This window comes from Coenobita brevimanus, chromosome 111 (assembly GCF_032717465.1).
Source record: "Coenobita brevimanus isolate Jiangsu-jjx chromosome 111, ASM3271746v2, whole genome shotgun sequence".
In the NCBI taxonomy this organism is placed as follows: domain Eukaryota; kingdom Metazoa; phylum Arthropoda; class Malacostraca; order Decapoda; family Coenobitidae; genus Coenobita; species Coenobita brevimanus.
Window position 1 is genome coordinate 5,359,858 of NC_137064.1, and position 121,896 is coordinate 5,481,753.

At 40.7% G+C, this 121,896-nt stretch overlaps 1 protein-coding gene and 1 pseudogene across 1 annotated transcript; one reads left to right on the forward strand and one right to left on the reverse strand.

Annotated features, from left to right (window-relative positions):
* Positions 1-29,835: 29,835 nt before the first annotated feature.
* Positions 29,836-121,054, reverse strand: dia (diaphanous related formin 1). Its single transcript, XM_080286327.1, has 10 exons — positions 121,025-121,054; positions 114,112-114,261; positions 113,840-113,950; positions 103,846-104,051; positions 91,858-91,869; positions 84,815-87,094; positions 65,015-65,198; positions 57,268-57,511; positions 31,647-31,731; positions 29,836-30,013 (listed from the first exon to the last, which is right to left on the reverse strand). The coding sequence occupies exons 1-10, from the start codon at positions 121,052-121,054 to the stop codon at positions 29,836-29,838; spliced, it is 3,480 nt and encodes a 1,159-aa protein (XP_080142453.1).
* On the forward strand, positions 90,382-90,498 carry LOC145417971 (5S ribosomal RNA; annotated as a pseudogene).
* Positions 121,055-121,896: the final 842 nt, after the last annotated feature.

A 121,896-nucleotide genomic window follows, 5' to 3' on the forward strand; every position in this document is an offset into this window, starting at 1 on the left:
TGAGTGTGACATCAGACTTAAGGGACTAAATGGGGAAGCTGCTAGTGATCGAGCAACACAGACAGCCGCAATTGAGTGACCAAGGCCGATGCATGCAAGTATGTTGGAGCCTTCAAAAATGAAGGCAATGAAAACAAAAACGAACCAACTGAACTGCGTCATACTTCTGGGAGGAACCAGTGCCTCAAGGGGCCAGTGCTCTTCAACCCCATAGCCTGAAAACTCATGCAGATGTACTGACTAACCATCATAACCCAGCGATCACTTCTAACTTAAAAAACATCATCTAGCAACAGCCTGTTTAAATACCCAAGATGCTGCTTGTACAGAAATGGTACCATAAAGAAAATCATCCACCACAATAATCATCAGATATGCTTCAACTTGATTTTGATCTTCCTCCTCCCCTCCTTCCCCATTCCCTGCTCCACCACATGCACACTGTTAAACTTCACCGCAGTTATTTTTGGATATTCAACACAACAAACAAGGTTACTTCAAAGCCATTTTTTATTATTTCAAGGTTAAAGATGGTAACACTTCTTACAACTTTCCTTGCTACAAGTATCTCATATTTTATAAAAATATGTACAAAACCTTTCAGTCAGTTGTAGAGAAAACTACAGTGAAGACACTGCATGGATAAAGTGGCCTCTGCTCTCATAAAAATAAATTCTTTTGCTAATATATACACAAAATTATACCAATTGGACCCTTCAACTTACAGTAAGGGAGACTGTGCTACATTTTTTTTTTTTTTTTTAAGCTACTGTGTTAATTTGGTTTGTTTTTCTTTTGAAGTCATCATTACAGAGGTTATCAATGTGTGGTCTAAGAAACAAATATATCTGCAATACATGCATAAAATCAAGGCAAAATATCAATCACAATAGTCTTCAGATTAGTTGGTAGATTAAAAGTGACAGGACTAAAAATAAAAATATACAATCTCATGGTCACCAGTTTTACTAGAAAGAAATAATTAAATTCACAACTACATCACTTCTACTGATCACGATTATTGTGGCATGACTACTTTAATTAATGAACTAAGGTAATTACTGTAGCCTTATATTTCTGTACTTGCAAGTACTATAAAGTACAAGTCACTTTCTTCAAAGAAGAGCTTTATAATCTTAAGAATTAAGCAATGAAGTAAGATACGACCACAGAAATTTAAACTGCAACAGAAATACAGCCTTATACTGCATCAAGTTAACAAAATTATCATACTCAGTTGCACTGTGAGACTGACAAACAACTGTATATCCAGTGAAGGAATTACTGTATACTATCCTTTCTATCTGACAACAATAAAAAGACATCTATGTATATTCTTCAAAGTTCCTACGTGCTACGGGGGCTTAGATAACCCTGGGTGGAGCTTTCATTTTCTCCTTTACTTAACCTTTGACAAGTCAAGACCCTCAATGTATCAATTTACTGTACCATGGTTTAATATATACAGAAAACAGAATGAATGAATGAATATGTGTGTGTGTGTGTGTGTGTGTGTGTGTGTGTGTGTGTGTGTGTGTGTTCTTACCTTACCTAATTGTTCTTACCTAATTGTATCTTTACAGGAATGAGTCAAGCTCGTACTATCCCGTGTCTTAAACCATATTTATCGTACATATCCTTAAATTTGTGAATTGTTTTGGCACACACTATTTCATTCGGTAGTGCATTCCATTGATCAATTGCTCTGTTTGGGAAACTGAATTTCCTTACGTCTTTATCACCTCTCTTCTTATGCAGTTTTTTGCAGTGTCCTCTTGCTGATGCTTCCCCATACGTTAAGTAATCATTTATGTCTATTTTCTCCTTCCCTGATATGCATTTATATAGCATTATCATGTCACCTCTTTTCCTTCTCTCCTGTAGTGTTGGTAGATTCAGTTTATTTAGTCTTTCTTCATAGCTTAGGTCCCTTAAGCTTGGTATCCATCTTGTAGCGGCCCTTTGAACTTTTTCAATCTTGTCTATGTGTTTTTTGAGATGAGGACTCCAGACTACTCATGCATACTCCAGGGTTGGTCTAATGAATGATGTTATTATCCTTCTTAGCATGTATTCATTTATGTATGTGAATGCTATTCTCATATTTGCAAGCAGTGTATACATGTTCCGTACCTTCTCACTGATGTGGTCAGCCAGAGATAGTCTGTTATTGATAATCACACCTAGGTCCTTCTCTCTTTCTGATGTGTATAGGGTTTTATTTCCTAACGTATAATCCCAATCATGTCTTTTTCCACTTTTACCAAACTTGATTACATGACACTTGTCCACACTGAATTCCATTTGCCATGTATTACTCCATTCATGAAGTTTATTTAATTCTTCTTGTAGCTCTTTACAAGAGTCTGTGTTAGTAATTCTCCTTTGTATTTTTGTATCATCTGCAAACATATTCAGATAGCTTTCATTTCCAGTGTTAGTTTATATCATTTATATACACTAAAAACATGATTGGTGCCAGCACTGAACCCTGTGGTACTCCACTAGTCACTTCTTTTCAAGATGAGTAGTTTCCCCTTAGTACTGTTCTCATTTCTCTTTTTATGGGAAAATCTTGCATCCAACAAAACAGTTTGCCTCGAATTCCTCCTTGATGGTACAGTTTCCATAAAAGTCTTTGGTGTGGTACTGTGTTAAATGCTTTCTTGAAATCTAAATATTGTCTACCCATCCTTCTCTTTCCTGTATTGTGTTTGTTACTCTGTCATACTAGCTCAACAGATTAGTAATACACGATTTTCCTTTTCTGAAACCAAACTGTCTTTCTGTTATCATATATACTGTGTTCTAGATGATTTACCCAAGCTTTTCTTATAAGCTTTTCTAATACCTTGCTTACAACACTGGTCAGTGATACTGGTCGGTAGTTGAGTGGATTTTGTCTATTTCCTTTCTTGAATAAGGGGACAATATTTGCTTTCTTCCAAATATCAGGTAGTTTCCCTTGACTCAAGGATTTCTTGAAAATTAAAAATAATGGTTTACGTAACTCCTTTGCACATTCTTGTAGTACCCAACATGAAATTTCATCAGGACCACTTGGTTTTCCTCTAATTTACTTAACTCCTCCCGTATTACTTTTTCTGATATATGTATATCTGGTAGTATGTGTGGACATGCATGTTCCACATGGTCCCTCTCAAAATTTTTTTCTTCTGTAAAAACTAATTGGAAATTCTTATTTAGCGCTTCACAAATATCTTTCTCTTGTGTATAGGTGATTCCCTCACCAGTAATGGATTGTATTATATCTTTTACTTTGGTTTTGCTTCTGATGTAGCTGTAAAATAGCTCTGGTTGGTCACTACTTTTATTTATTTTATCCTCCTCAAACTGTTTTTGGGCTTCCCTCCTCATTCTTGTATAATCGTTTCTTGCCTGTTTGTAATTATTATACGCCCTTTCACTATTGTGTCTTCTGTATCTATTCCACAACAAATCTCTTCTTTCTTTTGATTTTTTACATTCTGTATTGAACCATTTCTGTATTTTCTTATCTGCTTCTTTGTGCTGTGGGATGTACTTCTGAACTCCTATTTCATAAAATTCACAAATTTTTTATATACAGCATTTAAATCTTGTCCTCTAAGCTCATTTTCCCAATCAACTTCTAAGAAATACTTGTGTGTGTGTGTGTGTGTGTGTGTGTGTGTGTATTTACCTATTTGTATTTACCTATTTGTAGTATACAGGAATTGAGCAATGCTCGTGTTGTCCTGTCTCCACATCCACATTTATCAAGTCTACCTTTACACACATGAATGTTTTTCTCATGCCCCACCTCTTTGTCTAAGTCGTTTCAAATATTTAAGAATATACCTAATTGTGATATACACGGAATGTACTATGCTCGTGGGTTTCCGTCGCTGTTTCTCAATAAGTCAAATTTAACTTTAAACTCGTTTAAGTTTTTAGACTGGACGATCTCTTTGTCCAGGCTATTCCATAAGTCTATACTTCTGTAAGGAAAGCTATATTTCTTGATATCCTTCAAGCAGCTTGACTTTTTCAATTTCATTCCATGTCCTCTTGTTGCTCTCTTATCCCATACAAACAGATCTTCTTTGTCAATTTTATCTACTCCCACCATGGTCCTGAACACCGCAATCATGTCTCCCTTTTTCTCCTTTCCTCTAACTAAGGCAAATCCAGTTTTTCCAGCCTCTCTCTGTATGACAGGTCTGTCAGACTGGGGACCATCTTGGTTGCTGTTCTTTGTATTCTCTCAATCTTGTTTATATCTTTCTTTTTGTGTGGGGACCACACTACCGCTGCATATTCTAACCTGGGGCGGATCATGGCCACTATCAATTTTTTCATCATTTCCTCATCCATATAATGAAATGCTACTCTTATGTTAGTCAAGAGCTTATAAGTCTCTCCAACTATCTTGTTAATGTGCTTTTCTGGTGACAAACTATCTTGGACCAGCACTCCCAAATCTTTCTCTTCTCTCCTTTTTGTGATTAATTCATTACCCAAAAAATAATTCAGTGATGGTCTCCTGGTACTTTTACCCATTTCCAATATTTTACATTTCTTTACATTAAGTTTCATTTCCCACGTCCGGCTCCAATTGTGTATCCTATCCAAATCCTCCTGCAGTATTTTACAATCCTCCTCAACCTCTATCTTCCTCAAGATCTTTACATCATCAGCAAACAGACTCGCATAACTGTTCACTCCATCTACCATATCATTTACGTAAATCAGGAACATTACTGGCGCCAACACTGAGCCTTGAGGGACTCCACTTTGTTACTTCCCTCCATCCAGACATCTTTTCCTTTATTACTGTCCTCATTTGTCTGTCTCTCAAAAAGTCTCTCATCCATTCCAGAAGTTTCCCCTTTAGTCCTCCTATATATTCTAGTTTCCACATTAGTCTCTTATGAGGTACCTTGTCAAAGGCCTTCTCTAAGTCTAAGTACACACAATCCACCCAACCATCTCTCTCCTGTACCACATCAATCGCTCTTGAGTAAAAGCTCAACAAGTTTGAAACACATGACCTTCCACTTCTGAATCCAAACTGACATTCAGCCAAAATATTCATCTCTTCCAGATATTTTATCCATCTGTCTTTCAGGATTCTCTCACACAATTTTGCAACCATGCTGGTTAGAGACACTGGTCTATAATTCAGGGGTTCTTCCCTGTTTCCTCCCTTGTAAATTGGTACCACATTTGCCCTCTTCCATTCTTTTGGCACTTTCCCCTCTTCCAGTGAGCATACAATTAAGCTGTGAATTTTATCCGCCAGTTGTTCTCTGCATTCCTTCAGTACCCAATTAGAAATTCCATCAGGTCCTGGGGCTTTCCTTACATCTTGAGTTTCCAGTAATTTATACACTTCCTGCACCTCCACTTTTATATCTTTCATCACCGGGACATTTCTAATCACTCCCTCCCCTTCCACAAGCTCCTTTTCTTTAGTGAAAACTGACTGGAAACGTTTGTTCATTATTTCTGCTTGCATTGCCGCATCCTTAAAGACCTCTCCATCTACTTTCAGCTTGGTGATTCCTTCCTTTGTTTCATTTTGCCAATAACAAATTTTTTAAAACAGTTTGGGTTCATCCTTGCATTTGTCAATTATACCTTTTTCAAAATTCCTTTCTTCTTCCCTACGTATTCTTGTGTATTCGTTTTCTTGTTCTTTTATATTCTTCCTTTGTTCTGTCGTTACCTCTCTTTTCTCCAATTGTTCCACGCCCTATCTCTCTTTTTTGGCTATCATACACCTTCTATTAAACCACTCCTTTTTCCTGTTTTCTTTCCCTCTTACTCTTGGTACAAATTTTTCCACTCCCAAATTATAGAGGTCTAGAAAGATATCCCACTTCCTCTGTATCTCTCTTGTTTCTCTGAATTTTCTCCAATCCGCATTTTCAAAAAAGTTTCTCAATCCTGCAAAATTTGCTTTGCCAAAGTTGTATCTTCCCTGTCTATGAAGCTCGTCTCTTGGCTCGACGTTTCCTATTAACATCTGGAACTCAATGACCACGTGTGTGTGTGTGTGTGTGTGTGTTTTACAACCACAGGCCTATTTGGAATGTTTGTGTGTGTGTGCGTGTGTGTGTGTGTGTGTGTGTGTTCATTTGTTTTAACAAAGAAAATTAATGGCTATGTATAATTATGCTGATAATATCAACACTGGAAACCTTCAATTAATTCTGCACGTCAATAAAATGTATACCATAGGTCAAATGTCAAACAGAGCCACAACCTGCAACATCACACCAAAGCCAACTTATCATTTTATATTTACTGTACCATAATCTCTGTGTTTAGTTCTGACACTACAAGTATTTCATAAGTGGAAGAACATGATAATTTTATCAAATAAATACTAATTTTATAGAGTACTATACCTATGCATACAAAAATATAAGTTCAGTTTAGGAAAGATCACAAGACATAAATGCTACCCTTTTAGGTAAACCTTAAAAACTTATCCTCCATTGTGGCTGGTATAATTTACTTGTCTGTGATGATGTACTTAACTGCTGAAATGATATACTGACAACATGTTAATGACAACATGAGTGTATTAGCCGGTACTGTGCCAGTGATTCTCTTGAAGCTGTAATGACAGTAATGATGAAGTACTGAAGTTGTATCACAGGTTTAGACTGCAGTAAAAGCTGTTTACTTAAGGTGGACAAGATGGAGTATAACATGATTTTGTTATCCCTACTTTAACCATTATAACCAACTCATCTCACACTGATGCACTCTCAAATAAACATAGGTGCACCTCAGCTGAAAGTCAACATACCTGCTAATTAGTTTGAATTTTGGATACAAGCTTTGTTGATATGTAGCTTCCCAGTGTGTCCTGTATACTTAGTGCAATATGACTCTACCCTATTCACTCCTTGAATCTGGGAGATATCCTCTTTAGTTTATTCTTACCTAGGAAAGTAGTGAAGAGGTTTATTAAAATTATATTTAACTTCTCAAGTTCAAGAAGTCTGTTCGAAGCTGAATAAACCTCTCAAGTGTTTGCAAGAGTAAAATGAAAAAAGATGTCCCCAGTCTTAATGGGTTGACTGCAGGCACTAAGTAAATTAAAAGATATACCAACCAACATGTGTTCCCCACGTGTCAACAAGTAAGTTGGCTGAGGTATAGTGCCCCTCCCCGGAAAACAACTACCGGTAACTAAAAACACAAACAGGAAGCCTTGGATCAAAACGGACCAACAGGTGACAACCAAGGACCAGACAGAGGACATGATACGGATTGCAACACGGAATGTAAGGGATGCGAATGATGAGGTGAAAGAGAGATTGTCCAGGTGATTTAGGATGCAAAGTGGACATATGTGGATTAACTGAGACTAAATGGCCAGGTGAGAGCGTGAAAGACTGGGAGTATGGATGGGGTATATGTGCGGGCATAGGTGAGAATGAAAGGGCAAAAGAGGAAGTATGTGCTGTTGTGTGCTAGAGCTGGAGGGAGAGTATGGATCAGTTGGCTCAAGGAGTGTGTGGGTAAGATTGAAAGTAGGAATACAAACGTGAGTGTTTGTGTGTGTGTATGCACCAATGCAAGATCATGCTAGCAGAGTGAAAGAAGAGTTCTGGACAAATGTGGAAATGTGCAGAGAAAAGTTTGAGGGGAATGAGAGAGTGTTTTTGATTGGAGATATGAATGGAAAAGTAGAGAATGTGAAGGTGGATTGAGTAGTTAGTAAGTGGGATGTGCCTGCAGAAGTGGATGAGAATGGCAGTGCTCTAGTGGACATTTGTGCAGGGTGGGGGTTGGTGATAGCCAATAACCTCCTCAGGCACAAAATGATCCACAGGTATATGTGGTGAGTGATGAGAAGGGTGGGTGGTGAACTGTATGAATGGAAGGCAATGATGGACTATCTGTGTGTGAATGACAGAATGAAAAGGTATGTAATGGATGCAAAAGCATACAGAGGTTGGGAGAGTGGACTTTCTGACCACCACTTGGTGGTAGCAAAAGTCAGGATTCAAGTGCAATGGAGGAATAGAAGGAGGGATAGACAAGAGGAAGAAGTCCCTACAAGGAGGGTAGAAAGGTTGCAAGAGGATGGAAAAAAAAGGCAGAATATATGACAGAAGTGAAGGAGCAAATAGGTAAATATGATTTGGAGCAAATGGGGGAGGTGAAGGGTGTGTGCAAGATATTCACAGAAGAGATCTGTGCAGCATACGAGGTGGTGTATGTGTTGAAGGAAGACGAAAAGGGGTGCAATCAACAGCATGGTGGAATTTAGAGGTAAGGCAAGCTGTGGTGCAAAAGAAGAGAGCATTTAGTAAGTGGATGGGAAGCAGAGGCACAGAGGAGGTTATGAGACAGAAGACAGAGTTATATGTAGAGAGGAAGACAGAAGTCTATCTATCTATCTATTGCCACACGCCATAATCCCGTACGGGGTGGCCATTTGACTCTGAGTTATTTGTTTGACAGAAGTGAGGAGATTAATAGGAGAGACTAAAAAGAGAGTGGATGAGGAATTTGGAAGGAATCTGAGTGTAAACTGTAGGAATTGTAAGAAAATATTCTGGAAGGAGGTAAAGAGAGTTAGACAGGGTGATACACAAGTTAGTAGAAGAATGAAAGATAAAAATGGTAGACTGATAGTGGAGGAGGGAGAAAAAGTGGGCAGATGGAGAACACTTTAAGGAATTGTTAAACATTGAGAATGAAAGTAATGTGAGTACAAGTGGCTGGGGAATGGATGGGAGAAGGAGGGTGGTGAGAAGGGAGGAAGAGATCAGTAGGTTGGAAGTAGTGGAAGCAATGAAAAAAGTCAAAATGGGGAAAGCCCCTGGAATTGATGGAGTGTGTGGTGAAATGCTGAAGCATGGGTGAGAGACAGCAGCAGAATGGATATGGAAGATGTGCAGACTGGCTTGCGAGGAACGTAGAGTCCCTGAGGATTAGAAGTCAGGAATTATTATTCCCCTGTACAAAAGAAAAAGGGAAAAAAAAGTGTGTGGTAATCATAGGGACAATTGTCTTCCTTGTGTAATAGGCAAAGTATATGGTAGGATACTTATTGAGACAGTTAGGAAAATAACAGAGGAATTAGTTGGAGAAGAACAGGGAGGTTTTAGGAAGAGAAGAGGCTGTGCAGATCAGATATTCATCCATACATCTTTAGTGGAAAAGTTTCCAGAGAAGGGAAACAAGTTTTATGCAGCCTTCATGGCTTTGGAGAAAGTTTATAACAGAGTGGACAGACAAGGAATGTATAAAATACTTAGATTTGGAGTAAATGGGAAGCTGTTGAATGCCGTGAATAGTATGTATGAAGGTGCTAAGACTACAATGTGGACAGTGAATTGAGTGAATTTTTCTATCTAAATGATATATTGAAACAGGGATGTGTCATGTCTCCATGGCTGTTTAATCTGCATATGAATGGGGTTATAAAAGAGATACAAGGTAGAGAACTGGATGTAGGAGTGGCCCTAATGAGAGAGGGCAGCATTTGGAAACTTCCTATATTGTTGTTTGCAGATGATACTGTATTGTTAAATGAAGACTAAAAGGAAATGCAAGGCTTGGTGAATGAGTTTGGGAGTGTGCGCATGAACAGAATCTAAAGGTAAATATGGGGAAGAGTAAAGTTATGGTCTTTGAGAGAAATGAAGTCACTGAATGTACAGTGAGGTTAGATGGTGAGGAAAATGAAAATGAGTGCATTTAAATACTTGGGTAGTGTGTTGAGTAAGGATGAAAGTTTGGAGGATGAAGTGCTTGAAAGGGTACAACAAGGAAGAAAGGAGGCTGGTTCTTTGAAAGCAGTGATAAGAAATAGGGAAGTGAGCACGGAAGTAAAAAGGTCGCTGCATGATAGTACTCTGATATCAACTCTAACGTATGGAAGTGAAGCTTGGATCTTATTGGAAGGACATGCGTCAAGAGTGAAAGCAGTGGAAATGAGTTATCTGACAGCAGCATGTGGCATTACATGGAGAGACAGACTGACAAAGAAGGAAGTGAAGGAGCATTGTGATGTGGAAGTGGATATGATAAAAGGAATTAGGAGAAATACACTGAGGTGGTTTGGCGATGTGGATAGGATGAAGAGCAGAGAGATTAACAAGTAAAGTGTATGTGAGTGAAGCGAAGGGGAGTAGAGAGAGGGGGAGGCCAAGGAGGAGATGGAGGGATGGAGTGGAGAGGTATATGAGAGAAAGGGGTGTGAGCTGGAGGGAGTGCAGTGAAATGGCAGGGGACAGGGTGACACAGAAGAGATTTGTTTGTGGGCATCCCTTAACCCGTTATCTGCGCATGGCGGTTTTTTGGAGGTGTCCGTGGTGCGCAGACAATGGGGTAAAAATAAAATTTCCTAAAGGCCAAATTTTGTCTTAGGAATTAAGAGAACACATGCCAAAGTATATAATAACGAAATATTAGCTCAATATTTACCTTGGTAAAGCCACAGATGAGCACTGAAGTGTCTTTTTCCCTACTGGAATGTATGGTTTTCGTTTTCGTTTTCGGTTTAGAAGGCTCAAACATGCTTGCATAGGTCGGCCTTGGTCACCATGGCACTATGTTCGAAATTCACCTGCGCAGCCAGGGCTGTATTGAGCAGTCGCACTCAGAACAGCCCAGGCTGTATAGAGCAGTTAACTGGTTAAGGGATTAAGGCATCTGGCAACAGACAGATAGAGAGACCAATCATACCCATCTGCATAATTTTTTCTATCTATCTTCCACCAAATGCTGATGTCCCATGCCCTATTATCTGGTGTCTCACAATGATAAAAAGTTAATAAGGTAAAAGTAGACTAAACTGTCAGTTCTACAAGTGATTCTGATAAGGAAGGGTGGAGTCAACTTGGATCATATTACTAAAGGAAAAATAAATGTATAAAATCTGAAAGACACTGAAAATAAAAAACAAAACCTGTCAATGAAATGTGGTAGTTGGCCCTCTTTAGAACTATGGTTGAGGAGAATGGCATATTTGCAACATAATGAAACAAACAAAAACAAAAAGGGTAGTATTTTGCATGGTTCATCACTTGAAGGTGATGGTCCATACAGACCTAGATGCACAACCAGAATCATATTATATGGGCACATAAACAAATAAATCAATGAAAATGTTTTCTGCATTTGCTATGCTAATTTCATGGAAGACAGGAAGAAAATATTAGATTGGAAAATCATGTTTCTAAATCGTATTCCTGGACATTAATGAATCCTGAACTGAAAAGAGAAGGAAAATTTGATTAAGCTAGCAAGTCTTTCAGTACTCATCTGGTAAGTGTTAGCAGAACTCCTTTCAACCCTACTACCTTTACGTACTCTCTACTCTGCACCAGATGGGATTACAAAGGTGTTCTTTCTCCCTGACACACTGCTGATCCCAAGATGCATCTTCATTCACAACAGATTTCATTTTTGCAGAGGTCATTGTCAATTTTCTTTCATTTTTTCCTTTCTTTCAGATTCATCATGTCAAAACACATGATATAATTCCCTTTCTTTCCTTTCCTGTACATTTTATCTGAGGAACCATACACTCCTGAATCATCGCGTATGGATCATGACTTATGCAAAGTAAGAAATAAATTACGTCACTACATAGTAACCAAGGCCAAAACTTTTATACTCATCTTCATTGTGTCTTATCACCGATAATTGTCATTCTTCATCATATCACCATGTTATACAGTACAGGACTTTAAAGACATGAGGAATATAAAAATACTGACAAAAATTTATATGGGGGGGGAGGCAGAGGAAACAAAATTCTTTCTGCCCCACTGAGACTTGTAGGGAGTAGACACACACCATGCGGTAAGCTAATCGGCACTCCCATAATAATGCCAAGGTCACTGGCTTCATTTGCATCACAACACATATGACGATTTTGCGGCGTTGTATGTTAAATCACCTCGTAAGGTCCAAGGTGACTCCACCCTACTATTAACATCTGGACAAATTTCTGTGTTGGTCACTATGATGTTTAAGTATAAAATTTAAACTGTGCAGCATCTGAAAACTGATACAGTACTGTACTGTGCAAGAGTGCTACCAGGATTTCTCGACTTGGAAAACAGAATTACAACAAAAGATTATATTCTGATGTCAGTTCCCATTGGAAATTACCAAATTAAAGTAAATGAATGTCTTCTAAGTTTACCCTATGAGGCACAATTTTTTTTTTTAATCTTTATTAAATTCTGTGGATGTCTAACAAATTGGCATCCTTAGGTTTCATTCTGGCATATCAAAACTACTTAGTTTCATTATGAGATCTTGGGCAGGATGTAGGCTGCAACTTGGTGGTCACTTATAAAGTACTGTATCTTACGTAACCTAACGATGTAGTCTGCAACTTGATGGTCACTTAAACAGTATTTTACATACAGTTAAACTCTGGACTGAACATATGAGGCAGTAGATATGCCTTATTGCTGCTGCTACTCCTTGTTGTACACTTGTGAGTCATGAGCCACAGTATCTGCTCACCCTCTGCATCAATCACTGGCTGGAAGGAAGTCACAACCAGTGTCTTCACTCCAGCCAATTGCAGGAACATAGGGTAGGCTGAAATTGTGGCTCACAAAGTATGTACAGATGCTAGCAAAAACCATGATGATCCACTGACATATTTGCCGATTCACACATGGACCAGTGTGAATCTTGAATAAATCAATATAGGTGTAACACTGAGAGTGCAGCCACTCCAGTCTGGTACCACTGTCAACTGTAAAAGGGAGGGGGGAAGTGAATGCAAGCTACATTTGTATTGTACAGTATTATCCAGTACTAGAATATAATCTGCATAGAATCAGTTTTCTTAATGAGAAATACCACATGATATCAGTACTTAAACTGGGCTTATTTCATCAGCCTGATTTGAGACAATTCTTTGGCTTGGTTTGCAGGAAAGTACTCTAAGACGTGACTCATGAGCACACCAGTGGATTTTCATGACATTTGCAGTCCTAAGTTTGGTATCATAAGGGATGAATCCCCTTGGCTGGGACCAATGAACCATATAGCTCTGCATGGCAAAAAGAGGTCCCTGCAGAGACTGCCACATCTCTCAACAGAAATATGCTACCCTGGTACAGGCCCAAACTGCCAACCTTAGAGTTGTGAAGAGCAAGTGCCACCACTAAACTATTCTGGCCCCTTGGAATCAGAATGAGAAGCAATACTATAATGCTTCAATGAGGTGCAAATGGAAACTACCTTAATGTTTCAAAACCTAATTTTTTTTTTTCCCAACACTCTGGAGTTTATATTAGTATGGTATTTAAGAAATCCAGCCTAATACTGCCAGTACAGAGTAAAAAGTAAACTACATTTTCATTTTATGGTATAATAAAAACCTTGATGTAACATACTAAAAGGAAGACCTACACTCAACCATACATGACCTTTGTCAAAAACCTGTAAGAATTTTGCTGGATGAACAACGCTTACATTATGGTGGTCAGCTGTGCACTGTGCATCTGAAATGAACTGCTAAAGTGCCACACTCATAAAAGCAAGTTTGAATTAATGCAGAATGTTGTATTTTAAACTGGATGCATATGCTGAAATCCCTGAACACATTACATTTCACTGCATTCCCAGTATAAGTATGATGTCTATCTACCTCTATCTACTGCCAGATGCCATAATCCCGTAAGGGACTTTGAGTTATTTGTTTGACGGGGAGGGGCACTATACCTCCACCAACCCACCTGCTGACATGTAGGGAAAACGTATGGTTTGGTTATATGATTACCACCCAGCGTTGTAAATGGTTTCTTGGCTTACAGGAAACCATTTCGCTTGTCCCTCAATGTAAAGCCACCTGTAAAGGAAACAAAAGCAGTAAGAAGTGACAGGAAAGATGGGAGAAATAGGAAGAGAGGAGGGCAGGCACAGAAACAGAATAATAAAGGCTAAGGAAGAAGTAGGCAGCACTACATCAAGTGAGTGGATGATGGTCACCATCACCTACCACTATATGATGTGCAACAGATAAATATAGCTGAAGTGGCAGCTTCTAAATACATCTAAATTGCCATTAACCTCTCTGGCACTGTTCTTATTGCTGTTAAACAGAATTTCACTCTGTACCCCAAAGTGTAGCTAATCACTGCTAACTTGTGTTATCTTTGGAATGCTGTGTCTGAAATATTAACCAGTGAGTGTGATGCACCATAAAATATCACAGAAGTGAATAACTATGGACAGAAAATATACAGGGTTGTAACCTGTAGACCTAAAAATAATTTCTAGCTAGTACATAATGATTATAATGTACTCACTACAAGTACACAATCACTAATGCCTATCTGAAACTACAGTACAGTAGTACCCTACATACATCAGAAAACAGAAACACATGGTTAAGGCACTGAACTTAGCTGAGCCAATAGTCAAAGTTTGAGCATAGATATATACAGTATATGACTACAGTATTTCATCACCATGTACTATCAAAAGTTGTGCTTTCACTGCTTGGAAAGGAGTGTTATAAATTCTTTTTTTTTTTTTTTCTTTTTTTTTCAAAACCATATGTTTTGTCTGAATCAGATTAACATTTCAGTCATACTCTTACATCCTACATCTTACAGTTTATGTGATGGAAGCAAACAGTATAATACATTGCTTAAGGAAGATTTTTCGTTTAATGAGATCCAATATGGGAATGTTCTTAAATTTCAATATATTTTACTATAATTCAATATATAAATCATCATCATCACCATCTGGACCTCCTTTCCCACCCTAGGGCAGGGTGAGGAACTTATATAAACTAGTAATGGATGTGGACTATGTTCATATGTATTGCCAATACAATCATTCATCATGGCAGGGCTTCAAAATGACTGTGGTGCTTAGTGTCCTAAAGAATGCAACCAACCAACTGATCAAATGACAGTTTTGTCACAGTTTATGTGTGTGTATATATATATATATATATATATATATATATATATATATATATATATATACTTCTAACCCTCCTCTTTTGTGGTCAAAGTGTTAACCTGGAGTACTGTGCAAGCAGAGCCCATGTATATGGACCCCTTTAAACTCATTATAAAAATATAATGTTTTAACCAACCCTCCAGCCCGAATCTAACTTGCCTACTAAAGACCTACTCAAATAAGAGTAAAGATACGCTTCCTAAAGGTAAAATCAACTGTATAGGGGCAAAGCAGACTTAAGGCTATGACAGTGACATTAACGAAGTTTAAATGAATTAAAAACAAAGAAGTGGGAAATAATCACCATGATATACCCCAACCTGCCTACTAAAATACCCTGTATGACCCCCAACTAAGGTAATGCTACCAGCGTACTATACATAGCCAATGTAAAGAGGTAAAAATGATATAGAAAAGTGGCATTAAAGGTTCAAAGGAATAATAAAGTGACAAGGGAAAATCTAACCATGCTGGTGGTTTCATCTGTCACGAATACCTCTCCTGAGCACCACTGTGCAAGCAGCAATCAATTTCCATGTAAGAAAATCCTTGGTATCAATTTTTTCAGCTGTGTAGATGGAATCTGTGCATGTGGATCCCACAAAAAAGGAGGGTCCATTGTACATACATAAAATGTGCATGTGTGTGTGTGTGTGTGTGTGTGTGTGTGTGTGTGTGTGTGTATTTACCCATTTGTATTTACCTACTTGTATTAAACAAGAATTGAGCAATGCTCGTGTTGTCCTGTCTCCATATCCACATTTATTAAGTCTACCTTTACACACATGAATGTTTTTCTCATGCACCACCTCTTCGTCTAAGTTATTCCAAATATTTATGTATTTACCTAATATACCTAATTGTGATTACACGAAATGTGCTATGCTCGTGGGTTTCCGTCGCTGTTTCTCAGTAAGTCAATTTAGCTTTAAACTCGTTTAAGTTTCTAGACTGGACGATCTCTTTGTCCAGGCTATTCCATAAGTCTATACTTCTATAAGGAAAGCTATATTTCTTGATACCCTTCAAGCAACTTGACTTCAATTTCATTCCGTGTTCTCTTGTTGCTCTCTTATCCCATCCAAACAGATCTTCTCGGTCAATTTTATCTACTCCTATCATGGTCCTGAACACTGCAATCATGTCTCCCCTCTTTCTCCTTTCCTCTAGGGAAGGCAAATCCAGCTTTTCCAGCCTCTCTTTATATGACAGATCTGCCAGACTGGGGACCATCTTGGTTGCTGTTCCTTGCATTCTCTCAATCTTGTTAATATCTTTCTGTGTGTGTGTGTGTGTGTGTGTGTGTGTGTGTGTGTGTGTGTGTGTGTGTGTGTGTGTGTGTGTGTGTGTGTGTGTGTGTGTGTGTGTGTACACTGGGCTATCTGTTGGAAATCTTTACATACTTTGCTTTTTCTCATCTTCTACAGCACTATGAACATACCCATCATGGCATAAGAAACATGCAAGTTTATAACAGTGGTATTTCAAGTACATAACACAAATACATAATAAATAATTATGTACAAATTGTTCAAATGGCACTTGAGAGTAGGATACCAAAGCCAAGACATTACTCAGAAACAACATGCCAACATTGAATATTTCATGCGTGCTCCTCACTTAACCCTTCACTGTGGTTATGTATTACTTAACTATGTTTTTGCTGTCTCCAAATAGTTTTATTTAGATTAGGAAGGGTCACTAGCACTGAAAGTAAATGAAGGTCATATGTAAACCCTCTTGTTCTTAAAGTCTCTCCTATGTTGAATGAATCTGTCAGAGGACAGCAAGAATATTTTGCAAATGATGTCCTTGGGCTGAAAGGGTTAATGTCTAGGATGCGTGTGGGCACAATGCTTAATATGGCTGATTGTCTGTAACCAATAACCATGAGTTAACAGTGGTGGTCAGCAGTTAATCATTCAACCCAAGGATTTTATTTTTTCCAATAAATTTTTGTTGTCTCTTAAAAATGGTATATGGTTTAGGATAAATTTAATAAACTGCTTAGAATAAGATACCTATTCCAAACTGAAAAAATCATCTGGTAGCAGTGTCAGGACACTACCATAATACACTCCATAATAGCTAGTGACATGTATGATGTTAATAGGTAATATAGAGGATTGAGGAAAGTCGTGCCTAAATTCAAGAGAGTTGGAGGAAACACCAGTGGAGATTCTAGCTAGGGAATGTCGCACACAGCACATCGACATCATGCAAAGCCACACCACACACCTGATGGAAATCACCACACGTGCCCACACACGACCCAACCAGTCATATACAGGGGAAACTGGAGTGACTGGGCAGAAGGGGTTGGGACATGATCGGAAACAGGAGAGGCACAGTGGAAAGGCAGGAGTAGAGGGAACAGCATTAGCTAGCATGAACCACTCTCACCTTTGTACTGCTCTTGTCAAGATAACTCCCTCTTGAGAATAAAACTGTAATCAAACCCCAGACTCATCTTTATCTTTCTCCTGCCATCCATGACAAAACCGACTTGAAAAAAATCTCGTAGCAGTAGCTGAGGCATTCCCAAAAATGTTAGATTATAGGGATGTGCTTGATAAAGGTCTAAACTTGTCAAAACTGAATTCGTCTTCCCACAGCAACTGATACTAGAAACTGGGAAGGCTATATCTGTCTCTACAATAACTTTTTTCTTCTTCTTCTTCTTCTTTCTTTCTTTTTAATGTGTCCACTTCTGGGTAAAGGCTTCAGGGCCTATCCCAAGCCCCAATAGTCCTCCTACACACCTCCATATGTCACCACTTTGGAATTAACACCCACCATCCATACTGAATACATGCTAGAGCTGTCTCAAACTGGACTGGTGTGCTGGTATTAGCGGGGGTATTTTTATGACGTGGTGAGTCATCGGGTAGAGCAGTAAAGTCTGCTTTTTGTAACAAACCTCCATTTACCACATTTCAGATTTAACAAACTCTCTGATCCAAGTGAACAATATCTTCACATACTAAATAAGGTCTGGTAAACAGTACACTGTATGATGGAAGAGGCCAACAGACAGGGCAGCTGCATGAGTCTAACTCTGCCCAGCATCATGTACCAGCAAACATTTCCTATTCTGCTTCTCCACTTATCCTGTTAGTTTTATTATCTTACTGTAATGTTACTTATAACTTATTTAACATTTCAGTTATTTGATTAGTACCTATTTCTGGATACAAACCCATACTATTTCTGGATACAAAACCATACTAAACCTGTATAAAATTTAAACAATACTATACTGTATGTGAAAACTCAAGGCACCATATTACATTTAACAAATCAGAGAAGACAAAATGTCTGGGCTTGTACATTCAGATGACTATTGACAAATTTTTTTATTTAACAACCCACTGTTTCCCTCAATTAGTTTATTATATGTAGAGTTTACTGTGCAGTATGTTAACTTTGCTTACACCTCTCAGCTGAATCTAATTACCAATTGTTAGCCTAAATAATAAATTAAGTGCATCCATACACCAAAAGGTCATTGTAATAAACATATTCGTTTAAGTCTTGCTAATGCCTCACCATTTTATTCAGCTTCATTTAGCCTTCTCATAGCAAGATGGTAAATTACCCTATAAAAATAAGTGCATTCATACCACTAAAAAGTAATTGTAATAAACCCATGTGGTATGATGACATTCCTCTGTATTTGTCTTGCTAAAGCCTTACTATTTTATTCAGCTTCATTAAGTCCTCTCATAGTAAGATGGTAAAAAATTACCCTATCTTTACTGCACTGAGACTTTCTTTAAATTATTCTGGCTACTGAATGAATTATTTTCTTCACCTCAAGGGATAATTCACTTAATAAAAAGATTATCATAAAAATCAATGTGTACTATAAAAAAAAAAAAAAAAAAAAAATGTAGGTTACACCCAACAACCTATCAATCCTCTTTATGGAATACTCTGTTAAGAAGAAACATACATGCTACTGGTATGCATACAAGCTACTGGTCTGTAATGGTCACATGCATGCAATGCAACAAAATGCTTTGGCCACTTATAAATTGCACAATATATTTATCCAACTCAAACAGAAAAAATCAGAAAGTGGAAGGCATATTTAGTGTTAGGTGGGGGCGCTCACCATCTACTCACTTGATGTAGTGCTGCTCTGGGTGTCTGCCCTCTCCTCTCTTCCATCCCTCCTCTTCTGTCTTTCTTTCCTTCACTCTTTCCACTGCTTTCTGCCTACAGGTAAATTTACACTCCCTCTTCTGTCTTTCATTCCTTCATTCTTTCCTCTTCCCTCTGTCTATGGGTGATTCTACACAGAGTGATAGGCCAAATGGTTTCCTGTACACCAGGAAACCATTTAGTACACTGGGTGGTAACCATACAACCAAATTATGGCACCTGGTGCTTTAGTGGGTAAGTAAGGTGCTCCAGTCGGATTCAGCCAGTGCAGGTTTCTATCCAAGGGGTGGTTGGGGTTTATTGTTCATATAATGCCACTCAGGGATGAGTGAGGCTGGTTCAATGTCAGGATCAACCTGCTTAGCCCCCAGTTCCTATGCTCCTCATGGGGTGACATAGAACTGGATGATGGATGGATGGATGGATGGATGGAAGGCACAGTCACAACAAAAATTTACCAAGAAAATCAGTACTACTGAAACTTCTGGATAAAGTTATCCGATTCTACCAATATTGGCAACACTTGTACTTTGTGTAAATGGAACAGTAAGTCTCATCATTTATAACACACACACATAAACAAAAAAAGAATAAAGTTTCTTGGGCAACAACCAGCTACATATGATTCTTATTTCATTAATATAACAAAAATATCTTTGACATGGTAGTCAAGTTTGTCTCAACTGATGATCCTTCTCACAACATTTCATGAACACACATGCACACAAGCATGCATCCACTCACTCACTCTCAACAAGGTGCTTCAAAAAACAGTAACTTGAATGTTCTTGGCTGAGGCTACCTTAACTCCCACTGAATATGATCGCAGCAGCTGTTCCATGTAGCACTGGGATCTCTTAAATATAATTATTCCCAAGTCACTACAGTCCATTTGTTCTAACCTGGCAAAAATCCCTAATCCCTTTCACCTTAGCTAATGGTTATGTGAAGTCAAAGTGGAGTATCAATTTATCTAAGATCCAGGGAGTCTCATGCCTACCTCATAATTAAGTCTTCAAATTTCCTGTAACCATGATTTAGTACAAGTTGTGGAAGTGACCTAGTTTTGTCAGGTGAAAACAAACCGACTATACAATGGCTGCAATTGTAATAAAAACTACTTATACTACACTCTGGTACTGTACCTCATCAGACTACAGTTATTACGGTATGATATTAAGTTACTTACAGAACACAAGGGCACTGGTATCTAGTTGTCAAACTGATCACACTCAGTTCTGAATACTAATAAATGATAAAACATGAAATGAACTGATGCTTAAGCTAGATAACATGATGTAATAAGTTAAAATGTCAATGATCCAAATATATTGGCCATAATGAGCTTACATCACTAGTTTCAAAAATACATTTGCTACTGGATTAAGTCTCTAAGTACTCCTTTACATGTACCACAACTACTGTCACACTGAAGATAGCATGCAGCAGTCTTCAGCCACCTACATGGAGGTATGTAAATATTACCGGTATCTGAAAGGATGCTGGCACCGAGTTGTATCTTCATTGGTTAAAAAGGCTCCCTAGCAAACCTTTCCTACCAATTTATTTCCAGTTCATTTAATATTCGCCTACAGTATATGTTGTTTTTTTATATCATTTGCATACCAAAAGGAAATATACAACATACAAAAGAATACTGACATGGAGTATGCATAATAAGCTGTTATGGAAGGGGTGCTAGAAAGCCTCCTATGCTGACAAGAAACTGACACTCAGTATCACTTTAAGCACAACATTGAATTTGGTTGTAATCCAAACATAATGCATTAAGTCATGATAAGAACTCTGATGTTATTACATATTTACTTGAGCTAAGATAAACTCTGGCAGTCAGCACTCATATAACTTTATAAAAACTTTTGACCACTATCCTACACTGCATTTAACCCTTTCACTGCCAAAACTCTAGACATAACAAATTCATCTAGAGCATTCATCATCATCATTATCCAGACCTCCTCTTCCACCCTAGGGCAGGGTGAGGAGTGGTAATGTCCAGACAGCCCAAGTTTGCCCAGTCCAATGGGCCATGCTTCCATTCACTCATCATTCAAGCCCCCGGAATCCTGGCTCTATCTGATATGCCAAAATATTCACCACATTCCGCAGCTTCACATAAACATATCTGACAGAGCCAATCCAGACGCCATCATGCTAAAAAGGGGTGCCAAATCCCTGATCATGCACTTCTTCTCAGGACATTCATCCAGTGAACTCAATCTGTTGTCAGTCCCCTTGCCTCACTGACTTCCATATCTTTCTTCCTCACACACTCCACTACCATATCCCTCCAGCTTCTCCTTGGCCTACCTCGCCTCCTCCCTACTTCAAATTCACTCAGATATACCTTTTCTACCACTCTACTGTTGTCCATTTTCTCCACAGCAAAACCCATACAGCAAGGAAAAGGGTTAAACCATGTCATTGTGATTATATACAGTAAATGATGGTCTCAGAATTTAGTTTTCTGGGAATCACTGTAACATACTTGCTCACAATTTTCATTACAATACTCCATTTCTACATTACACCTAAACTTCCTTTTGTTTGCACCATGGTACAATACCCTAATGATGAGCACCTTTTTGCAGTGATAAGTATATCATCCTAATCCAGTTCCCCGCTATTAAATATGGGTACTAAGTATGTACAACTGCGAACACTAATATTAATTCACTTCCTGACAAATAATGAGTAACAATGACTTTTAAAACCTAGCAATTTGATCACTAGGGCCCAACAACCTTCTCAAAATACTGAGCACAAATTTCATAGTTGCTGGAGTAGGGAGTGGATTAATACTGCGCACGTAACTGTACCCTGTCATAAGTTTAAGTACTGTACAGACTGCTGGTAAGCACTGATGATATGCGTCCATCTGAAAAGTAAGTGTAACCCCTTGAATCTGTTGATGTACTTGTTTAGAACACTGCTGCCAATTCTGGATTATTTTACTCAGCTTGGGAGATGCTTCAAACTGGAAAGGCCAGTCTTCACTAACTCCTTTACTGATGGGATATTCTCCTAAGAGAAAGTCTGGCAACAGCAAGGGGAGAAAAATAATGTCATGAGAGTGAAGGGGATTAATATCCTGTTAACATACACAGGTTGTCGTGATACTGCCTGATGCTCTGCTGTACTGTAGCATGCGAACATATATATATCCAATGAACATATCTGTTAGACTATTGTGCAAATTAAAACATTAAAATCCTTGCAATATCAATGCAATACACACCAATAAAGCCCTCACACGACTACATTCGTTAAACACAGCAAAACAGCACAGCATATGAATGCTTGACATGAAATTAGTAAATTACAGCATGACAATGAGCATAAAACTGCAAAGTAAAACAAACCTTAAAACAACATCCCACTGCATAGTGCCCACAACAGTTCATTGCGGGTTGGCAATAAAAGCCTTTATCTAAATAAAATTTTCACTGCAGAGTAAAATCTGTGGGATTGGAGACTGTAAACAAGGGGGAGCTGTAAAACTGTAATTGAAACTCCAATATCAATTATTTTTATGTCAGTCCTCATTTAAAGTCTAAGATGTGAGCAGACCAAATGCTAGTTTAAACAAAATACCTGTAACTTGAAGAAAGACATGAAAGACATGCTTCTAGTTCATGAATGCGGGGTTACTTGCACCAAAAACAAAAACACTTAATTTTGCTAACTTGAAAGCAAATTTATAAGTGTTCTGTAAGCAACTCTAAGTACAGAACACGTGTTAATTCATCAAAAACTTAAGTACTGGAACTTCACATTAAACAACTTCAAACAAGGACTAACTGTCCAGTGGATGTAAAAATATGATAAGTCAATCTGCCAGACAAAAAGACTGCAAACAGAACCTTACTCAAGGGATGTGACTACAGAACAACTGCATATTATGGCCTGTATTCACAGCAGTTTAGGATACTCCCAACACCTCTTAGCTATCTGGTAGGTTAATATACTCTTGTATGTTATTTATGCAATCAGTACTACAATTAAAAATGCACATACGACACACAAGATAATACTAAGGCACAGAATGACAAATATTATCACTAAGGAAAGTGCTACAAGTTTCCTAAGCTGACATGAATAAGAGCTGTATGAGTTTACCATGTATGACTTCAGGGCAAATGTTAGTAAACAAGATGTATATTCAAGGAAATATTTTTGTGGTGCAGTTTTACATCACAGCCATGGAGATATGTTTTCTTAAATACAGCATGTCATGAGGAATCTTTGCTGCATTTAAAATCAAAACTGAACAAAGACACTGCAAGATAGTGATGCTGAAATTTAACAATAAACTACACCAACTCTCTAACAAAATTTTTAAAATAATATGATACAGTCAAGGACCAAAATTTGCCAAATACAGGTACCGTATTCCACCTCTACAACTTCTCACTTCCCTTTGCTGGCTAGCATTTCTAAGCTGAGAGAGGCTTGATATTTTTCTCTGCCCACAGATGATTTTCTCAGATACGATACATCAGGGGAAAAAAGGTGACAGGCTTGCTCTCACTGTGAAGTATACATAGTGCAATAAGAGGCAAACTTTTATCCTTGATGGTATCTGTACAAAAAAGCCACATAAAGGATGGGCAAAATCCATGTGTAAAAACTGACTTGGACAAGTCTGATCACAACAGTAATCATGTACCATAAATATAATTAATAAAAATGATGATCCATCTGAAACTGTACTCAAATTACAACCTTTTAAAATATAATAAGCATCTGGCAAGAATATCAATTTCAGCATGTTTTATTTGAGTTCTTACAGATATAATCATTCAGTTATGTACTTGCAGCACTGTATACTGTATTCTCAGAAATACAAAATGCAGTATATACAGTGAGTTTCCACCATCATCATCATCACAACCTTATCTCTCAACTAGGGGGAGCATAAAGGAGGATCCAGACACAGGAAATGAGAAAATACAAAAGTGGGAGAACTATCAACAATTGGTCCAATGAAATAGGCCACACAACCATTCACACATCATTCAAGCCCTCAAAATCCCAACTCCACCACACAGGACTAACCATCCCTCTATTTTCTTTTTTATATGGATATAGATAACATACAGACACCTGCCATATAAAGTCAGATTAATGACTGTCAAATTAAAAAGGGCTGCAAAACCTTTGTCATGTGCTCCTCTGTACATTATTCATCCAACCAACTTGAACCCATGTCAATTCCCCAGCTTCATCAACTTCTATACATCACTTTCATAGACATGTACTTACTATACTCATAAAACTTTGTCTTGGCCAACAACATCTCCCACCTTTAAACTCACTCACTCATACTTTTTTCACCACTGAATTTACATCCACTCTCTTCATATGATCATATCATTTAAACAGTCTCTTCTACCCAATTGCCAAGGGACTTCCTTACTCAAAATCTTTCACAGATCATTTTATTTCCTATCCTACCCACATTCCACACAATGATCTTTTATTTGGGTACTGTAAAAGGCCACAACATCCAGTTCCAGATTAAACCTCATGAGATATAGGGGCCTGAGGTGTGAATACCATAATCTAGGTCAATTAATCCCTTCACTACAATGGCCTCTTTTCGAGTGTCCTTGCTACTTTCAAACAATTTCACTTAGCTTTGGGGAAACCTCTCCACGGAAAGGAGTGAGAAACAATCTCTGTTAAAATGTTTTCACAATGGAAGGCCTCTTCAAAGCCTTGTTGTAGCCGAAGAGGTTAACCCTCTCAGGAAACCTGGCCCAAGCATCTCTACTCCCCCTCCCAGTTTCGCCTAGCCAGGTATTTCCCCCACGCTGAAAATAAGGTTTTACTTTTCATTATAGAACAGGCCATAATACAAATATCAATTATTCTTTTGTTGTGTGAAAGCCAAAAGATGTAACTTTCTTTTGCTCTCAGGCTTGAATGATCAGTGAATGGAAGCACAGCCCATTGGATTGGGCAAACTTGGACTGTCTGGACATTGCTACTCCTCACCCTGCCCTAGGATGGGAAAGGAGGTCCGGATGATGATAAATTAATGTAGAAATAAACGCGTGAACTCTATACTGCGCTCATTCATGAAGAAATCAGAACTTTTGGGGGAAGTAAAATATCATTATATTAAACACAATCCCTCTTCTGTTTGACACCAAAATAACATAAATGTATATTATGCAGTCTTTGAGTAATTGAGTGTATAGAATACATGAAAATTTGCTATTGTACTATTTTCTGGCCCCAATCAAAGTGAGATTTATTGTAATATAACAGCCACAAAAAGTAAAAGATTGTCGTTTGCAACCTGGACCAGCTAGACAAGTTTACAGTTAGGAACACCACTGCCAGAAAATCGAACCTATAATGCACATGAAAGTAGATCATACACCTTTTCATTCTTGTGTTTTTTCATCCAGAGGTTCACATGCGTCTAAATGCGTATGAAAACCAAGAGGGGGGTAAGTAGATCATACTCTTCAAACTCGTCTGAAAACCGTGATAGGGTTAAGTAAATGACTGTAAAAAAAATAATAAATCGGGGATTCTAAATGAAGTACACAATGTTTGACCATTACCCTAAGTTTATCGTATTTTTTTCTAATCTGATAAATATCCCTGACTATTTTCAGCTTGGTCGATTGCCAAGTGCAGCAAGATTGGAGGTTTTATTTGACTCAGAAGCATGCAAACTCACTCCTGTTTCAAAACTAAGATTGATCAAATACCTGGCAACCATGATGTAGTACAGGTATTGTATTCATGTTCTAGGAGTGGCACAGTTCTGACTATAGTACCTACTATACCACATCTTTTTCTCGGCTGTCTGGTCCTACTCCACGTCCTTCACTCTGCTTTTCTCTTCCTCTCATTATGACCCTGCCCCCCATTGCTTACTTATTTCCTTGGTAACTCTCTTACGTTTTCTATTTCTAATATTATCGCTTTTCTTTCTCCTCTCTGTATTTTGCATCTAGATTCATTCTCCAAGTCAAGAGTGGGAGCAATGGAAATGAGTTACCTGAAAGGAGCATGTGGAGTGACATGGAGGGACAAGTTGACGAATGAAGAAGTGAAAGAACGTTGTGGGGTGGATGTGGATGTGATTGAGAAATTAGGAGAAATACTCTGAGGTGGTTTGGACATGTGAAGAGAATGGAGAATGAAAGACTGACTAAGAGGGTTTATGTAGGTGATGTGAAGGGAAGGATAGGGAGGGGGAGACCGAGGATGAGGTGAAGGGATGGAGCTGGAAGTTTGCTCTCATTCAGCCAGTCCCAAAGAAGGGTGACAATTCACAACCCTCTAACTATCATCCAATTGCTTTAACATCCTGTATCTCAAAAGTTTTCGAGTCTATTCTTAACTGAAAAATTTTAAAGCATCTTTTCTATCACAACCTTCTTTCTGATCGCCAGTATGGGTTCCATTAGGGACGCTCCACTGGCGATCTTCTCATCTACCTTTCAGACTCCTGGTCATCCTCCTTTTGGGACTTTGGCGAAAGCTTTGCCATTACACTTGACATCTCTAAGGCTTTCGATCGAGTCTGGCATAAATCTTTATTTTCCAAACTGCCCTCTAACGGTTTCTATCCTTCTATCTGTGCCTTCATCTCTGGCTTCCTTTCTGGTCGTCCTATAGCCGCTGTTGTAGACGGCCATCGTTCTTCTCCTAGATCTATCAACAGTGGTGTTCCTCAGGGCTCTGTCCTATCACCAACTCTCTTCCTTTTATTCATCAATGACCTTCTAAGCTGTACATCTAACCCTATCCACTCTTATGTTGATGTCTCCATCCTTCACCTTTCCATTCGGTTCCCGCAACGTCCATCTCAGCAGTTACTTCAACAAACAAGGGAAGAAGCTATTGCACACCTAATGTCTGACTTGGCTCATATCTCTGACTGGGATAAAAATAATCTAGTTGTTTTTAATGCATCAAAGACTCAGTTTTCACACCTATCAACCCGACAAAATCTTCCACAGGTATACCCACTAATGTTTAATAATATTCAACTTAATCCTGCATCATCCTTGAACATGCTTGGGGTTTCATTTACTCGGGACTTATCTTGGAGAGATCATATTACATCTCTTGTACAATCTGCTTCCAAGAGATTAGGTGTGCTAAGCCAACTCTGTTCCTTCTTTACTCCTGCACAACTGTTGACTCTATACAGGGGTTTTATCCACCCCTGTGTGGAGTACAACTCTCATGTGTGGGGAGGCTCCCCACATACAGCTCTTCTCAATAGGATGGAGTCAATGGCTTTTCGTCTCATTAACTCTCCTCCTCTTACTGACTCCCTTCAACCTCTGTCTCTTTGTCGCACTGTTGCATCTTTATCTCTTTTCTATCACTACTTCAATGGTCACTGCTCCTCTGAACTGTCTGCATGCATTCCTCCATCTCTACGACGGGCGCATAGCACCCGTCTAGCAGCAAACTCTCATACCTTTTCTGTCCAACTCTCTAATGCAAGAGTTAACCGTTACTCCCAGTCCTGTTTCCCTCTGTCTGTATTTCCTGCTTCCTATGATCTCCAGTCTTTCAAATGCAGTGTGTCCGGGCATCTCGAAATGATCGGATCTTGAATTTGGCTCTCTCTTGTATTTTGTTTTTCTCTTGGAAGGAACAACAATTGTGAGCTTGCAGCCTTTGGTTCCTTCTTCCTCGCATTATAAAAAAAAAAAAAAAAAAAAAAAAAAAAAAAAAAAGAGGAGGCAGGAGTGAGCTGGGGGGAGGGCAGTCAAATGGTGGGTGACAGAGCGACTTGGAGGCATTTTGTCTGCAGCCACCCTTTGCAGGATTAGGGTGTCAGGCTATAGATAAATAGATTAATTTCATCCTTCTTTTGCTACCTTAGAGGCACATGGCCTCTCTAGGCTTGGTGATAGCTTTTCTCACTATTCACTGATTGTAGTGCCTTATACCACAAGACCATCAGGTATCTAATCTGGGTATGGTTTTAAATGGATCATCCTGCAGTTTTCAGATCAAACAATCTACCCTTCCCTTACTTTAACTCAGTGAGGCTACACTCTATTTTCCACAGTGCAAACAACCTGAGTACAGTATACACTAAACTACTGTACAGTGTCACGCCCATTACAATTAACACAGGAATTCACTACAATCCACTTTACCATGAAAGACAGTAATTTCAACCAGTTGTGTCAGAGAATGAAAAGAGTGCTGTTTAGGCTGAAATTTACAGAAAATATAAAAAAAATAGTTACAAATAAATTTCACACAATAGTTAAATACTTGATAATATACAGTACCTACAAACAGTACTAATATCAAGCAACTCTATTTGGAGATTTATACTTGGACTTCAACAAAATAAACTTGAAAACACTTGTTCGATGTAAATAAAAGCGTGAAATTATCACGTTGTCACTAATTGCATAAGGTTATTGCATAGTTGTGCATAAATATACTCAAGGAAAATTTACTTGTACAGTAATGTATATACTATGTAACTCATAAAAATATCTGAATCCAGCTTTGCAAAATTTATCAATAACTCTACAGTATTTACAGTGCTTCTAAAGTATATATACACACATCCACTAAATACAGGGTGATTCAAAACAATGTTAATGCTCGAATATACAGTATATATATTTTTTAAGTTATATCTCAAACTTCTTTCCAAGCATGTATGTAAGAAGAATGGTATGGTACTTCCATCACTCACTGCTTGGTGCCCATGGACATTAAGTTTCTCTTTACACTGGGGCCAGAATCAGACATAATCTGATGTAAATTTGTTGAATTCTATAGGACAGAACAGAACTTGGAAGACAACCCAACTTAACTGGGCTAGATATAACCAAGCCATTACTCATTGTCACCTATATTATTTTTGGCACAATGAAATGGCTCGTCCAAAACATGGCCAAATGAAACCGACTGCTCATATTCCAATTTTCATTCCAACTTACACAACTGGACAGTTAGCATCAGAAGATATCCAGCCCCAGTATAATCAGGATCTTACACATGCATGGAGCTGGCCAAATATTAGTTATCAGATGCTATCAACACCCATACAAGCATCAACATTTCCTAGATCACCATGTACTTCAATAATACCACTAACACTCCCATGTTTGCACTCCCTTGAGCTATTGTGGGATGGGTACTACCAAATACTGTGGGGTAATATCAAGCAATGAAAAGTCTCCAGTCTCATATTAACCCTTGGAAGGTGTAAGGGTCTGAGGCTATGCTACCATAGTCCAAAACATTCAGAGGTTGGCAACAAGCCCTTGCTACTGGTGGCTTTACATGATTTAAAAAAAAAAAAAAAAAAAAAAAAAAAAAAAAAAAATATCAAGGCTATACACAGATGTTCACAGCTGATAACAATCACTCCATCTGGTGTCTTAGACCAATAGATCACTAACTGTCAGCAACGAAAAAATATTATATACTGCATGATACTGTACTACTGTTAACGTTATGAATGAAATTTGGTAACTACAAAATATATATTCTATTTACATATCAGAAAAAGTAATTCTTAAATACATTTTTCTTTCTGGCAGTGTTCAATATTACCCCATGATTCAGTAATATCTGATGTTAAAGTACTGTATGCGAGGCCACTGGAGCTCCCGCCTGGCAGTAAAGCTCCAACAAATGAGGTGTTTACATCCACTCCAGTTGTTACTACAGCTCCCTTAGACGTTGCAGGAGGGCTTCAGAGGAGTCCTTCCCTCCATTCTCAGCCTGCTGACTGAAGTTCCTGTCCCGGGATTCAAGTCCTGTGGGAAGCCCCGGCCGTCGATTACGGGGTCGGGAGGGACGACTGGGCTGGTTCTCCACATCAATATCAATTGCCTCAGTTCTGAAGTGATACCAAACAATAATAAAGTGAAGCTAAGACTGAGTCTACAAGGAGTTACACAAAACAAGGTTTAGTGATGTTTAGAACATTTTGATAAGAAGAAAGATATTCTGCACACCAAGAGCTGAGAGTTAACAGGTTATTTAACTGATGATAAACATGACACAGGCAAACATGCACAGTACAAAACCTGTTAATTTAAAACAAAATAACATGCATACAACCTTAAAATAATGGTAATCCTTTTTATTCAACCTGTTATATGCCCTTTTTAAATTGAAAAATAACACATCCAAGTTTCTCTCAAATCCACTACCTAACCCAGTGCAAATAATCCCCCACCACTCCCAAAGTCAACCCACTCATCACTCACTAGACACTCCAGCATCATCCCTACTTTTGCATTTATTATTCTTTTTCATACCCCTCTCTAAATGCCTTTCAAATGTATCACATTTACACTTATATATCCAAAGGCACATTCAGTCCTCTACTAATCCATTAGTACAACTCCACTTATCCAGGACCAGGACCCCCTACACACTTCCCACAAATACCTCATTCCAATCTCTCCAGCATATTTTATCGAGTGATTCAGGAAGTGGTCTGCTGTCTGAAAGGACACAAATTAGATTCCATACTGAGGTAGGAAGCAGTCTGATTATTTTAATTTCATTAATACAGGTTTTACTTATCTTCCACAAGACACAATATGTCATTATAACACGACTGCTAACACCATCACACAAGTCCCAAATGACACTGTCCTAGCATGTACTCAGTTCAGAGAGAGGGTATCAGTACTGAAGTGTTGATGTATAATGATGTGACACATGTCAGGAGTGTTGAGCATTCGTAAACTGAACTATGCCCAGAAAAAAAAAATAAATAAAAAAAATAAAAAAACCCTGCCTCCTCATTCTTCAAGTCCCTCACCTCACTCTTCATATTTTCACTGCCACACTCCCTGGTACCATACTTCCCCCTTGTGCACCACCAAAACCAATCACATCCACCACTGCTCTGCTCTCATCATTTCCACACAAAAGTTTCCCAAAATATTTCCTCCAACTGCTCCCCACTTCTCTTCCACATTCCCCTATTCTCTTATCCTTCACACTCTATATTCACTACTACACTTGCATCCCTCTCAAAAACAAATTCCCATTTTCAGCGCACTTTCCCCCCCCCCATCATCATCTACCTTTTTTTCCCTTTTCACCACCAACCCCTTTATACACCTATTTCACCAAATCCCCTCCTTCCTTTATCAAAATTCTTCTATTGCATCCACTCTAAAGGAGAAGACAGGTAGCTCTCATTATACATCGGTGATGTGTTCTAAATTAGCACAGCTTTTTCCATACAACTGGAAAAGTAAACAGAGGGAAACTGATGAATCAGCTTAACAGGTAGGAGGTTAAGTTTAATAGGTAATTTTTCTGTAATTTACTATGGCAAAAAAAAAATATATATATATATAAATAAAAAAACAACAAAAAAAGTGACATAATGACAACTTACTGCAATATATTAACTTGTCACATGTACATGGGTAAGGAAGAGGTAAAGAACTTTATACAGCCCTATAACCATGCAAATACATCTTTAAATGGTGCATGATGGTACTCACAGCTTAATTTCCTTGTTGTTAGTTGGTGACTGTGTGATCAAGCCTGAACGGGAACGGCTGCGATGGAGTTGAGCCCTTCTCTCGGCTGCGGAGCATAAGATGTCATTAGCGGAATACACAAAACATGCACTAATACAGTACAAACCAAGAAGGAATGGAACCATTACTATAAAAAGCAAAACAAGGAAACACAGCAAACCACACTACTGAACTCTGACAACTCAACATTAAATCAAAACAGAAGCAGAAAATCAATGAATTATAAAAGTACAAGAACAATTACTTATAAAAACCAACCAGAACTTTGATCTGAGTGACACTGCTCTTACACTAACACAAAAATAACATTTAAAAATACACTGACATTAAACAAATAACACTGAATGACTAAAATAACTGAAATACATGACACAAAAAACATTTAAAATTACAATGAAAACAGTAAAATAACACTGAAAAAAGCACAGTCTTGTAAATGCAACATCCGACATTCAACTGACAAAAATTACTGTAAGTGGGATATGTGTATGGGAATTATTTTAGTACAGTATGAAAGTTTACTATACACAGAATTAATATTATTAGCAATTTCCTATTACTCCTTTCAGTACACTGACATTTTATACTTTATTCTTGCTGCCACTAGATAAAATATCTAACTTCGAAAGGTCTCTTCCACTGGAGGGGTTAAATGGGATAGTTTCTGAACCCTTCACTACAAAATGTCTCCTATAAGCTGAATAGAAATTATCTGGTGGCAGCAAAAATGAAGTATAAATGATATCATCCTCCTGAAAAGGTTAGTTAGGTTGGGGGAGGGGGGTCATCTTATGTACACTATAGGTATTATATGGGTAGCAATGAACAACAGCAAGACAAGAGCATTATTATACAAATATCCTGCCTGGCTCTGGTAAGTGCAGTCATTTTAAAACCTACGCTATACACCCAGCATCATGTTAACTGTCAGTTGTGCTTTGCCAGTAATAATGGCATTACGGATACTCCCTGTCAACTTGCAAAGCCATAATTGGAATGGTCTTTATTTTGATGGGATTCATCTATTACAAAGTGGCATGACACACATATAACTTTCTGATAAATAGTCAGCAAGAATATAAGTTGGTGACAGAGCAAAAATTAAATTAAGTAATACAGTATATGAAGGTAACAGCATGCACAAACAGTGTATTCTTTACAATAAACATGACTGCACAGCCTATAAAAAATACTGTGTCTGCAGTATCAAAACCCACGCTGCCATGGCTGCGGCATTTTAAATAAAATATTCAAGAACTTCATCCAGGCTGCATGGAGATGGCTACAGTGCAGATAATGATTTATGTCCTTTTCACCTTAGGAAGCTTTCTAACATATCTTCCTAAATGTAAGATTTTTACACATGGCACAATAATTTCTTGTATTGTTATTTATGTAATCTCTCTCAATATCACAGAAGCATATATAAAATACAAAAGAAAATGTGAAATACAAAAAACTTAAACGCTAAGGAAGAGGTGTCAGAAAGCCTCCGGAGCTGATGGGAATACATACCAAAGTGTGACAACATACAAGTGAACAAGTGCATGAGGACTGTGGAGGCACTGTAGAACCTGCCTAATACTTAATGTATTAGCATTTGTCTTTGATTATTTAGTCCCTCCAAGTTCTTTCAATTCAAGCTGTTTCATGATTAAGTTGCTAAAGAACAAATGCCTTTCTTCCATTTAAATTTGCTTGTGATTTACCACAAAACTGTTTTTAAGTCAGAAACCAGTAGCACTTTGCTTTAAATTGCTCAATCAAGAACCATAAACAAGTCTGATTTAAGGTTGTTTACTTCAAGTGCAATTTTGCCTACACACATCCAAGACTCTAAGTACCGACTGTAATAGGTTTCTGGGATGAAGGCAGTCTCATGGAATAAATATCAGGAACATCTGAGAGCAAATGAAGATTATTTATAAAGATGTCATTACAAACATTAATGCTACATGTTACAGACTGGCAATTATCTTAATCCAAATACCTAATATGCTATACCTACCTAATATGTATGTGAAATAAAGTTAAAATATACCTATTCATGAAAATATTGTAATATAAGAAGTCAGTTATACAGGAGTACAGTATGTACACTTTTGTAAAATTTAGTATGGTAAATAAAAGCAATTATTTCATATGCTATTACTATATTGTTTCATACAGTTTATGAAGGCCCAAACATGCTTACATGCGTTGGCATTGGTCACCTAATGGCGGCTCTCCATGATGCTTAATCTCTGGCAGCCTCCCTCTTCATTCCCTTATCCCTGAGGCCATACTCTATGACCTTGTCCTACGTCTTTTTCGGTCTGCCTCTGCAACTCTATCCCCGACACTCACACTTCTCACCCTCAACCTCCAACTGTCATCCTCCATCCTCTCAACATGCCCAAAGCATCTCAATCTATCCCTCCTCATCACAACACCAGCACATTCCAGTCCCATCCTTCTTCTCAACTCTTCAATCATAATCCTAGCCAACCTAGTCTTTGCATTCATGGACACACAACACATCCATCTAATCACTGTCATTTCTGTACACTTGAGCCTATGAAAATCCTCTTCATTTACTGTCCAGGCCATACTACCATACAGCATTGCACTCTTAACATATGCCACATACAAAGACACCGTAGCACAGAAATAATTGCTTACTAATATTACAATTAATAACCATTAATGACAATTATACCATAGGTTTGTCAGGTACTGTATTCCTATTCTCTCGCTAGGCTCTCATATGAAACTGTATTCATAATCTCTCATTTCAGCCTGTACTCATACGTGCCACATGGGTTACTGTATTCCTAACCTGTATTCCCAAGTTCTCACAAGAACCTGCATTACATCTCTCTAAATGTGGACCTGAATTCCTAATCTCTAATATGGACCTCCAGTCCAAAGCTCTCATCTCAGTCTGTAGCCACAGCCTCTACACAGGGTGCATTATTAAATACAGTAACCAGCATACTTTAAGTACCTCTTCCCCTGACACATCTGATTTACACTGAAAACCAATATAAACAACTCTTTTAATTGATATGACTTTCTCAAAAGATAAATTAGGTTACCAGGAGCTAAGGTCTGGTGGTAAATGAAAAGGCTCAAGCACACCAAGACAATACCTGTACTAACTAACAAATCTTAGGCAGCTCTCTTCTTAACTGCCTATAATGATAATAATAATAATAATAATAATAATAATAATAATAATAACAATAATAATAAAATAGAGCAAACAAAACAACACACAAATGAGAGATGTGATAGCTCATTAGCTCTATTAACTCAACAACTCTGAGGCAGTTCTCACCTTAACTGCCTACACTGTATTTCAAAACTGTGGAGCGCAAACAATGCAACACACAAATGATAGAGGTGATCTTCCAAAAAATCATACATACACAGATAATGGGTAATACCAAATGCCAAAGCAATCACTGCATTTTCAAAAACTCAACCAAAAAAATTCATAGCAGTTTAAACAAACGTTAGGTGTGTAAAATTAACAGAAGAAATGCACTACCATTTCATAAAATTCATTATAGACTACCCTGTATTCTGAATTCATTGCCACCTCATTTATTTCTTTAATGGTATGGTAAAGATTGGTGATGAGTTGTTAAGATACCCCTCTATTACGTACACAATACTATGCAGCATCCAGCTCTTAGATTCTTTCTGAACTACTGTCACAGATTATCCATTCTTATACCAACATCATCAGTTCAAAAATTTATTAATCTACAGTGCATCACGGTAATACTGTTCACACAGATAGTAGGTGGTGGTGACCATCATCCACTCACATGATGTAGTGCCAATTTATTCCTTCACCTTTTATAATTCTATTCTAAGTCTGTCTTCCTCTTTTCCTACATCTTCCATCCTTCCTGTTACTTTTCATGAATCATCTTTCCACTTCAGGTGGCTCTACACTAAGTGACAAGTCTAATGGGTTCCTGTAACCCAAGAAACCATTTACAACATTGGGTGATAACCATATAACCTAATAACAGGGTGATGTGGGGCCTCCAATGGTGCCGTTGCTGACTGGGTCGAGAGATGCAAATGCAGGGTCCACCTGGGTACCAAACCTCCACACTTTTCCCTCAGCTCACTATAGCATGACACTGTCAAGAGGGAATATCTGCTCACTGCACAGATCAGCCCTGCAGGGGCAGTTGCTAGTCTGTGGTTGATGGGTCTGTTCGGCCAGGCACTCTGAGGTTGAACAACTTTGCACACTACAAGTGTAACTACAGTATAGAGAACCTCTATGGGGCCCTGGAGGGCCTAAGGCTAGATTTTGTAATCTGGATAATTTATGCCATAGAAGACCACCCTACATCCCTGACAGCACTTAAATAACTGAAAAACCTCTAGCCGCCCCTTGCATTTGAATCATGGCTGGTTAGTGCAGTTTCCTCAGACCCAAGACCATTACCAACCAAAATGCTGAAGAAAAAGTGCTAAGGAGCCTCCTAGAGTTATAAGAATGTGGCTCCTAGACTACTGTATGTGTAGTCTAGTGTGGTGCTAGGGTGGTGGTGGTGATGGTGCACAACACTTCAATATGGGTGCCTCTACGAGGTGACTGCGAATGATGATTTTGTACTGATCAACATAAAGAATCAGTAACAGGGTAGGTAACTTGTCCACCTCGCCTTAAATGTCAAGGATGAGAAGCCTTGACCCAGGCACTTCAGTTCTTGTTAAGGCAATAAAGGACTGGATGATGAATGGATGCAATATCATACTAAAAGTCAGTTCCATACTACCCCCTCCAAGGCGTGGGAGCCCAAGGCTGGTCTAATATAGTCCTGAATCAAATTTATCAGTGAAATAAATAAGCAGGTATTAACAACTCCTCAAACTGTACATTTGCAAGCAGAAACCTGACATTATACCTGCACTTGGTAACTAGCTTCAGTTAATAACTTGAAAAATAATCTTTAATACTGTAATGCACACTACAGCCAGTAAGCAACCAAGCACACAGCATACTCCAATCATCACTCATGAGTGATTCCATCCCATGCAAGCCATTAAGAGTGCATGAGAGGCAAGCAGAGGTGAAATTAACAGGTGGGCAGAAGAGAAGTAGGCAAGGCGGGGCAGAGAGGGGGTGGGGCTGAAGCGGAGTGGGGCAGGGCAGGCAGTGACACACACACAATGATGGGGAGTTTCTTACCCACAATGGACAAGCTGGCTCCTCCCTGTCAGGTATCAATGCCACACGAATGAGTGAGCGGGAAGAAAAGTATAAGCAAGGCTGAGGTGTCCTAACTTAGCTCTGCCAACACTGATCTAGGGAAACATCTGCCCTATAAAACACTTGACACAATTACTTTACTATTACACACAGCCTTATGGGTACCAGATCAAGCAGTCAAAGATAAAATTATTTAGGCATACAGAAACAATACTGTGACCATTAAGGTGATAATATACCATACATGAAAATTTTATGGCATTCCTACATATGAATGAATCAGTGAAAATTAAATAAATCATACTAAATACTGCAAAACCAAATATCTGAGCAAATTACAGTGGTCATTACTAGTACATTCCAACAGGCAACTAACACTTTGCTAAACTGAAAATGAGCACCTAAGAAAAATATTAGTATAAAACTAGCAAAACATCTGCAAAAGAGAGCTAGTCATTAATCTGAAAATGGTACAAAAAATAAAGCACTACAACAGCCACTCCCCTGCTCCAACTCTCCTAACATGTTCAAGTTTTGGCTATAGTTGTATTCTGGCTGGCACATGAGACTTCACGGCACCTCATCCTTACGAATTTACTGTGCTTAATACACCTTACTATTCCCTTCTATGTGATTTAGCACTGCAGTACAGGTATTAGTGTAATTTGCATCAATATCATACAAGATGCAAAAATCAATAGGGAAGAGATGTTGACAAATCTCTAAAGCCTTTTACAATACAACCCATAATTTCATGAGTCAAAAGCTACTTGATGAAGCATACAGAAAATACAGAACACTCCATGTATAACCAACTAACTAAAAAAACAAACAATAAGCCTCGGACAAGGACTGACCAAACGATGACAACCAAGGACCGGACAAAGGACATGGTTATCGAAACGTGGAATGTAAGGGGAGCGAATGATGAGGTGAAAGAGAGAGAGATTGTCCAGGTGCTTGAGGGTGCGAAAGTGGATGTATGTGGAATAACTGAAACAAAATTGAGAGGAGAAAGTGTGAGAGAATGGGAGTATGGATGGGGTATATGTGCAGGAGTAGGTGAGAATGAGAGGGCAAAGGAAGGAGTATGTATAGTTGTGAGTAAAAGATGGAAGATGAGCATAAGACAGTATGGATCAGTTGGGTCAAGGATTGTGTGGGTAAAGTTGAAAGTTGGAATACAATTGTGGGCGATTGTGTGTGTGTATGCGCCAACGCAAGATCGTGCTAGAAGAGTGAGAGAAGAGTTCTAGACAAATGTAGAAGTGTGCATGGAAAAGTTTGGAAGGAATGAGAGAGTGTTTTTGATTGGTGATATGAATGGTAAAGTTGGGAATGTGAAGATGGATGGAATAGTTGGTGAGTGGGGTGTGCCTGCTGAGATAGATGAGAATGGGAGTGTGTTAGTGGACATTTGTGCTGGGAGGGGGTTGGTGATAGCCAATACCCTCTTCAAGCATAAAATGATCCACAGGTATACATGGCAAGTGATGAGAAGGGTGGGTGGTGAACTGAATGAAAGGAAGGCAATGATTGATTATGTGTGTGTGGATGAAAGGATGCGAAGATGTGTAATGGATGCAAGAGCTCATAGAGGTTGGGGGAGTGGACTTTCTGACCACTACTTGGTGGTGGCCAGAATTAGAATTCAAGTAAGATGGAGGAATAGAAGAAGGGAAAGACGAGAGGAAGGAGTAGTTGCAAGGAGAGTGGAAAGGTTACAAGAGGATGAGAAAAAGGCAGAGTATAAGAGAGAAGTGGAGGAACGATTGGGCAAATATGAATTGGAGCAGATGGGAGACATGGAAGGTGTGTGTAGGATTTTTACAGAAGAAATATGCGCAGCATGTGATGTGGTGTGTGGAAGGAAGAGAAGACGGAGGGGGGTGCAAGGAACAGCGTGGTGGACTGAAGAGGTGAGACAGGCTGTGGCACAAAAGAAGAAAGCATACAATGAATGGATGAGAAATAGGGGCGTGGAAGAAGTTGAGAGGCAGAAGAAAGAGTTATATGCAGAAAGAAAGAGAGAGGTGAAAAGATTAGTAAGAGAGAGTAAGAAGAGAGTGGATGAGGAATTTGGAAGGAATTTGAGTGTAAAGTGGAGGGACTGTAAGAAAATGTTCTGGAAAGAGGTGAAAAGAGTAAGACAGGGTGGAAGTGAAGTTAGCAGGGGAGTGAAAGATAAAAATGGTAGATTACTAGTGGAGAAGGGAGAAAAAGTGAGCAGATGGAGAGAACACTTTAAGGAATTGTTGAACATAGAGGATGGAAGTAATGCGAGTATAAGTGGCTGGAGAATGGCTGGGAGAAGGAGGGAGGTGAGAAGACAGGAAGAAATCAGTAGGATAGAAGTTGTGGAAGCAATGAAGAAAGTTAAATCGGGGAAAGCCCCAGGAATTGATGGAGTGTGTGGTGAAATGCTGAAGCATGGGGGAGAGATAGTAGTGGAATGGATGTGGAAGATGTGCAGATTGGCCTGGGAGGAAGGTAGAGTCCCGGAGGATTGGAAGTCAGGTATAATTATTCCCTTGTACAAAGAAAAAGGGGAAAAAGAAGTGTGTGGTAATCATAGGGGCATTTGTCTTCTTAGTACAATAGGAAAAGTGTATGGTAGGATACTTATTGACAGAGTTAGAGAAAGAACAGAGAAATTAGTTGGAGAAGAACAGGGAGGCTTTAGGAAGGGAAGAGGTTGTGTAGATCAGATATTCATTCTTAGATCTTTGGTGGAAAAGTTTCTAGAGAAGGGAAAGAAGTTGTATACGGCTTTCATGGATTTGGAGAAAGCATATGACAGAGTGGATAGACAAGGATTGTGGAAAGTGTTAAGAATATATGGAGTAGATGGGAAATTGTTGAATGCTGTGAAGAGTATGTACGATGGTGAGAAGGCTGCAGTGCATGTGGATGGTGAACTAAGTGAATTTTTCTCTTTGAAAGTTGGGTTGAAACAGGGATGTGTCATGTCTCCATGGTTGTTCAAACTTTACATGGATGGGGTAATGAAAGAGGTACAAGGCAGGGTAGTGGATGTTGGAGTGGCCCTGGTGAGAGAGGATAGTGTTTGGAAACTCCCTGTACTGTTGTTTGCAGATGATACTGTGTTGTTGAGTGAAGACGAAGGAGAGCTGCAAGGCTTGGTGGATGAGTTTGGGAGAGTGTGTAAGAAACGGAATCTAAAGGTGAATGTAGGGAGGAGTAAAGTGATGGTCTTTGAGAGAGGTGAAGTCAGTGAATGAACAGCAAGGTTGGATGGTGAGGAATTGGAAAATGTGAGTATGTTTAAGTACTTGGGTAGTGTGATGAGTAAGGATGGAGGTTTGGAGGGTGAAGTGCGTGAATGGGTACAACAGGGAAGAAAGGTTGCTGGTTCTTTGAAAGCAGTGATAAGAAACAGGGAAGTGAGCATGGAAGTGAAAAAGTTACTACATGATAGTATTGTGATACCAACTCTAATGTACGCAAGTGAAGCTTGGACATTGCTGGAAGGACACAAGTCAAAAGTGAGAGCAGTGGAAATGAGTTATTTAAGAGGAGCCTGTGGAGTCACATGGAGAGACAGGCTGACGAATGAGGATATAAAGGACCGTTGTGGTGTGGATGTGGATGTGATAGGAAGCGTTATGAGGAACACACTGAGGTGGTTTGGCCATGTGGAGAGGATGGAGGGTGAAAGACTGATGAAGAGAGTGTATGTGAGTGAGGTGGAGGGGGGAAGAGGGAGGGGGAGGCTGAGGATGAGATGGAGGGATGGGGTGGAGAGGTATATGAGAGAGGGGGGTGTGAGTTGGGAGCAGGGCAGTGAGATGGCGGGAGACAGGGCGACTTGGAGGCGATTTGTTTGTGGCCACCCCAAACGGGATTGAGGCGTCTGGCAATAGATAGATAGATAGATAAAAATTTGTGGCCTTAAAAAAAAAAAAAAAAAAAAAAAAAAATCAATATACTTCAGTACCATGAAAACATTCTAAATCATTCCTGTAAAATGTCTGAGGCATAAAAACATAAATCAGAACTTGAACTATCTAAAATGTCTGGCATTGAGATATACTACAGAATGATACTTGACTGGATGCGTAAAATACAGGTACTCTCTATAAAATATACCAAACATAATACTGTACTACCTACAGGTGTACTGCAAGGCACATTAATGATAAATTATTAAACAAGTCAAAACAATCTCAGGAAATTCTGTGTCATCAGGGTTTGGTGAATTATACAGTGCCCACAATAGAAATCTTGACACACTCAATAATAAGGAAAATAAAAAAAATGTATAGTAGTGCATGCATACATTTATTTGGAAGCTTACATCAGTACTGAGTCATATTTCCTTTGGCAAGCAACACTTTTCTCAGCCTGGACACCATGGAATCAGCCAGATTAACAAAGTATTCCCTGTCCATAGTGCACCAAATCCTCTTGAGAGATTCCTCCTTGTCCTTCACATTCAAGGGGTGTGTCTCATTAACTATCTTCATCTTGTTCCTGGCATTTTCAATGGGACTGAGGCCAGGCGAGTTACCTGGCCACTATAGGACCTCAATCCCATTGTCTTGCAATCACTTTCAAACCATTTTTGTCCTGTGGGCTGGTGCTCCATCATGCATAAAAAAAATCACATTGATGAACAGAATAAGAGGGCAGTAAATGTTTCTTCAGCACATCCAGATACCGTTTCCCATTCACTGTTGCATTCTTTGGTAAGAAACACAGCCCACTTCTTCCCATATTACCAGTGAAAGCCCCCCAAACTATGACTCTTTCAGGGTGCTTCACAGTTTTCACAGTATACCTGGGGTCATACCCTGACACGCTAGTGGGGCGACGTACCACTTTAGAGGAACCCCTGACCAGCCTAAATGTTGATTCACCTGGAAACATTACTTTCTTCCACTGCTCTGATGTGAAATGAATGTACTTCTTACAAAAAGCAATCTGTGATCTGTTTATTTTTCATGACTTCAGTGAGCATTGGTTTCTTGGCAGCACGGCATGCAGGTAATCCAAGATCATGTTTCAGCCTATGTCTGGATGGTCTGAAATGCAACATTCTGCAGCAAATTTGGGACCCTCTTCTTCAGTTCTGCAGCTGTTACAGATGAATTAGCCAATACTTCAAGCTGTAGAACCTTGTCAGTCCTCACTAAGTCGTATTGCGACCAGCGCCATTTTACCTTTTGGCAACAGCATCTGGAGGAAGGGCACCAGCAGCATGTTTGAGGTCATAAACAGCTCACCTTTAAATGCCTATCCAACGTGCGACATTAACCACAGTGTTTTCCTGTTCAAGCAGCAGTGAGGCAAGTGTATTTTCTTCAAATGTCAACTTCTTTCGTCCCATGCTGGCAACCAGGAGTAAAACTAGAGCAGAAGGGAAATAGAGAAAATTGAGGGAAAGCTTGCCCTGGAGCATTCAAACATTATATCCTTCCTGGGAGACAGCCAGGGCGTCACGGCCAGTCTCTGCTCACAGAGCAGGAAGGCGAGAGTATATCAAGCTGCCAGATGTACGATCATTTTCATCAGGCAAATGGGATGCCTGTCGCACAATTTTAAACTTGATACACAATCATGTGTCAAGATTTCTATTGCATATATTGCCATAATTTCTGTTGCAGCCACCATACAGAGTTCAATGCTTCTGCTACTTGAAATCACTTCATATCAGCACACTCACAAGCCAATGTCTTTGCTAACCATCTCCCACTAACGCTGGCTGGAGGGAAGACATCATCATCATCATCATCATCATCATCATCCAGACTTCCTTTCCCACCCTAGGGTGGGGTGAGGAGCAGCAGAGTCCAGACAGCCAAAGTTTGCCCATTTCAAAGGGCCACACCTCCATTCATTCATCATTCAAGCCCATGGAATCCTGGCGCCATCTGATAGTCCAAAAGGTTTCACCACATACTGTAGCTTCACATATACAGTACCTATCCGACAGTGTCAATCTGAATGCTGTCACATTGAAATGGGGAGCCGCTGGAGGGGACACATGGCCAATATATTATTCAAAACAATGACCTGCTGTCCAGTGTTAAAGTTGTAGTTCGAAGCTCTGTTAGACTACACAGGGAACAGTTCATGATTATACAGTACTGTTACTCATACAGTCTAAAGAAGCAGCAGCAGTAGCAGTACAGTCGACCCTTGCCATAACAGACCCCAGTACAGCTGATATCATATTTAATGGACGCCATGTCACCCACCGACCTTCCGCCACTACGGCGAACATCAGTTTTTTTTTTTTTTTTTTTTTTTTTTTTTTTTTTTTAATGTGTTCAACTCTGGGCATAGGCTTCACAGCCTGCTATCAAGGCCCAGCAGTCCTCCTACATACCATACACCTCTACATGTCACCATGGGGCACAATACGTGTGTTTCCCACCCATTTCACTCCAACCTGGTCTGAAATTGCCATCTTTCTGTTGTGATTGCTGAGTTGTAATAAGAGACTATAGTAATACTTTACTAGTTATGAAGAAATGCAATGAAAAGAATGTGAATTAAGCTGCAAAAGGGCAAAACTATGGGCCAAGTTAGTGTAAAATGGGTACAGTTTACATTTTTAGTCCTAGAACTTGCTATTGTACTCATTAATTTTCAACTATGTGCTTGAAATCCTATCTCAGGGGGGGAGCCCTCCGATATAACATATTACTGTCTTTATCGGACCAATTAGTTCATCATACTGAGGGTGTACTGTAGTAGGTGCTGTAGCCCATGGTTCATCTGAAATATGAATCTAGTATGTTACAGGCTTAAAGTGCCATTCTGCAGTCCATCATCCTCATTTTGAGGGGCAGGAAAGTACTGCTGTTTAGGGATGTTTGAAAACCAGGCGTTGAGCCACCTGGTTATATCTGTACCATCACATGAAGGCATCTCTCTCCTGCACCTTGATGCCTAGAAAACGAGGTTCAAACTACAAACAACAGGTCTTCATTTGGTGTGAAATCCTGGCTACAACCTCCTTTTAACTATGGACAAGAGTAGAGGGTGAGGAAAAACTGGCTTATGAATGTATAAGAGTTGTGTTAAGTGCAGTCAGCAAAGGATGTATCACTACCTGTAGGCTTATGTTTCTCCACATTTTGGTGTGTCTGGTTGGGTGTGTCTGGTAATTAATGCTGAGTAACTATTTATTCAGGATGACACCATATTACTTTAATCCATTCAGCCCAATGAAATATTTTCTTCTTTAATCTTGCTATCTACAGATGATGATTAAATTCAGTTTAGAGGAGACTTTCTGAAGGGAGTGTACTTAGCTTTCATCATGCCAGACCTTCCTTAAGCTGGATAAAACTGTTTGATGACAGCCTGATTGAAAAGATACAAACAAGTAACTATCTCTATCTATCTACTGCCAGACACCACAATCCCACAAAGGGTGGCCATTTGACACTGAGTTAGTTGTTTTACAGGGAGGGGCACCAACCCTCCACCAACCCACTCGTTGACACGTAAGGAGCACGTATGGTTTGGTTATATTGTTACCACCCAGCGTTGTAAATGGCTTCTTGGCTTACTTTTTTTTTTTTTCCTGCGCTATACTAATACAACTACTACAGACTCAGATCTACTATAATTACCTTTTCTAAAGGTTCTAGTTAACAAGAAGAAAAATGCACTTGTTTTATATCCTTCTCTGCTGACAGCATTAAAATGAATTTCCATCCATCCATCATCCAATCGTATATTGCCCCATGAGAAGAGTAGGAGCTCTGGGCTACACAAGTTGATCCTGACATTTAAGATGAGAGTGACCAGCCTCACTAATCCCTGAGTGGCATTATGTAAGCAATAAACTCACAGTGTCAACGGCAGCGTACGTTATCATATGCATATTTTCACCAGTTGGTTAATACAGTAGTCATTTTTGGATCCAGTCACAAACCTAAACAAAAACAAGTTTTTTTGACTAAATTCAACCTGCTAATATTTTTTATTCATTTAATACTTTTTGTACTGTAAATAAACTGTATACTGAATGTAAACTAATGTTTAATTTCATTTGTTCATTTAATTATTTATGTACTCTTTGATCATCATCTGATCATGGTATGCTATACCTTTTTGGAAAGCTCTATGTCTAAGCTAAAACATATTAAAATTTCAGCTCTTTAAGGTTTTAAAGAGAGAGAAAAAATGGAGCTAAATTCAAATAATAATACTAGTTTGCAGTTAGCAGTTACCGTTATTAGCTTCCACTAAATCTTTTAGCAGTTTATCAGTTTAGCGCTTTTGAGTTAGCGGATCAGCAGTACCAAGGCTAACTTTTCAGTTAAGTTAGCCCACCACTGGTCTGAAAACATAAACACACATGTAAACACAGCTGTATATATATCAGGTATACAACTCATTTCTACCATCCTCAGTTGTGGCTTTTGTTCATTCACTACTGTCCATTTTCCATTCCAACAATCTAAAGATGCCTCAACTCACTGTCAACCAGGGATCTCTTTTTGTCATCATCATCATTCTGACGACCTTTTTTCCCACCTATGGATGGGGTGAATTTGGCTCCAGAAAACAAGAAAAAATACTAATAAGGGACAAACTATCTAAACTCTGCTGAAATTAATATGAAACACTCATTCACTCACCATTCAAGGCCTCAGAACTCTAACTGTACCTCACAAGCGCGCCTTTCCACATACAATTCATGCACCTCATAATTACCTCTCAGCTAGAATCAGTCTAACAGCTATAATATCACACAAAGATAAACAGGCAAAACAGAGGTGCTAAACCCATCATACATTCATCTATACAAAATGCTCTCCAGCAGCTCCATTCCCTGTTACATCTCATTTTCTCACACATTCATTTACCACACCTACCCTACTTCTTGCTGGCCTATGACACCTTCTCACACCTTTAAACTTGCTTAGATAAACCTTGTTCACCACCCTATTCAAACCCAATCTCTCAATAAGGCCACACCAGTTAAGGATACATTCTTCGACTCTGGTGTTCACAGAACAGTTCCTCCACATATCACATTATTCCTTATCCAATCTATTCTCTGTAACCCACACGCATTCCTAAAACCATACTGTGCCAGCTATTTTTGTGGCCTATGGCTAAAAAATGTCAATTATTTTTTTATTTCAGCTTTGTACTCTACTGCTAAAATAAACATGTTTCACTAAAAAATGAGTACTCACAGGTTGCGGGAAGTCAGCCAAATCATCGGGTCAATATCAGACGGGGGCATGGCCAAAACACTCTTCACAAAGCCCATTGCCATGTGGCATGCCTGTAAGTGATTGCTTTTGCACCTATGTAATATCTATAACATGTTTTGACCCTTGGGTGCATTTGCAGTTACATATATTTGGATTTATTTGGGTTTTTAATATTATCAACGTTTTTGGGATACAGGTATACCCCGGTTTAACGATGCAATTGGTTAGGTAAAAACCCATCGTTAGGTGGGGTATCATATATCGTGGTAGATTTAACATGTAAAGCAATGGGATGCATTTTTCAGCCTTAGGTTTCCCCCCTCAACCAAGTCCAAAACCCACCCAAATGAGCCCCAAAACAATTTAAAGCCAACCTACATGGCATAACAGCCGTAAAAAAAGCTAACCTAAACCTAACACCTGAAAATAACTCACTAAAACCAACAAATAAAATCTGAAAATGGTCAAATATGTCTGGAAAAAATCAAGTTTTGTAAATTGTACCCCAAAATGACAATGTTCACCTCACCTGTGGCTAAAACACATTAATCTTAGTCTAAAAACAGTTTATAAATCAACCTAAACACACAATTTTAGTCTAAAATATCAAAATCAGTAGAAAAACAATCAAAACCCATCATTAAACTGGGGCTTGACCATCGTTAGGCAGGGTATGGTGGTATTTCTACCCCCATCGTTAAGCTGGGGTATCACATCTAGGGGTATTGTATATCGAGGCATTACTGTATTTTTGCACATAATGGGGCAACGTAGGATTGGATGATGGATGAATGGATAGAATAATTATGAAGGAGTAAGTGTTCAGATAACATTATTAGATGATTATTTGGTCTCATTACATATCACTCAATAAAACAGTTCAATAAATTTGGGATTATTTGATACTGTATGGTATGTCATATTGGGTAACTTATTACTGTATCTATATTTTTTTCTATTTTCTTATTTATATTTTCAGTCTCACATCACACATCACGTATTATTCCAGAACCTTATTAGGGTGTGATATGCCTCAAAGCAAGGTTCTAGAAACAGGGCAGTGCCACACGGGTGACAGAAGTAGGTGGTGTCCATTCTTATAATACCAGAGCACATTTATGCCTTTTTGGCATTTTTGGACCCCCAACCACAGAACGCATATACTGTACATTCAAACCTTGATTTAAGGGACCTCCATTTAAGGGATTTTGGATTTACAGGACTCCATTTTCTACCTGACAAACGGACAAAACCATTCAAAAATGATACATTATGTCTAGGTTATACACATTACTATGTTTCTTTATTCAGTATTCATAATCATTTATATAAGTAAGATAATTGAAACAACCATTGCATTTCATAATAAGATTGTCTTTATATGTGGTAAAACAATGGACATTTTCAAGTAAGGGACAAGTTGATTCCCCATTTAGTCCCTTAAATTGAGGTTTGAGTTATGCTTTCTCAGCAGAGTATGGGTTAATAACCTCATTTTCACTGCTCCTACTCCTGACTTTTCACTTTCATGCCAGCCAAAGTGATACTACACTCAGACCTATGTTTCATATCAAGGCCTTCATAGCTTGTACCACTATCCTTCCTTGTGATATGCTACATTCTACTTCCTTTGCACATTTACTGCTCTTCTCTATCACTGCAACCATACACAGTAGTTAAACTACCCCACCAATTCAAGTCTCTCTCTATTCACCATCATATCACACAATAATTGACCTCTCTCAACAACCAGCACATTGTTCTTATCCATATTTAATGCATGATGCTCTTAGACATCCACAAAACTCTGCACCAACCTGCCAAGCTCTAGTCCACTATTGGCAAGCACAGAATCATCAGCATACATCAGATTTAAGATATCCCCACCTTTATCCATTCATTACCAACCTCACCTCTCACTCCAGAACTCAAGCGTCTTCCTCTCGTAACAGGTTTCACTGCTATCGTAAAAACTCTTAGCTTAATGCGACAATATTCCATCCACAAGTCCAACCTTCCACAAGCCCTCTCAGTTTACTGGTTTACCTTACTGTGTGCTTTTTCCAGATCCATAAATGCCCTAATGCTGTAACTTACTCTCCTTTTCATAACCTTCCTCCAGTATATTATACTGTAAATACTTAATCCAAACATCATCTACAACACCTAAAGCCACCCTCTTCATCACTCACCATGCCTTCTGACATAATGTGTTCCTTACTTTCTCCATGATAATTCTTCCATATACCTGTCCTACAACACTCAGTAGCTATACCACAATAATTTCTGCACTCACCTCAATCACTTTCATCTTGTACAGCCTTTTTCCACTCTACTGCTACTGTTCCATTCATCTAAGCTTTCTTATACATATTTATATTCATCATCATCATCATCCTATCCTCCTTTCCCATCCTAGGATAGAGTGAGGAGTTGCAATGTCCAGACAACCCAAATCTGCCCAATCCAATAGGCCACGCTTCCATTTGCTCACCATTCAAGACCATGAAACCCTGGCTCTACAGTATAATTATAATATGCCAAAAACATTCACCACGCTCTATTGCTTCACATAAACGTATTCAATAAAGTCAATCCAGACGCTGTCACATTAAAAAGGGGTGCTAAATCCGTGATCTTGCGTTTCTCACAATATTCATCCACCCAGCTCAATCTCTTGTCAGTCCCCTAGTCTTACTGATTTCCAAACCTCTCTTCCTCAAACATTCATCAACCATATCCCTCCACCTTCTTCTTGGCCTACCTTGCCTCCTCCTACCTTGCCTCCTCCTCCCTTCAAATTTGCTCAAATATGCCTATTTCACCACTCTATTGTTATCCAATCTCTCTGCATGACCATACCATCTCATTACACTCTCTTCAATTCTGGTGCCCACAGACATCCTCACTGCACATCTTTCATGAATCACATTATACCTCTGGGGGTAGGGGGGGTTTTCAAGAATACTCCCCCAGTATCCCTGCTTGTCGTAAATGGCGACTAAAAGGGTTGGCGGAGGGTTAGTGCCCCTCCCCGGAAAACAACTAACTCAAAAAACAAACAAGAAGCCTCGGACAAGGACTGACCAAACGATGACGACCCAGGACCAGACAAAGGACTTCGTAATGGCTACGTGGGATGTAAGAGGTGCGAATGATGAGGTGAAAGAGAGAGAGATTGTCCAGGTGCTTGAGGGTGCAAAAGCGGATGTATGTGGAATGACTGAAATAAAGTGGAGAGGAGAAAGTGTGAGAGAATGGGAGTATGGATGGGGTATATGTGCAGGAGTAGGTGAGAATGAGAGGGCAAAGGAAGGAGTATGTATAGTTGTGAGTAAAAGATGGAAGAAGAGCATAAGACAGTAGGGATCAGCTGGGTCAAGGATTGTGTGGGTAAAGTTGAAAGTTGGAATACAAATGTGGGCGATTGTGTGTGTGTATGCGCCAACGCAAGATCGTGCTAGCAGAGTGAGAGAAGAGTTCTGGACAAATGTGGAAGTGTGCATGGAAAAGTTTGGAAGGAATGAGAGAGTGCTTTTGATCGGTGATATGAATGGTAAAGTAGGGAATGTGAAGGTGGATAGAATAGTTGGAGAGTGGGGTGTGCCTGCTGAGATAGATGAGAATGGCAGTGCGTTAGTGGACATTTGTGCTGGGAGGGGGTTGGTGATAGCCAATACCCTCTTCAAGCATAAAATGATCCACAGGTATACATGGCGAGTGATGAGAAGGGTGGGTGGTGAACTGAATGAAAGGAAGGCAATGATTGATTATGTGTGTGTGGATGAAAGGATGCGAAGATGTGTAATGGATGCAAGAGCTTATAGAGGTTGGGGGAGTGGACTTTCTGACCACTACTTGGTGGTGGCCAGAAATAGGATACAAGTAAGATGGAGGAATAGAAGAAGGGAAAGACGAGAGGAAGGAAGATGCAAGGAGAGTGGAAAGGTTACAAGAGGATGAGAAAAAGGCAGACTATAAGAGAGAAGTAGAGGAACGATTGGGCAAATATGAATTGGAGCAGATGGGGGACGTGGAAGGTGTGTGCAGAATATTTACAGAAGAAGTATGTGCAGCATGTGATGTGGAGTGTGGGAGGAAGAGAAGACGGAGGGGGGTGCAAGGAACAGCATGGTGGACTGAAGAGGTGAGACAGGCAGTGGCACAAAAGAAGAAAGCATACAATGAATGGATGAGAAATAGGGGCGTGGAAGAAGTTGAGAGGTGGAAGAGAGAGTTATATGTAGAAAGAAAGAGAGAGGTGAAAAGATTAGTAAGAGAGAGTAAGAACACAGTGGATGAGGAATTTGGAAGAAATTTGAGGGTAAAGTGGAGGGACTGTAAGAAGATGTTCTGGAAAGAGGTGAAGAGAGTAAGACAGGGTGGAAGTGAGGTTAGCAGGGGAGTGAAAGATAAAAATGGTAGATTACTAGTGGAGAAGGGAGAAAAACTGAGCAGATGGAGAGAACACTTTAAGGAAATGCTGAACATACAGGATGGAAGTCATGTGAGTATAAGTGGCTGGGGAATGGCTGGGAGAAGGAGGGAGGTGAGAAGACAGGAAGAAATCAGTAGGATAGAAGTTGTGGAAGCAATGAAGAAAGTCAAAATGGGGAAAGCCCCAGGAATTGATGGAGTGTGTGTGGTGAAATGCTGAAGCATGGGGGAGAGATAGTAGTACTCGTAGAATGGATGTGGAAGATGTGCAGATTGGCCTGGGAGGAAGGTAGAGTCCCGGAGGATTGGAAGTCAGGTATAATTATTCCCTTGTACAAAGGAAAAGGGGAAAAAGAAGTGTGTGGTAATCACAGGGGCATTTGTCTTCTTACTACAATAGGAAAAGTGTATGGTAGGATACTTATTGACAGAGTTAAAGAAAGAACAGAGAAATTAGTTGGAGAAGAACAGGGAGGCTTTAGGAAGGGAAGAGGTTGTGTAGATCAGATATTCATTCTTAGATCTTTAGTGGAAAAGTTTCTAGAGAAGGGAAAGAAGTTGTATGCGGCTTTCATGGATTTGGAGAAAGCATGTGACAGGGTGGATAGACAAGGATTGTGGAAAGTACCTCCCCATAAAACAAATAACTCAAAGTCAAATGGCCACCCCTTACGGGATTGTGGCGTCTGGCAATAGATAGATAGATAGATTAAGAATATATGGAGTAGATGGAAAGTTGTTGAATGCTGTGAAGGGAATGTATGATGGTGCTAAGGCTGCAGTGCATGTGGATGGTGAACTAAGTGAATTTTTCTCTTTGGAGGTTGGGTTGAAACAGGGATGTGTCATGTCTCCATGGTTGTTCAATCTGTTCATGGATGGGGTAATAAAAGAGGTACAAGGTAGGGTAGTGGATGTTGGAGTGGCCCTTGTGAGAGAGGATAGTGTTTGGAAACTCCATGTGCTGTTGGTTGCAGATGATACTGTGTTGTTGAGTGAAGACGAAGAGGAGCTGAAAGGCTTGGTGGATGAGTCTGGGAGAGTGTGCAAGAAACGGAATCTAAAGGTGAATGTAGGGAAGAGTAAAGTGATAGTCTTTGAGAGAGGTGAAGTCAGCGAATGTACAGCGAGGTTGGATGGTGAGGAATTGGAAAATGTGAGTACGTTTAAGTACTTAGGTAGTGTGATGAGTAGGGATGGAGGTTTGGAGGGTGAAGTGCTTGAAAGGGTACAGCAGGGAAGAAAGGTTGCTGGTTCTTTGAAAGCAGTGATAAGAAACAGGGAAGTGAGCATGGAAGTGAAAAAGTTACTACATGACAGTATTGTGATACCAACTCTAAAGTATGGAAGTGACGCTTGGACATTGTTGGAAGGACACAAGTCAAGAGTGAGAGCAGTGGAAATGAGTTATTTAAGAGGAGCCTGTGGAGTCACATGGAGAGACAGGCTGACGAATGAGGATATAAAGGAGCGTTGTGGTGTGGATGTGGATGTGATAGGAAGTGTTATGAGGAACACACTGAGCTGGTTTGGCCATGTGGAGAGGATGGAGGGTGAAAGACTGACGAAGAGAGTGTATGTGAGTGTGGTGGAGGGGGGAAGAGGGAGGGGGAGGCCGAGGATGAGATGGAGGGATGGGGTGGAGAGGTATATGAAAGACAGGGGTGTGAGTTGGGAGCAGGGCAGTGAAAAGGCGGGGAACAGGATGACGTGGAGGCGATTTGTTTGTGGCCACCCCAAACCGGATTGAGGCGTCTGGCAATAGATAGATAGATAGATAGACATTATTTTGTATCCTATCTCCTCTCTGTGTTCCACATACATTCCTCAGCAGCCCCATCTTCACTGCTCTCACTCTCGGCTTTTCATGCCACACCATAGTCTCACATCCATATGTTAAAGTTGGTATTACCACTCCATGTAAGCCTCATTCAGATGCAACACTCAAGCCTCTATTTCTTATCGAGGCCTTCATTGCCCCGGCTACTTTCCTTCCTTGTGTCACTCCACTTCCTTCGCAAATTTTCCTTTCTTTTCTATCACTGTACCCAGATATCTGAACTCTCTCACCAATTCCAGTCTCTCTCCATTCACTGTAACATCACACTGGGAGTCAACTTCTCTCTCAATAACCATCACTTTACTCTTTTCTCCATTTACTCTCATGGCACAACGCTCACAGACATCAGCAAAACTCTGCACTAGCCTACAAAGTACTTGTCCAGTATTTGCAAGCAGTACTGCATCATCAGCATATAACAGATTTGAGATATTCCATTCATCACCATTCATTACCAATGCCATCCCTCTCTCCATTACTTGTGTTTTAACTCCTCTCATCACCCCATCCATATATATATTGAACAACCATAGGGACATCACACAACCTTGTCGCATGGTCACAACGATCGTGAACCATTCACTTAGATGCCCATTAACCCTTAAACATGTTTCACTACCACCATAAAAACTCTTGACGGCACCTAGCAGCTTACCATCTACACCATATATGCGCAAAACCTTCCACAATCCTTCTCTGTCTACTTTGTCATATGCTTCTTCCAGATCCATGAATGCCATAAACACCTTATAGTCCTCCTCACAAGCCTTCTCCACTATAACAAACACTTTATTCCATCTTTCCAGTGCCCAAGATTAAAATTTTCTTACCTTTCTACCTTGTTCGATTCCTTCCCTGAATTCCTTATCCATCACATCATATTTGCCAAATGCGATATACAGTACAAAACATTCTCATATTTACACTGCCTTAACCCCTAACTATGACTGACGATCATCAGTTTGCAAGTCTGCCACGTAGTCCCCTGACTGACAATCATAGAAGGTCTGTCAAAAACTGCCAAGCACTAAGCCAGCCCCTTTCATGATGAAACTGGTTCCTACCCAATTAGAGCTAGGGCATGAGGTGGCATGAAGGAAGATCCTGCCCCCTCACCAGGTCTGTGGGGGGATCCCCTCTTGCCACTGCTCCACCTCCCTCTGGCTGACTGGATACAGCCTGCTCTGTCCCCTCCCACCCAAACTACTAGCCAATACCACATCTACATCGTATGGGGGATGTCTCATGCCCACTCACCCCCCCTTCCTCAAACCCCCTTTATATCGAATGATACGGCAATTTCCCTACTATGATTGCTTTGTGTGTGTTTCCTTCCGCAATAATACCCCCCATACCACCTCCCCCACATCAAGGGTGTCTCTCATTCCCCCTCATCCCCACCAGAGACCCCCCACCCCACCTCCACCTTCCTCCCTCCCTATCCATTGTCCTAAATATGATGCAGTAATTTCTCTGCCATGGTTGGCCTGTGTCTGCCTACTGTCACCATTTGGGGGGGGGGGGGTTTGCCTTTTTTTTTTTTTTTTTTTTCCATGCTGCCTCCTGCACCTAGTTTCATCAACAGAAACACATTTTACATTGATTTCATTTATTTTAGTAAGCTTCTTTGGTGAAAAATAGGTTTTTGCTAAACTTAAATGTTTTTTTCCCATTCTCATGTTGACTCCTACACCTACTTTCATCAACACAAATGTATTTTAGATTGATTTCAATGATTTTGGCAAGGTACTCTAGCAAAATTTGGTTTCCACCGATTTTTTTCCTGTTTTCTCTCACCACGAGGGGGGACTTTTATAATCTTTGACAGGCGGTTTTGCGGTAACCATTAGGCCTAGGGGACTGAGGTTGGAAGTTTCAGGTGTGTAAATTCAAGCTCTTAAAATCTGAAAGAAAATTTTTTTACCTTGGTAAAAATTGAAAAACTGACCCCAAATTGTGGCTGGGGTGGAACAGTTACAGAAAAGTGTGGTCTTTAGGGGCTAAACACTACCATTGCTCAACCTAACACAGCAGATAGGAATGATACCTTTTTCAAACACCATCAACTTACTCCTCCATACACTAACTCTCAAGATTCATCAATCATGTACACCACCAAAATCCTTTACCAACCTCTGCAACTTTCCTTCCTTATGCAGCTGTTTCCCATCCCTCTTCTTCAAGTACTTATCACTTATAATTCCAACTTCCTGTCAGACTAAACAATGGATGTCTCAATCTCTCAAAAATAAACCTCCTGTGCCTTCCAACTTTCAAATGAAAAAAGTTCCATCTCACTGCTATATCTTCTTCTGAATTCACCTCTCTCTCTCTCTCTCTCTCTCTCTGTTTATCTTGTTCATACATTATGCATTGTCAGAAAACAAAAGTATTAATACTTTCAACTCCCTCCCTTTCTCATCTGAGAACTTACTAGATCTTATGCATCCCCAACAAACAAAACTGCAGACACATCCCACTCCCTACTTGATTTGTTATCCATAAAACTTCATCTTAAATTACTTACATTTTCACTCAATGTAGTGCTGCTCTCAGATGTCTGCCCTTTCCTCTCCTCCATCCTTTCCTTCCACCTTCTTCTGTCTTTCTCTCCTTCATTCTTTCCTCGTCCTTCTGCCTATGGGTGACTTTAGACTCCCTCTTCCATCTTTCTTTTCTTCATTCTTCCCTATTTCTTCTGCCTGTGGGTGACTCTTCACTGAGTGACAAGCCAAATGGTTTCCTTTACAAAGGAAACCATATAACACGATGGGTGGTAACCATATAACCAAATTTTGGCACCTGATGGTTTAATGGGTAATTATGGCGCTCCAGCGGATTGAGCCAGTGAAGGTTTATATCCAAGGGATGGTTGGGGTTTATTCCTCAAGTAATGCCAACCAGGGATGAGTGAGGCTGGTCACTCTCATCTTAACCCATTGACGTGGCTGTATCATATATGATATTTGAGTCCAAGTGGCTCTGACTGCAGCTTTATCATTTATGATTTCCTACTCTCAAAAATTCCGCCATCAGAAATGGCACGAAATATATCACCTAGCAACTCATGGCACCCTAGAGAATATTGCCATACACAGGCACCCTATAGAATACTGCCATGCATAGATTATGCATTTTTGCGAGGAGGAAAACTCACTCAGTTACCTACAAAATGTCGAAGGTAATTGTACAAAATCTTCTCCATGCCACCGCTAGCAGTAGCTCAAGCAAATATTGGATGAAATCTCTGGATAAGTGTAGTGATGAGAGTGACACGTTGTTAGATGATGACAGCGATGGTTCAGATGCTGATTTACACCTTATCTGATCACATGACTGACACTGACAACACAGTGCAACCATAACACATCGTTTGCCTGGCACCATCGCACAAGAAATATTTATTACTTCACGGACCTGTTTCAGAGGTAATTTTTTGTTTGCTATATTGTGTTATATACCACTGAATTTGGGATTTTTTTCTCCATCTTTTGACAGTATATAAATATTTTTTCTAATATTTTTTCTAAATATTTGAAAACTGCCACACATGGGATGTCCATGTAAACAAACACTGACACAATGAATGGGTTAAATGTCAGGACCAACTTGCCTAGCCCCATGCTCCTACGTTCCTCATGGGGAAACATAGGACTGGATGATGGATAAATGAATGAATGAATTCTGAGGACATAATCAGTTTACATAAGTAAACACCCTTCATCATTTACATGAACTTGTAACTACCAAAACACACAAAAAGAGCCAGCTGATCCTTGACTCACTGTTCAGCTTCCTGAAAATGCAGATCAACATTTGCCACTGAGACTACTGAAACAGTTTATTGACCTGGTTTTACAGTACAAATGAGAATCTTTTTAATCATGCAATCATATGCAAGCACACAATCTAACAAATAAGTCTGAAATACAAATGCACGGGGAATTTTATAATTTATATGCTGCTGGGAAGCATATCTTTAAAGACATTACATTGGTGTGGCTGAAGGAACCTTGGATATTCACATACAGTAATACTATTCAGTCATCATGCTTTGGTGCAATTCATCCTCTGTATAATACATGTGGTATCTGATACAGCATTCAACATGCAAAATACTATGGCAGTCTTATGGATTTTTATGTACAAACAGTAATCATCAAAAATGCTGAAAGGACTCTCACACTGAACACTGATTTACTAATGACAAATTTCATGACTACCATAACTGGATCCCAGCAACCTACCTTTACCATATTTCCAAAACATCAAGAAAAGACTTTATATTAGCACAACAGGCAATTAACATTACATTATTCTTGTATTTTCCTGCCTTCAATATTATATACTTTGGGTATTTTCCTGCCATTAATATTATACAGTACCATATATTGTTTGAATTTCCCTCCCATCATTATAGTGTCCCTTTGCATTTTCCTGCCATCATTATTATATACCTCTTGCATTTTCTTGCCATCATTAAAATGAACAGTATAATCCTAGTTAGGTGCAAAAATGTGGAAGTCAGAGGAGCATCATAAAATCACATGAGTAAACATGGAAAAAAGTGTAAAGGCAAGTGTAGTATTGTAAAGTCATATGAAGAAGTGTGGAGCCAAGTGGAAAGGTGTAGAGACAAGTGTAGTAATACTATATGAAAAACTGTAGAGTCAGGTGGAAATGCTGAGGCAAGTGTAGTAAAATTATATGAAGAATCGTGCAGCCAAAAGGAAAAGTGTGGAGGTAAGTGGAGAAATGTAGGGCCACATGAAGAAATATGGCACCAGGTGGAGTGTGGAGATGCAAGTGTAGTAATGTAAAGTAGTACAAAGAAACGTGAAGCCATCTGAAGTGTGTGTTGGTAGTGGCGAGTCTTACCTGGTGTCTTGGCTGGTCGTCTTCTCCTGCCAGCCCCCATCACATCAAATGCCTGGCCAGTGCTGATGAGTTGCACCAGCTGATCCATGACCTCTGTGTTGCTCTGGTCATTGGTCACGTCGTGCAGGGCTCGCTGCCGGGTGTCTCGCTCCGCACGCTCTGCCTTGTCTCGCTCGGCTCGCTCCTTTGCTTCGCGGTCTCGGGCTCGTTTCTCCTCCTCCTTTATGATCTGCTCCTTTGCTTTCTGTTGTGTGACGGATGCAGATATGTAGAGACAGTTCTTATTATAAATCTGGGATATATTCAACATCAAAATTTTTTCCTTACAAATAATAGGGTAAACTTGAGGAAATTGGCAATGCTGCTACACAGGTATCACACAGAATTCTAACAGTCAATTCTTCCATAATTTTCCAAGACTTAACGACATGAAATAGTAAAAATATGAAGAATATTGTGTACAGAGTAAATGGGAAGCTGTTGAATGTTGTGAAGAGTATGTACGACAGTGCTAAGGCTGCAGTGCGTGTGGATGGTGAATTGAATGAGTTTTTCTATCTGAATGCTGGACTGAATCAGGGATGTGTCATGTCTCTCCGTGGCTGTTCAATCTGTAAATATATGGGGCTATAAAAGAGATACGATGTAAGGCAGTGGATGTTGAAGTGGCCCTAATGAGAAAGGGCAGTATTTGGAAACTTTCTGTATTGCTGTTTTCAGATGATACTGTACTGTTAACTGTGGACAAAGGGGAACTGTAAGGCTTGGTGAATGAGTTTGGGAGAGTAAGAAACAGAATCTAAAGGTGAATGTAGGGAAGAGTAAAGTTATGGACTTTGAGAGCAATGAAGTCACTGAAAGTACAGTATTGTTGGATTTTCATTTTTTTCATTTCATTTTTAAAGGCTCCAACATGCTTGCATGCGTCGGCCTTGGTCATCTAATGGCGGCTCTCCACGCTGCACGATCCATTGCAGCCTCCCTGTCCAGTCCCTTAACCCTGAGGTCACACTTAATGACCTCGTCCCATGTCATTCTCGGTCTACCCCTCATAACCTCACCCTCAATATTAACACTTCTCACCTTCCTCACCCAATTATCATCCCCCATCCTCTCCACATGTCCAAACCATCTCAATCTACCTCTCCTCATCACAACACCAATACACTCCAGTCCCATCCTACCTCTCAACTCTTCCATTGTAAACCCAGCCCCTCCAGACCTTGGACGCAGGGACGCACTACACATCCACCTAATCATTGTCATTTCTGTACATCTGAGCCAACGAATATCCTCCTCCTTCACTGCCCAGGTCTCACTACCATACAGAATTACATTCCTGACACATGTTGCATACAAAGACCCCTTAGCACGTAGGGAGAGTCCTCTCATGTCAGGAGAGGCAAGAACTCCCTGAACTTCTTCCAACCACTTCTCACCCTAGCCACAGAGGAAATGGAGAATGTGAGTGCACTTAAGTACTTGGTTAGTGTGATGAGTAAGGATGGAACTTTGGAGGAAGAAGTGCTTGAAAGGATACAACAGGGAAGAACGGTTGCTGGTTCTTTGAAAGCAGTGATAAGAATTAGGGAAGCAAGCATGGAAGTAAAAAAGTCGCTGCATGAGAGTATTGTGATACCAGTTCTAAAGTATGGAAGCGAAGCTTGGACCTCGTTGGATGGACACATGTCAAGAGTGTTCTATCTATCTATATACAGTAGAACCTCTCTCATTCGGACTATATGGGGGGAAGGGTTGTCCGAATTAGCAGATTGTCTGGACCATCAGGGTAATCTCCAGTTCATACCAAAAACTATCTACATATGGTATGTTTGTTAATTATTAACATACCGGTATGTGGCATATGTCAACCCTACGTAACTGCAAAAGATGAAAGGATACTAAAATAACCAAACTAATCGTGTACGATAGTTTTGTATTGCATAATTTACAGGTAAGGCCATGACAAGAAACTAGCCTACATTTTACATTGTAGTAAGTGACTAAGGCCTGTGTAGGCAAAAAAATAAATCAATTAATTAACTGTAATATTTGGAATAAAAATAAAACTTATGTAGGCAAAAAATACATTGTCATCTTTGGCATATTGATAACGCCCATATGGGCAAGAAGCTAATGTTTGATGTACAAGTAAAGCATATTTAAGTACAAAAAATAACCTACAGTAATTATTAAACACTGCAAAATATTCTGACCCATCTTTGTGTAAGTAAACTCCTCCTTTTAACACCTTTACTCATTGCAGAAGCTACACTTGCATTAAGGGGCATGGTAAGGAGGATTAACTTTTGAAATACAGCGTAAAAATATAAATGGTTGGTGAACTAGTTGACGGAACGAATGCTAGCGTGTGTTTAAACAGGCGCCCTGTTGCGACCTCGCGTGATCTGAGACAACGAATGACGATGGCTTTCCGCGCCGATACTGAAAATGACTTTGGAATTACTTTCAACATATTTTTGGAGCTTATTATTTTTGTCCGAATTAACAGATATCTGGATCAAAGGGGTCCGGACCAAAGGGGTTCTATTGTACCTAGGCTGCTTCCCCCGAGGAAAGGGAGGTAGCCGAGACAGGACGACACACTCCCCATTTACTCATCCATTCAAACACATTCATTCACATCTTAGCCCCAAGGGGAGAACGGACAGATCCTCACTGCACCACACCGCACAAGGGTCAACTGCGCAATGCAATCAGTGACATCCGCAGCAGGGCCTGACAGCAGAGCTGGTTTACCCCTGCCACATCATAACAGACCCATCCCCTTACCTGCACCTCACCTGATCAGCTGATCAGACCAAATGCGGGAGAATATCCCCTCAGGGCTGCGTCATCACTTATTCATTCACAATTTCTCTCCATTTATTTCTGTCACGCACAGCCACTCTTCCTTGCTCAACAGACATCCCTCTCGCATCCAGTGCTCTCTTCACACTGTCCATCCATCCTATTCGTGGTCTTCCTCTCAGCCTTACACCTCTCACATTAGATCTAGTTATCTTTTTCACCAATCGCTCATTATCCATTCTCTCCATATGCCCAAACCATCGCAACACCCTCTGCTCAACTCTACCAGCCATCTCCCGAACAACTCCAGTTCTCCTTCACACTTGATCATTTCGCACCCGATCCATACGCGTCACTCCACACATACTCCTCAGACACCTCATCTCCATTACATTCAAACTTTTCCTCTCTGCTACACCCATATTCCATGTTTCAGCCCCATATAATGCAGTTGGTACCACAACACCCTTATACAACCTTCTCTTTACATCCATTCTAAGCGAACGACATCTAAACACTTTTTTCATTCCTCCCAGCACCTTTCCTACTTCATTTATTCTAAACTTCATTTCTGCATCTATTCTTCCGTCCACAGCAACATGTGACCCTAGATATTTAAAACACTCTACCCCCTCAAGCAACTCGCCATTCAAAGCTATATTCATCCCCCTACCATCTACCAACCTTGTACACTTCATCACTTTACTCTTATTCTCATTTACTTTCAATTTCCTCCTTTCACACACCCTTCCAAACTCCTCTACCAACTGTCTCAATCTCTCCTCTGAATCAGTCACCAGTGCAGTATCATCTGCAAACAGCAGCTGCTTCAGATTCCACTCTCCACCATCAACATTCACAAGGCTCAGACCTCCACCTAAAACTCTTGCATTCACCTCCCTTACAACACCATCCATATAAATATTAAACAACCAAGCCGACATCACACATCCCTGTCGCAGCCCCACTCTCACAGGAAACCACTCACAGCATTTCCCACCCTTACACACACTCTACTATTTACATAAAAACTTTTCACCCCTTTTAGTAACCTGCCATCAAGTCCATACAATCTTAAAACAGTCCACAAAGCCTCCCTATCAATTCTATCATACGCTTTCTCTAAATCCATAAATGCCCAAAACACATCCTTGCCTTTCGCTAAATACTTTTCACACACTTGTCTCACAGCAAACACCTGATCCAAGCATCCCCTCCCTCTCCTAAAGCCACACTGCTCTTCACCAATCACTCCCTCTGTACCCTCTCTAACTCTCATAATTAACACTCTACCATAAACCTTACCTACAACACTCAACAGACTTATACCCCTAAAGCTAGTACATTCATACTTATCACCCTTGCCTTTATACAACGGGACCACACAAGCACTTGCCCAGTCAACTGGCACCATACCTTTCACAAAGCACACATTCAACAATCTTACTAACCAGTCAACAATGGTCACTCCACCACCTTTCAGGCATTCCACAGCACACCCATCCATACCTGCAGCTTTCCCTGTTTTCATCTCCTTTACTGCCCTCTCCACTTCCTCCTTCGTGATCAAAGAATCATTCAACTCTCCCAACACATTAATTCCTTGCACCCTTCCGTCTGCCACAATCTCAGCCTCCTTTCTTCTCTACATTTAACTATCTTTTAGAATACTCCACCCATCTCTTCCTTACTACATCCATCTCAATTAACATCCTTCCATCCTCTGCTTTTACTTCCTCTTCCCTCCTGGACTCTCCCTTTCGCACCCTTTTCACCTCCTTCCAAAACATTTTCTTATTCTGTTGAAAATTCTCTGTAAGCCGCCTACCCCACCTCTCATCTGCTGCCACTTTAGCATCACGCACAGCCCTTCTCGCCCTATTCCTCTTTTCCTTATACCTTTCATATGACATCTCATCCTTCCTCTGCAGCCACACTTCATATGCACGTCTCTTCTCAGCCACAGCCATACTTACTTCCTCGCACCACCATTCACTTCCTTTTCTTACACCACCACCCACACGTCTCACACCACACACCTCTTCTGCATGCCCCACCACAGCACTCTTAAACAACTGCCATTCCTCCTCCACACTGCCATTTTCCTGATCTTTCAGTGCATTCCACTCATCTTTCAATTTCTCCTGATACTCTATCAAGAGTGTTAGCAGTGGAAATGTCATTTACAAGGAGCATGTGGAGTTACATGGAGAGAGACCTACAAATGAGGAAGTGAAGGAGTGTTGTGGTGTGGATGTGGTTGTGACAGAAAGCATCAGAAGAAATACACTGAAGTGGTTTGGCCATGTGGAGAGGATGGAGAGTGAGAGACTAATTAGGAGAGTATATGTGTGTGAGATGGAAGGGGGAGAGGGAGGGGAAGGCCGAGGATGAGATGGAGGGATGGAGTGGACAGGTATATGAGAGGGGAATGTGGGCTGGGGGGAGGGCAGTGAAATGGCGGGGGACAGGGTGACATAGAGGCAATTTGTTTGTGGCCACCCCTTCTAGGTGACATGGAGGCAATTTGTCTGTGGCCACCCCTTATAGGATTAAGGCGTCTGGCAACAGATACAGATAGCATAAAGAAGGCAACATGCATGAAGAATTTACTGTACTGCAGTAGAAAATTCATTAAGAAGTCATTCCACATTAGTCCAATGATGATTATCTCTACATGCAAAGATCAATGCAGGTAATGATTCAGTCAGACTGTTTATCTCGTCTCTTGAATTATGGAAAACTTAACCCTTTAAACGCGGATCGTCGCAAAAGCGACGATCGCCAAAAAGGACATAACGGCGGATCGTCGCGTTTGCGATTCAAGTTAATTTTGAATAAACGCGGACAAGGATGTTCCAGCTGGTATTGTCTATCAGTACCGCCACCCTTTAGCTACGATTAGCATACTTGACCTTTGTACTACTGACCTCAGTTGTTGCCAAGTATCGCATTTTTTCCCCCCTCCCCCCCCCACCACCACCACGGCCCGGCCAGCCTGGCTGTGATATATGGCAGCGTGCTGACTGCCCAGAACTGTAAATCTGCGCTCTCCTCTCACAAGCAGTTTATGCTAATAGGAAACGCTTGTTTCCCCAGTTGTCACAATAGCTTTCTTTTGCGCGGTTTTCCCCTGTTTAGCGTCAGTTTACCGCAGGCTTTCAAAGTGGCATTATGGCGAGTTCTAGCTCTTCCGAGTCAGTGCGAGCGGCCGACAGGAAGGAGAATAAAGTGACGGGCGTAAGGCAGAATAAAAGCGCGCCGCGGTGGTCTTCTGGGAAGTACTATGATTGAAAATAATGTAGTATACGTGTTTTTAGCTGTGAAAATGGAAATGTTTGTTGAGTGACGGGAAGACCGCCGCCGCGCTGCATGTTGGCTGTATGCTCCGTTGATTTTAGCCTTATTTTCAGTGCTTATTGTACAAATACGGATTCCAAACTACCTGTCCGTTGTAGTATAAAGTTTACTGTGACAGAATGAGGCTGTGGTAGAGGGGAAACCGGGTTGCTGGAGGTGTGAAAGTGAAGATTTTGTTACCCAAATTTGCAAGTCTCTACAAGTCCTTGGGTAGTCCACGAAGGCTCAACACCTGTCTCTGGAGAAAGCTGAATGTAAGTGCTATCTGCCATACCAAGTATAATGTTCTAGGGTTAATCTCTGATTTTTGGCTAATATTTTCCTACAGGTTCTCAGACCGCAATCCAACCCAGCCACCCGGGGGAGGCTGGCTGTCCATGGTCGCTTTTTAGGGGTTAAGGAGTTGTCCCACCAAGAAAACCTTGTCCTGGAAGACAACACAAGACAACAAAGGCTACAGACAGTCTCCTAATGTGTGAGGTGCTTAAAACTCCTGATACTGCAGCTGCAATTCTCAAAGTTAATCATCCCATGCTCCTACAAGGTGTCTCTATCCACACCATCCAACATCAGCTGCAGAAGAAAATGAACTTGCCATCACACTTGCCAGGCAAAAAAATAATTCTGACCAACCAAATGCACTGGAAATGCCTTGACTTTGCAAAAAATACAAGGACTGGGGGAAGGCGATGTTCTCTTATGATAGCACATCTGTGTGTTTTCATCCTCATACTAGGCAGGTATGGAGGCCTAGCAATGTCTGTCAAGTACAAAGATAGCGTAATGGTGTAGGGTTGTTTTAGAATGGAAGTGGGCAGGAGACGTCTCTACATCCTTCCTAAAAATACAATGATGAATGCTGACTGGTATATGCAGGAGCTGGTCAACCATCTCCTTCAACTGCATGACATCCATGGTTGCACACACTTTAAGCAGGACTCTGCCCTATGTCACAATGCAAAAAGGGTTATGAAATCCTTCTCAGATCATGACACTAAAGAGCTGGATTGGCCAGATAACTCTCCAGATTTCAGTTCCATAGAAAATGCATGGAACTGTATTAAGGACAGGCTTACAACATTCAAAATCTTGTCAGTGCCTCGTCTTACGAGATTCACAACATGTGGATAAAGGAAATGAATGCAGAATACTTCCAAAATTTATCACACAGCAGGCCCAAATGCCTCCACATTGTAACTGAGGCCAACAGCAACAGGACCATGTAATAGGATGCAGTTACGCTGCATAGTTTTAACTATCATTAATATATTCCGTGGAGAGTGATTTTGTTTACACCATGCCCTGTGTGGTTAGTTTCTTTTGCACAGTCTAGTTCTGGATAGGAATGTCTCTACATGGTAGCACAAATAGACCCCGAGAAGTTATATAAATACCTCCCTATCCCTCAAAAGAAAGATGGTGGATTGAAGAAAAGGGACAACTTTAGCCTACAGTCCACTGGGTTCATGTCTTGTTGAGACTTGGGCCACAACAACATGCTTTAATACAGGCAAAACGTTGAAGGCCATTCTTGCCATCACCCAAACTTACATAACAGTCTCGTTAACCATCGTACCTTATACAGCACAATGAACTCGTTGATGTCTCTGAAGAAGTCCTCCTGTGGATACTTGTTAACCTCAAAGGTAAATAATTCTGCCACTTCCTCATACTTCTTCTGCATCATACTGAACTCTGTCTCCAGCACAGCAATGTCTTCCTCTGCTGCCTGATGGAAGTCCTCAAATTTCTCCTTGAATCTGCAAAGCAAATCATTAGCATAATCACCACCACCATCATCATCATCATCATCATCACCACCACCACCACCACCACCACCACCACCACCACCATCAGCATTGTAATCATCATCATCTAGCTCTGTGGCTAGGGTGAGAAGTGGTTGGAAGAAGTTCAGGGAGCTCTTGCCTCTCCTGACATTGAGGGGGCTCTCCCTACGTGCTAAGGGGTCTTTGTATGCAGCGTGTGTTAGGAGTGTAATGCTGTATGGCAGTGAGACCTGGGCAGTGAAGGAGGAAGACATTCGCCGGCTCAGACGTACAGAAATGACAATGATTAGGTGGATGTGCAGTGCGTCCCTGCGTCCAAGGCCTGGAGGGGCTGGGTTTACAATGGAAGAGTTGAGAGGTAGGATGGGACTGGAGTGTATTGGTGTTGTGATGAGAAGAGGTAGATTGAGGTGGTTTGGACATGTGGAGAGGATGGGGGATGATAGTTGGGTGAGGAAGGTGAGAAGTGTTAATATTGGGGGTGGGGTTATGAGGGGTAGACCGAGAAAGACATGGGACGAGGTCATTAAGTGTGACCTTAGGGTTAAGGGACTGAACAGGGAGGCTGCAATGGATCGTGCAGCATGGAGAGCCGCCATTAGGTGACCAAGGCCGACACATGCAAGCATGTTGGAGCCTTTAAAAACGAAAACGAAAACGATCATCATCCCAACCTCTATTTCCCAACAAAAGACAGGGTGAGACTATAATTTCAATGCTAGCTAAAATGATAAAAAAATACTTTGTGTATGTGTGTGTGTGTGTGTGTTCTTACCTAATTGTATCTTTACAGGAATGAGTCAAGCCCGTGTCTTAAACCATATTTATCGTATATATCCTTAAATTTGTGAATTGTTTTGGCACACACTATTTCATTCGGTAGTGCATTCCACTGATCAATTGCTCTATTTGGGAAACTAAATTTCCTTACGTCTTTATCACCTCTCTTCTTATGCAGCTTTTTGCAGTGTCCTCTTGCTGATGCTTGCCCATAAGTTAAGTAATCATTTATGTCCATTTTCTCCTTCCCTGATATGCATTTATATAGCATAATCATGTCACCTCGTTTCCTTCTCTCCTGTAGTATTGGTAGATTCAGTTTATTTAGTCTTTCTTCATAGCTTAGATCCCTTGAGCTTGGTACCCATCTTGCAGCGGCCCTTTGAACTTTTTCAATCTAGTCTATGTGTTTTTTGAGATGAGGACCCCAGACTACTGATGCATACTCCAGGGTTGGTCTGATGAATGACGTTATTATCTTTCTTAGCATGTCTTCATTTATGTATGTGAACGCTATTCTCATATTGGCAAGCAGTGTATACATGTTCCGTACCTTCTCACTGATGTGGTCAGCCGGAGATAGTCTGTTATTGATAATCACACCTAGGTCCTTCTCTCTTTCTGATGTGTGTAGGGTTTTATTTCCTAATGTATAATCCCAATCAGGTCTTTTTCCACTTCTACCAAACTTGATTACATGACACTTGTCCAAATTGAATTCCATTTGCCATGTATTACTCCATTCATGAAGTTTATTTAATTCTTCTTGTAGCTATTACAAGAATCTGTGTTAGTAATTCTCCTTTGTATTTTTGCATCATCTGCAAACATATTTAGATAGCTTTCATTTCCAGTGTTACTGTCTATATCATTTATATACACTAAAAACATGACTGGTCCCAGCACTGAGCCCTGTGGTATTCCACTAGTCACTTCTTTCCATGATGAGTAATTTCCCCTTACTACTGTTCTCATTTATCTTTTCATGAGAAAATCTTGCATCCAACCATACAGATTGCCTCAAATTCCTCCTTCATGGTACAGTTTCTATAAAAGTCTTTGGTGTGGTACTGTGTCAAATGCTTTCTTGAAATCTAAATAGATACTGTCCACTCATCCTTCTCTTTCCTGTAATGTGTCTGTTACTCCGTCATAGTAGCTCAACAGATTAGTAACACATGATTTTCTTTTTCTGAGACCAAACTGTCTTTCTGTTATCATACTGTGTTCTTCTAGGTGATTTACCCAAGCTTTTCTTATAAGCTTCTCTAATACCTTGCTTACAACACTAGTTAGTGATACTGGTCGGTAGTTTAGTGGATTTTGTCTATTCTCTTTCTTGAATAAGGGAACAATGTTTGCTTTCTTCCAAATATCAGGTAGTTTACCTTGACTCAAGGATTTCTTGAAAATTAAAAATAATGGTTTACTTAACTCCTATGCAAATTCACGTAGCACCCAACATGAAATTTCATCAGGATCATTTGCTTTTCCTTTGTCTAATTAACTTAACTCCTCCTGTATTTCTTTTTCTGATGTTTGTATATCTGGTAGTGTGTGTGGGCATGCATGTTCCACATAATCCCTCTCAAAATTTGTTTCCTCCGTAAAAACTGACTGGAAATTCTTGTTTAGTGCTTCACAAATATCCTTCTCTTGTGTATCGGTGATTTCATCATCTGTAATGGATTGTATTTTATCTTTTACTTTGGTTGTGTGTGTGTGTGTGTGTGTGTGTGTGTGTGTGTGTGTGTGTGTGTGTGTGTGTGTGTGTGTGTGTGTGTGTGTGTGTGTGTGTGTGTGTGTGTGTGTGTGTGTGTGTAGTAGTATACAGGAATTGAGCAATGCTCGTGTTGTCCTGTCTCCATATCCACATTTATCAAGTCTACCTTTACACACATGAATGTTTTTCTCATGCACCACCTCTTTGTCTAAGTCGTTCCAAATATTTAAGAATATACCTAATTGTGATATACACGGAATGTACTATGCTCGTGGGTTTCCGTCGCTGTTTCTCAATAAGTCGAATTTAACTTTAAACTCGTTTATGTTTTTAGACTGGACGATCTCTTTGTCCAGGCTATTCCATAAGTCTATACTTCTGTAAGGAAAGCTATATTTCTTGATATCCTTCAAGCAGCTTGACTTTTTCAATTTCATTCCATGTCCTCTTGTTGCTCTCTTATCCCATACAAACAGATCTTCTTTGTCAATTTTATCTACTCCCACCATGGTCCTGAACACCGCAATCATGTCTCCCTCTTTCTCCTTTCCTCTAACGAAGGCAAATCCAGTTTTCCAGCCTCTCTCTGTGTGTGTGTGTGTGTGTGTGTGTGTGTGTGTGTGTGTGTGTGTGTGTGTGTGTGTGTGTGTGTGTGTGTGTGTGTGTGTGTGTGTGTGTGTGTGTGTGTGTGTGTGTGTGTGTGTGTGTGTGTGTGTGTGTGTGTGTGTGTGTGTGTGTGTGTGTGTGTGTGTGTGTGTGTGTGTGTGTGTGTGTGTGTGTGTGTGTGTGTGTGTGTGTGTGTGTGTGTGTGTGTGTGTGTGTGTGTGTGTGTGTGTGTGTGTGTGTGTGTGTGTGTGTGTGTGTGTGTGTGACACTCTGGGGATAGACCTGATGTCCAATGCCTGAGACCCTGCAGTCCTTCTATATGCAACACACCACCTGTCACCATTTGGGTACTAATATTCACCATCCACAATGAATATAAGCTAAGGCTGTCTCATTCAGGACTGGTGTAAGGAACTGATGTAGTACAGGTATTAGCTGTGGTATTTTTAAGACATGTCAGTAGGCCTTGTGGAAGATATGTTAAGTATAACAACATTCAAATACTCAGACTGTTCCCTGCCCCAACTTGTGCAGGCTAAAAAGGAAAAATGTCAGAGTAATGAATAAAAAAAGCAAACTTTGTCCAGCATTGGATTAACACATAATAGTGATGATAAAATGCATTGTCCTATTACAAATACAGTACTGAGATACGGTAGTAAGTTGAGAGTATTGTTATTCTACAATTAATACACAAAATGCACAAGTGAGTAGTGGAAATTAGTAGCCTCAACTCTTTGACTGTAAAGGATGTGCCACTGCTGCAAAAAATTGCATAGTGTTAGTCAGAATACCATAATATACTTAAATGGAACAATATCAGTGACAGGGTTTACTAAAATACAGTGCTGTAGTTTATATCTGACAGTGAAGGTGGTTCAGCAGTCAGAATGCCCCAGTAGGAGAGGGGGCTTTGCATAGGTTTGTCCATAAAAATGATCACTGCCATTTTTTCCAATATGAAATGCCATGGAGGAAAGTAAGCTGGTTGTTCTCTACCCTTACATCACACAGGAGGTAAAATGGGACTAACTCTTATTTATACCATACAAATGGTGGTGAAAGGGTTAAGCACAACTGTGAGTAAGACAACCTGATGGGACAGCAGGACAAATATATATATATAGTACAGTATAGTAAAATATGTTTGGTGTGTGGTGAGACTATCTATCTATTGCAAGATGCCATAATCCCATAAGGGGTGGCCATTTGACTCTGAGTTATTTGTTTTACAGGGAGGGGCACTAACCCTCCACCAACCCACTTGTTGACACGTAGGAAGCAAGTAAGGTTTGGTTATATGGTTACCACCCACTGCTGTAAATGGTTTCTTGGCTTACAGGAAACCATTTGGCTTGTCACTCAATGTAAAGCCACCTGTAAAGGAAGGAAAAGCAATAAGAAGTGACAGGAAAGATGGGAGAAACAGGAAGAGAGGAGGGCAGGCACAGAAAAAGAATGATAAAGGCTAAGGAAGAAGTAAGCAGCACTACATCAAGTGAGTGGATGATGGTCGCCACCACCTACCACTAGTGGTGAGACAGGGCTCTTGTTTGGCAAGCCACAGCTCGCAAATGCAAGTATTTTTTCCCTTCGGCGAATAAATTTTACATGTAAGTCGCCTTTTGGCAAGGAGAAAATACATCCACGTCAAAACCCAGTTAACTACAAAATAAGTAAATCTCACTTAAATGAACAAAAGATCGATTATTATGTCTTTCCTTGTCGCCACTGTGAATGTTTAAAAACACACAACGTATAAATAAAAAAATAAATATATTTATTGCTCGTAAAACATTTCGGCTCATAGTCAGTTTGACTACTAAAAATTTATTTGGCTCATATATCTGAAACCTTAGGAGCCAAACGGCTCGCAACCATCGGCTTTTAGCAAGAGCCCTGTGAGACACTGCAAGGATTAAACAATGACAAATTACACTGCATGGATTAAACAATGACAAATTACTGAATCTTATAAAGATGGTCTAACTTCACATAACAGTCCCAAAGAGGTGACTGGAGATTTATCAGTTGTGCATCTGTAATCCTATCATTGGAAATAAGTTGGTCATCTACTCATCAATGTACAGTACACATTAATCTAATCTTGGGTCCCTACATATAAATGGAAGTATGGTAATATCTATCTATATACCTAGGCTGCTTCCCCCAAGGAAAAGGAGGTATATGGTAATATGGGACTCAAATTTACTTTTTTTCTAATAATGCAACTGTCATAAATTTATTCAGCTACAGGTCTTCCTAGTTTGAAAAGGTAAAGCAGTATGCTTCACTGTCATACCAACTCTCCATTGTATTCAGACTATATCATATATAACCCCTTTCAATCCAATGATATAATCTTTACTTAATTCTTGGTACTAGGAGACAATTTTATTCAGCTTAGGAGAGACTTTTCAAACAACGGAGATTTGATATAGCTTTCACTGACCTCTTCTCCTATATTACTAGATAAAACCAGTAAGAGGATACCAAGAATTTCATATACTAATACATTATATCAGAGTAAAAAGGTCAATTTTATTCAATTAAGGAAGGAACTCTCAGAAGAAAATACAGTTGCTGAACGATATACGTACTGTACAGTACAGGTATGGCTGTTTGATAACAGAAAAAGGGCAATTAATACATCAGTAAATATATGCAAAAAATGAAGAAAAAGGAAAAGAAGCTTTGCATTAAAATTAGATGGATAATATAGTACATATCAATACGAAACATATATATAATTGGTGGTAGGTGAGGGCGCTCACCATCCATTCACTCGATGTAGTGCTGCTTTGGGTATCTGCCCATTCCTCTCTTCCTTCCTTAATCTTCTGTCTTCTTTTCCTTCAATCTTTCCTCTTCCTTCTACCCACAGGTTACTTAACATTCCCTCTTCTGTCTTCCTTTCCTTCACTTTTTCCTCTTCCTTCTGCCTATGGGTGACTCTAATACTGAGTAGCAAGCCAAATGGTTTCCTGTACACCAGGAAACCATTTACTACACTAGGTGGCAACCATGTAATCAAATGATGGCTCGTGGTGGTTTAGTGGGTAATTAAGGCACTCCAATCTGATTGATCCTATGTAGGTTTATCCAAGGGGTGGTTGGGATTTATTGCTTATGTAATGCCACTCAGGGATGAAAGAGGTTGGTCACTCTCTTCTTAAATGACAGGGTCAACTTCCTTAGCCCCAAGCTCCAACGCTTCTCATAGGGCGGGCATAGGATTGATATACATATACATATATATATATATATATATATATATATATATATATATATATATATATATATCATTATCATCATCATCCAGACCTCCTTTCCCACCCAAGGGCAGGGTGAGGAGTAGTAATGTCCAGACAGCCCAAAATTGCTCAATCCAATGGGTCAAGCTTCCATTCACTCATCACTCAAGCCTCCGGAATCCTGGTTCTATCGGATAAGCCAAAAACATTCACCACATTCTGTAGCTTCACATAATTGTATCCGACAGAGTCAATCCAGACACTGCCACGTTAAAAAGGGGTGCCAGAAATCCCTGATCATGCACTTCTCACAAAATTCATCCAGCCAGCTCGATCTCCTGTCAGTTCCCTAGGCTCAACGACTTCCAAACCTCTCTCCCTCACACAATCATCCACCAGATCTCTCCACCTTCTCCTTGGCCTTCCTTGCCTCCTCCCTTCTTCAAATTCGCTCAGATATACCTTCTTCACCACTCTATTGTTATCCATTCTCGCCACATGACCATACCATCTCAGTACACTCCCTTCAATTCTGGTGTCCACCGACTTCCTCACTCCGCATCTTTCACGAATCACATTATTTCGTATCCTACCCACCCTCTGTACTCCACATACATTCCTCAGCAGTCCCATCCCCACTGCTCTTACTCTTGATTTTTCATTTTCATGCCACACCATAGTCTCACATCCGTATGTTATAGATGGCATTAACACTCTTTCATGTAAGCCTCGTGCAGCTGCAACATTCAAGCCTCTGCTTTATATCAAGGCCTTCATTGCACCAGCTACTTTTCTTCCTTGTGTCACTCTACTTTCAACTTCTTTTGCACATTTTCTTCTTGTTTCTATCACTGTAACCAGGTATTTGAACTCTCTCACCAATTCCAGTCTCTCTCCATTCACTGTTACATTGCACTGGGAGTCACCTTCTCTCTCAATAACCATCACTTTATTCTTTTTTACATTTACTCTCAAGGAACGATACTTACAGAAATCAGCAAAACTCTGCACTAGCCTACCAAGTTTTTGTCCGGTACTTGCAAGCAGTATTGCATCATCACCATACAACAAATTTGAGATATTCCATCCATCACCATACATTACCAATGCCATCCCTCTCTCCATTACTCATGTTTTCACTTCTCTCATCACCCCATCCATATATACATTGAACAACCATGGGGACATCACACATTCTTGTCGCACGCCCACACTGATCATGAACCATTCACTTAGTTGCCCATTAACCCTGACATATGCTTCACTACCATCATAAAAACTCTTGACGACACCTAGCAGCTTACCCTCTACACCATACATGCGCAAAACTTTCCACAATCCTTCTCTGTCCACTTTGTCATTTGTTTTTTCCAGATCCATGAATGCCATAAACACCTTATGGTTCTTCTCACAAGCCTTCTCTACTATGTCTCACTGCAAATATTTGATTGATACATCCTCTGCCACTCCTAAAGCCACCCTGTTCATCACTCACTAAGATTTCTGATATCTCTCTTACATTCTCTATAATAATTATTCCATATACCTTCCCTACCACTCAATATACACTCAATCCTCCTAAATCGCGTGTTCATAAAACACAGATTCGTAAATCACAGCTAAGTGGCCGTCAGACTGCAGGCAACCTTAAATCACTGTTAAGTCACGAATATCACGGACCTTGGCACCCAAGTGGGCCTTTTCCAAGGAGGACCGTAAACCGCAACATTCAAACTGAAAATCACGACCCAACACCCAACTGGGAAGTTGATGAATGCTGTGAAGAGTATGTATGATGGTGCTAAGGCTGCAGTGCATGTGGATGGTGAACTAAGTGAATTTTTCTCTTTGAAGGTTGGGTTGAAACAGGGATGTGTCATATCTCCATGGTCGTTCAATCTGTACATGGATGGGGTAATAAAACAGGTACAAGGTAGGGTAGTGGATGTTGGAGTGGCCCTGGTCAGAGAGGATAGTGTTTGGAAGCTCCCTGTACTGTTGTTTGCAGATGATACTGTGTTGTTGAGTGAAGACGAAGGGGAGCTGCAAGGCTTGGTGGATGAGTTTGGGAGAGTGTGTAAGAAACGGAATCTAAAGGTGAATGTAGGGAAGAGTAAAGTGATGGTCGTTGAGAGAGGTGAAGTCAGTGAATGTACAGTGAGGTTGGATGGTGAGGAATTGGAAAATGTGAGTACGTTTAAGTACTTGGGTAGTGTGATGAGTAAGGATGGAGGTTTGGAGGGTGAAGTGCTTGAAAGGGTACAGCAGGGAAGAAAGGTTGCTGGTTCTTTGAAAGCAGTGATAAGAAACAGGGAAGTGAGCATCGAGGTGAAAAAGTTACATGACAGTATTCTCATACCAACTCTAACATATGGAAGTGAAGCGTGGACGTTGTTGGAAGGACACAAGTCAAGAGTTAGAGCAGTGGAAATGAGTTATTTAAGAGGAGCCTATGGAGTCACATGGAGAGACAGGCTGACGAATGAGGATATAAAGGAGCGTTGTGGTGTGGATGTGGATGGGATAGGAAGCGTTATGAGGAACACACTGAGGTGATTTGGCCATGTGGAGAGGATGGAGGGTGAGAGGCTGACGAAGAGAGTGTATGTGAGTGAGGTGGAGGGGGAAAGAGGGAGGGGGAGGCCGAGATTGAGATGGAGGGATGGGGTGGAGTCCCAAAGAAGGGTGACCACTCCCAACCCTCCAACTGTCGTCCAATTGCTTTAACGTCCTGTATTTCAAAAGTTTTCGAGTCAATTCTCAATAGAAAAATTTTAAGGCATCTTTCCTATCACAACCTTCTTTCTGATCGTCAGTATAGGTTCCGTCAGGGACGCTCCACTGGCGATCTTCTCACCTACCTTTCAGACTCCTGGTCATCCTCCTTTCGGGACTTTGGCGAAAGCTTTGCCATTGCACTTGACATCTCAAAGGCTTTCGATCGAGTCTGGCATAAATCTTTAATTTCCAAACTGTCCTCCTACGGTTTCTATCCTTCTATCTGCGCCTTCATTGCTAGCTTCCTCTCTGGTTGTTCTATAGCCGCTGTTGTAGACAGCCATCATTCTTCTCCTAGATCTATCAACAGTGGTGTTCCTCAGGGCTCTGTCCTATCACCAACTCTCTTCCTTTTATTCATCAATGATCTTCTAAGCTGTACATCTAACCCTATCCACTCATACGCTGATGACTCCATCCTTCACCTTTCCATTCGGTTCCCGCAACGCCCATCTCAACAGCGACTTCAACAAACAAGGGATGAGGCTATGGCACACCTAATGTCTGACTTGGCTCGTATCTCTGACTGGGGTAAAAATAATATGGTTGTTTTTAATGCATCTAAGACTCAGTTCTTACACCTATCAACCCGACAAAATCTTCCACAGGTATACCCACTAATGTTTAATAATATTCAGCTTAATCCTGCATCATCCTTGAACATGCTTGGGGTTTCATTTACTCGGGACTTATCTTGGAAAGATAATATTACATCTCTTGTAAAATCTGCTTCCAAGAGATTGGGTGTGCTAAGCCGACTCCGCTCTTTCTTTACCCCTGCACAATTGTTGACTCTATGCAAGGGTTTTATCCGCCCCTGTGTGGAGTACAACTCTCATGTGTGGGGAGGCTCCCCACAAACAGCTCTTCTCAATACGGTGGAGTCAAAGGCTTTTCGTCTCATTAACTCTCCCCCTCTTACTGACTCCCTTCAACCTCTGTCTCTTCACCGCACTGTTGCATCTTTATCTCTTTTCTATCGCTACTTTAATGGTCATTGCTCCTCTGAACTGTCTGCTTGCATTCCTCCACCTCTACAACGGGCGCGTAGCACCCGTCTGGCAGCAAACTCTCATCCCTTTTCTGTCCAACTCTCTAATGCAAGAGTTAACTGTTACTCCCAGTCTTTCATTTATGCAACAGGTCAGCTCTGGAACTGTCTCCCTCTGTCTGTATTTCCTGCTGCCTATGATCTCCAGTCTTTCAAACGCAGTGTGTCCAGGCATCTCAAAATGATCGGATCTTGAATTTGGCTCTCTATTGTATTTTGTTTTTCTCTTGGAGGGAACTGTAACTGCGGGCTCATGGCCTTTGGTTCCTTCTTCCTTGCACAAAAAGAAAAAATATATATATATATATATATATATATATATATATATATATATATATATATATATGAGAGAGGGGTGTGTGAGTTGGGAGCAGGGCAGTGAAATGGCGGGGGACAGGGCGATGTGGAGGCGATTTGTTTGTGGCCACCACAAACAGGATTGAGGTGTCTGGCAATAGATAGATAGATACAGAGAGAGAGAGGGGGGGGGAGAGGGCAGCAAACCGGTTTAGACCAGCTCATCAAGGGTATGTTTACACGTGTGCTTGTATGTACGTACATGTATACTGCTCTTTAGTACTAGGACAACTGTCAGTGTTTACAAGTTTAACCCCTAAAGCTGGAGTCACTCATCCACCAAATGAATTTTTCCCCATAAATTATGTGTATCAATTAGTGCGATATCACTAAATCACTACCCCCTGGGGGTAGGGGGGTTTCAAGAATACTCCCCCAATATCCCTGCTTGTCGTACAAGGCGACTAAAAGGGTTGGCGGAGGGTTAGTGCCCCTCCCCGAAAAACAACTAACTAAAAAGACGAACAAGAAGCCTCGGACAAGGACTGATCAAAAGATGACAACCAAGGACCAGACAAAGGACATGGTAATCGGAAAATGGAATGTAAGAGGTGCGACTGATGAGGTGAAAGATAGAGAGATTGTCCAGGTGCTTCAGGGTGTGAAAGTTGATGTATGTGGAGTAACTGAAACTAAATGGAGAGGTGAGAGTGTGAGAGAATGGGAGTATGGATGGGGTATATGTGCAGGAGTAAGTGAGAATGAGAGGGCAAAAGAAGGAGTGTGTATAGTTATGAGTAAAAGATGGAAGAAGAACATAAGAGAGTACAGATCAGTTGGGTCAAGGATTGTGTGGGTAAGATTGAAAGTTGAAATACAAATGTGGGCGATTGTGTGCGTGTATGCGCCAACGCAAAATCGTGCAAGAAAAGTGAGAGAAGAGTTCTGGACAAATGTGGAAGTGTGCATGGAAAAGTTTGGAAGGAATGAGAGAGTGTTTTTGATTGGTGATATGAATGGTAAAGTAGGGAATGTGAAGGTGGATGGAATAGTTGGTGAGTGTGGTGTGCCTGCTGAGATAGATGAGAATTGCAGTGCATTAGTGGACATTTGTGCTGGGAGGGAGTTGGTGATAGCCAATACTCTCTTCAGGCATAAAATGATCTACAGGTATACATGGCGAGTGATGAGAAGGGTAGGTGGTGAACTGAATGAAAGGAAGGCAATGATTGATTATGTGTGTCTGGATGAAAGGTTGCGTAAATGTGTAATGGATGCAAGAGCTTATAGAGGTTGGGGGAGTGGACTTTCTGACCACTACTTGGTGGTGGCCAGAATCAAGATCCAAACAAGATGGAGAAATAGAAGAAGGGAAGGACGGGAAGAAGGAGTATTTGTAAGGAGAGTGGAAAGGTTACAAGAGGATGAGAAAAAGGCAGAGTATAAGAGAGAAGTGGAGGAACGATTGGGCAAATATGAATTGGAGCAGATGGGGGATGTGGAAGGTGTGTGCAGGATATTTACAGAAGAAATATGTGCAGCATGTGATGTGGTGTGTGGGATGAAGAGAAGACGGAGGGGGGTGCAAGGAACAGCGTGGTGGAATGAAGAGGTGAGACAGGCTGTGGCACAAAGGAAGAAAGCATACAATGAATGGATGAGAAATAGGGGCATGGAAGAAGTTGAGAGGTGGAAGAGAGAGTTATATGTAGAAAGAAAGAGAAAGGTGAAAAGATTAGTAAGGAAGAGTAAGAAGAGAGAGGATGAGGAATTTGGAAGGAACTTGAGCGTAAAGTGGAGGGACTGTAAGAAAATGTTCTGGAAAGAGGTGAAGAGAGTAAGACAGGGTGGAAGTGAAGTTAGCAGGGGAGTGAAAGATAAAAATGGTTGATTACTAGTAGAGAAGGCAGAAAAAGTGAGCTGATGGAGAGAACACTTTAAGGAATTGTTGAACATAGAGGCTGGAAGTCTATCTATCTATCTATCTATTGCCAGACGCCATAATCCCATAAGGGGTGGCCATTTGACTTTGAGTTATTTGTTTTACGGGGAGGGGCACTAACCCTCCACCAACCCACTTGTTGACACGTAGGGAGCACGTATGGTTTGGTTATATGGTTACCACCCAGCGTTGTAAATGGTTTCTTGGCTTCCAATAAACCATTTGGCTTGTCACTCAATGTAAAGCCACCTGTAAAGGAAAGAAAAGCAATAAGAAGTGACAGGAAAGATGGGAGAAATAGGAAGAGAGGAGGACAGGCACAGAAAAAGAATGATAAAGACTAAGGAAGGAGTAGGCAGCACTACATCAAGTGAGTGGATGATGGTCGCCACCACCTACCACAACTATTCCCTGGCCTAGCCAAGAATCGAACCATGTCCATTTGAGCGGTATACCACCTTTCAACCAACCGACTCATCCGTCGCTGGAAGTAATGCGAGTATAAGTGGCTGGGGAATGGCTGGGAGAAGGAGGGAGGTGAGAAGACAGGAAGAAATCAGTAGGATACAAGTTGTGGAAGCAATGAAGAAAGTTAAATTGAGGAAAGCCCCAGGAATTGATGGAGTGTGTGGTGAAATGCTGAAGTATGGGGGAGAGATAGTAGTAGAATGGATATGGAAAATGTGCACATCGACCTGGGAGGAAGGCAGAGTCCCGGAGGATTGGAAGTCAGGTATAATTATTCCCTTGTACAAAGGAAAAGGGGAAAAAGAAGTGTGTGGTAATCATAGGGGCATCTGTCTTCTTAGTATAATGGGAAAAGTGTATGGTAGGACACTTATTGACAGAGTTAGAGAAAGAACAGAGGAATTAGTTGGAGAAGAACAGGGAGGCTTTAGGAAGGGAAGAGGTTGTGTAGATCAGATATTCATTCTTAGATCTTTAGTGGAAAAGTTTCTAGAGATGGGAAAGAAGTTGTATGCGGCTTTCATGGATTTGGAGAAAGCATATGACAGGGTGGATAGACAAGGATTGTGGAAAGTATTAAGAATATATGGAGTAGATGGGAAGTTGTTGAATGCTGTGAAGAGTATGTATGATGGTGCTAAGGCTGCAGTGTGTGTGGATGGTGAACTGAGTGAATTTTTCTCTTTGAAGGTTGAGTTGAAACAGGGATGTGTCATGTCTCCATGGTTGTTCAATCTGTACATGGATGGGGTAATAAAAGAGGTACAAGGTAGGGTAGTGGATGTTGGAGTGGCCCTGGTGAGAGAGGGTAGTGTTTGGAAACTCCCTGTACTGTTGTTTGCAGATGATACTGTGTTGTTGAGTGAAGATGAAGGAGAGCTGCAAGGTTTGGTGGATGAGTTTGGGAGAGTGTGTAAGAAACGGAATCTAAAGGTGAATGTAGGGAAGAATAAAATGATGGTCTTTGAGAGAGGTGAAGTCAGTGAATGTACAGCGAGGTTGGATGGTGAGGAATTGGAAAATGTGAGTACGTTTAAGTACTTGGGTAGTGTGATGAGTAAGGATGGAGGTTTGGAGGGTGAAGTGCTTGAAAGGGTACAGCAGGGAAGAAAGGTTGCTGGTTCCTTGGAAGCAGTGATAAGAGGCATGGAAGTGAGCATGGAAGTGAAAAAGTTACTACATGACAGTATTGTGATACCAACTCTAACGTATGGAAGTGAAGCTTGGACGTTGCTGGAAGGACACAAGTCAAGAGTGAGAGCAGTGGAAATGAGTTACTGTATTTGAAAGGAGCCTGTGGAGTCACATGGAGAGACAGGCTGACGAATGAGGATATAAAGGAGCGTTGTGGTGAGGATGTGGATGTGATAGGAAGCGTTAAGAGGAATACACTGAGGTGTTTTGGCCATGTGGAGAATATGGATGGTGAAAGACTGACGAAGAGAGTATATGTGAGTGAAGTGGAGGGGGGAAGAAGCAGGGGGAGGCCGAGGATGAGATGGAGGGATGGGGTGGAGAGGTATATGAGAGAGGGGGGGGGGGTGAGTTGGGAGCAGGGCAGTGAAATGGAGGGGGACAGGGCGATGTGGTGGCAATTTGTTTGTGGCCACCCCGAACGGGATTGAGGCGTCTGGCAATAGATATATATATATATATATATATATATATATAAAATGAATGCCTTTGTCATAGCTATTCTGCATGACATCTTGGGATGTGACACCAAGCAATCAACACAGTACAAAAGATTCTCAAGAGAAGTCAAGGATATGTTGCATAATATCACAACTTCCACACAAACGGTACTGTAAACATGAGGAAACTGGCAAATTAACTTTTTAGGGAGGAATGGAATTTTGATTACTAAAGGTGAATTTAACACCTCACCCCATTATTGAGTAAAAAGGTCAGGATGATGGCAGTCACAGTGATGGTGGTCTTCCATTCACAAATCTAAGGAATTAGGTAAGTGTGTTAACCCATCATGCAAGCACAATAAAAAATAATATACTGAACTTCAAGTTCTATCATGGTCAAGCACATACACACCTTAACAAAGCAGCCTGCTGCAAGATGCGAACAGAAGAGTGCACTGGCAAGAGAAAATGAATATACAGCATTAAAAGCAAGAAGCAAGCATCCAAGCACCCAAGCATCTCAATGAACAAAAAGTATTACATCTGATGAAATACTGAAACATATAGTAAGAGAGAGGAAATGTACTGTAGTAAACTGTTCCAGCATTAACGTAAACTATCAGATGCTGGTAATAATAATCAAAGTGTGGTAATAATACTCTTGGTGTGGATCGTGCATCAATGTGGACGTACAGAATGTCATCCTCCAGGGATCCTCCCCATCATCAAATACTTTTGACCTTTCCATTGCAAGGTAAAGGTGGGGTCCACAACTCGGCTAGTGACTTTCAACCATAACCTTTATATCTGACAGATGGTGCTACATCAAACATGTGACAAATTTTTATACCGTATGGTAACCTTACATTGCATACACATTTCAATAACAGTAACTGAATTAGAAACTTCTAGCTGAACAGGATAAAGCCTAAGGACATCAGTGTGTGAGTTTACACAGTGATTCACAATTACTGCAATCTATTTAGGAATTAATGGGTCACCTTAAGTGTTACTTAGCCTGATAGGGTTTGGATTTACTGAACTGTCTATTACTCACCACTCTAATGTATGAAATTCTGTTCAATTCGTGTGTGTGTGTGTGTGTGTGTGTGTGTGTGTGTGTGTGTGTGTGTGTGTGTGTTGGAGGGGGGAGGTGGTGGGAGAAGTGAAGTTTGGGGGGGAGGTGGTGGCTGGAATGAAGTTTGAGGGGGAGGTGGTGACAGAAGTGAAGTCTGAGGGAGAGGTGGTGACAAGTGAAATTTGAGAGGGAGGTGGTGGCAGCAGTGAAGCTGGAGGGGTAGATGGTGGCAGCAATGAAACTGGAGGGGGCGTGGTGGGGCAGCAGTAAAACTGGAGAGGGAGGTGGTGGGGCAACAATAAAATTGGAGGGGAGGTGGTGGGGCAGCAATAAAATTGAAGGGGAGGTGGTGGGGCAGCAATAAAATTGGAGGGGAGGTGGTGGGGCAGCAATAAAATTGAAGGGGAGGTGGTGGGGCAGCAATAAAATTGAAGGGGAGGTGGTGGGGCAGCAGTGAAACTGGAAAGGAAGGTGGTGGGGCAGCAGTGAAACTGGAAAGGAAGGTGGTGGGGCAGCAGTGAAATTGGAGGGGACAGTGGAGGGGCAGCAGTGAAACTGGAGGAGGAAGTGGTGGGGCAGCAGTGAAATTAGAGGAGGAAGTGGTGGGGCAGCAGTGAAACTAGAGGAGGAAGTGGTGGGGCAGCAGTGAAAATTAGAGGAGGAAGTGGTGGGGCAGCAGTGAAATTAGAGGAGGAAGTGGTGGGGCAGCAGTGAAATTAGAGGAGGAAGTGGTGGGGCAGCAGTGAAATTGGAGGGGGAGGTGGTGGCAGTAAAGTCAGAGATGGAGGTGGGGCAATGTAGCAGAGGTAATTTGGTAAGCTGTCGGATGTACAGGAAGAAGGGAGGGCGGGCAAGAGAAAAAGAGAGAGAGAGAGAGAGAGATGGGGGAGGGGGCCCTATCCAACAATACTGTTCTGTACTTCCCAAGGTAGGAGGCAAATGAAACAGAATACTCACTCTCCACTGATGCCTACTGTAATGACAGTTATATTAGTCCATTAATCCAAGCAACAATCAACCACAGCACTTGAAATAAAAATTGTTCCAAAGTAAAAAAAATAAAATAAAATACATATATGACTAAGGAAAGACATGCTCTACATCCAAAACTAATGTACTCAAAATTGAAAGTCAGTAATACTGTAATTCTTTCAGCTGTGTCAACAACAGAGGTATTTTCACCAACACAAATTAATGGAAAACCTCTGTGCACCAAGGTGGACCTATGGTATGCAACAGTGAAATAAGGCACCACCACAGTCAAAATGACGGTTACTAAAAATAAGATCACTTGATTCAGCACTATCAATACAGCATACCATAATAGTTTCATCTTTAAAAGCTCCAACATGCTTGCATGCGTTGGCCTGGGTAACCTAATGGCGACTCTCCATGCTGCTCAATCTCTGGCAGCCTCCCTATTCAGTCCCTTAACACGGAGGTCACACTTAATGACCTTGTCCCACGTCTTTTTTGGTTTACCCCTCGCAACCCCACCCCTTTCTGCACCCAGTTATCATCCCCTATCCTCTCCACATGCCCGAACCACCTCAAGCTACCTCTCCTCATCACAAAACCAATATACACCAGTCCCATTCTACCTCTCAACTCTTCCATAGTAAACCTAACCCCCCCTCAGACCTTGCACTCAGGGACACACTGCATATCCACCTAATCACTGCCATTTCTGTATGTTTGAGCCTGCTAATATCCTCTTCCTTTACTGCCCAGGTTTCACTACCATACAGCATTACATTCCTAACACATGCTGCATACAAAGATCCCTTAGCACACAGGGAGAGCCCTCTTAATGTCTGGAGAGGCAACAACTCCCTGAACTTCTTCCAACCACTCCTCATCCTGGCCACAGAGCTAGCTCTAGCCCCACCTCCGGCACATAAAATGTCTCCCAAATAACAAAACTCTTCCACACACTTAAAAGACTCAATCCTTTCACACCTGACAATCCCCACCTGGTCTCCCAGTCACACTGCACAAATAAAATCTGCATTATCTCACAGTCTACCTCTAATAACACTACATCTCTTATGTACCCACTTTTCACAAACACTACACAAGATGGAATTACATCCCACACCCTTGTGGCCAACTGCATATGGCCACTCTCCCTCTTCTTTGACAGTACTGCTACCAACCTTAGATATCATCACTTTTTTTCATTCTCTGCAATCAACACAAATCATCAGCAAACAACATCTCCCACGGAAGTCCATTTCTGAATTCGCGTGAGAGGGCTTCAAGTACCATGATAAACAACAATGGACTCAAAACTGACTCCTGATGCACATCAACATTCACTGAAAACTCATCACTCAAGTCTCCATTCTCTCTCACCTGGGTGCGAGCACCCATGTACATGGCTATAATCATCCTAACCAGCCACTCCTCAATCCCAAGCTTTCTCATTGCCCACTTCACCACCTCTCAAGGGACTCTGTCAAAGGCCTTCTCCAAATCAACAATAACAAAGTACACTTCCCTTTTCTTTCCTATGTATTTTTCCTGGAACTGTCGAATAATGAATATGGCATCAGTGATCCCCCTGCCTGGCATAAACCCAACTGCATCTCATCTATATTCACACTAAATAATGTGATAAAATGAAGGTACATGTGAATGATACAGTCTGTGGGATGGAGCAAAGAATTCTGCAGATTTCGCTAAAGTATCAGTTAAAGGATGAATAATATGCCTCATTTCACAAGAAACTTTGGCTTCTATGTTTCAGTTTCCTATGTCAATTTCTAGATCCTACCTTTCCCATTTAAATAGTGTAATGGGAAACTGGTCAAAGATAATGACGATATGATTATGATGACTGTGATGATGAAGATGATGATGATGATAATGTATATTGTACATCCATATCCAATAAATCCTTAATAATGTATCTTGCACTCCTGACAGCCCTGCATTAATCCGTGAAGATGCATTACATGGTAATCGTTTATTTTTCTTCTGATGCAAAAAGAAATAACCCAGGACTGACAGCCTCTGTTCCCTTCAAAGGTCACAGAGCAAAAATGAAAGCTAAATTGAAAATCTGTTCATTTAGAGATGCATGGTTACACTGCATGGACAATACTGGCAGTCATCAGAAGGGGAAAAGACACTTCCATTGTTGATCAGTTATATATGCAAAAGACTGAGAGCACTGGTTTACTATTGCATTACATTTAGAAAGAAATGGGATGATAGTGTGCTTCTCGACTAGACTACCCTGTGCTACGACCAATCAACTGGTGATATTTTGTAGTGGATATGGACACTACAGACTGAGGTGGTTGTCATTACTGACATGCCCCAACCAGAAAAGGGTAAATGATAACAGCCATTCCTAAGTTACTCCCCCCCCCTTACGTTTTAACATTCAAAGCTTGACCACCACAGTCTTGGATACATAACAGAAGATGACCAGCCTACTTCCATTCATGGCATTATAGAATATGATCAGTAAACCTCAGGTCACGTCATAGGGATCAAGCCAATGTACAAGGCTAGAATGCCACTCCAACTGGGGTACTCTAACCACTTAACCACCAGATGCCAGAAAAGGAAAACGGGAAATAAAAGGAACAATCGAGGGAATATTCAGTGAAATAAAATAATTCTACTTGTTCTGTAATCAAGACTAGAATGCTTGGTCCTACACCACAGTATAACCATCAACAACAACAAAATCTACGTCTGACTGTGAAGGCTAACTATTCCATGATTAGTCAGGTTAAAGGGGTGTTATACGGTATGCATCTTCTTCCAAATATCATTCATTCAGTTCAATCATCATCATCATCATTGTAACCTTCTTTCTCTCCTTAGGATGGGGTGAGGTAGGATCCAGAAACCAAGGAATGAGAAAATACGATAAAAGGACTAATCAACGATATCCCCCATGCAATTCTGCTGGAGATCTACCTTAATAACAAGCAGACAAGGTCATGCACTACTGACCTGTCTTCTGGGTCTTGCTTTGTATGTCTCTGAAGATCGCTGCCAATATTTTTTATCTCCTTCTTCATCTTGGCGATGTTGGCCTTGACTGCATCAACATTAACTCGTTCAGCATCTCCGAAGTGAATAAGTCCATCCTCAAAGTCAGCACTCTCTGGCTCCTCCTTCATCAGAGTCTCCGCCAAGTAGTGGAGAAGAGTATGGCCATCCGCATCCTTCGTGTTTGCCAATTTAGGAAGAAAACTGATATCAAAGCCAACAGTGTCTGCATTCCTTGACCCCGCATTAAGAACATTTCCAAATTCAAGAATGTATGAAAGTACATGTTCAAATTTGTAAGAGTTCGTGAGTTCATCAAACGCTGCTTTAGTATTCACAATGTCTAGTCTAGTTTCCTTTACTAATGATGGATACTCTGTCTTGAAGACCATATTTTTCAAAAGAGGAACCAATTTCTTGATACGGCCAATTTTATGCAAGAACAGTTCTCCTTCAGCTAAGTCATCTTCATTATCCTCCAGCATGACCACCTTTTTGATAATTTCATGATCTGGCAATGCAGTGATGAGGGTGTGCAATGTGGAGGGGTCAGTATTACCAGTAGAGTCAGTGCACAGGATATTCTCATCACACTGCAGAATGGCTAAGCGTACTTCTTCAAGACTCATATGTTTGAACTGACCCCTCAGGGCTATTGACAAGTTCTGATTAGTCTTCTGGTCTAATACTCTTAGTTCCTTATCTTTTTTGGCAGGTTTTTCTACCTGGTCAACATTTTTCTTCTTCACCTGTTTTACTGCAAACTGTTCACTGAGGTCCTTTAACACCTCAGTCTTTATGCTTCTATCATTCTTATTGAGACGCACCCACAGACTCTTCTCGCTCATCTTGGTAGGTTGCAGTTTACTCCACTGGAGGCGCTTAGTCTGGGCCGAGGGCTTCATGGTTCTCTTCAAGGTCATGCCATAAGGTAAGACATTGAGAGGGGGACCCTTCATCATGCCTGGAGGGAGAGGGGGACCCATGCCAGGTGGGGGTGGAGGACCCCCACCAGGGGGTGGAGGTGGGGGTGGTCCACCCATGCCTGGAGGTGGTGGTGGGGGAGGTGGTCCACCCATCCCTGGTGGAGGAGGAGGAGGTGGAGGACCACCCATGCCAGGGGGTGGTGGAGGGGGGGGAGGACCACCCATACCAGGAGGTGGAGGAGGTGGGGGAGGAGGTCCACCTAAGCCAGGGGGTGGTGGAGGAGGGGGCACACCCCCACCCACCAGCTGTTCAAGGCCAGGTACAGTGGGCAACCCACCTTTCTTTGCCCCAGGGTCACCACCATGTTTCTGTGCCTCCTCAAGGCGGGTGCGGGCCAGGGCCAGCTCTGCTTCCAGCCGCTGATTCTTAGTCAGAGCCTCCTCCAACTGCTTTTGATACTCCTGTGTCTCTTTCTCATTTTTGCTTCGGTTCTCTTCCTTGAACTGATCCAAGAGGTGGTCAACCTTAATCTCAAATCTTTTGGTGGCACGAAAATCTGGGTCACACCCATTTCTGTGTAAAACAATCTGTGAAACACATTCTTCTATGAGCTTATAGTATGCAGATCTTACATTTTCATCATCTCTAATGAATGCTAAATGTTGTAATATTGACAAGAAGGGTGTTTCACAATTGGAGTCTTGAACCTGTTGCCGCACAATATCAAAGCACCGACCCACATCCTCCATTTCATCCACATGGGTAAAAAATCTGTCTTGCCAGTCCTCAAAATCTTCAGTGCGTGATTTGTGGAATATCTCCAGCTGTTTCTGTATGTCCACATGATCACTGCTTTGTAATATTTCCAGCAGGTCCTGAAGGCCAGTGCGCATGAATTCATTCCTAAGGTGAAGTCTAAAGTCCAGGTTATCATCCGGCACAAAGTTTATGAGAGCATTGACTAGGGAGAGACAGGCCAAGCGCAGAGGGTCATTGCCCTGCATGCCAAGACCCATGACAATTGGGGTGAAGCGGTCCTGTTTCTTCAGCTCTCCAACGATGGTGATGGCGTCTAACACCTCCCTGTGTCCATCCAGACCATCCTGCTGCCAGAGAGGGAGACAGAAGCTGCTGATCAGCCTCAGCACCTCCAGCATGATGGCTGGTTTGGATGGGTTAAGACTTTGGGCCAAGAGTGTGAAGCCTTCAGGTTGCCGGAAGAACTCCTTAATGCCAGCTATAGTATTGCATATCACTTTCAGACACTTGATGGCTTCACCCTGCACACTGTCCCACTGACGGTTGTTGTTGCTACTGAAAATTACAATCATATATTAGCCCTTGCACTGCTAAGCTTTCTTCTGCATGCACAATAATTTTCTCTTAATACTGATAAAATAGATATTAGAATTCAAAACAGCATAATAGTTAAATGATTCATAGTCTCTCTCTTGTGGGGAAGGAAGGGTCCAGATCTGGGCCTGGATTGGAGAACCAATTTCCTGATACCCAGCAGTCCTACTCTGTGCCACATACATTCATGCCACCATTTTCCCACTAATACCAACCACTCATATTAAACAGATGCTATGGTTGTCTCATTCATCACATGTGTGATGGTATTAAAAGGTTGGTTACCAGTATATGTAAATATATTTTGTCAAAGATAAATAAATTTTGTTTCACCTAAATTCAAATCATCACATTGTTCTCTGCATCAGCTTGTGATCAAATTCACATCCTTTCAGAAAAGAAACCACTTCACTGGCCATCTGACCACTACTACTACTAATTCTCTGGCCAGAACAAAGCTGTTTGGTTACAGAATAAATAAACTTCATACCCTGATTCTTTAATATAACACCCTCCACTACTGTACACTTGCAAACTTATGCTACAAAAACAGTTTTCAAGGATGGCTCACATCATCAACAAACTCAATTTACTTATCTAAGTAAAATATAGCCACCTGACATGTACTGCTGTAATTTCAGAGTGTGGGTAAAACACATCTATCTGAATGATCATTATCCTGTAACATAACACAAATACTTTATTAAATGATATGAGGGATCTGAATGGATAAGCTAACATGGGCTTTGTGAATGAAGTAATGGGTTGTTCTGGAGTGCCAGAGGAGACATATAACAAAGGACATGTCAGGAAAGTAGGCTAAACAATAGTACAGTGGAATCTCCTCAACTGCGGTCTTATGAGACTGGGCACATGCCGTAACTTGAGAATATTGCGATTTAGAAGTAACTAATCTGATGGGAAAAATTACTTATCAGTCCACCCTTTTGGAAAAGTTGCTCCCCCCCACCCCCAAACCTACATCAAACTGGTCAACAGCAAACACTAACAACATGTAAATCAATAAAGTATTTAATGGAACTGAACAATATTTATTATAAGATTCTTACATGACTCTGACTGATGACACTGCTTGAATGGACGGGGGAGGGGGGAGGGGTTCCGAGGCTTGAGACAGAATACGGCCTCACAGGCCAGGTGCTGGCTGAACGCAGGTCATCTAAAAATACGTTTTGTCACCTGCCGTGATACATGATTGGTTGATGGTTAAAATAATGCTTGAATTATGTTAGATTCTGTTAATCTGAGCTACTGAAGATTTCCACTTTAATCCTTCTCTCTAAATATGTAAACACCGAGATGATCGCCGAACTGTAATGCTGCCAAGCCAAACTGTTGGCAGCTGCAAAATGGGGGGAGGGGGGGAAAGCTGTGTTCATTTAATGGTCTGATTACTGCATTTGGGTGCAATAACACTGATGGACCTTCTATGTGACTTTTCTGACTCCCATGTGATCCACCAAGAAGGAAATTATGGGATATTAAGGTGAAGAGAGCAAGCTGGTCTGCAAGTGAGTGTCGCCGGCTTTGCTAGGCAAGTTTCGTGTACAGCATTTGGCCCAAATCCACATAGGGAGGTAAGCCTAAATAATATCTCGATGGAAACCACTTTACCACAATTATGGATATAAAGAAGAATGACAATGTTTAAACTCAACCAAAACTCCAGCAAACTTAAAAACCACAGCCAAAATAAGTAAACACTGCTGGTGTTCATCATTCTATACCTTATACCAATTAATCTGGCCAGGCATGTATGGCAACACTGTTCCAGCTGAGATTCTGATTGGCTGGAGGTGTTTGTTTGATTTCGTTGTTGCTAAAACTGATACTCTTTTTATTATCAGATGTGATACTGAGTTTGTCGACAATACGTCAAAAGCAATAAGAAGTCCATTATATACTTATCAATAATGAAATTTTCGTAGGAAGATAGAGATATTGAGTCACCAAAGTATTATAACAAAGTCAAGGTCAGCATTCGACCAATTCCTTTAAATATCAGACACTCCGAAATATAACAGAAAATTAAGGAAACCTGCTTAATCTAAGCGTTGGTATAACACACATTTAAATTTTAAGATCAGTCCGTACTGTGATAATAGAGGATATATGATGAAATAGTTTTCCTTTAGCCTACTTTGATTTTTCGTGATTTTTTCAAACCTCCCTCCCCACAGAACCCGTCTTTTCATTAGAATTTTTAATTATTCAGACTTGTGGCACGATTTAAGGGTGCAGACTGATCTTAAAATTTAAATGTGTGTTATACCAATGCTTATATTAAGCAAGTTTCCTTAAATTTCTGTTATATTACGGAGTGTCAGAGATATAAAGGAATTGTTCAAACGCTGACCTTGACTTGGACTGTTATAATATGTACTTTGTTGACTCAATATCTCTATCTTCCTACAAAAATTTCATTGTTGATAAGTATATAACGGATTTCTTATTGCTTTTGACGATTGTATTGTCGACAAACTCGGTATCACATCTGATAATAAAAAGAGTATCAGTTTTAGCAACAACGAAATCGAACAAACACCTCCAGCCAATCAGAATCTCGGCCGGAACAGTGTTGCCATACATGCCTGGCCAGATTAACTGGTATGAGGTATAGCATCATCTGCTGACTCATCCCAGATCTTTATATGCTTCAAAATTTGCCTATGGTCTGACAACTCTAAACTGGCGGCTAGGGTGTGGTGAAAACCTCTGTACAGCGTTGCCATGTTTTCCATACCCGCGATGCCTCTCGCTCTCTCTCTCTCTCTCTCCTGGGGGGAGATGTGCGTCACCCTGGGGAATTTTGTTTCTTTTATGGGTGACTGTTATAAACTTGTGCTTTCATTTCTTTATTTTGTTTTTATTATATCTAATTATATTTAAAACTATGATTGTTTTACATATGGTGCCAGATGATCTCGTTGTTGCGGCGCCACAATTTGTTTTCATTCAATCACACAAAGGAAAGGGACACAAGAAGCTCTGGCAGGGTTACACTGGGTCTGTGTCAGTGTTGCCGCTCATTGGGGTTTAATGTATTATTTTTTTTTACTGAGAAATTGGCATATTTTTACTTATATTCCTGCACATTATCTTATAATCATAACTGTGACATTATTACCCACCCCAGAAATACGGTAAAAGCCAATAAAAGTGACTACTTTTTTTTTTAGCAACACTGTAAAATATTTATGCCACGTGTCTGTACTGCCATATAAATATTTTATGCATACCACGTTGAGTACACCGCTTCCCGTCCGATCAGCGAAGTTAAGCAACATTGGGTCTGGTTAGTACTTGGATGGGTGACCGCCTGGGAACACCTGATGCTGTTGGCATCCCTACGTGTCAAGTGGGGTTGGTGGAGGATTAGTGCCCCTCCCTGTAAAACAATTAACTCTAAGCCCTTGGCCACCCCGTCTGGGATACATGGCGTCTGGCAATGAATGATGAGTGAAGTTTACTGTTCTTTCATATATTATAATACACACGTTAACATTGTATTCATATGTGTTTATCTTCTTTGCGATGCCTTTTACATATATAACAGCCGTTTCACATTGCAGGTTTGGGAAACAGAGCAACACCATACAGAGGTTCGCACCACACCCTAGTCACCAGTTTAGAGTTGTCATACCATACCTGATCCTAAGAAGTAAATCTCATTTTCATACAGCTTCACTTATCAAGAAACCACCATTTGTGCAGAGCATACAAGATGTTCAAAAAAGCATTGGAAAACACTCACTACTGAGGTTGCAACTGCAAATTACATGTAATTTCTGCGAATTTCTGATACTGCAAACTGTTGCACGATGTTGCCGCATATTATGAATTCGCTGTTTAGAAACGTGCGATTTCGGAGATCCCACTGTATTTCATTTTTCAAACTGGGGACAATGATGAATGGAACCTATTTAAGTACCTGAAGAGAGAAAGATGACTGGAGGCATTTCTGATACAAGAACAGTGAACAACAGTGCAGACATAGTCTGACTACATGACTGAGGTATGCAAAGTGAAAATGAGACAAGATTGAAGGACAATGGACAAAAGGAGTGTGAAAGCCACAAAGAAGAGAGAGAGAGAGAGAGATGGAGGGGGGAAATATGTGAATGAAAAGCAGTACTGTATAGGAGTTAGGGCCACTAGAAATGGAAGCATATGAATTTAGAACATTTATGGATTGCACAAGAGCAAATCTGTGTGTGAGTTATGGTGCTGCAAAGGGACAGACTATGGCTGGAACTGGGCCACTCCCACAACTTATGTTAAGTCATGGTTGCAAGAACTTCAATGGATCTCAGTTATGAGGTTGGAAAGTCTCCTTGTTTAAAAGTCAAATTAATTCTCCAATCTTACAAGTGGCTGAAAACTGAGCTGAGAAGGATTACCGTAGCAATCTTTGTCAGGTTAGAACAAAATTGCTGTAGTGAGAGAGGTACAGTTTAGTTGGATGTGGAAACTGAAAGAACATTGGAAGCTAAAATGAGAAAGTGGTTGGAGTAAATGCAATAAGGAAGGTCTGTTGTTTAAGTCTCCCTCTCTCATGCTTTCTCTTTTCTTGCTTTCTAGACCCTGCTTTACCCCATCTCTGGGGAAAAAAAAAAAGGGGGGGGGGGGATGAGATGACCATGATGATGACAATCACAATGATGATGATAAAAAAAGGATTAATAAACTTAACGATGACTCACCTGTCTTGTCCACTATGCATGGAGGCATCACAGGCAACAAAAAAAAAAAAAGAAAAAGATCAGGTTAATGATGAGCAAGAATATCAGGCAGGAGAATCATGCTAGCGGAAAGAAATGGGAATTATTAGCATTATGTGAACTGCACTACTTTTATGTACATATTTAAGTACAACCATCCACCAGTAAGGTAGTTCTGTTAATAATGAACAGACTAGCAAAAATAACAGCATTACATACACTCGAGACCCAAAGTTTTAATCAACCTCTACCCATACCCTGCCTAGAAGGAGGTCGCAGTTAGGGGGGTCACACTGAACAAAGATCTATTGTCCAGTGTTAGGGAGATAGTTCGAAACTTTGCCAGATGGCACGAGGAACAGTTTGTGATGACACTGTTACTTGTGCAGTCTAGACAGCTCTGAACTAAACCTTTTTTACTTTAACGACCTAAAATTGCTCTCTCTCCATCCTGAATACTGAACAGTTAAAAGAGATTAACACTAGAATATGATGCCGGTCACAAAGAAGTGCTAGGGAACAGACGTAAAACCACAATAATGTCTTCCTGTGCCACTGAACTACATAGAGTAAGCCCCTCAAGGACAAAAATCTGGGCCAAGTTAACATAAAAAGACTATGTCACCAACAGGTCTGCTTTTGGTATGTAATACTGACTATAACCTCCTTTCAGAGAGAGATGAGGATAGAGGGTCAGTCAAAACTATAGCTCAACAAAAAGGGGAAAGATTTCTAGTCACTGCTTCCATTCCCTTTAGATGTCCATTATAATGTGTTAGAAATATATGATATATTTTTTAAATGACAGGAAAATCCTCCAGCAGCCCTAAGGAGAGGATGGAGGGTGAAAGACTGACGAAGAGAGTGTATGTGAGTGAGGTGGAGGGGGAAAGAGGGAGGGGGAGGCCGAGGATGAGATGGAGGGATGGGGTGGAGAGGTATATGAGAGAGGGGGGTGTGAGTTGGGAGCAGGGGAGTGAAATGGCGGGGGACAGGGCGACTTGGAGGCGATTTGTTTGTGGCCACCCCAAATGGGACTGAGGCGTCTGGCAATAGATAGATAGATAGATAGCCCTAAGGAGGTAACTGAAGGTTTTTCTATCAGCTGAAAATGCTGCCAGAGAAGTAGATCGGTCCCCTACTCTTAAAAGATCCAGGCTACAGTAGCCTAAACTTGCCCATCCCACTCCAAAACAGCAAAAAAGGAATGCCTGCTATTTGTGTGTGTGTGTGTGTGTGTGTGTGTGTGTGTTTACCTAGGTGTGACATACAGGAAATGAGCTACGCTCATACAGTAGAGTCCCGTCTCTGTTCTCAATGTCAATTTTCCTTTGAACTCATTTAAGTTTTTAGACTGAATGATCTCTTTGTCCAGGCTATTCCACAGGTCTACGCATCTGTATGAAAATCTATATTTCTTGATATCCTTCAAGAAACTTGGCTTTTTCAGTTTCATTCCATGTCCTCTAATTACTCTCCCATCCCATACAAACAGATCTTTTCTGTCAATTTTATCTACTCCCATCATGGCTCTGAACACTGCAATCATGTCGCCCCTCTCTCTCCTCTCTTCTAAGGAAGGCAAATCCAGGTTTTCCAGCCTCTCTCTCTATGACGGATCTGCCAGACTAGGGACCAGCTTGGTTGCTGTTCTCTGTATTCTCTCAATCTTGTTTATATCATTCTTTTTGTGTGGGGACCATACTACTGCCACATAATCCAACCTGGGGCAGACCATGGTCACAATCAATTTTTTCATCATCTCCTCATCCACGTAATGAAATGCTACTCCTACAGCTACTGCAAATTGACTAAGGACCTCCCCCCACAAGGTACTAAAAAACACAGAAATCATAGTATATCACAATGTTTGTTCATGAAATGGCATTCATTAATATGAAATCATGTTTTCCTTGTTTTTCAGGACCAGTTGGATGTGTTTTGGCATGGAATCACTTAGATCTCTAAAGTAATCTAAGGACATTTCTTTGCACCAAACATTTGTCAGTTCAGTCTTCACGTTGTCCAGATTGGGTGTCTTCTTCTCTGCCATGATTTTCTTCATCGCTGCCCAGCAGTTTGCTATCAGATTTAGATCTGGACTATTGCCAGGCCAGTCAAGGACCTCAATCTGATTATCCTGAAGCCATTTTGTCACCTTTCTTGGCTTGTGACATGAAGCTGAAACGTGCATGAAAAAGTCGCACCCATGAATAGCAAAAAAGTTTAACAAATGATCTTTCAGAACTTGAATGTACCGGCCACCATTCATCAAGAAGTTCTTAGGAAGGAAGTAGAGGTCTCCCCTTCCCATTTGTGGCCTTTGGTTCCTTCCTTCCTCACATAAAAAATAAATAAAAAGAAAAAAAAATTCACCTGAGAAACATCCCCATACCATTACTGATTGTGGGTGCTTAACAGTTGGCATCGTGCAAGTAGGGTCATATCGACTACGGGAGGCAGGGTGATGAACCTTGGCAGAAGACACCTGGAACACTTGAAATGTGCTTCCATCAGAAAACATAACTTTTCTCCACTCACCCAATGTCCAGTGTGCATACTTCTTGGCAAACTGAATGCACTGCTTCATCATGCGGTCAGTGAGAAGCGGTTTCTTGGCTGCAGTGCAGCTTGGCAAACCCAGCTCCTTCTGCAAGTGGTGTTGGATAGTTCGAATTGAGACATCTTGTAACAGATGGGGATGCATTCTCTTCAATTCTGCTGCTGTCAGTCGAGGATTCTTGATTACTTCCCTCTTCAGACGCATATCTGTACCTCTGGAAGTCTTTCTCTTCTTTCCACCACCAAGCTTGTGCTCTGGTATGATATCAGGTGGCAGGCCGCGCACTGCAACAAGAATCCTCATGACAGTCAACTTTGCGCATCCAGTAGGTTCACAGATCGTGTTGATAGGGACATTATCTTGCCTCCATGCAATGATACGGATCCTCTCATTCCCTGAGCAGTACTTTCCAAGCATGACAACTCGACTCCAGGAAAATAACAGGACAAACAGCAATGCATACGAAAAAAGGAGGTGCAAGCTCGAAGCAACGGGAATATATACTCCCACTCTCGCCTCTGGGCAAGCACTGATGTGCTGTTTCACCACCTCCCGCCAACACAGAGAAGTTGCCAGTTACTTCTTGCCCAAAAAATTCACTTGGTACAGCTGGAAACAAAAAAGCAAACACAGACAACTCTCCCATTGCAATTATATGTGTAGGTCCTAAGCCAATTTGTGGTGGGTGTATGTTAGTCAAGAGATTATACATCTCTGTCTTGTTAATGCATTTTTCAGGTGACAAACTATCCTGGACCAGCACTCCCAAATCTTTCCCTTCTCCCACTTTTGTAATTGGTTCCTTACCCATCAAATAATTCAGCGATGGCCTCTTGTTACTTTTAGCCAGTCCCAATATTTTACATTTTTTTGCAATGAATTTTGTTTCCCACATCCAGCTCCAATCATGAATCCTATCCAGGTCCTCCTACAGCATTTTACAGTCTTCCTCAACTTCTACTCTCCTCAAGATCTTTGCATTATCAGCAAACAGACTTGCATAACTTTTCATTCCACCTACCATACTGTTTATGTAAATCATAAACATTACTGGTGCTAACACCAAGCCCTGTGGGACTCCACTTGTTACCTCCCTCCATCCAGACATCCTGTCCTTTATTACTGTCCTCATGTGTGTGTCTCTCAAGAAGTCTATTATCCACTCCAAGAGGTTTCCCTTCAGTCCTCCTATGTGCTTCAATTTCCACATTAGTCGCTTGTGGGGTACCTTGTCATAGGCTTTCTCCAAATCTAAATACAAACAATCCACCCAACCGTCTCTCTCCTGTAGCACGTCAATTGCTCTTGAGTAAAAGCTCAACAAGTTGGAAACACATGACCTTCCACTTCTGAATCCAAACTGACTTTTGGCCAAAATGTTCATTTCCTCCAGATATTTTATTCATCTGTCTTTCAGGATTCTCTTGCACAATTTTGCAACCATGCTGGTCAGGGACACTGGTCTATAATTCAGGGGTTCTTCCTTGTTTCCTCCCTTATAAATTGGTACCACAATGGCTCTCTTCCATTCCCAAGGCACTTTTCCTTCTTCCAGAGAACACACAATTAAATCGTGAACATTATCCACCAGTTGTTCTCTACATTCCTTCAGTACCCAATTAGAGATTCCATCCGGTCCTGGGGCTTTCCTTACATCTTGAGTTTCCAGTAATTTATACACTTCCTGCACTTCCACTTTTATATCTTTTATCACTACATTTCTCGTCACTCCCTCCCCCTACACAAAATCCTCTTCTTTAGTGAAAACTGATTGGAAACATTTGTTCATTATTTCAGCTTGCACTGCCACATCTTTATAGACTTCTACTTTTAGCTTGGTGATTCCTTCCTTTTGTTTCAATTTGCCATTAACAAATCTATAAAACAATTTGGGATCATCCTTACATTTGTCAATTATACCTTTCTTGAAGTTCCTTTCTTCCTCTCTATGTACTCTTGTACAGTATATTCTTTTCTAGTTCTTCTATATTCTTCCTTTGTTATATTATTACCTCTCTTTCTCCAGTTGTTCCATGCAATGTCCCTCTCTTTTTTTGCTATCATACACCTTCTGTTCAACCAATCCTTTTCCCTGTTTTCTTTCCCACTTACTCTTGGCACATATTTTTCCACTCCCGAATTATAGAGATCTAGAAAGATATCCCACTTCCTCTGTACCTCTTGTTTCTCTGAATTTTCTCCAATCTGCACTTTCAAAAAATTTCCTCAACTTGCTTTCCCAAAGTTGTATCTTCCCTGCCTATAAACCTCGTCTCTTGGCACCACGTTCCCTTTTATCTCCTGGAAATCAATGACCAGACGATCACTTTTTCCTATTGGACACAGAGATTTAAAAGATTCAGTGATGTCAGGTTCTTTGGTTAGCAGTAAATCTAGTCTTGCTGGTGTGTCATCACCTCTGAATCTTGTCTCTTCTTTGACCCACTTGGTCATTACATTATTCACTGCTATATTTAACAATAGAGTGCCCCACAAATCTTCACTGCCTCTTGAGTCCCATTCGTCCCATTCATCGCTTTACAATTAAAATCACCCATCAGAATTATGTTGTTGCTTTTCTCAATCACTTTCTGTAGATATCTAACCATGTCTGGCAACATTTCCTGTTATTCATCGTCATTCCATGCCCTTGTCTTAGGGCAGCGTTTCTTAACCTTATCCGACCTCAGCACCCCCCTGTAATATGGTCTCAGTCCAGCACCCCTTTACATCTGGTTACTGGGACTACAGTTACTACACTTTTGCAGGGTTAAAGTTAAGTGAGGTACTGCCTAACAGTTTATTTTATACATTCTCAAAAAAAAAAAAAAAAAAAAAAAAAAAAAAAGTAAAAAAAAAAAATACATAAAGCAGCATTTTCCAGCACCCATTAAAATTTATTTTAGCAACCCAGCTTAAGGTCTTAGGAAGAACATATACTACAGTACTGCCATGTCTCTCTTGCCATTCTCTCCAGTTTCAAATTTCATATTTATCAATTCAGCCCTACCCTCTCCCAGTTCTACATTGTCCACATTTATGTTGTTCTTCACTGCTATCATCACTCTTCCTCCCGTTTTTTCTTTTCTGTCTCTTCTCCACAGTTTGTATTTCCCATCTCCCATATGGATATCAATATCCACTCTTAACTTGATCTCTATAAAAGAACATAATATCTGGTTCATGTACCCCTCAAGTAGTTGTTGATTTCCAACCTTGCCGATATTAAACCATCAACATCAGTATATGCCTCTTTCCAACTTTTTTTGTTGTTCTTTATTCCCTATTCTCTACCTCTCTCCGTCGGTACCACTTCCCCAATTTCTGATCCATAACTCTCCAATACAACATTGTCTTCTCTTTCTCCGTTCTCTGTTTGTTTTTTGCATTTGCTTCCTTTACTAGCTCCTTTATCTTAACTCTTTCTTCCTCCTTTGCATCTCTCCTTATCCAAACATTCTTGAGCTCTTCCTTTTCTGATAATTTCCATGTTCTGTCAATGATTTCATTTACCATTACCTGAGACTTAAACTTTACTTTAAGTGGCCTCGCCCTTCCTTCCTTCCTTGTACTTTTCTAGCCTACACACTTCTTCAATCTCTTCTTGAGCTTTGCTGTTACCCTCCATAACTACTGATATTATCTCTTTAGCCTTACCCAGTTCTTCTCTTTCCCTTTCTGATCTTACTGTCATACGTTTTTCTTTTGCTCCTGAAATTATCACACATTATTTCTTGTCTGCTACATCCCTGACTAGATTCTCTACTTCTTAGTACTCTAACCACTTCCTTCTCCACCTTTTCCTTGCTTTGTTGTTCAATAATCTCTTTCAAATTTATATTTCCCTCCTCCTGAATTTTCTTCCACCCCTTGTGTTGCTCCTTGATTTCCTTAATGTGTTCATCTTGCATCCTTGATTTTGATTCATGCTCATCATTTACTTTTCATCATGTCCCTTCCTTCTTCCAACCTCTTATTTTCCCTCTTCAGCTGTTTTATTTCACTGCAGGCAGATTCATTACTCACTTTTAATTCTGTAACTTGTCTTTCTTTTTCAGAACTGCATGTGCAGACATTTTCCAACGTGCTCTGCATTACTTTGATCTCTTTCTCCTGTTCTAAGGTCAGTTCCTGCAAATCTCTAATTACTGACCATACTTTTTTTAACTCCTAGACATTCCTCTCTGTCATTTTCTCAACACCTGCTACTCATGTTTGATTCAGTTTAGAACTTCCTTTACCCTTATCTTCATCGAAGAAGCCTGCAAATTCACTGCCACCAGATGTAAATACTGTAATGAACTATCCCTTTCCACCATGATGCAACCATACGAAAACTTTACACTTCCACTGTGTCTTGTACTCTTTTTACGACCGATTTTTTTTTTTTTTTTTTTTTACTAATATCTGACGGGACCACCACTCATGTATTCATTCGCACAATCATAATAGGCTAGTCTCATTTTTGCCACTGATTGGGTGATTATTTCCCCATGATCCACAAAGAGCTCCGTCTCTGTTGGTGACCTGTGTGTGTGTGTGTGTGTGTGTGTGTGTGTGTGTGTGTGTGTGTGTGTGTGTGTGTGTGTGTGTGTGTGTGTGTGTTCTTACCTTACCTAATTGTTCTTACCTAATTGTATCTTTACAGGAATGAGTCAAGCTCGTACTGTCCCGTGTCTTAAACCATATTTATCGTACATATCCTTAAATTTGTGAATTGTTTTGGCACACGCTATTTCATTAGGTAGTGCATTCCACTGATCAATTACTCTGTTTGGGAAACTGAATTTCCTTATGTCTTTATCACCTCTCTTCTTATGCAGTTTTATGCAGTGTCCTCTTGCTGATGCTTCTCCATATGTTAATAATCGTATGTTAATAATCATTTATGTCGATTTTCTCCTTCCCTGATATGCACTTATATAGCATTATCATGTCACCTCTTTTCCTTCTCTCCTGTAGTGTTGGCTGATTCAGTTTATTTAGTCTTTCTTCGTAGCTTAGGTCCCTTGAGCTTGGTATCCATCTTGTAGCAGCCCTTTGAACTTTTTCAATCTTGTCTATGTGCTTTTTGAGATGAGGATTCCAGACTACTGATGCATATTCCAGGGTTGGTCTAATGAATGATGTTATTATCCTTCTTAGCATGTCTTCATTTATGTATGTGAATGCTATTCTCATATTTGCAAGCAGTGTATACATGTTCCGTACATTCTCGCTGATGTGGTCAGCCAGAGATAGTCTGTTATTGATAATCACACCTAGGTCTTTCTCTCTTTCTGATGTATATAGGGTTTTATTTCCTAACTTATAATCCCAATCAGGTCTTTTTCCACTTCTACCGAACTTGATTACATGACACTTGTCCACACTGAATTCCATTTGCCATGTACTACTCCATTCATGAAGTTTATTTAATTCTTCTTGTAGCTCCCTACAAGAGTCTGTGCTAGTAATTCTCCTTTGTATTTTTGCATCATCTGCAAACATATTCAGATAGCTCTCATTTCCAGTGTTACTGTTTATATCATTTATGTACACTAAAAACATGATTGGTGCCAGCACCGAACTCTGTGGTACTCCACTAGTCACTTCTTTCCATGATGAGTAGTTTCCTCTTAGTACTGTCCTCATTTCTCTTTTTATGAGAGTCTTGCATCCAACAAAACAGTTTGCCTCGAATTCCTCCTTGATGGTACAGTTTCCATAAAAGTCTTTGGTGTGGTACTGTCAAAAGCTTTCTTGAAATCTAAATAGATACTGTCCACCCATCCTTCCCTTTCCTGTATTGTGTTTGTTACTCTGTCATAGTAGCTCAACAGATTAGTAACACATGATTTTCCTTTTCTGAAACCAAACTGTCTTTCTGTTATCATACTGTGTTCTTCTAGATGATTTACCCAAGCTTTTCTCATAAGTTTTTCTAATACCTTGCTTACAACACTGGTCAGTGATACTGGTCGGTAGTTGAGAGGATTTTGTCTATTTCCTTTCTTGAATAATGGGACTATATTTGCTTTTTTCCAAATATCAGGTAGTTTCCCTTGACTCAAGGATTTCTTGAAAATTAAAAATAATGGTTTACTTAACTCCTTTGCACATTCTCGTAATACCCAACGTGAAATTTCATCAGGACCACTTGCTTTTCCTCTGTCTAATCTACTTAACTCCTCCTGTATTACTTTTTCTGCTATTTGTATATCTGGTAGTATGTGTGGACATGCGTGTTCCACATAGTCCCTCTCAAAATTTTTTTCTTCTGTAAAAACTAATTGGAAATTCTTATTTAGTGATTCACAAATATCTTTCTCTTGTGTATAAGTGATTCCCTCATCCGTAATAGATTGTATTATATCTTTTACTTTGGTTTTGCTTCTGATATAGCTGTAAAACAGCTTTGGTTGATCACTACTTTTATTCATTATATCCTCCTCAAACTGTTTTTGGGTTTCCCTCCTTATTCTTGTATAGTCGTTTCTTGCCTGTTTGTAATTATTATACGCCCTTTCATTATTGTCTTCTGTATCTATTCCACAACAAATGTCTTCTTTCTTTTGATTTTTTACATTCTGTATTGAACCATTTCTGTATTTTCTTATCTGCTTCTTTGTGCTGTGGGATGTACTTCTGGACTCCTATTTCATAAAATTCACAAAATTTTTTATATACAGCATTTAAATCTTGTCCTCTAAGCTCATTTTCCCAATCAACTTCTAAGAAATACTTCTTTAGGTCTTGATAATTTCCCTTTTTTAAGTTTAGGCTCTTTTTGTAACTGTCATTGCTGTTTAATATGTCATATGCTATCCTGAAGTTATAATTTAGTACTGCATGATCGCTTTTGCCGAGTGGAGGGTGATATATTAAATTGTCAATGTCATTTTCTTGCCTAGTAAATATTAGATCTAGCACTGAAGGTACATCAAGTCCTCTTTTTCTGGTGGTTTCCCTCACATGTTGCGTTAAGAAAAACTCTTGTACGAGATCCAGGAGCTTTTGGTCCCAACAGCTTTCTTGGCTATTTATATCTAGAGTATTCCAATTTATATTTGTATTGAAGTCCCCAGTTAGTATAATTCTTTCCAATTTCTCTTCCATTTTATGTAGCAATGATCTTATACTCTGAATTGTACTCTCTGCCAGGTCCTCATATTCGTCTCTTTCCCATGTGTTTGATCTGGGTGGCATGTACAAATTGGCTACAATTACTTTACCTTCAGATGTGTCAATCTCTACTGCAATCAGTTCTACTTGTGATGGTATATCTAGGTTTATTTCTTTGACTTTTAGATTTTTCTTAGTTAATATTATACTTCCTCCTCCTTTTTTTAAATTTCTGTCTCTTCTCCATAAATTGTATTCCTCTAAGTTTAGTATGTCATTGGATATCCTTGGTGTTAATTTTGTCTGTTAGGCATATTATTTGCGGTTCATTTTCTCTGACATAATCATTCATCTCTAGTAATTTAGATACCATTCCATCCACATTTGAGTACATCAACTTTATCATCTTGTTTATATACTTGTCATGACATGGTTCTACTACCTTCCTCCTTTTTCTTCCATCTTGTTTGTGTACCACTTTCGTACCTGCAATCCTATTACTTTGCAAAAAAAATTTCTTCTTCTCCTCTTCTGATCTTCCCTCATTTTTTGTTTTTGCTTCCTCCCTTTTCTCTTTCAGTAATTCCAGTTCCTCTTGTGTTAGGCATCTTTTTATCCATACATTTGTGTGTGTGTGTGTGTGTGTGTGTGTGTGTGTGTGTGTGTGTGTGTGTGTGTGTGTGTGTGTGTGTGTGTGTGTGTGTGTGTCAATGCAGTGTTCCATGTGGTTGTTCAGCCAGTACACATAGAATTTCTATAGCCTTAACTTCTTGCAAAATACTGTACTGACAATGACATGCATCACAGTCAAAGAAATACACTGAGTACTATTACTCAGAAGCTTTATGATACTAACAAAAGGGCAGGCCAAGGATAAGTCGACTGGGTAAAGTCTGTAATAATTAACTTTGAATAATTAATAAAGAAAAAAAAGTGTAAGTGACAGTTCAAAGAAAACAAAGCAATAAGAACCATAACACCTTCAATCCGATGACATATTTTTAAAATTCTAATCTACTCACCACCAATCATACTCAACCATGGAAAGAACTCATGTGGTGATGGGGTTCATCTAGGATACATTCAACCCCTCCAGTTGAAAAGGTCCATCCAAAGGTGAACAAAATTATCTACAGATTGGCTAGTAGGAATAAAATGAAGGTGTGTCATCGGACTGAAGGTGTCAAGTATGCACAAAATCTGAATGGGATTTTAAAGTTCTCAAGCATTCAACTGCAGACTATTTCAAACTGGAGAATGCTGGAAAGTCTGCTGAGTACGGTACTCAACATTCTATGCTTGAAGATTTGTCTAGATCTTTACTGGCATTCCTCATTTCATATCTAGATGTGTGCATGGCCAGGAAAAATACTGCTTACATGGGGAGGTTGGGGAAATGCAATGAACATGATTTTGAGTCAAAGCTGAGGGATTATGATCAACTTCCAATTTTCAATGTTTGTAGGATACTTACAACACAGAATGGTAAGTTGCAAGGATGCCACATCTTATATCAGAAACTGAGGAACTGTATGCAAAAAATCACTCATCTATGACTTAAAAATTTCCATGACTACATGAAAATAGCTATTACTTCATCAAAATTTTCAAAGAAAGCTTTTTTTTTGGGGGGGTGGGCCTGTTACAGAATTTTACTCAAGTTAGGGTCTCTCCAAATAAAGAATTAAGTGGACTGTAGTACTTGGCCTGCACATAACATACTTGGGCAGGCAGTGAAGGAGCTTTCAACAAAACCTTAAATGAAGAGTGTCTCTACTTATTTGCTCAACCCTGTCATTACTTTCAATTCAAGGACTTAGGAGAGGATACACCAAGAAATGAAACAGACTTCAGTTATGATTACACAGTAATCTATACAAGCAAGGTATGTTAACCTAAACCAAATACCAGGCATCTTTTCAATATATACTTCAGAGTATCAAGGCCCATTCATATCCCGTTAAGCATTACTGTTGTTTCTGTCTTATGTTACTATAATACATAAATATGTTAGCATTTTACAGTAAACTCTTCACAACCACAGAGCTGTTAACACCAGTGACAGCTCCTAAATCCTACACTTCCATCACAGTGTCAAATTTGTCAGTGGAAGCTGGATGATAAATGGTAATCTAATATTGACAACATTTCAATTTTCAAAAATATTCTTATTCCTGCAGTTACTATGATGTTATGGGACTTCATATAATAGAATTCTGGTCTTCTGTCAGTGAAGAGTTTACTATACTTCATTCTGAAATGCCCCCATGCAGGGAGATGCCCAATGACAGGCATCCCCTTACCTCCTGTAGCACTCATTCAGGATGGACAGCAGAACCTTGAGTCCCTTCTGGGCAAACTCTTGGAGCCATGTGATGCGGTTGCTCCTGAGGGCCACCTGAAGGGATTCCAGAGTCTTGGTGATGGCCTTGGCACTGATGTCATCACGTCGTAGGTACTCGATGTAGTCCACAGGTGTCTCAAACTTGTGCTGCGTCTGAGCCATCATCTGCAGACACCACAAAGAATTACAGTAATAGTGTTGTTGTTATTGTCGCTGTTCCTGCTTGCCTGCGGGAGTCTCAAACTTATGCTGTGTCTGAGCTATCATCAGCACACATCAGAAATAGGTAACAAGGTTGTTCCTGTTGTTGTTGTGACCCAAACTTATCTAAACATGAACCTGATGGATTGCAGGCTGAAGATGTTCCTCTCCAGCAGTCCAACACCCTCCTTTCAGGGATAAGGAAGGGGGTGGTGGGGCAATTGTATAACTTGGCGGTGGAGCCATCTGGTTATATTGGTGCCAACATCAGACAGTGCCCCTCTCTGGTGCCAGTAGAAGGTGATACAGAAAAAAATGAACTCTTAAGAGTGACATGATGAGGAACAAAACATATATATAAGGAAAGCTCTTACTCAAACAGTATGAAAAAGCTTTAACTACCAACTACAGATCTCTTCACTGTGAAACCCTGGTTACAAAATCCTGTCAGCTTGGGATAAGAGTACAGGGTGAGAACAAAACTATGGCTTGCAAGCATACAGAAATAAAGTAGCTAACAATAACAGTTTCCAGTCCTAATCCCTAATGAACTTGGCCACTAGGATCACAGGATATTCAGACACGTGTTACGTGCTTTAACCCCTTAACCGCGGGGCGTCACTTTCGTGACGCTTGGGAGCAAGGGATCATACCGCGGGGCGTCACTTTTGCGATTCTGTGTTATTTTGAATTCCCCCGGGCTTTCAAGTGGTAGCTTGTATCATCTATCAGTACTGCCAATGTCCAACACTAGTCAGCACTCCTAATCTCATCTGTACTCCCATCCATTGTTGACAATTTAGCCATTTCTCCCCGTTCTTGACTCCCCTCCTTACCTTCCCTCCACTACCCTCTCCTCTCGCCTGCCCGGCCGTGCTACGCTAAGTAAATCTTCCCTGGAATTTTCCACTGATTTCATCCATTGAAATAAGCTCTATGCCCTATTCTTATACCAAATAATATATACCAAAAAGAAATAAGGTAAGTGAGAGTGCCATACACCTGGAATTGGCTAATTATCACCTTACAACACATTACGTGCACTCGTTCGCTAATTTTTGCTGTTTATTTCCCCTTGAAATATGCCATATAATCTATTCTCAAACTAAAAATATATATAAGGAGGGAAGGGAGAAGCCTAAGTGATATTTACATTCACCTGGAAGTACCAAATTTATAATGTTTTGTCTAGATTTCCTGCCAATCATTTCACTGCTATATATTAGCAGCTCTCAAGAGACTGACGTTGGCAGTAATGCACTTCCCTAGGTAGGCCACCCCGGCCCACCCCTATCAGTTCACTGTCATCTTCCAAGGTGAAGGTACGTCTGTTTGCTCCTGCTAACTTCAGCCACTTTTTAGCCCCATGCAAAGGGCCCTGTGACCTTTACCCCCTACTAAACCTCGTGTGGAAAGAGGTAAAGGGCTGACAATTGAAAGAGAGTGACTACGATCTTTCTGTTGAGTAAAACAGTGCAAGTGGAATTGTAAATCATGTGTAAATAATGTGTAAACAGCAAGTAAAGCAATAAGTGTAAATATAAGTGAACAGTGGAAAATAGTTTTATAAGTTACTTGAAGTGACAGTGCATAACACAATGTAAATAAAATAGAAATGTAAATAATGTAAATAAAATAGAGAACGTAAATAGAAATATAAATGAGTAGTATTATAAGAATACGAGTATATATACTAGGAGTAACGAAAGTGAAAGTTTCACTCTAGCATGTATGAATACTATGAGTTATGAGAATGAAGGTGAAAGTGACATTCACTCTCAATGCTAGTATACAGGACGAGAAAGTGAATGCTACGTATTTTACTGAAAGAAATTGAATGCCTACAGTGACAATAAACTACTATTACTGAAGGAAACTTATGGATAAAGACTGTAGATATACAGTATATAAGTGTTATATAGTAATAGAAATATAAACTGTGAGTGTTTTTATGAATAATAAATGACAACACCAGCGGCGAACTAGCGCAAGTGGGAAGGTCATACGCCCTCGTAATTTTCATTGCTTTCACAGTTTTTTTTTTTTTTTTTTTTTTTTTTTTGAATATGGATTCCAAACTATTTGAGAATCATAAAACAGTGTTTCTAGTGATAATATCAGGCTGTGGTAATCATATTACGGGTTGTCGGGAAGTGTAAAGTGGAGACTTCGTTACCCAACTTCAGAGGTCTCCACAAGTCCTACGGTACTCGACGAAGGCTCAACAAACACCCCTGGAGAAAGCTGAAGGTATGTGCCATAAGCATATGTGATTTTAATATTCTAGGACTAATAACTGATTTTTGGCAAATATTTTTAGAGAGTCTGTCGGAGCGCGAATATGCCCGCGGGTGCCGCAAGAAAAAGCAAATCAAGCCCTCGGTTAAAGGGTTAATACAGCTGAAATCCATCCCTGACCTTTGTACAACAGGAAATTTCCACGTTGGAAAGTAAAATTATCTCACACTAAGCAGGGCATTAATATGTAAGCCGTCAGTTGTTGTTATATCATTCATTCCTTCATCATCCAATCCTACACTGCCCCATGAGGAGCATAGAAGCCTGGGGCTAGGCAAGTTGGTCCTGTCATTTAAGATGAGAGTGACCAGCTTCACTCATCCCTTTGTGGCATTAAATGAGCAATAAACCCCAACCACCCCTTGGATATAAATCTTCACTGGCTCAATCCAACTGGAGTGCCTTAATTACCCACTAAACCACCAGGCGCCAAAATTTGGTTATATGGTTATCACCCTGCATAGTAAATGGTTTGCTGGTGTACAGGAAACCATTTGGTTTGTCACTCAGTGTAGAATCACTCACAGGCAGAAGGAAGAGGAAAGAATGAAAGAAATAAAGACAGAGGAGGGAGTGTAAAGCCACCTGTAGGCAGAAGGACGAGGAAAGAATGAAGGAAAGAAAATCAGAAGAGGATGGAAGGAAAGAAGGATGGAGGAGAGGAAAGGGCAAACACCTGAGAGCAGCACTACATCAAGTGAGTGGAACGTGAGCACCCCCATCTACCACAACTGTTGTTAAAACGCCAGTAAAATTATTTGTTAGCCAGAGCCAAGTCATGATCATCATCATCATCATCATCATCATCCAGGCCACCTTTCCCACCCCACAGCAGGGTCAGGAGTAGCAACATCCAGATAGCCCAAGACTGCCCAATCCAATGGGCCACGTTTCCATTCACTCATCATTCAAGCCCCCAGATCCCTGGCTCTATCTGATATGCCAAAAGTTACCACCACATTCTGCAGCTTCACATAAACGTATCCAATAGTCAATCCGGACGCTACCACATTAAAATGGAGTGCCAAATCCCTGATCATAAGCTTCTTCTCACAACATTCATCCAGCTAGCTCGATCACTTGTAAGTCCCCTAGAATCACTGACTTCCATACCTCTCTTCCTCTCACACTCATACACCATACCCCTCCACCTTGTCCTTGGCCTAACTCGCCTCCTCCCACCTTCAAATTCGCTCAGATATACTTTTTCACCACTCTATTGTTACCAGTATCCATTCTCTCCATATGACCATACCATCTCAGAACACTCTCATCAATTCAAGTGTCCACAGACTTTTTCACTCTGCATTTATCACAAATCACATTGTTTCATATCTTATCCACTCACTGTACTCCATATACTGTACATTCCTCAGCAGTCCCATTTCCACTGCTCTCACTTTTTTTTTTTTTTTTTTTTTTTTTTGTACAAGGGCACAACCACAGCCATTTTCCACTCTGCTGGCAGTTTCGCTCATCCATGCCAGTTTACATATCTCCAACAAGCACTTCATTCCACTCTCTCCACTACACTTAATCATCTCTGCATACACCTCATCAAACCCAACTGCTTTCCCATTTTTCAGCTGCTTCACAGCTTTCTTCACCTGTGTGAGTGTCATGTTTCCTGGTACTGCATTCCTTCTCTGCATAACCCCCAAAGCAATCATGTTTACAGCCACTTTGCTCTCTCTATTCCCATTCATCAGGCTTTCAAAATATTCTTTCCATCTGGTCCTAACTTCATCCCCATGGGTTAATAATCTATCACTTACATCCTTCACCCTTTCACATTTCTTTCTGCTGTCACTTCTATATTTCCTCACCACTTTCCCGTATAACTTACTATTTTCTGAGTAATTTGCATTCATTTTTCTTCCTACATCATTTTGGGGGAGGCGGTGGCTCAACCGGTAGAGAGGTGGCGTGCGGTCCTAACGGGCCCAGGTTCGAATCCCGGCTGGGGCAGGGAACAGTAAGGATTTGAATTTCAGACTATACTGATCTACCAGAAGACCCGCCGACATGTCGTAAAAATACCCCCGCTAATACCAATGCACCAGTCCTGTATGAGACAGCCCTAGCGTGTATTCAATATGGACGGTGGGTGTTAGCGCCGAAGTGGTGACATGTGGAGGTGTATGGTATGTAGGAGGACTGCTGGGCCTTGATAGCAGGCTGTGAAGCCTATGCCCAGAGTCGGACACATAAAAAAAAAAAAAAAAAAAAAAAAAAAAAAAAATTTACCTCCTTTCCTCTTCACTAGTATCTTTAATTGCTTCTTGCTCTCAATATATTCAGTTTTTATTTCAACTGAATCCCTGTCCTGTAACCACCCTAGCCACTTCTTCCTCATCAATTGCTCTCAACTTCTCCATCCTACTATGCCATACCTTTCTTCTTCTTTGTTACTGTTGCCAAACCATATACTGCTTCACCATTCCTAGGCAATCCCTATATGCATTCCACAGGCTGTCTAGATCCAATTCATTCCAATTCATTGATTCTAACTTCTCCCCTACTTTGGTCCTGTTTTCATCTGCCATTTCTTTGACCCTCAGCTTCTCGACTTTCAGTCTTTCTCCCTGACTGCTCCTCCCTCTCATGGTCCACCTCACTCCTCTCAGCTTGATTTTGCATACCATAATCATATGATCTGACAGACCTTCACGCCGTCCTCTCAAGGCCCTCATATCAGCAACCATTCCCAGCACTGACCTCTCTACAAGCACGTACATAAGGAATACGTAAGTTGTCAGCTGTCATTTAAGGGTTAAGGGATTCAGACTTAAACCTAACTGATCTCTACTAGATGGATGAGAAATTTCTGTATTACAGTAAACTCTCAATAGTCTGTTTTCACAATATTCGGCCCAACACAATATCCGCCGCAGTTCTTGGCACTATCAATGCAATATCCAGTGATTTTTACGCGACATCCAGTGCTGAAACGGAATGTTACAAAGGCAGTCCAATGCAGCATCTGGCACTGAGAGGTCTCAACCGCTCATTAGCAGTAGCCAACTGGCGCCAGGGGAAATTCTGAAACTCAGGAGCCAATGAAAATGCTTGCTACGCACCAGCCAATCAGAATTCCTTGTGGGCATGGCTTGCCTGGCCCCCAAGCATACCCCCACGCTCTTATTCTCGTCCATGGATGTCGTAGTGTTAAGATATGTCTGTGCACTCCTACTCTTCTCACAATGAAGTCGCAAAACCACGTTGCTTTGACTAACTCTGTGGCATCTTGTTTTCAAGCTAGTGTACTGTACTGTATTGTATTGCAAAGCCAATGGCATGTCAATGTTCATGACCTATGCTATACTGTCATTGTTAAACTACATTGTTTCCTTAACATCCACCAGGGCTAGGTAACAGAGACACCAGCGTATGCTAAAAATCCGCAGATATCTGCTGCCCCCCTTAAAAACACCCCAGGACCCCCCTTAACCTTTGGCTGCAGCAGCTGTAATGACAACATACTGACTGTGCTCACTGCAGAGAAATAGGAAAAAAATTGTGTGTTTTCAACTCGTGTTTTAACCCACTTATCGTTAATCATGGGAGCTAAAATTTTTATCAGACAAACTTCAATTCTTCTACTATCATTTGCAACAAATTGCATGTCCATAAGCACTCCAAGCACAGAGAATGATCTGAGAGAATACAAGGTGTCTTTTGACTGTCTGACACAGGAAACAGCCCAAGGAGGCAGAAATTTCCACCAAACCACAAGATTTTTTCCCTGCAAGATAGGGTTACAGCCAAGTTACCGCATCACAGTAATTGCAATAATAATAAAAATAAAACACTTCATGCCAGTCTCCTATGATTTTGTTACGATATTCCAGCGTTTATGTTAAGACTTTAACGAAACAGTAACAATGTGAGGAAAATCATTACAAACTTTATCAAACTTCATGAATGACTTTTATTACCACCTACTTTTATAAAGCTTACTGATATAATGTCCTGAGTCACACAGCACAGCTGCACAGTTTGCAACCGCAGAAATGTTCACTAGCTAATTTGCTTAGCATCATGACTTCTCTGATTATCACAAAAATATCACTAAATCACCTGTATTTTATATGAGTAATTCACAATATAATATAAAATAACACTTCCACCCACCCTCATATGATTTCAGTGCGATTTGGGTGCCTATTGCTTCATATTATTTATGAGAAGCAAGAGGGGTGGAGGGCAGCAAACTGGTTTAGACCAGCTCATCAAGGGTACGTGTACGCGTGTGCATGTATGTATGTAAACTATTATTTAGTCCTAGGGTAAATGTCTGTTTAAAAGTTTAACCCCTAAAGGTGGAGTCACTTATGCACCAAATGAATTTTTCCCCATAAGTTATGTGTATCAATTAGTGCAATATCACAAAATCACTTGTATTTTATCACAGTAATTCACAATATAAAATAATACTTTCAGCCACTCTCAAATGATTTCAATGCAATTTGGGTATGTATTGCTTCATATTATTTATGAGAGAGAGAGATCTCTAGTGGAAAAGTTTCTAGAGAAGGGAAAGAAGTTGTATGTGGCTTTCATGGATTTGGAGAAAGCATATGACAGGGTGGATAGACAAGGATTGTGGAAAGTATTAAGAATATATGGAGTAGATGGGAAGTTGATGCATGCTGTGAAGAGTATGTATGATGGTGAGAAGGCTGCAGTGCGTGTGGATGGTGAACTAAGTGAACTTTTCTCTCTGAAAGTTGGGTTGAAACAGGGATGTGTCATGTCTCCATGGTTGTTCAATCTGTACATGGATGGGGTAATAAAAGAGGTACAAGGTAGGGTAGTGGAAGTTGGAGTGGCCCTGGTGAGAGAGGATAGTGTTTGGAAGCTCTCTGTGCTGTTGTTTGCAGATGATACTGTGTTGTTGAGTGAAGACAAAGGGGAGCTGCAGGGCTTGGTGGATGAGTTTGGGAGAGTGTGTAAGAAACGGAATCTAAAGGTGAATGTAGGGAGGAGTAAAATGATGGTCTTTGACAGAGGTGAAGTCAGTGAATGTACAGCGAGGTTGGATGGTGAGGAATTGGAAAATGTGAGTACGTTTAAGTACTTGGGTAGTGTGATGAGTAAGGATGGAGGTTTGGAGGGTGAAGTGCTTGAAAGGGTACAGCAGGGAAGAAAGGTTGCTGGTTCTTTGAAAGCAGTGATAAAAAACAGGGAAGTGAGCATGGAGGTGATAAAGATACTACATGACAGTATTGTGATACCAACTCTAACGTATGGAAGTGAAGCGTGGACGCTGTTGGAAGGACACAAGTCAAGAGCGAGCAGTGGAAATGAGTTATTTAAGAGGAGCCTGTGGAGTCACATGGAGAGACAGGCTGACGAATGAGGATATAAAGGAGAATTGTGGTGTGGATGTGGATGTGATAGGAAGCGTTATGAGGAACACACTGAGGTGGTTTGGCCATGTGGAGCGGATGGAGGGTGAGAGGGTGATGAAGAGAGTGTATGTGAGTGAGGTGGAGGGGGGAAGAGGGAGGGGGAGGCCAAGGATGAGATGGAGGGATGGGGTGGAGAGGTATATGAGAGAGGGGGGTGTGAGTTGGAAGCGGGGCAGTGAAATGGTGGGGGATAGGGCGATGTTGAGGCGATTTGTTTGTGGCCACTCTGAACAGGATTGAGGCATCTGGCAATAGATAGATAGACAGACTTGTATTTTATCACATTAATCCACAATATAATATAAAATAACACTTTCAGCCACTCTCATATGATTTCAGTGCGATTTGGGTGTGTATTGCCTCATATTTATGAGAGAAAGAGAGAGGGGGGGGGGAGGGCAGCAAACCGGTTTAGACCAGCTCATCGAGGGTATGTGTACATGTGTGTGAGTGTGTCAGTGTTTAAAAGTTTAGCCCCTAAAGTTGGAGTCACTAATCCACCAAATGAATATTTCCCCACAAGTTATCTGTATCAATCTGTGCGATATTAAATAGTGCTCGCTCACACATCCACCACATAGGCGCATTTATTGGGACCAAGGTGTCTTTATAAACAATACAGTAATAAGGGCAAGAAAAGCTATAAAAACATCTAAAATTTTCACTTTACCTGTTCTCGGCGATAGGAGGAGGGTCATCAGGTTCACCAGGCATTTCAACCATTACCAGGTGATTTTCGATTGGCCAATGACGGTGGCTCTTACACACAAAGCTTTGGTATGCCCAACCAATCACGGAGCTTTCCCCTTGTACCAGCTGGTAATCACAACAAAGCCCTTCATCGCCAAGATTGCAAAGGAGAACATGGAAGAAAAGAAATACTCCCAGTCCATCCTAACTTTTCCCATGATCAGTTAATGGTATCAATAAATGAAGTGGCCAAAAGGATGGGTGTTATATTTGATTCACTGGATAATGCCATCACTAAAACAGCAATGAACTGTGCCTGGGATAATGTTACATTTGCAGTGAACAGTCACCAGAGTTCAACGAGATAAAATACTTTTAGTGAATCCCGGCCCCAGTGTTGTATCCACATGTGGATATTTAAAGCCGCATATGTTATATCCACCCGTGGATATTTAAAACCGTGTGTGTTAAAAACGAAAATGTTAAGGGATGACTGTACCACTGTGTACTGCACTGTTTACGAGCATGAACCTCCCCCTCCATGCTGTTTCTCCCCATCGATGCCAACACTTGGCGAGTACATACAATAGTATACTAAGTGCAGTACTGTAGTACTGTACTGTATCATTACTGTGTTGATTTCATATGCTTAGTTTTCATCTTTAACTCATGGTAAAGTACTTACGATAGAGGGTCGGGACAGATAGAATCACATTATCTGGCTCAAAGCTGACTGTTGCACCTGATATGCAATATCTGGCAATTTGCTTTAACCAGCGTAGGGCTTGTCTGAATTACAATGGATAAATGAGAGTTGACTGTATATACAGGTACCGCAAATTGACTTACAACCTCACCCCGCAAGGTATTAAAAAACACAGAAATCATTGTATATCACAATGTTTGTTTGTGAAATCCCATTCATTAATATGAAATCATGTTTCCCTTGAAGGGAGAAACCTGTACTGTACACAGGAAAAATCATCAGATAAATTACCAATATGCTGGGAATCGAACCAGGGACTCTCAGGTGAGAGCCAGGCAGCATACCACCACACCACGACCAGGTAAAAGTTAACTCACGTTGTCACAATCTTGTAACCAACGTCCCTCCGCCCCCACTGTGGGCATCAAGAGGATGAGTTAACCCCCTGGCACTCGGGCAAGTAGATGCTTTTAATCTATCCCAAGCACTTACGGCAAGTCAGAATGTTCCAGCATTTATGTTCCAGCATATGGAAAACATTAATGCCAAGATACTGTCTTTCCAACTTGGTACAGGACTTATAATTTCCTCAGCCTGTCAGATATACTTTATTCTTCAACATACAATACACCTGTAAATCGTACCTTATTATTGCTGGCTAACATAAGCCTCATCTTGTCCACCGGAGTCTGCATCATCACATTATCATCTGCGAGGTTCATGTCTCGTATCATCTGCTGAAACTTTTCACGCACCTGACAAACAAAATATTAGAAGAGGGTGTTAATAATTCTATACCAGTTTGTCATGGAAAATGGCTCTCTCATTACACATGAAAAGCTGCCATCAAGTGGAAAGATCTACCCACATTAGCAATGGCTTTAAATGCAAACATAATACTACTGCATGTTTTTACTTGGTCATCGGAGAGGTTGTCGAGGTGATATTGGTCCTCCTCTATCTCATTGAGGTCCACATCTGAGTTTGGGCGGGGAATATTGGCACGTTCCTTTGGCCCCGCCTTCTTCTTGGACGTGCCCGTAAGCATCTTGTCCATCTTGTTGAGCTGTTCACATGTGGCCAAAGAAACATTAGTTGTAGCAACAATGAAATCAAGTCTTCAAACTAAAAAAAAACTACAAGACTCTGACAGCATAGCTCTCCTACCTATGCAATGCACAATGGTATAAAATCTGATAGTAATGATTAATAATATCAAATTAACTACTACTGCATCATCAGTTCATCACCATCATCATCATCACCTCAGTGGGCTATCTTGCTTTCTCGCGGGAACCCCACAACAGGGGATGGCCATGACAGGACTAGTAGGCCTATGCAGTAAAACATAACAAAAGTTACTGCACAGTAAATGGAACAATTCTGTCTTGGAATAAGACTCTATTATGCTGAAAGAACAAAACTGTATGAAAGACTGAATTACTCACTGCTGTTCAGTTGAAAGAAAAATAAAGTTATCATCATCATCATCATACAGACCTCCTTTCCCACTCTAGGGCAGGGTGAGGTACTGTAGCTAAATCTATGAAATACTGATTCATGTTGCTACTATGAGTGAGGCAATAGGCAGGATCAAGGTGGGGAATGCAGCAGGCGTGTCTGGGTTGACTGCCGAAATGTTGAAGGCCTCAGGAGATTTAGGGGTGAGGTTACTCACTGACCTGATAAATATGATTATTTATGAATGTGTTGTCCCAGACGATTGGTTGAAGAGTGTAATTGTACATGTGTATAAAGGGAAGGATGATGCCCTGGAAAGAGGAAATTATAGAGGTATAAAGCTTTTAGATCAAATAATGAGGGAAATGGAGAGAGTTTTAAAAGGTATGATTAGAGAAAGAGTGAATATTGATGAGATGCAGTTTGGGTTTTTGCCAGGTAAGGGGACCACTGATGCCATATTCATTGTTCAACAGTTTCAGGAAAAATATATTGGTAGGAGAAGGGATCTTTATTTTGTTTTTGTTAATTTGGAAAAAGCCTTTGACAGAGTCCCTAGAGAGGTGGTGAAGAGGGCAATGAGAAAGCTTGGCTTGGAGGAGTGGCTGGTTAGGGTGGTTACGGGTATGTATGTGGGTGCTCGCACCCAGGTAAGAGCGAATGGAGATTTGAGTGATGAGTTTTCCGTGAATGTTGGTGTGCATCTGGGGTCAGTTTTGAGTCCCATGTTGTTTATCATGGTACTTGAAGCCCTCTCACGTGACTTTAGAAACAGACTCCCATGGGAGATGTTGTATGCTGATGATTTGGTGTTGACTGCACACAACGAAAGGGAGGCGGAGGAAAGGTTTAGGAAGTGAAAAGATGGTATGGGGCACAAGGGCTTAAGGGTAAATGCAGATAAAACAAAAGTGATGATATCTAGGGTTGGTGGCGGTACTGTCAAAGACGAGGGAGAGTGGCCATGTGCAGTTTGCCACAAGGGCGTGGGAAGTAATTCTACCTTGTGCAGTGTTTGTGATAAATGGGTGCACAAGAGATGTAGTGGTATCAGAGGTAGACTGCGAGATAATGCTGATTTTAAGTGTACGGCATGTCGTGGAGAGCAGGTGGAGATTGTCAGGCGTGAAAGGATTGAACTTGCTGGTGAATCTCTTGAGTGTGTGGAAGAGTTTTGTTATTTGGGAGACATGTTGTGTGCTGGTGGTGGGGCTGGAGCTAGCTCTGTGGCTAGGGTGAGAAGTGGTTGGAAGAAGTTTGGGGAGCTCTTGCCTCTTCTGACTTTGAGAGGTCTCTCCCTACATGCTAAGGGGTCTTTGTATGCAGCATGTGTTAGGAGTGTAATGCTGTATGGTAGTGAAACCTGGGCAGTAAAGGAGTAGGTTTTTTGCCGGCTCAGACATACAGAAATGACAATGATTAGGTGGATGTGTAGTGCATCCCTGCGTGCAAGGTCAGGGGGGGCTGGGTTTACGATGGAAGAGTTGAGAGGTAGGATGGGACTGGAGTGTATTGGTGTTGTGATGAGGAGAGGTAGATTGAGATGGTTTGGACATATGGAGAGGATAGGGGATGATAATTGGGTGAGGAAGGTGAGAAGTGTTAATATTGAGGGCGAGGTTATGAAGGGTAGACTGAGAAAGACATGGGACAAGGTCATTAAGTGTGACTTCAGGGTTAAGGGACTGAACAGGGAGGCTGCAATGGATCGTGCAGCGTGGAAAGCGCCATTAGGTGACCAAGGCCAACGCATGCAAGCATGTTGGAGACTTTAACCCTCTCAGGTCTCCTGGCCACTATAGTGGCTTTCTCGGTAGGGGTCTCCTAGCAACTCCCGTGGCAGCATATTTAGGCATGAATAAAAACTGTTGCGTGAAGCTGGTGAATGAAATAAGGATACGAGCTGCTCCCCAGACCCCTCTGCTTCTACTAGGCATGTGCAGATCACAATATTTTAGTTTAAACAGTCTGGGAAGAGCTAATCATGGTGATGGGTTGGGTGCATGTATTGATTTTATTATACTGTTGATCTGGCAATATTTTTTACTATTTTGGTATCAGACAGTTCATTTAGCAAAAGAACATTGTTTGCAATATATTATTACTGCTCTGGAGGATACATAGCTCTCACCTCCCTCCTCCTTTTCATATCCCCCTCCCTCCATCCCCCTACCTCCCACCTATTCCCCATCCCTCTACCTCCCACCTTTCCACCCTCCACTCTCCCTCCAATCCCCCACTCCCTGCTTCCTCCACCCTCCTACCTCCCACTGATCCCCCACCCCTCTACCTCCCACCCTCCAGCCTCCATTCTACCTCCAATCCCCCACCCCCTGCCTCCCACCTACACACATAGCTGCCACGTTACAGGCAGGCAAGAGATTTCCACGTTGTATGTCTCAATATTCATTCATTTCCTGGGTGTTAGAGTGTCTGATTGAGGGAAAATAATTAGAGATTTATGATTTTAGGTTTCTAAGGTTGTTTCTGTAGCCTTTTATACACATAGCATTCATTTATTTGTTACCAGGCGGACATACAAGTGCAGCGAGTGTTGCCTTTTTCATTGGCAAATGATTGGTAGTGTCTCCTTACATTCTTCTGATTTATATTTCAAGAGTTTCCCACATTTCCTGGTTATACTTATAACATCGTCAATTTTGAGAAATAATAAATATTTGATCACTGTCTCTACTGCTGCCTGTAAGTACACAGGATGATATAGTTTGCAACAATAAACATATGTACATACAAAAGGCAAGCTCATAGGCTTACCCCCATGTCCTCACCCCCACAGCCTTGGACAGTACTTAGCAAAATAAGAGCAAAATAAAATAAATTAATCAGTAGTAACTAGTAAGTGATAGTTATATATGGATCTTGTAACTGCTTAGTTTGTTTTTTGTAAAGAACACATCTCAAGAATCAGTCAGAAATCACGTGAGATATACTGTAATGTACATATATTAGTGCACTGTTTTTTATGAAAAAACATGGAAACAAACAATGCAATCATTCACCTATGCACCAAGAAATCACCTACCCACCGAGATGGCAATACTCACACACTGCGCCACACTGCTTGCTACGCAATTTCCCATCATTTTTGCAGCACTTATATAGTGAGTAGAGCTCTAATGTTTTATAGGCAGATGTGTATTACTTCCTTGTGCATGAATATGATATTTTTTTCTTTATTTGCAAACCTTGACTTAAAAAAAAAAAATGCGTCTCTCAAACGCAACCTTGGGACCTATTTGAGACCTGAAAGGGTTAAAAATGAAATGAAAATGAAAAACTGTAAAGTACAAATTTTACAGCAATCCTGCTTCTGGATTCTGTCCATCACCACTTGTAACACAGGAAAAGAAGATTACGATTATGATAATAATGATGATTGTGATGATGATGATGAATCGCCAATTAACACAATACAAAATTCCAAACTCCATTCCAGTGCCATATTTCATATCTTTCAAGTTATTCATCTCAGCAATTTACTGTTCACAAAACCATGCTGTACAACAAGCAACCACCTTTATCACTTTACTTCATTGAGTTCACTTGCACTCTCTTCATCCTGACCATACAGCAGCCAGGCCTTAATAAACGTTACCAACTGCAGCTGGAAATACGGAACAATCATCATTATGTTGAAACAGGAACCAAATAAAAACCCAGCACACCCTTCTTCATACAGATCCACAACCCTACTCTGCACACCATCCAAGGTAAATGAATGCCTGATTTTTAACAAAGTCATCCCACAAATTCCCCTTGATCCCTCACAACACAGCTTTAGAGCACTCCACTCCACTGACCTTACACAACATGCATCTGATGGCATCAACTTTGTGAGGCCAGACAACATATGGTATACTTCTTAAAACAAGTGACACTAGTAAAGCCTTCGATACTCTCCCCCGCAGCGAACCAATCATCACAATCAACAACACAAATGCGGAGAACAAAACCAAACCCTAACTTGCCAACTGTCTATCAGGCAGGCAAGTCATCATGAACAAGAAACTTACCTAACGGAGATCCTAGCATAACACACTCTCACATTCTTCAGCCTATGCAGTAACTACATGCATAATATTCCCACACTGCAACCACCCACAAACACTTCCTCTTAAGCAAATGATATCTCCTGTCAGAGAATACTGTATCTTGATACGAGAGGCATACAGTTCTACGTGGTAGCCTATGCTAACACACAACACCCGTCATTATATGAGAGTCACACAATACAACTAAACACATGAAACCATCACCACAGAAACATTACCAGATCTTCTTCAACAACATCCCACCTCCACACAATGCTACATTAACAATGAAGAAACACCTGCATACCTATTCCACGTGCAGAGCAACGCAACATCTCGACCAAACACTACATCATACTGTTTGGCCCCCTTCCTGATGTCCACCCATTTGGAGATATCCTTTAATAGAGTTGATCAAATTCACCTTAACAGACTTAGATCAGGACATCACTCAGTCCCCTCAAGTTATCAGTTTAGATTAGGGTTGGGTGGAATCACAGATGACACGTGCTCCACTTGTAGAACAGGCCTACACAACGTAAAATGCATACACTGTAATGAAGCATTGCACAGCACATGTTACATTATGATGCACACACAACATCAACAGTGTACAGAACCTATGGGACAACTCCATGAGGGTGGTTACTTATTAGCAGTCGATAGGTCTGTTTGGTCAGGCAAACCAAAGTTAAGCAACTACAACTCTCCCTGATACCCATAAAACTATTTCACAATACAGTAACCCATACATTGGTATTATCTATCTATCTATCTACTGCCAGACGCCTCAATCCCGTTTGGGGTGGCCACAAACAAATCGCCTCCACGTCGTCCTGTCCCCTGCCATTTCACTGCCTTGCTTCCAACTCACACCCCCTCTCTCATTTACCTCTCCACCCCATCCCTCCATCTCATCCTTGGCCTCCCCCACCCTCTACCCCCCTCCACTTCACTCACATACACTCTCTTTGTCGCCTCTCACCCTCCATCCTCTCCACATGGCCAAACCACCTCAGTGTGTTCCTCATAACACTTCCTATCACATCCACATCCACACCACAACGCTCCTTTATATCATCATTTGTCAGCCTGTTTCTCCACGTGACTCCACAGGCTCCTCTTAAATAACTCATTTCCACTGCTCTCACTCTTGACTTGTGTCCTTCCAACAATGTCCATGCTTCACTTTCGTATGTTAGAGTTGGTATCACAATACTGTCATGTAGTAACTTTTTCACTTCCATGCTCACTTCCCTGTTTCTTATCACTGCTTTCAAAGAACCAGCAACCTTTCTTCCCTGCTGTACCCTTTCAAGCACTTCACCCTCCAAACCTCCATCCTTACTCATCACACTACCCAAGTACTTAAACGTACTCACATTTTCCAATTCCTCACCATCCAACCTCGCTGTACAGTCACTGACTTCACCTCTCTCAAAGACCATCACTTTACTCTTCCCTACATTCACCTTTAGATTCCGTTTCTTGCACACTCTCCCAAACTCATCCACCAAGCCTTGCAGCTCCCCTTTGTCTTCACTCAACAACACAGTATCATCTGCAAACAACAGTACAGGGAGTTTCCAAACACTACCCTCTCTCACCAGGGCCACTCCAACATCCACTACCCTACCTTGTACCTCTTTTATTACCCCATCCATGAACAGATTGAACAACCATGGAGACATGACACATCCCTGTTTCAACCCAACCTCCAAAGAGAAAAATTCACTTAGTTCACCATCCACACGTACTGCAGCCTTAGCACCATCATACATACTCTTCACAGCATTCAACAACTTTCCATCTACTCCATATATTCTTAATACTTTCCACAATCCTTGTCTATCCACCCTGTCATATGCTTTCTCCAAATCCATGGTATTATCCATACTGAAAATCTGTTAGCTAGTATATAAGCTGGGCTGCCCATGGTACCAATAAAAAAGAAAAAAAAGGGGGGAGTTGAGAGATGCTTGAAAAAGGGTGATGAGCTGGATGGAAGGCAGCCTGATAGCAGATGACAGACTTACATAGAGGTGATATGTTTGCAGTCACGTCCTCTGGGATTATGGCCTCTGGCTATAAACAGACTGTAGAAAATGCCATGCTATTTTGGAACACAGCCTACCACTAACATTTAAAGAGAGCTTCCTCCACAGTACAGAACCGTACATGCAAACAGTTAAGGAACAACAGCCGCTGAGCAAATATTATACAGTATAGGTTCAGTATGGTATATACCAGTACAGTACTCAAATCACACTACTGTAATTTTATCAAAATGTAAATGAAACTATAATTCATACTTACAAAGCTCTTCGATTTATCGTTGCGAGACATGTTGGCGGCAGAAAAGACATGAAAACTAGACTACCACATAAAAAAGAAGTCCGCTTCAGTCCGTAACCTCATGAAACTTGTACTTCTGTTGTAGGCCCTGGAAAAAAAAAAAAGGTAACTAGCTACATATTATATTATACTGGTACTGTATATGGGCATGTGGTGAGGATGGAGAATAACAAATGAATGCAGAAAGAGGGAAATGTGAATATCAGGAACATGGTTGCGAGAGGCCGACCAAAAAAGGCCGGGATGAGGTCATAGAGTGTGACCTTAGGAATAAGGGACTGAATAGGAAGGCTGCTAGAGACCAAGTACAGATATATCCTGGTTTAACGATGCAATTGGTTAAGTAAAAACCCATCGTTAGGTGAGGTATTGTATCTTGGGGTAGATTTAATATGTAAAATATAGGGATGTTTTCGACCTTGGGTTTCCCCCCCAACCAAGTCCTAAACCCACCCAAATGAGTCCAAAAACAAGTTTAAAACAATGTAAATGACCTAACAGCTGTAAAAGAAGCAAACCTAAGCCTAACGCTTGTAAAGAACTCACTAAAACCAACAAATAAAATCTGAAAATCATCAAATATAAGTCTGGAAAAAATCAAGCTTAGTAAATGGTACTGGTACCCCAAAATGACAATGTCCACTCCACCTATGGCTAAAACACAATAGCTAATCTAAGTCTAAAAACAGTTTATAAATCAACCTAAACACACAATTTTAGTCTAAAGTATCATCAAAATCAGTAAAAATAAAATCAAAACCCATCGTTAAACCAGGGTTTGGCCATCGTAAGGCGGGGTATGATGGTATTTCTACCCCATCGTTAAGCAGGGG

Bases quoted from the DNA above. Each gene is read 5' to 3' on its own strand.
- dia (XM_080286327.1), bottom strand. From the start codon at position 121,054: ATGTCTCGCAACGATAAATCGAAGAGCTTT. The intron at 65,199-84,814 runs GTCAGTAGTGCA...TTTGCTTTGCAG, and splicing joins AAGCAAGACCCAGAAGACAG to ATTCAAGGAGAAATTTGAGG. The intron at 57,512-65,014 runs GTACGATGGTTA...GTCACACAACAG, and splicing joins AGTTCATTGTGCTGTATAAG to AAAGCAAAGGAGCAGATCAT.